Source organism: Salminus brasiliensis, chromosome 19 (genome assembly GCF_030463535.1).
Source record: "Salminus brasiliensis chromosome 19, fSalBra1.hap2, whole genome shotgun sequence".
NCBI lineage: Eukaryota > Metazoa > Chordata > Actinopteri > Characiformes > Bryconidae > Salminus > Salminus brasiliensis.
In genome coordinates, this window is record NC_132896.1 from 13,066,849 (window position 1) to 13,211,027 (window position 144,179).

Sequence of the window (144,179 nt, forward strand, 5' to 3'; positions counted from 1 at the left end):
TTCCAAGTATTATTTCTTGAAATGAGCAAAAATAACTGAAAGCAATTCAACATAATTATGCATTTTTTTTCTTGCACACAAAAGGCTACTGATGTTGGTAATATGCTTATCAGCCAGTTGTGGAATATTCATGCTTATTGGTCCACTGATGCAAATAAGACTGGCTGCTTAGGTGTTTGCTCAGGATTTGGCCAGGTCTATTACAGTATTTGGGTTCAGTGCTACTGCTTTATTGTACTTGATATATGTTACACATTGCCACTGGCATAATAAACCAATGATATCCAGTATCAAGAGTTTCAGAGGATATTGTCATTTTGGGGCATTTCTATTGTTCTATTCATCATGAAATCTGGTACAATATAAATAAACAACTGCCAGATTCAAATGATGTAAAAAAAAAAAAAAAAAAGAAAGAAAGAAAAAGGTTTTTGCCCAGCAGCCCAACACATCATGTCGGTAGGTCCTGCTTTTTTACAGTGCAACGAAATATCAATTCTGCTAAGAATAATACAAGACTGCAGTGGAAAGGATGATGGTAATGGTAAGGTTTCCTCCATCACACCATGATGACCCAGTGATTTGTCACACTGGCATAGGTAATGACAAGGAAGAACTTACCGCTCCACTGTGTGTATATGTGTGTGTGTGTGCGCATGTTTGTGTGTTTTGTGTATGCTTATGAGTGTTTTCATGTCAACTGCTTTTTTGTGTATGGGATTTGATTACCAGACAGCTTGAGTCACAGTTCTGAGTCATTAGTTTCATTTGCCAGGCCTCCATAAGAGCTCTATCCACACGAACACTGCAATAAAGAGGCCCCTCTCTCTCTCTCTCGATCTCTCTCTCACTTGCTCTCTCTCGCTCTCACTCCCTCACCCATAGCACTCTCGGTGCGTTCACACCCTCTCCCTTCTCTCTGCAATATTCTCACTCACAATGCCAAACCGCACCAGAGTGCTGATGCACTAATTCACAGTGCATATCTGCTACCTCACTGCTGATACCAATCTAATCAACTCAGTTCTGCAGTTGATGAGCATTGCAGTAGCATTCCAGTGGGCTGTGGAATTGCATCATCTAGGTCATTTATCCCCTGCATTTATTGGTCACTTGCATTTCCACCGACACACTGTTAGCGTATCATAATCACTGACTTATTATAAACAGCCACAGTTGCCTTCATTAGTTGACAAAAAAATGTTTTGTTTCCTATCGAAGTTCATGGGGTTCTAATGGCTCGTCGCCATGGGAACTAATGGCTTCCATTCAGTCTGAGCTGTGATGTCACAATAGAGTGGAACCAAGCAATTCTCATTAGAAGGCCCTTGTTTGACTTCTTTGATCTTTCGAAATACAGGACTGAAGAGGGGGTCCTTTTCTAAACGAGATAAAAACCATTAATCTGAACTGGAGCAAATTATCAATAATGCATGGATCAAAATAGACAAATTGACAACAGCATCATTAACATGGTGACAAATGAATACAGAATGGCACTTATTTACTGTACATATGTATGTAGAGGCGATAGAGAGAGAGAGAGAGAGAGAGAGAGAGAGAGAGAGAGAGAGAAGGAAAGCGAGCAAGAGAAACTAGGTTATCCTCTTTCTTCCTGCAGGGTATTAAGCTTGACCATAGCTCAAGAACCTGTTCCAAGGAGGTCCAGGACAGACATGCGGCTGTGCGAAAAACTATTACACACACACTCAACACACAATGACAACAACGATGTGTGTCCAACCTGCCCACCTTAATCATGAACATTTATTGCACACATGCTTTCTTCTCATTTCACTCACACACACACACACACACACACACACATAGTAGTACATACGTCTGTACAGCTGCCAGCTTTGCAACTCCAGCAATTCACACTGGCCACTGGATTCTCCCAGCAAACCTTCACCTACAGTAACCTCTCCTCTGATACCTGAGTCAGTGAGAGGCATGATGAATAGAACTGGAAAGGTCATGCCTTATTTTAACTCTAAATTAGGACAGGCCCTCTCAAAGCCTTCCTTAATCCTTATTCAAAATCAGGAAATGAACTATAGGTGAGGGACGAACAGAAGTAAAGGAAACATGTATATTCAAAGATATATGCTAGTAGTTTGTACCAGTAGTGTTTAGATAGGAAAACTTTAATGCTATTAAATAAATATTTTATTCCAAGTAAATGATAATAAATATACTGGTCCATTCATCATGAAAGTTTAAAAATGGCAGAGACAACACACAGAACTGGTTATTGGTAACACTTTAATAAAGGGCAGTGTTTATGAGACTACATGACACCTGCATAAGCCTTTCATGACAATTAAAGCTCCCTGCTATATGTAAATATTCAGAAAAGCTCATTCCATGAATCAACTCAATCATTTTTTAAAATAAGCTTTTATTACCATTTAAAGAGGTTAAAGCAACATTAGGGGTGTTTACACCTGTCCCCAATACATGAGTCCGCACCCAGAACCCATTCTGGGCTCGTTTGAGGGAGGGGCTCACTATTGCTGGTTTGCTTTCACACTTTTCACAATTCCATTCGAACTGTGGATCGATTTCACAATTTCCAACATCACTTTCTGTGCACATTTTTTAAATAGTAGGGCCTAGGTTCATCTGTTTATCAATTTTCCTTCTTTTTCTAGGATTTAAACTCTCAAGTGCTGAAAAACTGCACTTTCTGGAGTCATGGCTTCTCACCATGCAACACACTGAACCAGAGTTTGCTTGAAGCAAACCCCAGACTATCAACTTCAAAAGGACCAAAGATTGGTTCTCTGGACTGCTCCTGGGTTCAAACTCATCTATATTTACAGCAGTGGTGTAAAAGTGAATTAGAGGGAGCTCAGGATTAGAAAACAACAACAACAACAACAACAATTCTCACATATTGCTGCATTAATATCAGTTGCCATGCCAGGTTTATGCATTGTATTGTTTAGAAAAATAATTATATTCAATGGAGCATAGTGAGTAACAACATTGCATTCTCTGTGGCGGACTAGGGTTTGATTCCCAGACTGGGCAAGGACACCACATTACACAGATGAGAAGAGTTCTTTGGCAAGACTCCTAACACTACATTCACCCGTGTAACACTGTTCAAATGTAAGTTGCTCTATATACACCAACCAGCCACCTGCCAAATTTTGAGTAGGTTTCTTCTTGTGTCGCAATAACAGATCTGACCGTTCTGAACCTTACAAGACCTCTAAAGGTGTCCTGCGGTATCTGGCACCAAGTTTTAGCAGCAGAGACTGTAAGTCCTGTACGCTGTGAGGTGGGGCCTTGGTGAGTCTGTTGCTGGTTCACTGGTTGTCCTTCCGTGGACCGGTTTTGGTAGGTGCTGACCACTGCATACCAGAAAAACCCCTGGATGATGTTTTGGAGATGTTCTGACCCAGTCGTCTAGCCATTACAATGTGTCTCTTGTCAAAGTGGCTCAGATTCTAATTCTTGGCCCATTTATCCTACGTTTAACTCGTCAACTTCATGAACTGACTGTTCACTTGCTGCCTAATATCTCCACCCCTTGATAGATGCCACTGCTGGTGAAGATAACCAGTGCTTTTCATTCTGGAGGATCTTCCTTGGATGTTTTCTTTAAACCTCTGACTTTTAGTTCGGTTTGCTTTTGATCGTTGAAGTGAGTAGTATCACCATGCATAGCGAGATCCAAGGAGCACTATGGTATCACCATGGTGATACCACTTACTTCAAACCAAAAGACAGGCACCTCCAAAACCCTCTCTATTAATGCTATGATCTCAGGTCCTTGCTCTGACTTGACACCTCTCTTTCTCTGCTCGCTTCCCTTTATTTTACTCCCCTACAGCACATCTGACCACCTTCCACCCCACCTCACATATGTGAATCAGCCTTAGCTGATCTGACTTCAGGATGGCGCTTCTCAGAGCAACCCAATATGGTCTCATCATGTTCAGCCTGCAAGTGTTAATTAGCTTCCCTCCATCACGGTTACCATCGAACACTGCACCCAAGGGAGCCGCGCGAACTGCAAAGCCAACTGGGATGGCTGACAGCTTGGAAAGCAAACATACTGTTCCTCCCAGGATGGCAGTCCATACCCCACCCAGAGGGCACAAGCACACACACACACACACACACACTCACTCACACATACACACGCGCGCGCGTAGCTATTCCTCCAAAGACCTCGCCTCGTCCTCTCCCAGGTGCACTGAAATCTGCGAAGCAGCGTGCAGTTTGTCCCACTTACTGTACAGTGTAACTGTACCTGTGAGTGTGTGTGTGTGTGACGGAGCGATCGCACGTGTTTGTGTTTGTTACGAGCGCGTTGCGACAAAGTCTGACCCACTTGAATGTGGGGTGTCGTACAGGCTACGTTTCCATGCACTAACTTGTCTGTGGCACACTTAGCCTGCATCGCCCCGTTGAAGACAGTAGTGGCTGACCAGAGGGACTGACCAGGTCACCTGAGGGACCAAACACATTCTGACAAATACGTACAAAGTTTCACGCTGAGATTTACACCTCTCCTGCTGGGGCGAATATCAATTAACACTCATTATCTCCTGAAGTCCATGCCGGGACCTGATATGGCTTGTCTCTCGTACTTCACAGTGTGTACAGTGCGTGTGTGTACGTGTGTGCGTGCGCTTGGTTGCTGTGTGTGCGTAAGGGGGTGGGGGTGGGGTGGGGGGGGGGGCGGTGGGTGTTGTGTAAGTCGCCCCTGTAGTCGAGGCCAAAGCGATCTTGCGCAGGAGCTGCGCGAGCATTTGGAGCTCGTGCTGGATGTTGGCTCTCAGCTCGCTCGCGCTCACTGAACGCAACCCACTTTTCTTTCCGGGCACGGGAAGGAGCTCGCGCAGCACATCCGCTCCTGCCGCGAGAGGAACCTGCCTCTTTTTTGTACGCTTTTGGTTTTACGCACGGCTTTGGTTTGGCTCCGGTTTGGCGTTGGGTTCAGCAGCGTCACCTCCACCAGAAGCAGAGCAGGGTTGAGGGGCTTTGGATGGGCGCGTACGGCGAATAGCAGCGTCCTGAAGTTCCTGGGCGACCCTGCTGCTCCTCACTGTCCTTGTTGCTCCCTTTTTTTCTTTCTTTCTTTCTTTCCGTACGATTTTCTTCTTCTTTGTTTTTTTTTTGCGCGCGGAAGCGCTTGCGCTCCTACTCGGCTACTCGGACGAGAGGCATCTGGGCGCGTGGGAAATGTGAAGGAGCTTTAAAAAAGTATGGCATGCAAACATGGTCTCGGCCAAGAAGGAGACGGTGACTGCGATGTACCCCGCTTCCATTTCCACTCTCCTCTACTTGCTCTGCGTGACGGCTTGGTGAGTTCCAAGGTGCTCCACTGCGCTCGGCGCGAATGCGACCACCAGCAGACCCGTGTACCGCCACCATCACCACCCCCACTCCAAACATACACAGACACAAGGCTACAACATTCCCACAACATTTCAACGGGAAGTTTGGGGAGGAGAGACTGATTGGGTTTGGTAGTGAGAAGAGATAAGCGCAAAGAAAATGATCGTTACGCGCAACTCGATGGCGCGTTGTAACGCCGTGGTGTGTTGTGTATGTGTGTTGTCTATGTCGTTTGCAGCATCAAGAGGATATCTGGACAGCTCAAGAAGGAGGATAAATTGTATCCTGAGAATTTCACGCGCATTTTGGACAGACTGCTGGACGGCTATGACAACAGACTGCGGCCTGGATTCGGGGGTACGTAAAGAAAGAAAGAAAGAAAGAAAGAAAGAAAGAAAGGCAGCGGTCAGTTAAAACTGCCAGTCTGACAGTTCTCCAGTTCTCCAGTACAGTTTTACTTACAGGGGACCACCCTATTGGTCATGGTTAGGGGACGTTTTAAGGACCGCATTGGTGTTTTTTTCTGACCTTATTGAAGTGTGAGGGAACTCCTGCGCTCGCACTGCCCTCCTCCTACCTAATAGATAACTGCCTTCGGATATTTAGTCGAGTTTGGTTATGTAATAGCCCCGAGAAAGCCGCTTAGCGCACTATTTAAGTAGGAAGAGTGCAGATGTTCTTTTATTTGTGTGTGTGTGTGTGTGTGTGTGTTTCCTGAGAGTGTGTGCTTAAACCGCTGGGCGACAACTGGGCGCTTCTCTCGCCAGTTTGTGGAAATCTCCAGAACTGGTTGTGCGAAACCACTTTAAGATCGTTTACACCCACTTTTGCTCATGCGAGCCCTTAGGTTCTGGGTTTTTACAGTAGGCTACTGAATTTTTGAAGCTTATAGCCTTTATCTGCGCTTAGAGCATGTGTGCATAGATTATGATCGGCTTAAACTCCAGGGAGGTTAAATTTTAAACTCCTTTACCCCTTTATGATGTTTCATTAAAGTCCCTTGGACTGGAATACTCCCTGCAGTAGGAGAGAGCTGTCAGCTCGGCTTATTTTGCTGGTGTTATTGGATACTGGAGATTTGGTTCGTTGGAGAAGCTTCAGAAAGAAGCTGCAGGGTTGGGTGGCTTTGCCTTTTTGTATATGTAACTTTGTTGAAGAGGCTGAGCGCTGTGACCCTGAACAGAACTCCCACCTTCTTTTGGCATGGGCTCTTTTATAAGCTAGAGGAGTACGTAGAGGCAGAGATGATCCCAGGCAGATCTGCTGCGTCTGAGCTTTGGTGGTGGGCTTGCCTCTGCTGTGTACTGACAGTAGACATCCGTAAGTTGCAGTTTTTTTAGGTTTATCATTGGCTGAATGAAGGTGCTGGAGTTTTTGCAGATTTGTGATGAGGACTAGAGAACGAAGGACGCCTGGGGAACTCTGGCGCTATTCTCCTCATCGCGAGCCACCTATTCATGACAGATTTGGCTTGAGAGGATATCTGTTGAAGGAATTCTGGAAGGAGTTAAAGGACTTAAGGCAGACTTGGGTTTGATTGTTGGTGCTGATGGTACTTTAAACTTGGCAGCAGAACATAAGTGGGATCCCCCCCACACCCCTTTACTCTTCTGTTTCCTCTTGGAGCATTCAGCTGCAGGGGTAATCAGATGCAGCGTATGTCTTATGCATTCATTAACCCACAGATCATCCATTTCTGCTGGATGTGAATTGAGCTTGTTCCCAATGTCTGCATCTGAAGGCGCGTGCTACCTCAGGAACAGGTTTGGACAGATCAAAGATGTGTCATGTGTCATGTTCAGTGGTTGAGACGTGAGAGAATTACCATGAGAACCTTTCATGCAGGTGCTAGATTTTGTTGTCAGATTCAAAGCAACAATCTGGGAATTCAGAGCAAATTAATGGCAGAACGACAAAGTAGCATTCGAGCTGAATGCGGTGCAGTGGAGGAAAGGGGGCTGATGGGAATTTTGCCCTGCTAAAGTCCATAAATCAAGCCCAATCCAGTCAGTCATAAAAACAAGCATCAATAAACCTTTAAAACAACTTTGTATATGTTGTGATATATAAATTAATCTGATCCACCATTTCCAGGTCACAATATGGTGGAAAAATGGTTTATACATTTCTCTACATTGTTATTATTATTAATTGTGTTATGATTATTATTATTAGTAGTAGTAGCAGTAGTAGTAGTAGTTGAATAGTAGTAGTAGAGTCCTACAGGGTTCTATTTTAGGGTCTATAAAACTTATGTAAATTATCACAGTAAAGACGTGTGGGCCTACATTCAGAGTATTAAGGCTTTGTGGGATTAAACTACACCCATTGTTAACATAGATGTACAAATACACACACAGCTTCCTCTAGAGGAGTACTGCCAATAGAATAGGACTCTCTGGAGTAGAAACACTTGGACCTATTGACACAATGCCTAATGCCAGGTGTGGGCTAAAGGGGTTAATGTCGCTAGCATTGAGTGCCTCACTAACACTCTTGTCACTAAGTGCAATCAAATCCTCACAGCAATGCTTTAGAATCTACTTTAAAAGTCTTCTCTGTACAGTAGAAAAAGTTACTCAAAACAAAAGCAGGATACGCTCATTTGGAATGCCCTAATTTCAGAAAAACAGTGAATGAGGAGGTGTCCCAATACTTTTTCCCAATAATTGTGTCCATATAGTGTATGTTTGTCTGTTTTTATAAACCAGACCATACCTAATACCTAGCACACTATAAAGGGTTCTTTGAGTGATTCTGTGTCAATAAAGAACCATTTTAGTAAAAGAGATACACGTTTGAAGAACCTTTTAAATGTTTAAAGAGGTATTTTACAAAAATGGTTCTTTATGAAACCAAAAGTGAATCTTCTATGGCACTGTTTAGAGAACTCTTTGTAGCAGCTTTTATTTCAAAGAGTGTAATGGTGCCTGTTCCTCAACAGGTCGAGAGACTGAGGTGAAGACTGATATCTATGTCACCAGTTTTGGCCCAGTGTCTGATGTGGAAATGGTATGTATGAAATTACCTTCATGGATAAGAAATGAGAATGGTTGATTAGAATATTTTTGAGAACAATAAACCTCTGCAATCCACTTCCACAACAATGCAGCACCTGTCATATAGAAATGATGTAAAGACATATAAGAAATAATATGGAGTCACAAAGTTCTGGTCAATTAGCATGTGAATCAGCATGCCTGCAGAACAGCCTGGTCTCAAGGGGAATTTGTAGATATGTGACTAAAAGACTGTTTCAGAATTTGTACAACGTGTACTTAAATATAGCTCAACCATTGTGCATTTTGCTGCTGTCTGATTGAAAACATGTCTTGAACCATGTAACTGCCCTATTTACACTGTGTAAATAATTCTGTTGATGAACAGACCAACAGAAACACTCTGAATTACTTGGAATAAACACTCATTTTACATGAACTTCATTGTCCCTTCCCCTGTAAAGTCAAAGTTTTGGAGATACTTGTTTTTCATTGGACAGAGATGATATGCACTATTCGCTGACGCAACCCAGACATGCAGAAATCAAATTATTTAAACAAAGAATGGTCCAAAGCAGTGTATTTTTATTACCTAAACATACACCTAACTTTTAAACACCTAAACCTAATTCTAACCTAAATGTAGGCTAAACTTAACCTAACCCTAACCCTAACCATAGTAGAATGTGAAAGCTGCAGAAGTTTCTGTCCATTCATTCCTTCATCTTCAAAACGGTGAAAAGCAAAATGCTGTAGCTCCACTGCTTTTCCAGTTCTTTTTCAAGTACAGAACAGTCTGGGTTGTGTGTATTTGCACCAGTGGACGGTAGCTCCTTGAGAATAATTCATTTCTTAAGGTGCACCCTAGTGGTATAAGTGCAAATTTTCTCATTGTGCGGAAACAGTTAATTGCCAGCTGTGAAAATTGCCATATAATGTAAATAGTGCTCTGAAGTGTGAATTTAAGACACAGTGGCAGTGCTTTAATTTATGTAACATCTGTCATGTTATCCATATATGTTTATACATTTGTATGTATTTAAACAAATGGATATTTGATATTTTATATTTTATCAGTATTAAGTGTTGGAGGCAATATGACTAAACACATACATCTAAAGAACTGTATTTTTAAAATCTTTTTATTACTTAAATAATCATTTATTACTACTTAAATGCTTAACATTAGAAGAAGCTGGTGTTTAGAACATGATTAGAAAGGGGTTTGGAATAGCCTGTCTTAAATGTTTATCTTAATCCTTAGACGTTTACTTTGGTTTACTCTTGATTGTTGAAGTGAGCGGTATTACCATGGTGAGATCCAAAGAGCTCTCCAATCATCCTTCAGGAAAAGTGTTGTAGATGGAGATGAGTCTGGAAAAGGATTTAAAAAGATCTTTGAACAATCAGGAATCAGCAAGTGAAGCAACTGCCAACATGGCCAGGTCAGGGTGTCCTAGCAAGTTCAGACTGCAAGATGTGTGAAGACGTCTTAGACAACGTTCGTCACGGGAACTCCAGGTGTGTCTTGCTCCAGGTGTCTCAGTTGCTGTTAGAGTACCAGCTACCACTTGAAAGAGACTGCCCTTGTTTTCAAAACATGGTTTGGACAGATGAATCTTACCCTGTAGATTTTGTTGATGTTTAAATCTGCTATAAAGGATGAAGGTTTTCATAAGGTGTCCTAATGCTTTCACATGACTGTGGAAGATCACAGGTCTTCTACAGTGAATATACAGTTGGTTTGCTTCTCCTCATTTTTTGTTTAGGAGTACACAATGGACGTGTTCTTCCGACAGACGTGGGTTGACCAGAGGTTGAGGTATGAAGGGCCTATTGAGATTCTGCGGCTGAACAACTTGATGGTGACCAAGGTGTGGACTCCCGATACGTTCTTTAGGAACGGCAAAAGATCTGTGGCCCACAACATGACCGCCCCAAACAAACTCTTCCGGATCATGAAAAACGGCACCATTCTTTACACCATGAGGTACATTACTTATGCTTGCTGCAGTGTTGTAAAGCCTTTGGGGGTCTAAATATGCAGAAAGGGACTGCATTAAAGCACAAGTTCATAACAAAGTTTTGCAAAGTTGTTAGCATGGAGCCTTAAATTACAGTTTACACAGCTCTACATTAACATGTCCTTTTTTAATGTGAATTCATATGTAGATATGTGTTTCCCTGTACAGGCTGACAATAAGTGCAGAGTGTCCAATGAAGCTGGTGGATTTTCCAATGGACGGCCATTCCTGTCCACTGAAGTTTGGCAGCTGTAAGTTCTCTCATTCCCTTAATGTGGGCAACTTGTAGTAGTTGCTGTGACTAATAACCAATACCCTGACTGCCCCATATTGTGTAACAACTGCACATTTCTCACTGTGTTCAGTAAAAGCGATGAAGAATGCTGCTCAATACTGTCTCATTTCAAAGGCATTCCATCCACCGCAGGGTGTCGAACTCCATTCCCACAGCACTGTGGGACTGCACTTTGTAGAGTTTGCAATGCTCTGACGATACTGATTCAGCTCATAAAGGACTTGATCATAAACCATTGAATCAGGCTTGTTATATAGCTGACAGATTCACCAGACTGTTTCTGCTCAAGAAGATATCGGACTGGATAGCTGTGGATTTAACATAGTAACACTTCATTTTGATGGTCTACTCTGGATGCTTTGTAGATGCTCAGCGCATTTATCTACTAGATTCTAATTGTCTATTGAATTAACCTTAACTTCTACTTGCTTCCCACCACGCTAAACCCAACACTTACATTAAGCCATAGAAATGGTCTATTTATGCTGTTTAGCTTCTCAAATCTTATTAGACCTATTACATACTAAAGTGTAGTGTTCAGTAACTACATGGACTTAGCATGTTATTAGCAATAGACGTCTATTAGAAATAGACATTTGGTTCCACTAGTAGATCGTGACCATTTAAATATGATTTTCTCAAGTAGTATCTTGATCTTGTTGTCATTGAATTCTGTGCAGATAAAGTTAATCCTTATAAAGCCTATAGCCCACCCGCGAGCTGAAAGTGTTATTACAAACCTCTCTTACCAGAGAGTAGCCCCACCAGTGAACCAGTACAGAAGTCCCTGTAGTCACTGAATAATACACCTTAGGGTGTAATAAGCCTTGGAGTGTTAAGGGGTTAAGTATCTTGCTCAAATAATCAACAGTGGCAACTTCGCAGGTGTGGGTATTGAACCCACTACACAGCTCAATGCTGGGGGGCTTTTTACTTCTCTAGCCCACACTAGACATTGACATAAGATATTATGTCAATAGATTCATGTTTATTTGCTCCAGAAAGTCTTGTTCTGTTGGCAGAACATCTCTACAGGGACAAGCTGCGTGTGTGCATTTGCACATCTGTGTCAGCATTGGGTGCAACTTTGCTGTCTTTGCTGTCTGTAAGGGATTGACACACTTTAAAACACAACCTCTGTGACTCTGCAAAACTTGGGAATCTGTGGGAAACTCAAACTACATGATGTGGGCTAAAGACACCCACAGGTTGAATTTCTTTTGTCGAGAATGGCAGAATGTTGAGTAGCTAGGAAAGTGCTTGCTTATGTGAGGCTCCAAAACTTGGGAACAAAACAAGCTTTTAATTGGAAAGAAAAAGAATTAAATATACATCTCGGGGAAGATCAGACTCAAACTTGCTCAAGCATGAGGAGGAGTTTTGCTGGAGATATTACTTTTCATTGCAGCAGGTTTACGCACCATTGCAACTGTCCCTTAATGTATTCTAGTGGATGCTAGCAAGTAAATAGGCTATTTTGCAAGTGGCTCCTGTTCAGAGACACTAATTTGATGTGACCACAAACTGCCTTGTTTCTTTAGTGCTGAGAACATTAGCACAGAACAGTGTTAATGTTTAATTTCAAACCATTTTTTCCCTACTTTCTCTCATTTCACTATATGCCGGGATGTGAAACAGCTCTTCTGATATGAGGAATAATTGTGTGTGTTTTTTTTTCTCCCAACAAGAGAGTAAATACAAAATTAGATCACCTGCTCAAAACCGAACAAAGAATCACTATATCAGCACCAGCCTTGACGATGGTCAGTCAGCAAAAAAGAAAAAACTAAAAAGAAGAGGGAAAAAAAAATATTAATCTCTGACGGAGGAATCTGTGGTTGGTGCACAGCAGGGCGCTTTTTATCGTTGCAAGCCGAAAGAGATTTGGAGATAAAATCAGTCCAGGAGATGGAAAAAAGAAAGCTGTAGTGGAGAGAGGGTTTTGGGAGCCCCTCCCACTGCCTTCCGAGCTGCTTGATTGTGACATTGTGGAGGAGGACGCTTGAATCCTGTGTTTTTCGTCGCTTCATCAATCTGGGTTTGAGATAATAGTTGTCCTGCCTGTGTGGGCCAGTTCTCTGCCTTGGTGGGCCTGAGGGGACGGCAGGCAGTCAGGGAACTGCTAAAAGACATCTATGGTTCTTAGAAGGTCACTGTGGTTCTTCCCTGTGCTGCAGGACAGTGTAGACCTGTTCTTGTGGTGTTGAACATGTCCATCTCATATTACCAATCTATATTGATAGACAGCATTACTGTAATGTAATATATATTATTTGTATGGAAATGGTATTAAGTAAATGAACTGTACACTGATTCGTTTGCAGTGCACTTGCACCTTCCTGCACTCCAGCTCTCCTCTCGATGTCTTATTCGGTCCTTCTTTAGTCTTTAATTCATTTCTTTCACTGTTGCTTTCTCTTTATTAATTATTTCTCAAAGTCTGCTTTTCTTGTCTTACTCCCCTTCCCTTATCTCCTTTAACCCTCCAGTACACACACACATACACAAATTCACACACACACCTCCTTGGAGGGCGGACGTGTTGTTCCGTTACACTCTTTCTCCACTCAGTATCACACTACGAAAGAGAGAGAGAGAGAGAGAGGGAGAGAGAGAGAGAGAGAGAGAGAGAGAGAGAGAGAGAGCAAAAGAGATGGTCTAAAAGGAGGGCAGGTTAATTGGGACTGGGGGAGGCCTATCATACAGAACATATCCCAGAATACACATAATCACTCAAACTGCTGTTGTATTATTATATTAATATTAATTTGCATTATTTCAATGTTCTACATGAAAACCAAGTAATTCCCTAAGGGTGTCCCCCAAAATTATTATTAACAAATATGTCAATTTTCTATCAACTTTTGACTTACCAGAAATGCATTTGACTAGCCAGTGTAAATGCATGTGGCTAACATCTTATCAGGATACAGTCCAGATACTAGCCACATGAAATGACCAGGTGTCAACAACAGGCCAGGTGATCAGGTGGCCACAGATGGCTGTGGTATCATTAAGGAATAAAACCTGCAATCTCCAGATGAACACCACTGAATGTTATTTTAGCGTCGTTCTTGATGTTATACAGCTTTCTTAGTGATCATGGAATGATCCTGGCTCTATTTGTCATTCTGGGCATCTTTAATATAACAGTTCTTCCTTTTTGGGGGGATTCTTAATTATTTTTCTTCCATCCAGATTATTTTTAAGTGAAGTTTGAACTGTAGAGGTTTCCCAGACCATCAATTGATGTGTCATGTATAAAGCTCCACCTCAGTGGATTCTGTCTTGCACAGCTCATGTTTTTGAATGAACGCTCATTTCAGTGTCCCTCTTCATGTACGGGTGGTGATTGCACTGTGCAGTAGGGACATGCTGATGAGTGTGACACTGTGGCGGAAAGCAGAAATGAGGAGTGGACAGTAAACACTGTGCTTTGTCCTATATTCTCTGAAATGAGCAAACATATTCAGACTCTGATATGAACGCATTATGCATCAAATACTCTTTCTAATCGTTTTATATGTTCAGATATTGCTTCTCTTTGATCACCCCTCACCCCCATTCTCAGCAGCTCAGCACTTTCTTCTTTCCTGATTCTTCTCACTGTTTTTCTATTCCTTTCCCTTCTTACTGCCCCATATCCCATGTCCGAACTCAAACACCTCTAAAAACGGCCGTGTGCTTTTGTCTCTCAGATGCTTACCCTAAGACGGAGATGATCTACACATGGACCAAAGGGCCAAAGCACTCGGTGGAAGTCCCTCCTGAATCCTCCAGCCTTGTGCAGTATGACCTGATAGGTCAAACAGTTTCCAGTGAAACCGTCAAATCGATCACAGGTACATGGACAAACACACTCTGATCTACAGAGCAAGTGGCTTTCCATTGTGAGTGGAGAACTTGAGTTGATTTCTCACCCCAAGAATTAAAATGAAGAATGAACTAAAGTGTGTCACTGTGCAGATTCCAACAGGCATGGATGTGATCCCATCTTTAATTCCTTATCTTCAGATAACATGTTAAATACAGTAAATCTGCTCATTAGTTGTCTCTGAGAGAAGGCTTTCTACTAGATTTTGGAGCATTGCTGTGAGGAATTAATTGCATTCAGTAACAGGAGACTTAGCAAGGTCTGGATGTTGGATGATCAATACGCCACCTTATTCTCCCCAACTCCCCAATTCATGCCAGAAGTATTGGATGGAGCACCAACTCCAATACCATACCTGGCTTTAGAGTCCTATTGGCAGTACTTATTCACAGGGACTAGACAAGCAATGGGTGCAACTTAAAGTAGCTAAATGCATTCATTAGAAGGGGCATCCAAAAACATTCACACATATAGTATAGTTTACTTTGGTGTATCAACACTTTAAACATCTGTGGATGATAGCTATAAGTGGCCAGATTTTGCATACATAAAAGCATCTGTTCATACAAAACAAGTGACCGGGAGTCAATGCCTTTACATCTTTGTTGCATACATGATAAAACACTTAATTTACTCTATAAACTAAAACTTTATTTAAAAGATACCATAGACAGCATTTGTTAAGTGTTTGAAGTTATTGAAAAGTATTAAAATATTTTTTATTGAGTATAAAAAGTTTATATTTTAAGTTGCTCCCATGCAGTTTTTACATGCCCATTAAAATCCTTAGTTATTTTGCCTCAGAACGAAACACACTGATATTCCTGTTCTAGTGGACACTGGCGCCAGCAGCCCTAACCCTGTATGCACTGTGCATCATTTTTTGTATGATTTGTTATTTTTTTTATAATGTGCTAATGAGATCCATTTGTTTGACTGTGTCCACTCTCCACTCGCAATGTAAATATTTTTGAAGGGCGATGATTTGTGTTAATATCGCATGTTATAGGTTGTTGCACCTTTCTGGCGCTTAATCTTGATTGTTGGCAATGTCAGATTTAGCTTATCTTGTGTGTTAGCAAGCAAATAAGCAGGGAAATGCAGAATGATCTTCATAATGAATTATACTACTTTATTGTCTCCTGGCTGTTCAGTCTTCTCATAGAGTTTACAAAGTCTTCAGAATATGCTCACAATGTACAACCCTTTGATTGTGCATAAAGGCTGGTGTAAAGTTCAGGTCCTATACCGTCTTTACTGGGTGTGGTTAAACAATAGTTATTGTTTTTTTGTTCATGCTTTTAATGGCCTGCTATTTTGAGAATTCTAATTTGGTGTGAGATCTGGTTGACCAGATCCAGTGACCATGCCTAACGTGCCATCACTCACATTTCTGCACACACACACACACATATATATATATATATATATATATATATATATATATATATATATATATATATATATATATATATATTAAGATGGCTTGTTTTTCAGGCGTGTTGGCTGGTCTTTGAAATGCATGCGGTAGTGTAATCATTTTATTGTGGTGTTGTATCTGCGGTTCTTATAACGGAGGTGCATATTATAAAATATATTCCATCTGGCGCCACTGATGGGCTTGTGAAAATTAGCCCATTGAGCTCTGCTTTGACTGGCTGGTGTAAGTCAACACAACAGCGCACAGAAGCCACAAAGCATAGTGTAGCTTTGTCCTTTGCTCTGTATCTAAAAAAAACATTGTTTTTTTGTAATTACACCTAAATCTCACCCGATGGTGTTTGCGTCATCTTACTGTGTTCTCAGTATCATCACAGTGTGGTTAGCTTGCTGAAGAGACCCTTCTAGCACCCTTTCGTTTCCCGAGATTGGTTTGCTCACATGGCACTTTTGAGTTTCTTTTCTGATGGGTAGTAAGCTCAGTAGTCCAGGATAGACTAGGTCTATATACATTAAGGGATGAATAAAATGAGCCAAAACTATAATGTAGCGGTCTTGTGGTTTTGGAATCTACATGTTTTAGAGTTCTGTTTTGGTTGCTATGGACTTTCTTCTCAGTGAAGAGGGTGAAGGCTGAACTCTCATGATTCAAGAAAATACAGTTCTAGGGCAGTTCTAGGGCTAGGATTTCTATTCTAATATCCAGGCACAGCATGGTGTTAACAGTATATACCAGAGAACCAAAATATTGTATCATAATAATATTAGATCTGTCACATGTTCTCAGCTTAACATCTACCCACATAAACTTGCACTCTTTAATTAAAGTTAAAAAAACAGCTGAATTCATTTACTCAGTTAATCTGAGTCTGTCGATAATCTACCAGATCAACCTGTGTCAGGCACTTCACTTCTGTTACTTCACATACATTGTTGCTGATGTAAATGTTTCTGATGACTCGATAAAAAGCAATATATCACGTTCTTCTATTGAAGGAAATGCTGAGGTTTAAAGCATTCCATATGATTTCAGCAAGAAACCGTAAGGACGTGTTGCTAAACATTCTCAGATGTGTGTTTTTCTTAGATGTGTTGGCCTTCCATATATGCATTTGCCATAATGAAGCCGGCATGAAGTGCTGTTTTTTGAACAGTATTTAAATAATTTAAGCTGCATTTCACATCTTAGCAGAACGTGGAGAACTCCAAGCTCAGTTTAAACCTACATGTACATTCAAGCTCATAATCCATGTGAAAACAAAGGAGAAGGCAAAGAATTACGCCTGTCTGACAAGTGGCTTAGTCGCATCATACATTTCTGTATCAGTACCAGCTCCTTTTGAGAAGAAGGAAAAATCCAAACTAATAGCATAAATAGGTAAATAAGCGTTAAAAGCAATTTAGAAGAGGCATTTTTGAAGGAGGGGTGCTGTCTAACCATATTTATTACAGTTAGCATATCAGTTCTTCTCTATAACGATGAAAAAAGGCTGGACTACTTCAACTGATTATCAAGCTGGAAGTAAACACACATGAAAAGGCTGAGCACTGACTGATTTTTTTAATTGGTAAGATTCGAGAAAGCCAAACCCAGAGAAGAAAGTGGGGGCAAGGCTAAAAGCTAACCAGCTACAATAGGATACAAGGGGATAGCAACGTGATCCAGTAAGACTATGCTGTATGCTATATGCTTCACTGTTAATACTGTGCTATGATGTGGGGTTCAGTGAGCTGTCACAACTTTTATTTTTTTACAAGCCCTTAAACTGCTGAGTCAGCATTCACCATCACTGTTTAATGTTATTGAAAGTCACTAAAAACTGCAAAGACCTTTGTACAGAGTGTTTATAATATAATGATAAATTATAGCATAATTATCTAGCTAGTTTCCTGACAGCTTATAGCTACACCATGTGAACACAAAGGTCCTGCAGACGGTCTCTTCTAGCCTAGGCTGTCTATCACTATCACTCTATCACTTCCCTTATATAGCAGAATAACATTTTACAAACATATTTTTGGGGAAAATAAAAAATGTGCCAATATTAGTGAAACTCAGGGACCACTAACTGTTGAAAATAGACACTAAAGATGGAAAGGAAAATGAGCTGGAAATTCTGGTATCTGATTTGTCTTGTAATCGTTATATTATAACTGTGTGACTTTTGAACTGTGAAATTTGCCTTTTGGGGCCACAGCAATAAAGCATGATAGGGAATTTTTTGTATGTATATTTTGAACTGATTTTCAATCAGGCATTATTGTCTAAATGAGAGAATGTGCATGTGTGTCCGACAACTTTGCTTAAATCTCCCATTTATTGCAAAGTACTTTAGAAAACAGTTGAGTTCTAAGTAAAGAACACACTTCTTAACCTCCGAGCTCCTTCATGTCTTGCATATATTTTCCTCCAGCACAGTCACTGACTCGAATCAGGCTAATAAACTGTTTCCTGTTTACTGCTGTCTTTCAGGTGAATATGTGGTGATGACTGTCTACTTCCACTTGAAACGGAAAATGGGCTACTTCATGATTCAGACGTACATCCCCTGCATTATGACAGTAATCCTTTCCCAAGTGTCCTTCTGGATAAATAAGGAATCCGTGCCCGCCAGAACTGTCTTCGGTAAGTATTACTCACAAATCCCCTACAATGTTCTGCCTTTTTTTCCTCTCTCATAGGCTCAAACATTTCCATTCTCATGCAAATATAGGAAAGGAATGGAATTGAGAGAAAAGCGTGGCCATGTCACTCTCCCTCTCCTACTCTCTCTCTCTCTTGCTCTCTCCCAGTATCTCGCTCTGCCTTCTTTTTTCTCCTTTCATTTTTAATGACTGTTTCCCCAGTTTCTGACTGTTTGATTCTGACTGTTCAGCTGAATAAGGGATAATTGTCTGTAGACTTGAACAAACCCATTTCATGTCTTTCGGTCTTTCTGTCTGTCTGTTTCTCTCTCTTTCTCTCTTTCACTCGCTTGCACACACACACACACACATGCACATGCACACACCCTTCCTGTTTCTTTACCTGGGGCAACAGAGATGCTGAGAATAGCACGCTCTCATTCTTTGCTTGGAAAGTGTACCATTGACCCACCTTCAGGTGGCTGCTCACAGTGCGGCGTGTTTGGAGCCCTGCCAGTGGAATGGGCTTTTAAGTCCTGCATGAACGTGTGGTTAGTGACACCAGCATGAGGCTAATGACAGCGTTTAGAGACAGCGCGAGCAGCAGAAAGAACAGTGTGTTTAACAGCGGATATGCTATTTTAAATGAGCTTGGCATGGCGTCATAGATGGTTAACCCTTACCCTTACCTTACATCCCATTGGCAGTACATTCAGAGACGTTGACTATGTCCCCTTTAAACTCTGTGAGCTACTTGCACATGCATGCACATGCATTTTAATGTCTTTTGTAGGTATGTGGTGGATAAGAGTTTTTGCACCCATATTTGTAAAAATTTAGTCAGGTGGTTCTGTGGTTCTGGCTATATGGACAAAAGTATTGGGACACCTGCTCTTTCATTGTTTCTTCTAAAATCAAGGGTATTAAAAAGGTTTATTCTGCTTTTGTTGGAGTAACTGTTTGTACTGTCCAGGGAAGTCTTTCTACTACAAAAGCATTGCTGTGAGGATTCGGATAGCTTTTAGCCTAGGACTCGCTTCATGCGGTGGTCCTTTGGCCTTTTCAGGTCTGCCCTTCTTCTTTCTCTAGTTGGCCGAGTGTTAGCTTTTAGCCTGTTCTTTCAAAATAGGCCCAGTATTTAGCCTTGACAGACATTCGCTAGTGGGCTGGCTGTATGTAAATTCAGTGGGGGCAGAATATGAGTCAAGACTGTTACCTAACATGGGTTTTGGAATTGGCTCATTATATAGCTCTGTTTCGGTTATTCAGGATTTTAATGAAGAGACTGCAGAGTTTGATGTTATGCCCGTTTAAAGGCCACATGCTACCTATGTATATAAGCCTTTCTTGACAACTGACATAAAACTACATAATGTTTTATAATTGCTTTTCCAACATGGGTGATAGTATAAGGAAGGCTGCTAATGTCAGTTTTACATCAGCAGCGATTATAACAAATGCTACAATCTCTATAGGTTTATATAAGCATGTCTTACACTGATCAGCCACAACATTAGCACTACTGACAGGTGAAGTGAAAAACACTAGGTATCTTTATCTGCAGATGAAGGTGAGGTGTTAAAAACAAGCATAAGGACCCAAGCTACTTTGACAAGGGACTGGGTCAGAACATCTCCAAAACATCAGGTCTTGTGGGTTTTTTCTGGTATGCAGTGGTCAGTACCTACCAAAAGAAACTAGTCCAAAAAAGAACTAGTGAACCAGTGACAGGGTCATGGTTCATTGATGCTCATGGAGATCCCACTTCACTTACAGGATCTCCTGCTAATATCTTGGTGCCAGATACCCCAGAACAGCTCAGAGGTCTTGTGGAGTTCATGCCTCCAATGGTCAGGCCTGTTTTGGCAGCACCAGGGGCACTTACTCAATAGTAAGCAGGTGATATTAATGTTATGGCTTATCAGTGTATAGCCCTCATGGCTGCCCTTTAGTGACCTATGCACCTGTAAACACCGGTCAGTGCCACAACAAATGGTCATTCAGGAATGACCAAATGAGCAATGCTTTTTTATTTTGAATACTTTGAATGACTGTAGCAATATTATATTAACAGCCATGTCACACCACCAGTCTCCCTCCTACTAGAACTATTCACTTGTAGCAACATGACAGTTTTGTAATTGGCTTCTTGATGACCTTTATTAACATTAAATGGACAACACGGTTCACCAAGCAACCTTGGGACTGTATCACTGCATGCATCTCATTACTATAAAGGCTTTGTATTTATTTAATAAAATATACTTCTAACCAATGCTTTTATCCCTGCCTGTTAAGCAGAGTAGCACTAAAAGGCAGCTGTATACTATGCTAAAAATCCACAAATAGCCATTTCTGCAACAGTACTAAAGGATTAATTTCTCAGAGCCTTGTGCTTGATGTGGTCCAGTATACTTTTGGTGACCCCTTGTCCGCCATGTCTTTAAAGACCTCTTCCCCTATGTGGATTTTGTCCCGACAGATAGAGGAGTTTGGGTGATGGCTAATACTCATGAGTCTTGACACAGGCAGTGACTCACTACGCAATGAATAGCTGATACATGGTGCCGTATATGGTTTAGTCATACCTCACTAATTAATGCTACAAATGCTTAGTGCACTCAGAGTTTACTGTGAGCATTAGTGCTGTGAGTTGCTCTCAATCCCAGCTGTGCTTGAAGGGAAATGGTCAAGTTTGGAGGAAAGCTGCTGAGTAATGCTTTGATACCTTTTGATAACAGAGGCAAAGGGGGACCAGTGATGTCACTGCTTATTTGCTGAGAGAGGACTTCCAAGGACTATCCAAGAATCACTTTGGTGGTATGACGTGCCCAGTTCATTCATTTCTATTCACTAGTCCATTCCCTTCAGACCTGCAAACAACAAAAACGCCAGCCTTACCACCCCACAATGCAGAAATACGGATAGCAGTGTGTATGCAGTATTACATTTGTGGTTGGTCTGACATGTACATAGACTCATCATAGACATGAACGTCATGACAATATTGGGCTTTTGTTTTTTGAGTGACATGTTTAATAGGAAAATTGTAGTGTAGTGTTAACTTTGTTTTGTTTTTTAATCAACAGAGGGTTGAAATTATACATACTGGGTAAAAAAATCACATACACACTTAGATAATTATCTGAGGGTAAAAGTTCCAAAATGTCTAAAATGTTTAACTCGCCAAGGCCAAGGCCTCTAACTAACTTCTTGTTAGGGATTTTGATTGATGACAGCTGGTAGCTTCTCTGTGCGAATATAAAAAGGGTTATTTGACAGTACTCAGTACTATTTGATGGACCAACACACCAGGGAAACACAAGAACTCTGAACTGTTAAGCTTGGTGGTGGTAGCATTGTGCTCTGAGGCTGTTTTGCTGCCAGCAGAACGAGTACACTGCAAGTGGGTGAAATAATGAATTAGATAATAAATGCTCCCACAAAATGGGTGTTTTTACAGCACAGGGTCCCATAATACATATCAAAGGTGTTGGTGGAATGTATAAAGCAAGTAATATTAGGCTTTTGGCTTTCCCAAAGTCCTGAACTCAGCCCTATTGAAAACTTGTGGAAAACTGTCCAGTGGTCAGTGAACACTCAGCTCAAAAAAATCATAGAAAGCCCAATACTGAGATGATTTTCATTTCCATCTTCTGACCACAACTGTATGTGTGAATCATACACACACATCTGGCAAATTTCAAGCACATTAATTCTGTGCATGAAAAAACAGTCCTCTCTGTCATGTATAAGCATTAAACGTTTTAAACACAAAGATCTTGCAAAGATCAAGAAAAATTGGGTGGAGATATGGATAAGTTGTGCTTATGATCACATATTTTGTGATTTGATCAACCCTTTTTTCCCTCTTCCATTTTAATCCAGGCATAAACTTGCAGTAGGGACTTGAGTTACTGATGAGAAGATGAGTTACTGATAAGAGGCAGCACATACAGTTGCCAGATGGATACACAAATCTCAAACACATGCTGGAAGAAGATTTACTAACAGAATAACAAGGTTTCAACTCTTGGATCTTGGGTTTTAATGGTGTGTGAGAAGACACAGCACAAAATATGCTGTTATGAGGCCGCAGTATGTACTTACTGCCGGTGCTATTGTTTGACAAGGGCTTTTTTCCAGCCAGAGGAGGTGAGTTCTACTACATTCCATTTTCTATGGAATGATGGTGCTCCTTCCAGTACCTTTGGGATGCAATGAGGATGAGGTGACGTGATCATCCAACACTCTCACCTCGCTGACACTCTTGTTGCTAAATGCAATCAGATCCTCACAGCAATGCTGCAAAATCTAGTATAAAGCCTTCCCTGGTGAGTAGAGACTGTCACTACAACAAAAGCATGATCAACCCTTTTTTAATACCCTTGATTTTAATACTCTTTAAGCAGTGACTGAGCAGGCGTCTCGATACTTTTGTCCATATATGACCCCTGCAGAAATTTATGTCAGGTGGTCAATAACAAAGCAAGGCATATGTAAGGCCATGAGTAGCGTAGCATGACGGAGAACATGTGCAACCCCTCCGGCATGGAATGCATTGATCACTCTTCTTCTGCGTGTGGGTGTCTGTAAGTGTGGTAAACTTCCGCAGAGAGACGGAAGCAAGTGAAAAGGATAGTAATTTCCCACTGCAATTTGATGCAGTCCAGTGCGCACGGTTTTGCAGTGTGGCTGTGCTCATTTGAAGCGCCCAATTAAATAAAGCAATTGGCTGTTGAAAACACATTTCGTAAGGGGCTACGCGTTTCTGCTTGTCAGTTGTTGTCATGACTCTGTGTGTGTGTGTGTGTGCTTGGATCTCTTTAAATAGTATATGTTTTGTGATTTGTGTGAGGGTGTGTGAGAGTGTGTGTGTGTTTGTGTGTGTGTTTGTGTACATATTGTCGCAGTGCCTCTGCCCACTGTGTGATGCAGTGAAGCTTGTGTGTGTGCGTGTGTGTAGGAGGAGTAGGAGGGGGATGCTGGCTGCCTTTGTGTTTGTTTATGAGTGTGTATGAGAGAGAGAGATGGAGAGAGCGAGAGAGAGAGAGAGAGAGAGAGAGGAGAGAGAGAGAGAGAGTACATATGTGTATGTGTGACTGTGTGTGTGTGTGACTCAAAGTCTGGCACGCTAGATGCTTCATGGCAAGGTTCTGTTCAGGGGGACAAAAAACTTCCAACTTACGGGATTTTAATTAGGACTGAATTAGGAGCTCCCCCTTGTGGCCGAGAAGGCCACTGCCTTCTGCACAGGAATGTCAATGTTACAGTAACACATCATGGCACTTCTACAGCCCTCTGTGCCCAATATTAATCGTATAATCTTGCTGTCTGAACTACAGTGCTGACATTCGGGGCTTTCTGTAACGCTCTGTGTTATTTTATTCATGAGTGACATCTGGCACAACCCACCGCCTTTCGCGAGTACCACACACTGTGTCTTCATAGTGCATTTGGCCTGTAGCTCTCACTCCTGGCATGTGGAGCGTAGAGTCTGGAGAGTGAGGTGCATCTGTTCCTGTTTACCCCTATTGTGTCCTATTGTGTTCCGGTGATCGGGTGTCTGAAAGGAACGAGGCTCATAGCACAAACTCAGTAGAGGTAGAGCCGGAGCGGTGACCCCAGCACTGTGAGGCTCTACCTTGCAGCCTTACTTTAGGAGACATTCAGCATGACTGGAGGAAAGCAAAAGCTTATGTAAAGTGAACTGCACCGTCACAGGAAGTTCTCAGGGAAGCGGGAGCAAGGTGATGAAGTGGACAGCACGGCGTTAGTTATTGGGTGATGGTGAAAACACACACGCGCAAAGGCTTTCCTGCTACTGCAGCGACCTACAAAGCTAACCACTGTTCTGGAAACATCACTGGCTGTTTGCAGAGAGCTGGAGGACATTCCCTGTCTGGCTGCATGTCCATGATAAAATGCCTATGATTAAAGCAGCATTATGTAGCATTTTTACCATAAAACAACAGCTTCAACATCATTGCGATGCTGTACTGACCTGTACTATAGAAAGAATAGCGTCTGCTCTGGGCTTGGCACACTGCTAACTGCATTCCCCAATTCATCCCCAGTGAAAAACTAAAAAAGTGCACTTAATTGTATTTATATATAAAATAAAAAAAATACTGAGATTTTAGAGTATGTTGTAAATATTATAATATAATATATATAAAGAAATATTATATAATATATATTTTATTACTATGAAGTATACTTTTAATTTAAATTTAATTCATTTTAATTGAATATACCTAGAAATACTTGTGTTCATATAATATATTTTTATATTATATGAACATATGTACTGTTGTACATTTTTGCAAAGTGCATTAAAAATAGCTACTACACTAATTCACTTATATAATATATATTTCATAAAATTAAGTAATTATACTGTAACCCAAAAAGTTGTCACTACCCAACTAAATGAAGTCTGTTGTAAATAAAACTTACCACTCAACTGGTTTGAGTTGAACGTTTGTGATCATTTTACAGATCTTTGAGTTCAATTCATTTCTAATAATAGAGCTTATTAGGTTGTCAATGGCACTCCCAAAAAATTTAACTGCACTGATGTTAGATTTACTCATTTCTCCCACATTAATGTCCAGTATCTGAGTCAGCTGTGCTGCTTCAGTAATATACAGTGAGTTTATGTGTAGAATACAACCTATTTGAGTAAAACTCCTAACTTTTTTCTCATTGGCTCTTGGCACCACCTATTTGCATACTGGGTGTATCTTTCCCCCTTCACTCACCATCAATGTGAAATCACTCCCCCCAAGCTACCTTCCACTATGTGTTCACTAGAAGTCTATACAGAGTTGTAGCTGCTTGGCCTCATCATCAGCGATGAAGGCTGTGAAAGCAAGTTTTTGCTTTCTCTACACTTGGGTGTGGCTGAATGCTGCAGGTATAACTTTTTATGCTATTGACATTTGTGAAGATGGAAATTGTTGACATGTCATGCTGTCTGTTTGTTTGAGCTTTTGAATGGAACAGTATTTGCGCTGCAACTGATGACGTCTCACAAGTCCACAGTATATTACATATAGTACATTTACATTAAATTAAGAAGAGGGTTTGGAATAGCATTAACATGACATGCCTCATCGTTGATGTGGCTTGATTTGTGAACATCACAAAATTCTTAGGCTTATTTGGAAACCCTGTGCTCTTAAGCTCTTTAGAACTGTATAATAGGATTATCTAATTAATAGCTGTAAAATAAATGATGTCATTCTTACCATGAGGAGCCCCCCTCAGCTGTTAAGGGGGCCTATGCAACTTGCATAGTTTGTGTTTAGGAGGAACTGGCACTGCTGCCTTTTTGTGCCCTTTTTTTGTGGTGATAACCTCAGGTCTTGTACTCGCTGAATCTGACTGAGTGTTTTTTAAGTGATTTTAGAGACATAAATAACACAAAAGATTTGCTGTGTACTTACCTCACAACATGAAGTTGAAGCTGAGGTTCCACCGTGAAATAGCTCCACAGTTACAATCCGGTGCCTGTAACATTCTGCACCATTGAAAGGGGAAACTGCAGTTCCAGTAAAAAAGTTGATGAATAGCTTTAGCAAAGGATTGTATTTTGAGAATGCTTTCTTAAAACATGCAGAGTTTAGATGAGCATGTCAGCAGTATGCAGTATGCAGCAGTATGGTTTTTCCTAAAATGTGTTCTTGAGAAAAGTCCTAACCTAACCTAAAGGATCTTTAACCCGCAGTTGTGCACAGGGCTGCTCTTGTAATGTTGTCCTCATAAATTGAACAAATACCAAATAAGAAAACATTTGGTGAACATCAGAATCTCCTACTTTTAAATTGGTGAAGAACCATTGCAGCAAATAAGGGTTTTTGAGACGTTTAAAAGTTTAATCACACTCACTCTAATACAATCATGCCTCTTCATGGAACCAAAAGTGGTTCTTCTATGGCCTCACTCAAAAAATAGTGTTCCAAGAAGAATTCTTAAGAGTGTAGGGGCACACTGGGTGCTGGGGAAGGCAGATCGATTAGATGAATTAGTTAATTTATGGCTGATTGCTGTGTCATGTTTGAAGCTGGACGTTCTATGACAAATGTTCTGTGCTGAAAGTTTCAAGCTCATTGATGGGAGCGTACTTGTGAAAGGGTTAAATAATCAGAGTAAATTACTACTATGCATTTACTGTGCCAGTTGTTTTGATAACACAATGGTGTTATATCATCATTCAGACTCTTATGGTTCTCAGTCTAAGAGGGATCTAATGTAAATGACATCTAGGTTCACTAATACTGATTTCTAAGGACATCATTCAAAAATGACTTTGCTTTTTTTTTTGTCAAGCATGGGAACCTATAACCTAACCCTTCCATGCATAACTCCTCCAAAGCTAACATCTTGACTCCTTCCTGTCTTCTTTTGTCTTCCTCTCGTCTTCCTACAGGCATCACCACAGTCCTCACCATGACCACTCTGAGTATCAGTGCCCGTCACTCTCTTCCCAAGGTTTCTTACGCCACGGCCATGGACTGGTTCATCGCTGTATGCTTCGCCTTTGTCTTCTCAGCCCTGATTGAGTTTGCAGCCGTGAACTACTTCACCAACGCCCAGGCAGAAAGAGCAAAAAAGAAGCAGGCCAAGAGCGCAGCAGCCGCGGCCACCAAGAGCTCCACACCATCCAGCAAGAGCAAAGACACAGAGGAGGTTCTGCAGGTGAGTCTCAAAGTGTTTGTACAACATGCTCTACTACTTCTGCGTGTAAGAACCCCCAATAGGCACTAGATAATATTCAGACAGCTGTACTTAGTGATCAATGATCAATCCTATACTGCCCTGCTCCAACACAGCCAGGCTCATTTACATAAAGGGATAAAAAAAACAAAAAACAAACATGCAGTAATTACTGTATTATCTCTAGTTTTCTGTCATTGTCCCTTCATTTTTTTCTTTAATTTATTCATTTATTATTCATGTATTTCCTCATTTATTAATTGTATAATATCTCTTTCTTTCTTTCTTTCTTTCTTTTTCTTTAATTTATTATATTTTTCTTTTGTCTTTCTTTCTTTCTTTCTTTCTTTAATTTATTCTTTCTTCCCTTTCCCCCTTTTCTTTTATTATTTAGTTTTCTTCCTTTTTATTACTTACTTTCTTTTCTTTATTTTTTCTATTATTTTTTTTTGTTTTGTTTTGTTTTTCTTTTTATTTATGTATTCATTTTTTTTACCTTTAAATTAGTGAAGAACCATTGCAGCAAATAAGGGGTTTTGAGGCCTTTAAAAGATTAATCACACTCACTCTAATACAATCATTCTATGGCATCACTTAAAAAAACTTTTTTAAGAGTGTAGGGGCACACTGGATGCTGGGGAAGGTAGATAGATTAGATGAACTAGTTGATTTAAGTCTTTTTGCTTTTTGGTCCTTTTTTCCTCTTTCCTTCCTTCCTTTCTGTCTTTTTTTCGTTCCTTCTAATATTTGTCTTTGTTTCTTTTTATCTTTTACTGTTGTGTATTTATTTATTTTCTTTTTCTTACTTTTTTTTAATTTCGCTCTTTATTTCGGTAAAACCTTCTGTTTTGTTGCTGATTTGCAAGCACTGCTTATACCACATTAATATATTAATATATATGCAATTTGTTTTGCAGCCTATGAGCACCACAGTCATTAATAATTCCATAATGAATTACAGAAGCATGTGCATGAGTAATAAGCATCATGTAAACTGGATACCTACATCCTCAGGTACTTGCCTCAAATTGTGTCAAGTTGGTCACACAAACCCTTGTATCTCCAAAACAGCAACTTTACAGGAGTAGGAACAAACCTTCTTAACTTTCAATTGAAGTTAATGTAAAGTAGTTTAAATCCAGTCATTAGGAGCATTTCTATTGGTCCATTCATCATGTCGCAATGTAAAGAACAATGGCTGGATAGTTACAAATAGTGAGAAACAGCAAAAATTGAGATGTTTGGAGAATTTCTATTGGTCCATTCACCAGGAAATATTTATTGGTTCCCCTCAAGGTTTCTTTCTCTTAGTCTAAGATCTCTGTAAAGCTGCTTTGTGACAACATTTGTTGTGAAAAGAGCTATATATCCCAATTCATTTGTTCATTTCTATCACTATTTAAAGAACTGCCAGATCCACATTATGTTAAAACATAAAAAATAGAGATAGAGATACAAAACACAATTTGTCTTTTTTTGTGTGTCAGTGGCAATATATGTTAGTTGTCAATGGCAATATATGTTAGTTGGACATTTTTGTTATAAATCAGTGTTCTAAAAAAAACAGAGACTTATGCAATGTGTACATGCAGGTAAAACACACCTGTCAGCCTAAGAGCTAGCGTAGCAGTAGACGAGGCAGCAGCGGTCGTGTGTTTCACGTCATGCATGCCAAACATAATCCAGTGCCAGAGCTTACTGACATTATCCCTTAAATGTGCCTGTCCTGAACACTCAGCACTACTTTACTGCTTTCTCGTAATTTCATCTGGTGTGGGTGACATCAGAAGGGAATATGTATGGCTTAGACCTGCTATCAATCCCTTAGCTTTCCAACTGTATGGGCAGATAAAAATAATAATAATAATAATAATAATAATGAAAAAAGGCATTGGATGAGAGGTAGCCTGTGGATTTTCACTGACTAAACGAAGCTATAGCTTTATTAAATCACTTTGACAAGACACTTTGACCACATCCCTTAAACATGTTCTCAGCTTTATCAGATCATGTTCTTTACTGAAACTGAAAATAAATGTCATAACGGCATGGAGAGAAATCCTGTTATTGGAGAAGATGAGTGGATTGGCCTCAGCATTAAAGGGCTAAAGACAGGAGCGTCATTCTCATGTTCAGTGCTATCTGGACTCCTCCGAGTTGTTTATGTGGTGAAAATCCCAATAAGAAATGATGTGAAGCTGACGAAAGTTTAATGGACTACCACCCGGATGGCGGATTAACGGGTTGCCATGGCAACATGCTCAGGGCACATCTGTATAGGTTTTTAAAGAGCTACAGAAAGCAGAGGGGAAATTAATACTGTTTTTTTTACTAAGGAAAGAGAGAGAGACAGAGAGAGAGAGAGTCAGCTATAACATTAGTGCTTAACTCATTTCCTAACACCACCTAACCCCCCTCCTCCCCTCCACCCGCCCAAACACCAATTAAATGCAGTCTGCTGTTGCTTTCTCTGAGGATCTGGTGGGAAAACATAAAGAAACTGGACCAGCACATATGGGAAAACAGACAGGCTTACACAACTTGTGATGTGATATATCGTGGAAGCTGTTCGGCTTTACTAATTAATCATTATAACACCAGTTGTGGAAGAACAAGTGGTGCTGCTTATTACATACACACACACACACACACAGGCACACACACATAGACAGATATACACACACACACGTTCCACCATTCCTCAACAGCTGATGGTTATGTTGAGGCAGAGGGGTGTGTAATAAAGGCTGTAAATTCCACTGGCAGGCATTTACGATGTGTTTATAGAAGGACTGAGGGTACAGCTCAGCTTGGTGGCTCAGGCATAAATACACACTCTCTCTCCCTCACACACATACACACATTTTATGTTTTATATATATATATATATATATATATATATATATATATATATATATATATATATATATATATATATATATATAACAGACAAGACAACCATAGTCATCAATTCAAACACATACTGATCAAACACACACAGTGACAGTGAGCACACATGCCTGGAGCCATGGACAGCCATTGCTGTTTTGCCTGGAGAGCAGAAAGCGTTCTAATCACTGAGCTGTGGAATAATGTAGTAGAATAAGTATTATAATAATGTTTTGTAAATATTCTAAATCCAAAAAAATAAATTCCATATGTATGTTTCTAAAGGTGCTTTAAAGGGTTCTTTGAGTGACACAAGTTTTGTTATAGAGATGTTTGTATAAACTGTGAAGAACCTTCCTTTGATGAAAAAGTTTTTTTTTTTTTTTTACCAATTAAATGGTTCTTTACACTCACATCTCTATGGTTCATTAAGGAACCAAATGTGGTTCTTTAATAGCATAAATGCACTTCAAGAACCTTCAAGAAAATATAACATAACATACAAAACTTAGGAACTTATTTTCACTCAGAGCAAAATGTAGCATCTCTAGAACAGTAACTTTTGAAAAGAAGGACGAGCTTCCTTTACTTTGCAAGGACCCATATCCTTCAATGTCCAACAATGTTCATATATTAATTCAGTTTTTAATGATAAGGACCCTTTAACATGGCTTCATTCAAATGCCCTTTTTTTGGACGATTTCCATTTGGTCCATTCATCATTACCATTAATCACCACTTCACACAGTTATAAAAGGCAGCTCACTTTTTAAAGCGATGCCAAAAAACAACAAATAAAAAAATTGAGATACAAGGAGCATCTTAAACTCAGCTGGCTCATTGTTTCTGACAGAGTAAGCTAGCCCAGTGTTTTTCTGTTGCACATTGTTGTCCTGAAAAATGTTCTCCAAGACCCAACACACCCTCTCCCACCCTACACATGCACAAATACACACACACTTGCACTCACAAACACACAAACCCACTGCAGGAGTCGTTTTCTGTCTCTCACCCTTCGTGTAGTGTGATGTAAGCTTTTCAGATAGTACAGTTCCATACGCCTCCACCTCACTCCCACTGCCAGTACTGTAACGCACACAAAAAGCTTCTTACTGATGCATTAGCATGAAAGATAGGCCTATGGATATCTCCTCCTGGAGCCGATGCCTCGCCAGAGACGCGTGGTTTACTGTAGGAACATGTGCCGTTGAATAAGAGGCAGTCTTTTATTCCTGTGTCTCTTAATCAGACTACAGCGCACTGAGAATTTACAAAGCTCTCAAACAGTGCAGTCATCCACTGGTTCAATCATACACTACTGTAAGTTCTACTTGTCAGGTGCAGTTGAGATTATAGATTGAAAAATAAAGATATCAACAATATACCAGTGATGTGGCAGCAGTGAAGCATCTGAATACAATGCTGAATTCAGTTGTTGTTCAGATTCTTCTTAATCTAAGACGTTATTGAACAGGAGCAGATGTACTACACACCATCTTAACATCCTCAACAAGCTGTTACAGACCTGCTGCTGAACACATTCTGTTGGCTGGATTTACCTGAATTAGGTTTTAATTAAGATTAGGACCAGGATCATGGCCTGGATGAGGGTTAGGAAGGGTTTTGGGTTGAGGTTAAGGTTAAGGTCAGGAACAGGGCTGGGATGGGGATGAGGATTAGGTTTTGATTTAAGGTTATGATAAGGACAAGTGTGTGGGATAGGAATCATTTCTTTGGTCACCAAAGCCAAAACTAAACACCATGCCTCTTCATTTCTCCCACAGCAAAACTCAGACACTAACGGCAACCTGCGCAAGCGTGTGAACTCCACGACTCAACCAGATGCCAAAGTCAGCCAAAGAACCGAGTCCTCCAATAAGAGTGCTGCAGCTGTGAACAAACAACCCCAGACGAGCCAGTTATCTTCCAGCTCAGCAGCAACAAGCAGCTCTGCGAACCAGTCACGGCTTCACCCCAAATCGGCGGGTCAGTCCAACGCAGTGGCCCAAGCCTCAACGTCCAAGGCCACACCTCCTGCGCCGCCCTCCACACCAACCATCCCAGGGCGGTCGTCAAGCGGGACACCCACTGCCTCAACCTCTCTTCACCATCTTTTAGGGACCAAGTTGGAGAATATCCAGAAAATGGACACCAAGGCCCTTCAACCAGCAGCTCCTGCAGCAGGAGGAACCAGCAAGATTGACAAATATGCTCGGATCCTTTTCCCAGTGTCCTTTGGGGCTTTTAACATGGTGTACTGGGTGGTGTACTTATCCAAAGACACCATGGAAACAAGAGGAGGCTAATCACACCAGACTAGTGAGGGTTTTTCTTTTGTAATACTTCTTCAAAGCCAAACAGCAAATACAGAGAATGACATCTCTCAAAGGAAGTCAAGCATATTTAAAGCAATTCCTAGAAATCTAATCATATTGGAACAGATGGACAAGCAAAGAGACGAGCTGGTGAATGCCCTTGTGAAGATTATATAGGTGAAATAATTGTCACATAAAATTCCTGGGTCGTTTTTTTTTTTTTTCAGAATGAGCATGTGGATATAGGATAGAAACGGCCCTGGCTGTCCCACTGGAACCTGGAACACTGACCTTCATCTGGAAACTTTTTTCAAGTGGTCATGAATTACAAGGCATATTAATTGTAGAAGCTGCAGGGATATATCCAGTGAAACTGAAAATAGAATATGAAAAATCATTACCATTTAGTCTATTTTTCTATAGAGACGTTTTCTGATGGTTTGCTCAGTGTGCCACTAAAGAGTTCCTTTTACTCTCCATTTGAATCACCTTTGTTTTGTTTTTTTGTTGTTTTTTTAAATTATATTTACCTACATGTAAAAAGCCAACCAATGGCACATCCGCTGAGTAATGATTGGCAGCAGCTGAGAGCTTTGCTCGGTGTGGGCGACCTTGTGAGCAGGCCTGCTGCTCCACCCTGTAGACTGCTGACCAGCAGCAGATCGGTATGCATGTCTTACAAAACAAGCTATTCTATCTTTCTTTGTCTCTTAAGTACAGTGATTTTTTTGTCATTATGAAGTTTCTTGATTTCCGTTGGCTTCCATTTTGCATAGGAATATTTACCTCCACAAACGAAACAGAGTCATCCTGCGCTAATCTGCACCATCAATGATGTTCTTGTCGACACTTACACATAATTTCTCACTTTTCCATTCGGTATTAGTTCAGTAGAAGTCTAGTATATCGATGAATGACAAATGGCATTATGAATGACTATGAGCTTCATCACCATTGAATGAGAATCCATAGCACATAATGCAACACAGTGCACCTTCATTATTCATGGCACGTTAACATGAACCACTGAAAGTCACCCGTATTGGCATGACTTAACACAAATTGTGGGTGGACATTATGGTGCTTGAGAAAAATGGGGCTGAATATTGAATGTTAAAGGACTTTTTTAAAGTTCGCCAGTGACTTAGCAATAGTGGACTCCTTTATGTTGGAAACTTTGTCCAGATTTTTCTTCTGCCCTTCTCCACCAATCTCCCTCTCTCTCTCTTTCTCTCTCTTTCTCTTTCTCTCGATTGTTCTCTATGGCAGTAAATATCTAGTGCTCTAGCTCGGATATACATATAAATCAGAGGAGACTTGTTAAGTCTTTACCCTCCTAGTGTCGGGAGCATTGCTAGTGCTAGGGGGAGCTGGAATGGGTGGATTTAATTGGCAGTACCAAATTGGGAGAAAAAAGGAGAAACTTTTGACAAACAAAATTATACATATATTTAAAAATAAATAAATAAATAAATAAACTTTTCTGCAAGAGAAAATGGAGATTAAATGTTGCTGCTACACCCACCTCCCATCTACAGATCTGTGGCTTACCCGTCTCATTATTCCCGTATTGATCGCCCAGGCCATTAACAAGTCAGACCGCCATCCTGCAGTCAGAGATTAATCTAAAAAGCCAATGCTTTGCAGTTCTGATCCCCGACCACTTTCAATGTATCGAGGCAGGAGTCTGGGAGGGAGATCTTTAAGCCTTTCAATCTCATTACTGAGAGGATATGATTCTCTGCCTTTACCTTTCTGGGGTTTTTCTTTTTTTTACTCCCTTCTGTTGGTGCTCTATTTGAGTCACTGGCCTAAAGGCTAAGCGTTAAGTGGGTATTTAGTAGTGGAGGGGGTCTGGGAGTATGGCCCAATGTTCCAGACGCTTACCTCTGCTGGGGAAATGTCACTTATACAAGGCACCGGGAGGCTTATTGCATTGCTCTGCCTCTGCTTCTCCCCTGTCTATTCATTTGTCCTTTTCTTTTCTCTCTCTCTCCATCTGTGTGTGTGGGTGTGTGTGTAAATAGCTGTCATTTTTTGATGGACTTTATGGACGAGGCTTTCAGTAGACTGATGGAGTGATCAAAAATGTCTGCCGTTTCTGGCTTCCCCAGAAACTCACTTGAGTGTGAAATTGACTTTGTGCCCTCAGCCTCACCCCTCCTAAACCCTATCTCATACATAGACACACACACACACACACACACAACCACACACACACATTAACCTGCCAGCCTCAAGGTGGGCCGTGTCTCCTCTCTCTCTTCTCCCCTCAGTGCCTGAGCAACAAATGCTATTACGCAGCAGAGTGACAATGTCGCAGATGAAGGTTAGATAAGGACAGGCCCATGGCTGCTGTTCAAGTTTTTTATAGTTGGTAATGTTGGGAGATATGATGACACATCATTAACAGTACTTAAAGACACAGAGATGTGGATGGAGCTCCTACATGCATTTACATTCATTCTATTCAATAGAAGTTTATAGAAGTAGCACAGCAGAAGATTAAAATTTTATATTTTAATGGTGACATATTATACCCCTTTCTCCATGAGTAAAGATAGCCCACTGGGGTCTTAATGGAATGTCTGCGACATGGTTTGGTCAAAATACCTCAAGGGTCCAGCTCTACAATTCCCATCATCTAAAAACCCCCATTCAGAACAGCCAGTTTTAGTACCTGTTCCTTTAAATGATAATAAATCACCACAAATCTCACCCCTGGCCCCTAGCCCTTTTTATTACCCCTCTCAGCTATACCAATTCTAAGAAGAAACCTCTAGAAGTTTGCCATTTGTCCTTGTTTGCATGTGCTAACTAACATTTACTCCACCTTGAGTTCACATTTCTCTCTCACACTCTGTAAGCAGAGAACCACTGGAGACTGGAGATTGCTAAAAGAGACACAGGTTACCTTGATTGACTGTATCGCCATGTTTATGGACTCAGGGAGGTATCCTCACACTCTGTCTTGCACCTTGGATTTTTCATGTCATATTTCAGCCACAGAGTAGAAGGGCTACATTTGTGGTGGATTATAATCCACCAAGTTCTGAGCAGTTGGGCTAAGGTTTTCATATCCAGCAGAAATTGTTTTCTGGTACTGTTATGGCATCAACAACCCAGAAAAAAATCATGTCTGTGTGCACTATCATAAAAAGCTTCTCAAACCTGAACATGAGCAAGTCGTTTAGGTACACTATACGTCTAAATGTTTGTGGACACCCTTTCAAATTAGGTCGCTAAAATTAGGTCGCACACACAGCATGCAAGCAAATCCTCACAGCAATGCTTCAAAATCCTTCCCTGGACAGTAAAGAAAGTTACTCCAACAAAAGCAGGATAATTTTTTTTTTAACCCTAAAGGTGTCCCAATACATTTGTCTATATAGTGTATTTTTACACTGTAAAAATTATATCTTGGTTAGCGAAATCATCTTCGATTTTGTCAATATGTCTAATATTTCTTTTTATGATGCTGTTGTCTGAAGGTCATGAGGTTATTTTGTTGCTATATATTGTATTCCTCATATTGTACCTTGCCTCCTGTTCTAAATGGGGCATGAGCATCAATGGAATCATTTCACTTGATAAAACGATGTAAAACCAGTTTACAGTAGTTTTATAATATGCTTATAGCAATCCCAAATATCCCAAATATTAGACATATTGATATGTTTTCCAAGATACCATCCTTCACAGTGTAGCAGCATTCCTCCCTCATTTTCTTCCTTTTTCCATTCCAAAAGCTACTGCCCTTTAAATTATCTTCTTCTTACAGTTGATTAAATTGTAGAAGTCCACCATTTAATGTGCTCTCTGCAGGCCCACACAGGGGTGGTTGACAGCTTCTATTATGATTCTACCACGCATCCACTGGAATAGCGATGAGCAAAAAAAAAAAAGGCCTACCTTTCTTCAAGCAGGCACTGGCAACCCAGAAAGCGTGTTCAGAGCACCCTGCGGAGGGCATTTTGTTCTCCGTGAGAAGAACAAATATGCCTAATCTCCCCTTGGACTGCTCCCAAACCGGAGGAAGAAGAACAAACAAACAAAGGAATGAAAAACAAATGTGCTGGGATTAACCGTTATGATATGGACATGTTGACCCTCTTTGTGAGGTCATAACACCACCATGAGGACTAATAGAACAGCTTTCTGTATATAGTTGTATCAATAATCAAATTTCTTTGTAAAAAAAAAAAGACAACAAAAAACTGAATTATATACACTTTGTGTTTTGTAGTCCAACGCATATTGGTTTACTATTGCCCTATGCAAGGTAACTACCTTAGAACTGTCACTTAGAGCAGGGGCCTTGCCTGATTTCTAAAGCAGAGGTCACCACAGCCAAATAAGGAGTGCAGAAATCATAATAAACATGCACATCAGCCATGGATGGTCTACGTCTTCTAGTGCTGTTTTCAGTTCTATTATAAAGTCTTGGTCTGAAGAAAGATGAAGAGATTTCTACTGAGGGAAAGCGAATTGTTTGAATTGTTGGTGCTTATGTTGGGATATTTCTGTATGAATTCAGCACTGCTTTAGTAGCAAAAATCCATATCAGTGGAAGGATGATATGATAGGAAAAAATATTTGAAATGTTATTGTCTCATAATAAAGAATATAATTAAGTATATCAAGTACATTAAGTACATCCAAAGGCTGTAAAACACGGAAAAGGGGGGGGGGGTGTTATATGAGGGTTATATTAAATTATGTGGACAGTATGTTGAGTATCTTTATGTTCTGGAGAGATAGAGATATTGTAATTTAGAGAAGTTGTATATAATGCATTCTGGTCATTTTCTTTTAAATCTTTTTCACATTTGCACTTTTATTTTTTAGGAATGCAAAGCCTTTGAAAGAGAAGCTGGCATTTTCTAAAGGCTGTAAAACATGAAAAAAGGGGGGGTGGAGGGCTCATATTATATGTGCAATATGTCTAGCTTCATTATATTCTGGAGAGATCGAGGCACAGTTTTATATAATGCATTCTAGTCATTTTCTTATACATGTCTTTCATGCTTGCACTTTTACCTGTAATTAAATAGGAGAGGATAAAATGTTGGCATTAAAGGCCTAGTGAAGTTAATGCAGAAATTGGCCTGCACGAGACCTGCATCAGTACAGTTACCAGAAGGGAACATAAGATGATAATTGTTCCAGAAAATACAATGACATCTACACTGTAAAAAAGAGTCAGTCAAAGTCAGGCCAAATTAAAAGGCTACAGTAACTGTTTCTAAAGAACTTCTAGAGTTAACTCAACTTAGTTTAGTCAAAAGTTCTCCTTACTCACATGTTTCAGTTCTGCATCTCAAATTTTGTCTGTGTCTTTCCTCTTCAGTTTGTCATCTGTTGGTTAGACCTTCCCCTATCACATAAAATCCCCAGACTGAGAGATTTTTCACAATGGAGGGCTGAGCCCTTGCTCTTTCAGCTGCAGCTCCTTTACTAGCGTTATTTGAGTTGGCTCAACTTTAACTGTATTGTTGACCCGAGATTAAATGTTTGGAGAACTTTTGACTAAACTAAATTAAGTTAACTGAAAAAATGCTCCACAAACAGTTATTTTAAGTATACTGTACTTTTTACAGAGTGTTCTCAGTTATGTTATCGTATCAGTTACAGCTGGCAAAATGTATTATGGTCAAGACCATGTTTTTTTAGTTCAGGTTAGTGGGTTAAAATGCCATTGCTGTGCATTGCATACATAAGTCAAAATACATACAATACAATACATACAAAAATAATGCTGCATGGATATTGAAGTAAAACGACTGTGAAGAATCTATTAATTTAGGAGTTTATTTTTGTGCAGTTCAGGAATAAGGAAGCCGGTGGCCATTAAGGCTAAGAATGTCATAAAAAGACTTTGTGTGTTTTAAGACTTTCATAACAAGTATGAACATATGCATTCCAGTAAAACACCATTTTTTTGCTTATGTCTGGTAATGGTAATGGTATTGTCATTCTTAAATACTGCTCAGCCTCACTGCCCAGGCTCACTGTCAATACACAAGGGATATCAGCCCTGTCCATCGACCTGCTCTGCCATACAAATGCTGCAGATCTTTTCTTCATTCCTTCATTTCTTTAACCCTCTCTTAAGTAAGTCCTTTGCTAAGAGATATGGCTTAAAATCAATAGAAGTAAAGAGCTACTGCTGTCAGTTTTTAATGGGCAGCTCAGAAACAGATCATTTCAAGTATTTTTCTCCTGATTAAAAGCTGTGGCTTTATGCTTGAACAAGGAAGACGTGTTGCGTGACAGATGAACAGTGCTGTACACTGGGAGGTCTCACAGAAGATGTCATAGTAAGAGAACACGGACGTTTCCTAAAGAACAATGTTTAAAAAAGATTAGTGGACGGCCAGTGAGGTTAAAGGACCTTTTACAGGTTTGAAGAAGCTTCACATAATATTAAAAATATCATACCTGTTCTTCTTAGAACCTTTGCCTTATTTAAAGGTTCTTTAAACTTTGAAAAGATTTTTCCAACTCATACTATTATTTCCAAGTTACTCTTATTTCTAAGGAATTATTTAAACTAAACTAGCTCTCTAAAGGGCAGTTGCAAAAAAGCAGTGCACTTTTTGTACTATTCCCTTCTTTCTCTTTCTCTCTCTCCACTCTCTTACTCTTTCCATCTTTTTTATATGACTTCTCTCTTTTGACCCACAGTACCTCAATCTGTCGCTGACTCTCTCTTTTTCTGTTTCTGTCTCTGTCTTTTTCTCCATCTATCTGATGCCTCGGTGGCTGATGCGTCCTAGATGAAGTCAGTGCAATGAGAAGTGACTCAGCATATAGACTAAATTAATTGCTTTGACCTGCAAAGAATCTGACTGAATGCAACTATGCAAGTCCTTCTACTTAAAGCTGCCCCTATTGATGACACAGATGTGCAAATGTACGCACAGCTTGCTGTAGAGAAGTACTGCTAATAGAATAGGACTCTCTGAAGCAGGCAAACATGAACCTATTGCCCATTCATGCAAAAGGCAGAGGCCAGACAACCCTACCACCGCATGTTCTGTTCGTCAAGTCCTGTCCGGCACATTTATTTCAATTAATAATTCAATATATTAATGCAGCCATTTACAACATGAAGTGGAGCCAGCCAAACAGCTGAAACAACTTCTTCAGGAAACACAGGAAATGGTCCTCATAGGCCTCTAAGTGGAGTTATGATATATGATATAAGTTTGATATATATATAAATATATATGATATAATTTTGAGAGGACCTTGCCCTGAACTCCTTCTCCTAGCCCTCAAGCTCCTTATATAAATCCGACTTTACAGTTCAACTCTGTGTCAAACAAACATCACACTGACCTCCACCGCGTCTCCTCCCTTTCTTCCATCATTCGGGGGTGGGTCCAGCTTCATGCACAGACCACACAACATGCCCTATAACCATAAACATACATAAACATAGTCTTACAAATGTGCCGACTCACAAATGCATTACACAGTTGACATGATGATAGAATAACGAGTACCCAAAACAATACAAAAAGAAGTTACAAAGTTTGTTCTAGCTATATGTATCTACACACTGCTGCATACTGTGAGTAATGACCCGATTAATGCATTTTGTTGTTTAAGTTAATAGATATGTTAATTCAATAAGCTGTCTGGTCCCATTTCAAATTAGGAAAGAGAGAGAATAAGAGGGAGAGAGAGAGAGAGAGAGAGAGAGAGAATGACACAATGGACAACCTGTGAACAGCTCCATGTGGTCAGACACCTCACCCTGACTGGGGTTGGTGTGGATGTGTGTGCGTATGTGTGTCTATGACTTTGAAAGCAAATGTATTATTAATAATGGGAGTAGATGAGCCATAACGCTGGAGACTTTAACAGTGACAGGAGGACCATAGTAACTGTCTCCCTGGAAACCACTCAGGGGTGAATTTGCAATTGAAATTGTAGAGAAACTCCTAGGAATAATAATGACAAGGGCACACACAGGGTCTATTTGTTTTTATGGTCTGTGTGTGTGTGTGTGTGTGTATTTTATGTGTGTGTATGTATGTGTGTGCATGAATCATCAATGAGATGGAGGTGCTCTATCATTAGTATGACTTGTAATAGTAGTATGATTTGTAATAATAATAAAATATATTATCATCATTTTGATGATTTGAAACAGTGTAAGGTTCAATCATTAGTCCAAGACAGTATGAGTGCCCTCACTTTCTCAGGGTCATTGGTTCTCAAACTGGCCCTCAGTGACCCCCACACGATCCAGGCTTTTGTTCCAACTAAATAAACAATACATGAAGACAGAGCAAAAGTGACTCCCTTAGAAGCCGTCTAAGAACCACTGCTTTAGTTAAGTCACCCATCTCTCAGTGCAGTGCTAGTCAATGTCCGTTAGCTAACATGAGAGCACTGACAGCTGTGATCTCCTGCATGTGCATCAGTTACCTGATGATGTTGAGTTAGCAGGAGACAGCATGTTCTAGCCTTTGCCCTTCCAGCTTGGTAGAATCATGTGTGATAAGGGGTAAGGAGGTGGAAAATAGTCCTGACTGTTATTTAACTGGGGTGAAAACATATATAAAAAATGATAATGCTGAAAGTATATGTGTGTTTTCACACAGAATATACACAGTCTGTACCGCTCGCTCTGTACCACTCACCAGAGTTGTCATTCCCCTCTGGCATCAGTGGCCCATGAGGCACCACAGTTAAACTGTTGGGAGGCACTTAATGTGTGAGAAGTAGTGATGCTAACACCCTTTGCTTGGCACTCGGTATTATCGTGCCCTTTTGAACATCAGTTAAATCACGTCCTTTGCCTATGACAATCATTTGGCTCTCTGCTACAACTGACTGGTGTGCTTGCTTATTTATACAGGCAGCAAACCCCGTCATGTGACATCTGTGATCTGTGATGCATCCCAGGCCGAGTTCATTCCAAACCAGGGGTGGTCATAATATTCTGACATTACTGTGACAGTGGGCAAAAGGTGGTAGCCTTTCAGAGGGGACCCACGGCTCGTTCATGCTAGAGAGGAATGATGACTCCAGCGAGTGATACAGAACAATCAACGCACCACAGTGGACCAGTTAACCTCCATAATGAACACCTTCAACCCCCTACTACAGCCCATGCCACAAAGTCTCGCTAGTGTCATCCGAGCCAATTGTGGTTATTCCCACTATTAGGTAGATGGTCATAATATTCTGATATGACTGTGTATTTCAAGCTTGCATGATTATCTATAGTACAATGGATCTCAAATCTACATGGGAATCTAAATGGTGGTGGGGAAGGGGCATTTGCACCAGTTATATGTGCATAATATGGCATTATTCATTTGAATTATTGCTAGCAAGAACAATTGAACTCCAGGTGCAATTAGGAGTCATTTAGTCATTAGCTAAATGGATAGTGATAATGAGCTACACTGCCCACACCCGAGGAAAGAGGAAGCTCATTAAGTATTAACAGGAGACATTTGTAAAGTAGCACACAGGCGTTCATTAAGGCTGACCGTTGTTTGGCCTAAAATGAAAACCTTAACCCGCTCCTATAACAGAGGCCTTATGAAACAAAAAGGCTGAAAAAATCCCTACTGGTGCTTCATTTGCTCTCTCTCTCTCTCTCTCTCTCTCTCTCTCTCTCTCTCAGAATCTACATTACATGTTTTTTGCCAAGACACCTTTGTATCTTCCACATTTCCATGCAGCGTTCCGTAATCACACCCCCAAACTCCTGACCCAAATCACGCCTGAAGATGCCTGTAGAACACCCACCCCCACAGAGACACACTCACACCACAGCTCCATCCAGCTCTCCTCCTCCACTTGCACATGCACTTCTGCAGCCTGCAGATGGCGCTCCCGCTTACGTATGCATGTAGAATGGTCTATCCGGGGAGCAATAGGAGCTGGCTATGATCCAGACCTCTCCTATAGACCCCATTTCTGAGCGCTCTCAACACACACTCTGGCTGTCTGTGATCTGTTCTACAGCAGGATGCAGAAACCTCACAGTCAAACATCCCAAATCAGTACTATGAAGCCTCTTTATCACTGCTACCAATTAGGAAAGGAGGAGTCTAGATGGCTCCAACTCTTTCAGCACATGTGTATCACTGGCACAGACCTAGCAAGAAATATGTATTTGTGTGCACTCATATTATATAATATAACCACTGGCACACTGTTGTAGTGTTTAGGCTGCAACTAAACTACAACTCCTGCTGATAAATGTGGCTATGTCAAGTTCTAGCTGGTAGAGATTGCTGGCAATTTTGTGGCCACCATCTAATCACCCTTGCCGTTCTGTCTTTCTCTGCTCTTCTCATCCCTCACACTAGTTTCCCAGGCAACAGAGCAGGAGACAGCAGCCAGCATGAGTAGCAGTGATCAGCTGATTGAGATGCTCTACGGCCCTCGCAAACATGATGAATGCGGTCTGTAGAAAAGAGTGAGAGGACATGAAGGATGGTGATTGGATGGAAAGCTTGTAATATGTGTTCCCTCAGTCAGTTGCATGATCTTCAAAGGTCAGGTCCCAACAATTCTTCAGCTTGATGCCATGTTCCTCAGTAGTTCCTCAGACCTAAAACAGTCCTGGTCGAATCTCAAAAGACAGGGGTGTATTTTAATCCTTTTCCTGCTGTAAATAAATATAGTATAGTCAATATGGACAGAAGTATTGGGACACCTGCTCCTTTGTTGTTTTTTATGAAATCAAGGGTATTAAAAAGAGCTGATCAAGCTGTTGTTGGAGTAATTGTCTCCACTATCAAGGGAGGAAGGCTTTATACTAGATTTTGGAGCATTGCTGAGCAGATCTAATTGCATTCGGTAACAAGAGAGTTAGTGAGGTCAGGATGTTGAATGATCATCACCCCACCCCATCCCCAACTCCCCAACTCATCCCAACTGTGGATGGAGCACTGGATCATTTCAGAGAACACAGTCCTACTTCTCCACAGCTCAATGCTGTAGGGCTTTATGTCCTGCATCCCACAGCATTAGACATGGTGCCAATAGGAGAGTCCTCCGAGCGTGTCAGCTGCTCGGCCTTGCTGCATCAATGGCAGTCCGACAAGAGGCGATGGCCGGCTTTGCTTGCATCAGAGAACATGTCGGGAGGAGTTAGGTGCTAGGGGGAGTTACAAACAGGTGGGTTAATTAGCAGTCCCAAAAATTTTGAAGGGGTGTCCACAAACACTTGAAAATATAGTGTATGAATACAAAGTTCTTCAGTTGCTTCTAGTGGAATCTTAAAAGCCAATATAGAATGTGATAAGCTTGAATATATCCCTTAAAACCTTGCATCTCCAAAAAAGTGCTCACACTGTATTAAAATATACCTATAAATATGATTCATCATCAAGGTTGCAGTCTGCTGTAGAGCTCAAAGCACAAACCTAATGTTAGGGGTACATCAAAACAAACAAGAAGAGAAATGTGCACTTACCATTTTGACCAGAAGAGGTCACTACATCATAAAAACTAACACACTCTTCCTCAGGGTGATGAAGGAGGCTTAGGGCTGTAGGGATGTGCACAGGTTTACCCACAACCCAGAGACTACACTAGACTAGACAAGACATCATTTGTGAGATATGTAAAGTAAAGGCCTCACCTCACCCGTCAGGTGCCCATTATGGATACCACAGACCTGACCATGACTGTCCCAAAGCAGGTACAGTAGCCTACCTGTTTTTTTTTTGGGAGGGGGGTTATATATATATATTTGTATGCAAAGCAGGTGGGTCCAACCCCTTGATCGTGACGCAATCCAATGCAAGACCGAAAGCATAGCATATTGTACTTAATGTCACAGCAGTAGGCGAGTGCTGAAGGGTTCAAGGTGTAGTCTGGAGTTTTATAGTGCGGTTGAATCAGTACATTCACACACAAACAGTATAAGTATGGCCCATTGTACCATAGCTTTGTGCTAAAAAAACAGGTACACCTGCATGACTTATGTTATGTACTACAACTATGAACAAATGACAGCAAATGAAAGCAATTGGATGGAAAATGTGGCAAGCATAACCAATATTTTCCGTTTCACTGTGAGTGGATCTGTATTGACACTTTGGAGGCATGAAATGCAATATCTCACCTTGCATTCAGCAGGGAGCTGACAAAATTAGTGCGGCAGCAATCTCATTTAAATCATCAGTGGGAGCAAATTACCGGAGCAGTTTGTGCATAGCATTTGAAAAGGTTAGGAGGTCTTTCTTTCAAAAAAAAAGAAAGGAAAAATACAAATTGCACTGACCTTTATGTGATTTAAGTGTACATGGTCAAACGTCCTATTATATAAAAGAGGTTGGTGATCTTAAGAATGAATGCATTCAGACTTTTCCCTTATTGTGTTTACAGTCATGGGAAACCCTTAGAAGACCTCTGTCTTTTAACCATCCATTCATCCATCGATCTTCTTATCTGCTTTTTCCTGGTCAGGGTCGTGGTGGGCCTGGAGCCTAACCAGAATCATTGGGCACAAGGCAGGAATACCTAGCTCTGAACACACAACCATTCACTCACACCTATAAAATCATGGTACATGGTGTATTTTTGGGAGGCAGGAAGAAACCAGAATGCCTGAAGGAAACCCACACATACATCCCAGAACACCCCAAACTCACACAAAAAGCAACCTGCATTCCAGACCCCTGGAGCTGTGAGTTACACATAGTACCTGTGGAGCCACCACTATGGCCTGGGGTATGTGAGTTCGAATCCCAAGCCATGTCACTTTGCCATCAGCAGCCAGAGTCCATGAGAGCACAATTGGCCATGATCTCTCCAAGTGAGTGTATGGCGCTCTCTCCCATCATCGCTCTTAAGCAGTGTTGGCAGGCGCAGTTGTCTGTTAGCTGGTGTGGCAGAGCTGGGGACCTGGTGCTTTTGGCAGCAGTGCGAAAAGAGGCGGTAGCTGGCTTTGCAGCACCAAATTGAGAGAAAAAGAGGAACATCATTAGAGGGGATTTTGGAGGAGCCTGTCTTGTTTGCTTGTTTGCTCTTGATTGTTGAAGTGAGTGGTATCACCATAGCAAGATCCAGAGAGCTCTGTGGGGCCTTCAGAAAGAAGGTTGTAGATGCAGATGAATCTGGGAAAGAGATTTCAAAAACTCTCAGAACAGAAAGAAATCAGATGTTCTTCTGTCCAGGAAATAATTAGCAAGTGAAACAACCGCCCTATCAAGTTCAGCACTAAAGCAGGAGATAATACTGCACGTAATCAGGCACACTTGTTTCAGTGCAGCAGTAGATGTTGGGCGGAACAGACAGGAGACAGACTTAAAGCTGCGACATTAAGGGTGTGAATGAATGGATGTCAGAAGACAGTGATAGGATCATTATAGCTGACCTCTAATTTCCAATAGCAGTCAAATGAAGCTCAAGGCTGTGATGAAAGCAATCATAGATGGGTCATGCCTGTCAATATGGAAAGCCATTGCTCTCAGTGGAGCAGTGAATGTTAAAGCCAGGGGTGTTCTGTCAATAATTACGATGATTGGCACATTGCTCTTATTAGTCAGTTATACAGAAGAGTCGCTGAAGTCATATGAGTATGGAGAGATGGTTCAGCTGGAGAAACTGTGGGACTGTCATATGTCATGGTTTTGTTTTTCAGCGAACTGAAAGGTGATGGTACGACTGAACTGTACATAAAAGGCACGACAATTCCTGCAGGGCTAGATTATTAAAGAAGAGAACATTCACTGCTGTGGTCCTGTTGAAGAGGTGGAGGGGTAACATCTGGGGTCCTATGTGACATAATGCCTGAAGCAAGAGTGTGTACATGTGTTTATGTGTGCATTGGTGTGTGTGTGTGTGTGTATGCAGAAATGCAACTGATTCCAGGATTGATTTATTGATTAAAGGGAGAAGTACTGTTCTAATCTCAACAGCTGATAAGAAGACAAATTACAATAGATCTGATTGTGTGCTGAATGTAAAGTACACCCTTAAAAATGGTTCTTTAAGGGTTTTTATAAAGGCAGTGGTTCTGTTTACAATCATGACAACTTAAAGAAATATTTGAACTGCTTACAGTTTGCTTTGACAATACTCACATATGCACCAATCACTTTATTAGGTACAAAATACTAATACTAGGGCCTCCGATTAGTCTCACAACAGCCTCAATTTCTCATGGCATGGATTAGCTAATTAGAGAAATATCAACCCAATGCATATTTTGACTGAAAATTGGCCAATACATAACTGATAGATTTTTCCATCTCCATTACAGAATGGTTATTCAGTGTATTACACTATTAAAGTATTCTGAGGAAACTCTGCTGTGCTAAAAATCCCAGAAGATCACCAATTATAGAAATGCTCAATAATCAATGATAGAAATAATGTCAATAACAGAAATTACACCAAAATCATGCCACATTCAAAATCCCTGAGATCACATCTTTTTTCTATTCTGACTGTTGATATGAACATTACCTAATGCAGCTGGGCTGCATCTGCATTGTATTATGCATTACCCTGCTGCCACATAATTGGGTGATTAGATAAATGCATGAATGAGTAGATGGACATGTCTTCCTAATATCCTAATCTATTTATCGACTGCTTGGAAAAAGTAAACACAACAGCAGCTTTCATGGAGATGCCCATAATTCCCCATATTGTAGCTTGAACACACAGGTCAAAAATGACATAATTCTGAGCTCCAGGTTCCCACTTTCAGGCCAAATTAGGACGACAGCATTCGACTAAATAAATGGTTATATGATTACCATGACACTAATATCATAGGCATGGATCTCCTATAATATTTTATGATAACATATGCCTACATAAGGCTCCCACATATCAGCACACCACACATAACCTTTCGGCCCACTTTGCATACAAATTGACAGAGAGTCAGTATCCCAGCCGCTCCATCCTGTGTCTTCCTCTCACTCTGTGTGCTGTGGCCGGGAGAAATTTGATAAAAGCCAGGTCAGATATCTATGACGGAGCCACAGTTTATCTGATCTTTCTCACATATGCTGCATTCCTTGGGCCAAGGCAATGGGGGGTATGAGCAGAAAACGCAATTAGGGAGAGATCAAAATTGCATCTGCGGGAAAAATGAGCTCGGATTTCAGCGCAGGAGATGTCTCTACACCCACACACACGCTTTCTTTCCCCAGAGAAGCAGCATGCGCTTCCTTCAGTTGATGAAGAGAACCTGTGTTTGTATCACACTTTTTCTCAGGCGATGCGACTCCAGCCGGCTGAAACTCTGATTTGTGAACATTCGGAGAGAAAACAGAACTGCATTCTTGACCAATCTGTAGGCAACAATTGACCATTTTAACCAGATTTATTACTTCTTTATAAACTAAGCTTCTGGGATGAACATTAAAGAACCTTGTGGAAAAATGTTTAAACTTTTTAAAACACTTATCACCACCAAATGTGGCACTTGGTATAGCGTAGCTAGTATCAACCGTGCCTTCCCCAATGGGGTTCAATACACACCAAATGTTATCCCATTTATAAAGTTGGTTCTTTAAAAATTCATCCATCTAAAAGTTTTCTAGGAAACCAAAGTGGTTCTCTTATGGCATCACTCCAAATAACTATTTATTACATCACATAAATATTAGTTTGATGGTCATTTCTAAGCACTCCTATAGTACACTCTTAAGAGTTCCCCAGATACACTGATCAGCCATTATACCGCCTCAGTATCTGCACCCTCACCATTAGGACCACCACAGAGCAGGTACTATTTGGGTGTTGGGTCATTCTCGGCACCGCAGTAACACTGACATGGTGGTGGTTGCACTGGTACAAGAAATTTCCAGCCAACAGCATCCTGTGGCCAGAGTCCTGTGACCCTATATAAAGGACTAGAGGATGACCAACACAAACTGTGCAGCAACAGGTGAGCTTCTGTCTCTGACTTTACATCTACAAGGTGGAGCAACTAGGTAAGGGTGTCTTATAGAGTGATCCACTCAGTATCAACACAACACACACTAACACACTACCACCATGTCAATCAGTGTCACTGCAGAGCTGAGAATGACTCACCGCCCAAATAATACACTGCTCTGTAGTGGCACAGTGGGGTCCTGGCCACTGAAGAACAGGGTGAAAGGAGGCTAATAAAGTATGCAGACAGGCTTTAATTATAGAACTACACAGTGCTCCTATATGGTAAGTGGAGCTGATATAATGAACAATGAGTGTAGAAGCCAAAGTCACATACTTACTATTTTTATATAAAGAATACCTTAAAAATCTTTGTCTCTTTTAAGGAACACAGCTTCCACAACACTAATTGGAAGGTTACATAAAGAATTCACCTAAGCGACTTTTTGCACTCTACCTCTGCATCTACATCCCTCCGTGCCATGAATTCCATTACTCTCTTGCCCAGCCAGTTTCACAGGGCGTCTCCTGCTGGCCTGCTCAGACACTGGAGCACGCAGCTGGAACACAAGCCATTACTCTTCTGTGAAGTGCTGTGTATGGAAACCTCCATGATAATGGAACATCCCTATGGTAGCCCGGCTAATGTGGGTGTTAGTTTTGGTGGTTAGGCTGACATGCCTGACAGATGATGCTGTTGGCATCAGAGGAACATGGAGTCATTCAGCTCTATTCATGTTGCGTAGTGAACACTGTCACTGTTGAAATGAGGCACGTTCCGGAGCAGCAGTTGCTCATTACGGTGACAAATACACTGTGTGCAAAGCCACAGTCAGTACATGAGAGCAGGGCTGTGCTGCACTCCATTGTTCTGCATAGTAACACAGAGAGTACAGTCTTTGAAATAAAGGTACCAAAAGAGGTACTTGTGCAATGATAGCACATTTGCTTTTATAAAGAACCAAAGGATGGTTTATTTCTGCAAGTGAGATGCTTGCGTGAATGTGAGGAGCATAGACATAATGTAAAGATTATATACTAATTAACAGTTGGTTTTACATTAATTTTAAGTTGGCTTTTTGTTAATTTTGTCTGTATTTGTGTGTGTTTTCTAAAAATTATGTATATGGATGTGACGGAGCAGTAGCAGTAGCCAAAAGTGAAAGATGACCACTGCCAAATGGACATGACAAAGAACTTTTTACGCTTTTAGCCGCTTACACTGCTGCAACTTTCATATTTTTTGCAGTAAGTGCATTATCGCAACCTGAAATGGACAAAAAGGGAGTATGAATAAGGCTGCGGCAAAGAAGGTTCAAAGTACTGTAGTAAAGTACTGTGGTAACTATGGTGGAATTATAAATACTTTTTTTAGAACCATGCATGCTGTCTAAGCACTGGCCTTATTGTAGGGATGCCACAGCCATCCATTGGCTGGAGTCCTATAGGGAGCACAATAGGGCCTGGCAGTTAGTGTTCTACTCCAAGCGCCAGCAGTTGTTGATTCAGCAACAGTTTGAAAAGATGCGGTTCGCTGGCTTGATTTTGACTTGGAGGAAGCGCATGCTAGCCTTCTCCTTCCCAGCACTGGTAGCGCTGAGTAAGAAGGGAAAAGGTGGGGGTTGGGAATTACTGAAATAGGGGGAAATAACATCCATATACGAGGTTTTCCTTAATAAAGAAGAACAATATATCCAGACAAAGAGCCATGTAAGCAGCCATGGTTCTATTGAGTGTAGATTCTGCATGTTCAAAACAAAAACTATTTATTCATGTTTCTAAGACAGCGCCTGTCTATGCCCAAAACAGATGGTTTATAGAGCTATTGCAAAGAACCAGCAAAGCCCAAACAGCCCCTGAGCTTTCAGTAGACCAAGAACTGCAGTTCCTGGAAGTGTGTTACTCTGCAGACTCGCTGTGACACCAAATGTGCAACAGTGTGAAAAATAAACACCTGAGGTCCTGCTAGTGCTCTGACTGCATGTAATCGGCCAAAGAACAAAGAGCATGTTTACGGCTCTGTGCTTTATATGGCAACATGCACTGCTGAACACAACAGAGATGTAATTGCTAGTGTGGAGGGGAAAGTAAAGGCTGCTCCCAAGTAACCAGTGTTGTGTGTGTATATGTGTGTGTGTGTGTGTGTGTGTGTGTGTGTGTGTATGTGTTTGTAATGCATATTGTAAAAAATACTGAAAAAAATATTCATGTGAGAATACAGTAACTCATGTTTTTTTAATCACATAGGGACCTACTAATGTTGAAAAGTTGGAAAGACACTTAGCAGATCCCAGCAGTAGCATAATTCCCCACACTCTTTATTGCACTGTGTTATACCAGTGCATCAGCAAGTTGCTGATATTTGCCTTGCTGACTGTGCACTGGCATTTATTTTCACAGTGCTGTCTTTCTCCTCGGGGCCACCGGCCATTATGGCTGGCTTCCCTGCCTTAAATATTAATAGTGAGGGCCTCAGAGAGAGGGGCACTATTAGTTCTATGTCATTAGGGCCTGATCAGTGAGGAATTAAATGTGATTTAGAGGATGCCTTGAGTTAAATCTGCACGCTGGCTAGGCTAGGCTGTGCATCTGATAAAAGGGAAGGCTGGTTTGCGGAGGCCTCTGAACGAAGCTGTTTGCTATTCCGCTCATGGTTTGTTATTGCAGAGTTAGGAGCGTCTAGACTAGAACTGTTGGATTTGTTAATATGCTTTTAGGACGCATGATGTGGAGGTTGATGCTAAATGGAAGCCTCTTGCTCTGCGTCTGTCACTTGACTTTGATTAAGCATTCAGGTTTGCATTGTGTGCTGTGTTATTTATGTGCCTGACACTCAACGCTGAATAAGTATTTCATGAGAGAGGAGGAACAGGTAGGCGAACACTAGCAGTAGTCCGCTTCAGGACAGAGCAATATTTCTTATGGAATTTTATGATTAAGACATGGATCTTTGTCTCAATGATCAATATGAGCCCAAACAGTATTTGTTTCCCTTGCGCACAGCCTGTGCTCCTCGTTCTCCTCAGCCAGGTTCTAAATATTTGACATTCACTCACTAATACCACATGATTAACACACTGCGTGAACGAGTATTTGTTACAATAAGTCTATGTGTACACGGCACAGAAAGGTCCAAGGACATGATGTTCAGCTGAAATCAACTTTGCTGATCAGCCGTAACATTAAAACCACTCACAGGTGAAGTGAGGAACACTGATCATCTAATTACAATAGCATGTGACAAGGGGCAAGATACACATATTGGAAGACATTCTGACATGGGCCAAAATGTAATGGCTAGAAATTGTGATGGCTTGAAATTGTGATGGGTCAGGACATCTTCAAAACATCAAGGAGGTCTCGTGGGGTGTTCCTGTTGTGCAGTGGTTAATATCTACCAAAAGTGCTCCAAGGAAGGACAACCGGTGAGCCAGCAACAGGATCCTGGGTGCCCAAGGCTTGAGGCTTATGGGGAGCAAAGGCTAGTCAGTCTGGTCTGATCCCACAGAAAAGCCATTGTGCCACAAACTGCTGAAAATGTTAATGCTGGCTATGTCTTGTAGAGTCTGTGTCCCAACTGGTCAGAGCTGTTTGCTGGCATAAAGGGGACCAACAGGATATTTTATAGGTGGTTTTAAGGTCACAGAAAAGATTTATTAATTAAAATGACTACATGCAGTTTTACCAGCCCCTTTACAACCCTGTTTGCCTCAGAATGAAATATGCTGTTTTCCCTTTATGGTGGGTTTGTGAACTAAAAATCTGAACTGTGCTTTTATTGGTGCACTGCTTTTATTGTGAGCACTGCAATGGCTCACAGTAGCCACTTAGTATAGCGTGGCATAGCATAGCTTTGTTTGCAGCACTGTAACAAAAACAATATTTTGCAGTCTTAAAAGATTGTTTTGCTGCCCTTTTTAAGTCCTCTCTGTGTCCAGTCAGCATGGTATGCTGTTGCCTTACTGAAGAGGTTATAGTAAGGTGTGCTATGGTTAGCTTTTAGCCTAGCACCCACCTAGCACCCACTTGCTTCACGGCTTCCCTGGTTGTCACACAGATACTCGCACTTCCATCGGTTAGCCTTTCTCCAAGTGGTGCTTCACCAGGTCGACTTGCATCAGTTTTTAGCGTGTTCAGCCTCACTTCTATTTTCTCCCAAAGAAGCTATTTAGCTATTAGCCTCAAAAGAATTTAGCTAGTGGGCTCGGTGTATGAACTTTTTGGCAGCATGAGCAGCATTTCTAAATTGTATAAAATGTCAGCGTTTGCTTCTACAGTCACCACAGGTTCTGTGTGTGGATTTTTACAGCTTTAAACACATCTGTATAAGTCCCACCTTTTCACCGCCACTATTGGTCTACATGTACCTGCATCTACATCACAAGCTCTCCATTGTACATGACTTAAAGGAGATGATTCAGCGATATAGGTTCTTAAGGTTGTTTAGTAGTTTTGGTAACTATGATGGTTATGATGGTATGGTCACCCTATTTTAATGTCATGGCTCCTTGGTGTAAAATATCCCAGCCAACATGCTCATGTGGGGCTCACACAGGTCAAATGTGGGCAAGGTGGGTATCCAGGCAGTCATGGGCTCATATGTTTTTACTGGAACCCAGTTGGGCTTCCCAAATGGGTCCCATCGTTACAGTCCACATGAATCTCATATGGGTCCCATGTAGGCCTCATATACAGTTTATACAACCCAGATGGAGCCCATGTTTAACCCTTCATCTTCCCATCACTGACCCTGGTGGGCATCTAGATGTGTGGCTGAAATATAAACCAATAGCAAATTCGTCAGTGTTTATTTAATGATTATTTTACTGTAAGAGGTATTGAAATATTATTATTAATAATTCAAAGATTAAAACAGATCAGTTGTGTAGCATAGTAAATTCATCTGTAATGGTTCTTATACCTAAATCTGTGCCTTTTGCATATTCAATGAGTTGTCTACGAATTCTGTATGTGTGTGTGCCTGAGAGAGAGAGAGAGAGAGAGAGAGAGAGAGAGAGAGAGAGAGAGAGAGAGAGAGAGAGAGACCAGATAAGGAACCGGGCAGTGTTTAGGACCCAGCAGTCGCCCGTTCACAATTTCTTTGTAGTGTTTTTTTCTCTCCATCTCTCCCACGAGCGAAAATGTAAAGTGAGCAGTGTGTGTGTGTGTGTGTGTGTGTGTGTGATATTGTCAAGCAGCCCCGGTTGTCCGCGTGAGGGGGTGCCACACTCCGTTAACGGAACATTTTGTGAACCACTTTTCTTTTTAACGCACACCCGCGACCGAAAGCGCGTGAAGCGTCTCGCTGATGGGAATGTATTAAGGTCCAGTTACCATCCAGTCCGCCCGGCTTTCTGTCCAGTTCTCACAACCGGCTCTGTGAATTCACTCAGACTGGGAGTAACTTCCTCATTCCGCACTGTTCTGGCCGTTGTGAGCGGTGGACGGACGCACAGCTGGACCATCAGGTGGGTGTTTGTAAAAAGAAATGAAACGCACGCGCCTCATAGTGGCTGTGTGCGTGTGTGATTTACAAAGCGCTGTTCGCCGGGCGCGCGTCTCCACTCGCGCGCGTGACCGAGAGAGAGAGCGTGGGGCGCGCGAAGAACGGGCACTTATTTTACAGGTGGGCTTTTGTTGCGTTGGGCATATTAATACAGTGTGCGCGCGCGAGCTTGTGTGTGTGCGCGCGCCTTCCAGCGTGTTTCCCAGGTAGCGCAATCCTGTTCACTGCCATGCATGACTAATTTTCCTTCGCCTTGCATTTGGCCAGTGGGCGCGCGCTCCCGTTGGCCGCTCCGCTGTTGTCTTTGCGTTCATTTGGCTGTTGGCTTTCAGCTGCTTTGTCTCCCTCCTGTTTTGAACGTAGGTGTGAGTGATCAGCGATGAGGGGAAGACTCTTCACATTCCACGCTCTGGCCGTCTGCATCTCCTTAACGTTGTTTTGGCGCGCGAGGTAAGGATCCCAATGGGCAGCACGCTTTTCTTCTGGTGTCTCCTTTGTTTATTTCAGCTGTTGATCTGTGGATCCCATTCCCACAAGCAGTCCAACGCAGAGGAGCATCTCTCCTAATGGCACGAACGCGCCTCGGCTTCTTACTCGCGCAATAGCCGGCGGTGTGGAGCGCGTTTGCGCGCTCGGAGTCACACATATTTAGGAACATCAAGGGGATTGGAGAGTGCTCTGGTCTTTAAGCATAATTTAAAGGCGGTTGTGTGTGTGTGTGTGTGTGTGTGTGTGTGTGGTGTAATAGAGTGTGAGCGTTCAGCGCGCTTTCATTATTTGGAGAGCAGATGAGGCGCGATGTGGAGCGCATGGCACAGTTCGAACCTGTGTGTGTGTGTGTGGGGGTGGGGGGTGTTATGGGGCGTACCAGCTCAGCTGCTGAAGGAACGAGTGGAATGTGAATTGTGGAGTGTAGTCTACTGCTAAACATTTACCCTTTATCGACAGTTTCTCAGGCAAGGGCTGCCTTTAGGATTCTGTAGCACTTAGAATTGGGCTCATGGAGTCGTTTGGCAAGAATTGTGCTGATAATGCATAAGTGTATTTTCTATTATTACTATTATTACATCCACACTTGTATCCATGCAAATTCCTAAATAATTCTTGGATAGTTTTAAGGGGGGGAAAATACTAGACAGCAGAGACGGGCAACTCCGCACCCGGAAGGCTGAATTTCTGCACAGATTTGTAAAGGTTTTGATGCTCAAGCACCTCCAATTCAAAGCACTTGTTTATCACCTGAATCAGTGAACTGTGCTGGACTCGGGCCCTCGTTGCCGGTCCAGTTTCTCTGTACCAGTAGGAAGTGTAGTGAAGGAACCATTCGTTCTCCCCCCCTCATTGTTAACAGCTGAGTTTCCCTTGAGCAAAGCTCAAGCCCAACCCCCATTTGCTCCCCGGTCACTGAGGTGGCTGCCCACCACTCTGCTCACTGCCCTGTTCATGAGTGTGAGTGTGCATAATGCTGCTTTGAAGAACCATCAATAGGAGGATTATATAGGGCCTATAAAGTGAATATTTGGTGGTAGCACTTCAGAGAACCCTTTAGGCACATAATAGACTGTATCCATCAATGAGTGGAGTCTATGTTTGTATCATATGTTGTTCTCAAGCATTTCAGTTTGACCAGATTAAATAATTTTTTCAGGCCCTTCTTAACAGTGTATGTTGCCTTTAAAATGAGGTTGGTAGTCACTGAAATTAAAACACAGGCTATCTGGATTGTGTCTTAAGGGTTTTCATTTTCCCCCATTTTCTCGCTGATACCGATTTCTTAAGCATGTAGCTGACCAACTCCAATTTCTGATGTCTTAAATATATAACTGGTCGATTCCGATTTAGGCTGATTCCAGTTTTCTTCCTTTCTAAGAATTATAAATGATGGGATACAGAAACGTTTTTGTTAAACATTAATACTAGTAAATATATATTCCATATAAATACAGCAGTGTGTTTGTTTTTTTAGGTATTGTACATACGTATGCACAGACATTAATGCAGAAGCTTAAATAGTAGCAGTAAACGGCTTCTGGTCATCGTAATCAATAGCAGAGGCTACTGCCCTTTCCGCAATACACCCATAATTCAACCAGACACCTACCTTAGTTTCCACTCAATTGTGTTTAAAAATGATCAACTCCAGCTGCTTTATGTTTAATTTTAAAAGAGGAAATCAATAGTTAAAGAGTTAAACCAGAGCAAACATAAGGCTGAACAGTGGGACAGATGTACTCATGTTTCTGCCTAAAAACACGCTAATGTTGCTAACGTTTACACAGGCGGATTTTACAGTTTACTGATCTCGCTGCTGAGCTCAGTGCAGCGGTAAACAGTGTACTGTTTGTGCTTCAGCTAAGACAAACCAGCCTTTCGTCCATGTTGGAGGGACCTCCAGACATGTTGACTGCCCTCCTGTTGGCTGAGCTGAAGCCCAATGATGATTTTTGAGAAACGCTGAAGACTGGCTAGCACTCTATTAAACGTAAATACTTTAAAAAGGTCTATAGGGAGGAATTATGGTCACAGCCATGGTGTGTGTGTGGCTATGTTTGAACAACTGGCCACAGAACCAGTTATATGAGACATGTGAGACATGAACATGCTTGAAAACTTGTCGATTCTGGTCAGCAGCTGATCACTCTCTACATCTCTAGTTGATTTACCAAAAACAGATATCAATTCCAACCTCTCTTAGAATCTTCTGCATCCCCTGCATTATGCTTCATTCTTAAAGTAGTCTGAGCCGAAAGTCTCCTTCAACACCACTATACAAATGGGTGGACCTAAACTGCTACATTTACTCGAATTGTCCATCCTGTAAAGTGTCAAAAAGTGTAAAGGCAAACTGTGACTCAGTGTTAGTGCCCCATTACGTAAACTTCATTTACGAAGCGTGTTGTGAATGCGCTGTGTGAAGGCTAAGATGTTCCTCCATTATCGCCTACATTAGCGTGCTCACTTGGGATTTGACTCAAGCATCAGATGCTTGCACGTGCTTCCCTCCTATGTGGGCTGGAGCTGGGCAGGATGGAGAGGAACAGAGGGAGGTTTTTTCATCTGTGAGACAAAAAGAGAGACAGATAAAGTGATCCAGAAGAAGATGTTTCACCAGACTAGAGGTTCTCAGCTCCTGGGGGTCTTCCCTGAGAGACCATTTTTCATTTGAACTCAGCTTCCACCACACCTGAGCACACAATTCTGAATTCTACTGCTGATTTCATGGGCATTAAGACGTGTTGGGAACTGGATTTACAGCTGCAGGTTGCCACCACATCGCTGTCAGTCATGCTCCAGAATCAGAATAATAATTTGTCTTATAGATCATGTAAAATATCCATATTTGTTTGTGTTGGAAGTATCTTGAAAATGATCATAGTAAAAAATAAGTAGACCTGGATGACAGTATGTGCATTGTATGCACTTTAAAAATACATTTGCTAGTACAGTTCCTTCAGCAGCCACATGTCCATCAAACAGGACCACCACAGGACCTCTGCTGACCAGATATTCCTTGATTGGTGGACCATTCTCGACACAGCAGTAACACCAACATGGCTTGTTAGTGGGTGTTGTGCTAGTATGAGTGTAATAGGGAGGCAGAGAGTGTATCATGCAAGTACAAGGCAGGTCACTGTGCAGCACCAAAGGCGCCATAGCCAGTAATTGTAAACCTACCTATGTTGTAGGAGTACCTAATAAAATGGCTAATGACTGTAGGTACACTCAAAAGTGGGTCAAATGTTGTCCATGCAATATATGTAGTAACAAGTAAATATAAGAATTGTAAATAAAACCAAAAATCTGAAACAGTAGAAGTGATCAATATTTACAAGCATTAAGCATCATATACATAGACAAAAGTTTTGGGACACATGCAGATTACACCTACAGGTGCTTTTATGACAGCCCATTCTTAATCAATATGGAGTTGGTCCCCCCTTGCAGCTCTAACAGCAGCTTTGGTGATCTGCAGTTATTAAGCCAGCTATGCGCCACAGCTCTCAGCGACTCTGTGGCTTTATATACTTCTTGGCTGAGTTGCTGTGGTTTCTACACGCATCTACTTTTCAATAATACCACTAATATTACTTGTTGCCACAGTGCCATCCTATTACAGCACCACACTGGAATTCAGCGAGCTCTTTATAACCACCCATTCTTTCACTAATGTGTGTAAAGACCGATTATTATATATATACCGGTTATTTACGCCTGTGGCAAAAACTAATTTCAATGAATTCAATGATTAAGAGGTGTGTCCCAATACTTTTGTCCATTTTTAAAATTCCGTATACAGTAATATTCCAATATTACTGCCATATAGTGATGTACGTCTCTAGTATCCTGTAGTAGACAGGTTCCCAACCCTGGTCCTGGAGTATCTCCTGCTCTACACATTTTAGTGATCTCCGGCTCTACCACACCACCTTCAACTTCAAGGGTTTGGTAATTATCTGGTTATCTGGATTAGGTATGTTGGAAACAAGGTAAACACACAAATCTACAGGACATGGGGTCCTCCAGAGCAAAGGTTGGAAACCACTGCTGCAGTGAACTCTTGTTCTTGTAGGAATCATGGACATTCCTGTGATGCTACTGTTGTTATTTTTTATTAAGACACACTATGTCCAAATGTTTGTGGACACCCCTTCTAATTAATGTATTCAGCTACTTTAAATTGTACCCATTGCTGACACAGATGTGCAAATACATACACACACAGCTTGTCTAGTCCCTGTAGAGATATGCTGCCGATAGAATAGGACTCTCTGGAGCAAATAAATATAAACCTGTTGGCACCATGCCTAATTCCATGTGGGGCTAGAGGGTCCCCTCAGCACTGAGCTGTGGAGCAGTGGAACAGTGTTTTCTAGAATGACGGTGTTCCATCCAATACTTTGTGAGTGAATAGCTTAGGTGCATTATCCCCAACAATTACAATGACCTTGTCACTGAATGCAATCCAATCCTTACAAGAATGCTCCACAATCTATTTAAAAGCCTTACTACTGTTGTTACACCACTAAAAGCAGGATAAACATTTTTAACATGCTTGATTTTAGATAAGACAATGAATGAGCAGGTGTCCCAGTACTACTTTCCATATAGTGTATATAGTGTCAGTGTAGTGGTATATATAGAAAAATATTATAAAACAAAACAAAAAATAAAGAAAAAAATGACCAGTGGAAGCCACTCAAGAATCCTTTTAGAATGCAAATGGTTGTGGTTTGCCAGTTTCCCCCGCTGAAAGTTATTTATACTATCACCACAGAGAACTTAGAGGAATGTGGGAAGTTACCAATAGCAACCAGCACCTAAGAAAGATCCTCAGGTTCCTTAAATATCCTGGCAGTGTGGTTCAAAGCGTGCAGATCGTTCATAAATTAATGGACATGAGCAGTCACTGGGCAAGTGATTCAAACCAGCTCTCCAAATGTTTGCCTGAATGTTTATGCAAATGATGTTCTTGAGCCACATGTCACATGGACTCTTTTGTGAGGAAAGGGACACTTTGTGCCGAATGAGGTGTGGACATCTTGCCTTGTGATATCAAACCTGATGTGATAACAGAGATAAATAATTTGATTTTCCCACTGTCAAATCTTTGATGGTTATACGAACACAGTTCAGATAACAGAAAAGAAAATTCTGAACTGAAGTGATGAGTTTTCACACATTTTCCTTTGTCATGTAGGTCAGTAACTGCAGATACCACAACAGATGCCTTCAAAAACAACATCACCCTCTTCACACGCATCCTGGACCGACTGCTGGATGGCTACGATAACCGGCTCAGACCTGGGCTCGGAGGTGAGGTTTTAGAAGCTGTGTATGTGCGTATGACTTTTTCACACTAACAGAAAAGCATCTTTTCATCATTATATCCATGATTGTGAAATAATTCAGTTCAAGAGTGAATAGCTGTTGGGGGTGCCATTTGGTTATCCTCTGGGGGCCTTTTCTGTTTGCTGTTCATAGCCAGGAGAAGAAAAGCTAAGCCCAACCCGCAGAGCTTATAAATGGGTAATATTACCAGGAGTATATGGTTCATTGTTTCGTTTTTGGTCTTGAGTAGGATGCATAGCAACTAGCATCATAGCAACAACGCAAGCTTGTCTGTCTGTTCACTTCAAATATATAAGTGCGTTTGTGAAGTCCACTTCATTTCGCCCCGACTCACTGCATTAAATCATTGCCTGGAGCATAACAAGACCTTAGTCTTTTAGCAGAGTTTGTGTAATTGTGCTTATGGCCTTGTTTAATTGCACAGTATGTGTGATAACAGCATTCTAGCCAGACTGAGGCTGTGTCAAATTATAAGAATATTCTACTCAAGCATTATTCTTCAGTTCTGTTCATTATAACCCTCTCAGATCTGATGTCTCACAGTCTTACCATGCAACGGTTCCTAAATGGTTCTGGGCTTGGACATGAAGTTTTAGAAAAGTATAGAAATTTTACCTGAAATATTTAAAGATTAAAGAACCGCCACATGAGATATTGGTTCTATCCCCATTTAATATTTTTCCTATGTTCTGATAAGGTTAGCGAAGTTGGAACTAATGAACAGCAGCTATTATGTATAAACAGATTAGCATATCCAGTGGAGATCCAATCATAGTTAGCAGTACTACACACTGTGCAACAAAACGTTTTACAGCTACCTGCCACATAAATATAATAAATACTCATTTATGTTACAGCAATAGCTATTATGGTAACTAGACAATATCTGTGGATTGATAAAAACAGGCCATTCTAACAGACAAGATGGGCTTCATTCACGCTACGACAAGAACTATGAAAATGAGGCAATAAGAATGCTTACGATAGTGAGCAGGCTTTTGGGGTTATCGCTACCACAGTATAAATCTTTTTTAATAATAGTGTTGTATTGGATTTCATGCACATGATTGGAACAGAGTGCCACAGCACTGAGAAGGAGCCCAATGTGCCCCCTACTGTGCTGTTGAGACAAATGGAATTAATGATGAAAAAAAAAAAAGAACCAAATGTAGCTGTAGGCTTGTTTGTGGTTTAGATGAAAGGAAATGGCATGCCCACCATTGCTTAATGACGCAGCAATAATCTAATAGTCTAGACTAAGCTAATGGCCTAGAACTTCTTTCCTTGTTATTTACAAAAATACAGCATTAATTCTTACGTTTGTACATTATATTATATGTCATCAGTGTGTTGGCCCAGAGATCACTGTGAATGCTTAGCCAACAAGACATTTTTCTTAAGTGTTGTGAAAAATATTTGACACCCTATCATCTAGCATCTATATCACCCATGTGAAAAAGTAACCCCCCCCCCCCCCCCCCCCCAAGAAAAAAAAGTGTTTGTGCCATCTTTTATATCAACAACTGCATCCAAATGCTTCTTATAACTATATGGTCGAACTTTCCCATTGCTTAATTGAGCTACATTGGAGGGCTTCCTAGCATGAACTGCTTGTATAAGGTCCTGTATCTCAATGAGGTTTAGACCACTTTAATCCCTGATTTTTTTTTCTTTTTAGCCACTCAGAGGTGGACTTGCTCTTGAGCTTCGGATCATTGTCTTGATGCATAACCCAATTGTAGTTCTTTACTCAAGTTTCTGTTGTCTTGAATGTTATTCAACTTTTGTTTTGAGCAAACTCAAAAAATGTGACAATTGCAGCTGTAGGAGAATGCTAGGCTATGCTTAATTAATGCACATCAATTTGAGGTGGTATTTTCTTTTCCAACTGATATCCACAGATCATAAGCACCCAAGCAAGTTGATGCTTTCAATGTAATCACCTTCTTTTTTAAGCGTTTTGTGGCTAGAACTTTGACCATAGAGTTACCTGAACTGCAGATTCTGGTCTGAATTCAACACTGCAAGACATATGATGCATGTGGACCCAGGTGTGTCGTGCTCTTACCATAGTGAAGGTTCAGCTACGTGGTTGTAAAATGCCACTGCCAAAATGACAGTCTGCTCATGCCTGCTAATGACAGCAATCAAATGTAAAGCTTATTTCATGGCCAGTGTCACTAACTATAATCACTTATCCATCAGAGGCTGCCTGAGTATGTGCGTAATGCTTTGGTCCAATTAAAATACTTAATGAATTTGCCTCACTGTTTAATAATTCATTGCTTAGACACTCCAGTATGAATAAGAAAACCTGCACAAGGAAGTGTATCAGATCTTAGTGATGTATGTCATACTTCATCTACTCCCAGTCCACAGAGAGAAACTAGACTCCAGGCAATAGGAAAGAAAGGAGAGGGTTTGCTAGGTGCATTTGCTAATCCATAAAGCCTAAAAATCCTGAGAGAATATTGCAGAAATAAACAGAAGAAAAATGTCTTAAAGCTGAAGAAAAAGAGAAAAGTTGACAGAATTGGGGTAGCTTATCCATTACAAGCATGTTTATCTACCACTACTAGTATATTTAGTGCATAAGCATCAAAGAAAATGAATGAGCAATACCTTAGTATGATTTCTGTGGTTATACTTTTTGTTGCAATGAGATCATATGACATACCCCTGACCAAATAATATGGAGTACTAAAATGATATATAACCTTAGCCACCGTTCCTTAGTTCCCTATAGATTACCAGATCCAGTTCAAGGCTGTTTTTTATTTGTTTTAAAGGCCCCTAAAGGACATACACCTCCCTCATATCACAGAAGTGCTCCAACCACACTCTTCTTCCAGATCTTCCAGAGACCCTGTCCACACTTGTCCATATATATATTTTTTTAAGATTTCCCCTCTATTTCCTGGATAGTGTTTTTAAAAAGCTTTGTTTTCAGTGAACAAAACTGGCAGGTTTCAATGTGGATGGGAGGCCGAAACGACAAACGACAAAAATCTCTGGAAAATATCTGAATACATGTGGACGGGCCTAAGGTCACCAGATAAGTTGCTCTCAGCTGTTCCACAGTCTTGATTGAAACTCAAAGGCAGTCAGACATTTTCAGCTGCAGCACCATGGCTTTGAAACAGGCTTACTTTGAATATTAGGTCCTTTGGATAACCAAGGCTGAAAACCTTTCTTATGATTATTGTCTGGTTGTGTAAATGTTGTGTTTGGTTTAGTTTGGACTTAAATGTGCTTGGTAAAGAACCACTTACTCACTTACTTACTTATTTTCCCACACTATTGAAATGAAACACTTGCTTGGGCCACTAAAGAGCTTTTTAGTTAATAGGCTAATTGATCTTGGGGTCATGAAGAATGATGCCCAAAAGCACAATGGAATCAATTATTGATTCTTGTTAAACTGAAATCAATAACATTCTTCATGAGGAAATTAAAAGGTAAATGGACAAGAATCCAGCAAATAGCAACTGTGATTCAAAGCTTTCAAAGCTGAGGTGTAGTTTGCCAAATGCTAATAAGCTGCTGATGTATCTTTCAATTATCATTACAGCAGCATGCTGAAAACAAGAGGTCATGGTCATGAGAAGGTTTTACAATGCGAGGTTTTAGCGTGGGTTGTACATGATGAAACAATAGATTAAGATCTTTAGAACAGAAAATATGCCTATAGGTCTATAGAGTAGATAGATAAGATGGGTATATATTGATAGGATAGATAGATACGATGGGTCTATGGCTGTAAGATAGATAGATACAATTGGTCTATGGCTGTAAGGTAGATAGATACGATGGGTCTATGGCTGTAAGATAGATAGATAAGATGTGTCTATGTCTGTAAGATAGATTGATCACCTGGCTCTATGTCTGTAAGATGTGTAGATAAGATGGGTCTATATCTATCTATCTTATAGATATAGACCCATCTTATCTATCTATCTTACAGGTTTTAGCGTGGGTTATACATGATGAAACAATATATTAAGATCTTTAGAACAGAAAAAAAGCCTATGTTTATAAGCTAGATAGATAAGATGGGTCTATATCTATAAGCTAGATAAGATGGGTCTATATCTATAAAATAGATAGATAAGATGGGTTTATATATAAGATAGATAAGATTAGTCTATATCTATAAGCTAGATAAGATGGGTCTATATCTATAAAATAGATAGATAAGATGGGTCTATATATATAAGATAGATAAGATGAGTCTATATTTATGATAGATAGATAGATAGATAAGATGGGTCTATATCTATAACATAGATAAGATGGGTCTATATCTATAAGATAGATAAGATTAGACTATATTTATGAAAGATAGATAGATAAGATGGGTCTATATCTATAACATAGATAAGATGGGTCTATATCTATAAGATAGATAAGATGGGTTTATATATATAAGATAGATAAGATGAGTCTATATTTATGATAGATAGATAGATAGATAGATAGATAAGATTAGTCTATATCTATAAGCTAGATAAGATGGGTCTATATCTATAAAATAGATAGATAAGATAGGTTTATAATTATAAGATAGATAAGATGAGTCTATATTTATGATAGATAGATAGATAAGATGGGTTTATATATATATAAGACAGATAAGATGGGTCTATATTTATAAAATATATATAAAAATTGGTCTATATCTAAAAGATAGATAAGATTAGTCTGTATCTATAAGCTAGATAAGATGAGTATATCTATAAGATAGATAGATACGATGGGTCTATATCTATCAGATAGATAAAATGGGTCTATATCTGTAAGATAGTAGGAGTGTAACGTTATACAAAAGTTACAGTTTGGTTCGCCCTGTGGTTTGGACTTCATGTCTTCACTCAGAATGAGTATGGTACAACATGGAAAACATCAAAACATTAAACTAACCTGGGTCCTGATCATTTAATTTAATCAGACAGTTACAAGTTACAGTTTGCTTCATTTAGTGCCGTACAGTCTAATACAGCCTACCGTGTGTTAAGTAAGCTGTAAAGTGTAAACGTTAGCATGTTCAATGTGTTTCCACACACACGCGCACCCAAAAATGCCAACACATCGTCTTTGTCTAATCCACCATGATGTAATGAGTTGAAATATGATGTTAAAAGGAAGAATTTTGGTGAAATACTTGTTTATTTGAAATCATTTCAAATCCAAAGGTGAGAACAGTGAGAAATGAGATACATAACTCACAGAGACAAGAGAGAGAAATTGGAGGAGGGCTGGGGAACAGTTACCATAACAAAACATAGTAGTTTGAGGTTTTCAAGTGGCACACACAACTTAATAGTGCGTACAGTGTAATCTCTGTTTGACTGCGTGCGAATACACATACCGTTACACCCCTATAAGGTGAAACACAAGAATTAATGCCAACAAAACGAACACCAGGTGTGCCCAGGTATTGTCCTGATGATCTACCATCTTGGAGAATTTCAACACACTTACCTCTAGTATTCATATATCCATTTAGGTCTTTGGAATTAGACCAGATGTGTTCAATTAGGTTTATAAGTAAACTCTATAAGAATTTGGGCAACACTGGGTTAGAGCTTTGGCTAATCTCCTTGGTTGATGTGTCTATATCTATAATATAGACAGATCAAATCAGAGACCAAATGAATCCCGAAAGATTGCCTAAAGTTCTAACACCAGGAGTGCATATATGTTGTCCTGGTGATCTACCATCTCTACCATCTTGGAGAGCTTCAACACATCTGCCTCTAGTATCCATATGCCCTTTAAGGCCTTTGAGATTAGATAGGATTTGTGAATATAGGGTTGTAATTCATCTCTCCAGGGTGGTGGATAATGAGGACAGGTGCTCGAGCAACACTGGTTCATCTATATCTGTGCATTCAAGATCTGGAAATACCTAAAGATCCTTGTGCACAATTCTATGCCAGCAAGCTGGTCTGAAAATCTTGCCACACTTTAAGGAAACTGTGTGACACCAAGTAAGACACCAAGTTACATTTAGGTAACACAGCACCCTGCCTCCAGAACAGAAGTTCAGCAAATCAATTCTGCAATAGGCACCTGGTGTTATTTTTAGACATGCGACTTGTTTTTAATACAGATTTTAAACCTTTAACCTTCGAGATAATTTAATAGACATCATACAGCAGCATAGGCACACCCTATCATCACAGTCCATAACCACCCACCCCACAGTGCTCCACCCTTATTGAACAAAAGGCAACTGTGTTATTGTAATCCTGTCCGAGGCTCTGCATGATTAACTTCAATGCAGTTATCAAGGGGCCGTTTCTCACTGTCTGAAGGGGCCGGTTTATTGTCGTTGGGTTGAGGATTTAATGATCTAATAACAGGAACATTCAGGTGCAGCATAAGCAAGTCTCTGATTGTTATTTTGCCCCCTAAAGGGTTATTGATTGAGCTGAAGGTGAAATTGTAGTTTTGTCTGCGCCTCAGTGAGCATGGCTCAAAGGAGAACAGCATGATAAGCCCTTGGCGGGAGGTCTGCGCAGATGACAAAGCTGCTGAGCGCTAGAGCAGACACTCTCTTTGCTGACGCAAATGCGGCCAAGCATATGTACACATTCATATACAATAGCTCACTTGGCATCACAGCATGGGAGATGTGCAAGCCTTCAATGATGGCCAAAGCTGCAGAGCTACATGTCCCTGTGCGTTTCGTCTGGCTTGCGCCTGTGAAAAAGACAGGAAGCATCCAGTGTTTTGGCAGTGCTGGTATGAAATGCATTGTTCTTTCTAAGCAAGACTTTCCCAGACAGGTAAAAAGGGGAGTGACAGATATATAGGGAGAAAGAGAACAAGAGGCAAGGGAGGTAGAATCATCAGGTATAAATGGACAAAAGTATTGGGACATCTGCTCATTAAAACTTAGTTCTGCTGCTTTTGTTGGAGTAACTGCCTCTACTGTCCAAGGAAGGCTTTCTACTAGACTTTGGAGCATTGCTGTGAGAATTTGATAGCATTCAGTGACAAGAGCATTAGCGAGGTCAGGATATCGGATGCTCACCACCCCACCTCATCCCCAACTCCACAGTTCATCCCATAAGTACTGAATGGAGCACCAACCATCATTCCAGTGAACACAGTTCTACTTCTGTACAGCTCAATATTGGGGGACTTTATATCCCTCAGGCCCACGTCTGGCATTAGGCATAGTGTCAGTAGGTTCATGCTTATCTGGCTCCAGAGAGTCCTATTCTATTGGCAATACATCTCTACAGGGACTAGGCAAGCTGTGTTTGTGTATTTGCACATCTGTTTCAGAAAAGGGTGCACCTTAAAGGAGCTAAAGGCATTAATTAGAAGAGTGTCCACAAACATTTGGATATATAGTGCACATGAATAAGCAATGAAACAGTTCAGCCGACTGTGGGCCAGGTCAACATCCCAGTGGTCCTTCTTGATAGCATTTTGCAGAGCATAATGAGCAACGCTTTCAGATCCATGAGTGTTTCTGAGGAACAGGGACAGAGAGAATAGGAAGCAAGAAAGAGCTTTCTGAGTCAGCCGTGCGTAAGCAGGAGAAAAAGAGCGAGGGAAAGAAGGAAGGACACATAAAGTAGCTAGTGTATTAATTAGAAGCGGTGTCCACAAACATTTGGACATATAGTGTATATAGATACATACAGCAGTGGCTTAGTCAGAATTCCATTTATGAGAGAGGTCTGTTTTTTTTTTTTTTTTCATCCAGTTTGTTTCTTGTAACTGGATAGCCGTGGCCTAAAGCTTATAGAAACAGGCATGAGACCGGAAGCTTGCCAGTTTGATCCCCTGGTCTGGCAGGACGTAAATGTGAAGGAAGAACTCTTTCTCCTTTTTGAGAATTCATGGCTGAGGTGCCCTTGAGACAACAATGCACAATTGCTCTCTAGGCTGTAAGATGGCTGCTGATCACTGAGTTCTGTTGCACTACTGTGCAGTGGCCATAAAGCATCTGAGAGAGTTTTTCCTTGCCACTGACTCGACTGGCTTGCTCAAAAGAGGCCCTGAAAAGCTGCTATCTTAATAAAGCTATGTAAATAAAATAGATTTTAGCAATTGAATTGGTTACAGATTAAAGCAACACTATTTATTATCTTAAAATAACAGCTGCACAGCTTCAAAATCATTGTGATCCTCTACTGCAGGAATAGCATTGTTGTTGTTGCTACTCTGGGCATGGAACACTGCTAACTGCAGTATGTAATGTACTGCAGTCTGCAAAAATGTGAAACAGGGTGATGCTGTCTTCATTGTACATGATTTTACATACACTTCAAAATCGGATAAATCTGATTTGCTCAGTAATCAAATCACGGGGGAAAAATCCACATCTGAGTCAGACAGTAATCACAGTTCCGCTTTGCCAATAAACTCACAGAATAAGACGTGACGTTGGCGCCATGTAAAACACAAACGTCACAAGACGCCACAATATGAACAAACATCGTCTAGAAGATGAGAATGATTTAAATCTTTCAGTGTTCTGTTGTCGTCTTGTGGGTCTGGTGTAAACCACTGCTTGTCTGTTAACGTACTACTTTCCGTTTTCCTGCATGCGCAGAATGAGAAATCAGAGACAGCTTTGATTAAAGATTATTCATACACTGAGAAATCTGATCACTGAGCTAAAATCCAGCTCACTTAATCCGATTTCTTTATCGGGTCGAAGAAATCGAAGCATGCTGTTTACATGACCACTTGAATAATCAGATAACTGCAGAAATCTGATTATGAACAGATTTTTGTGTGCATGTAGACACATTCATTGACTCATTGAAGGTATAGAGCAGGGTTTAAAACCATAACAGGGTGTAAACATGGCCATGATGACAGAATTGTAAACGCTCGATGAAGTTCACTTTGGTGGCCACTTAAATGTTAAAAAAAAAAAAAAATGCATGAGGATGCAAGAATTGAGGGCATGAAGATGCCTTCCCATAACTAGTCTTTTGACATACAATGGTGTGTAGTGCTGTTTTTATAACGACTGAAGTACTTATTTTAGCAGTAATTATACTTTACCAGTGCAAAACATTAACTACATAACATGAAATAAATACAATTCAAATACGCTAAATGCTTAATTATAAATCTACGAGTTAAAGTACACTGTTTGAAAATGCCAACTGCACTTTCCATATGCCCGGAAACTGTAAATGTAAGTGTAAGTGAGAGGTGGGCACCCCCAGTGTCAGCTTGTCAGAGTCAGCGTGCAGGTTAGCAGGGTCGGCTGCTGAATATATGAACACACCTCATCTATAAGAGAGCAGCTCCAGTGCAGAGGAGTTCCCAGGAGGCCAGCCTCCATATGAACGAGCTCCACCTAGAAAGAACCTCAATCTGTAGTGCCCTATCTCTCTTTCTCTCTCTCTATCTATCTATCTATCTATCTATCTCTCTTTATCACTCTCTCCCCCACCCCTGCACTTTGGCTTTCCTCGCACGGGGCTCAGCCACTTAACATTCAGCCACATACACACCACAACTAACAACAGAATGGATCTGTCAAGCGTGCAGCAGGTGGAGAACATGGCTGTGGAAAACCTAGATGAAGTAAATGTAGCATCGATTGATTATTGTCCAACAACATGATTCAGTCACAAGAAAATGTTGTGTTCATAGAGGCACTAGAAATCAAGAAATCAAGAAATCAAGCTCTGTTCTTCCTGTTACCTGCATCTAATGATAATAACTGTATAACTGTAATTTTATAAGAATGTAAGTCTTATTAAGTGCTGATTTTGACTGCTTCAGCAGTGGACGTGATCCTGGTTCAACAGTAGACATTAATCCCATTCTTCGTTGACTTAAGTGCTGCAGTAAGAGGGGGAAGAGACTCAGCACAAATCGAATGATCCTGAGTACCTCCTGATGAATAATTGAGTAAGCTTAAATCATTTCAGTTACCGTCAGGCACGTAATGGCGAATACAAGTAGAAGAGATGGCACATTTCCTCTTGCTCCTTTTCAGTACAGAGTTTTATTTATTTTAAAATGTTACATTTTAATATGTTATATTATACATATATGTATACGGTTTTGAGACAAACATTAAATAGTTTAAATGAAATGCTTGAATTATTTTATAATATATAAATGATAATAATATACAGTAAATTACCTAAATAATAATTAATTACAGAAATCAGAAATGATGAAAATAATATTAAATTGGATAATGTCATGTTTTCTGCTCCTGGGTGGATTATCTGCGCACTGCATGCACAAGAAAGTACAATGTACAATAGAATCTGTTTTTTAAAGAACTTGGATACAAAAAAGCATCTTGAGTGAGGGGAAAACGGGAGAAAGCATTAAGGCGTCAAGGTCTTTGAAAACTGTCTCTATTGCTTCCCTTTACATGAATAAACCAACCTACATTACATATCTATTAATAAACCACACCAGCATCCTGGGGCTCTGAATGCACTCTACGAATTTAAACAGTAAATTAGTGCCGGTCCCTGCAGGGCACTTGCTTTGTATTTAAGCTTATATATGCCCGTCAAGTGTACCCAGCGCAATGGAATTATTCCCTCACTACATTCATTATGTTTATGGTTATATAAAAGACATTTCATAAAGCACTGTCTTGTTTATTGTGAATGATGCGAATGCAATGGAAAAATATTCCCTTAGAATATGTCGCTATGCTAAACAGCTATGGGGTTTTCCCCACTGTCAGCTGATGGTAGAATTGTCTCTGACTTACATCTTGCTTTACATGTATGTGGTTTTCTTTATCAAATGGTCATAATTCATTGTTACATGACCATTTTCCAATGTAAGTGGCCTGTGTTCTGATTGGTTGCCCAGTATTGTACCTGTTTTAAAAAAGTTATTTGGGCTTAACCACTCCATATAGGTTCCACATGAGTGGGAGGGCTAAACTACTATTCTACTGTAGGCTAAAAGGTGCATTATATGTAAAGATCACTCAAAACGAGTCATTTTTCATAGCTAAGTTTCCATATATGAATCATTTGGCTAGATGACTAGATGAAAGACTCTTCCATTGTAGCTTGTTCATCACAGGTATATGGACAAAAGTGTTGGGACACCTGTTCCTTTAAAATTTAAATATGTAGTTTATCCTGCTTTTGTTGGTGACTGGAGCACCATCATTTCAGAGAACACAGTTCCACTGCCCTACAGCTCAATGCTGGGGGGCTTTATACCCCTCTAACCCACGCCTGCCATAGTGCCAGCAACTCTATGTTTATCTACTCCAGAGACTCCTGTTCTATTGACAGTACTTCCCTACAGGAAGCTGTGTGTGAGTGTGCATTTGCACATCTGTTTCAGCAATGGGTGAAATTTAAAGTAGCTGAATGCATTCATTAGAAGAGTGTCCACAAACATTTGGACATATAGTGCACATAAATAAGCAAATAAAAATATATCACACGAATCAGTGAGGGGTGTAGCAGTTCAGCTGACTGTGGACCAGATCAACATCCCAGTGGTCCTTCTTGATAGCATTTTGCAGAGCATAATGAGCAACGCTTTCAGATCCATGAGTGTTTCTGAGGACCAGGGACAGAAAGAATAGGAAGCAAGAAAGAGCTTTCTGAGTCAGCCGTGCGTGAGCAGGAGAAAAAGAGCGAGGGTAAGAAGGAAGGACACGCGCAGCCAGACAGAAAGCGAAACAGAGCTAGCTATTTAGTGACAGACACAAAAATAGGAGAGAGACTGGGAGAGTGCCGTTCAATGACAGAAACACAAGGCGGAGGCAGAAAAGAAAGCACTGAGGTGTACTTACAAGCACTCCAACATGTCCATTCATCTCACACAGGAATATGAGCTGGAGGCAGAAAGTGAAATCTGTTCCTTTTGGGTAACAACAGCTCTTTCAGAACGTTTCTTGGTCGAGGCAGCATAGCAAGAGATTACCGAGAGACTTCTAAAAAATGCAGTGCTGCATATGCATCAAATGTTGTATGAAAATTTAAAAGGTATCTCCTTCCCTCCCCTCCACCCTCTTTCTCAGATCGGGTCACCACCGTGAAGACTGACATCTATGTCACCAGTTTTGGACCTGTTTCAGACACAGATATGGTGAGTACCACCTGTTCTTATATATTAAATATGAAGGTTGGATTGCCAAAAAGTATAAAGAGGTCAGACGAAATCGACTGAAATCATCAGATTAGCATCTCTGACATCATTATCATCGAGTAATGATCATCATTTCCCACCATTTCATCTGTTTAATCTACTTTAGTCTATTAATAATGTGATGCCTCACTGGTGTGGTTCCATTTACTTCAGTCTAACAAGGCTAAAAATATACAGATTTTTATTATAGCTTTGAACATGAATAGGAATATGCATCAAATCACTCCAATTTTATTGTTACTAGATTATAAAATTAAAAAAAGTGCTTACCAGTGCAAGCTGTGCACTGAATGAGCTTGCATGGTCACTCTGGGAAAAAAAATACAGTGCATCCAACAAGGAAGAAAGCCTTGTGCATCTTTTATGAAGCAATAAAAACCATGGTAGCACACAGAAAGTGCTGAATGTACACGCCGGTCTGTAGTACAATATGCAGCGCAAGCATACTCATGCTGCTTGTTTGAATGACCACTGCTGCAATCACATCGTCAGAGCAATATTTCAGCTTCCAAAGGTATAATGCCTTTTCAGACGAACAGAGGCTGTTACAATGGCAAAGGATGGACAAATATCCCAATATGAGCAGGTTTCTTTATATACCTCACTTTACAGTGATCTGGTAATTTATTAGAAACACTGGGTTGGGTGGGGGCCTCCTCGTTTTGCTCTCAACCAAGCCTCCGTTTTTTGTAGCATGGTTTCCACAAGATGTTGGAAACATCTCACTGAGATTCTGGTGCATGTTGACATAATTGCATCAGACAATACCTGCAGATGTTTCAGGAGCACTTGCATCCTGTGAATCTCCAATTCTACCGCATCCCAAAGAAGTTCTAATGGGTTCTGATCTGGGGACTGGGAGGGCCACTGAGGAAACCTGAACTCATTTTGTTTATGAAACCAGTTTGAGACAACTTTTGCTTTGTGACATAGAGCATCATCATGCTGAGGCTAGCTGTTAGAAGATGGTTAAATTGTGGCCATGAAGGGATGCACATGGTCAGCAATAATACTTGAAAGAGTGTGGCATTCAAGCAATGATTGATTGGTATTAGTCAGGCCCAAAGTGTACCAAAAAAAAAAAAATCCCCACACCATTACACCACCTCCTCCAGCCAGGACTGTTGATTCAAGGAGGTACCAAATTTTGATCCTACTGTGTGGGGTCTGTGTGTCTTAGAGCAGGTTATGTCTTCCAGTCCTTAATTCTAGTGAGCCTGTGCCCTCCGCAGCCTCAGCTTTCTGTTCCTGGCAGACAAAAGGGGAACCCAACATGGTCTACTGCTGTTGTAGACCATCTGCCTCAGAGTTTCTCCACCATTCTGATTGTTGGTGTGAACATTACCTGAAGCTTCTGGCCCTTACCTGCATGATTTTATGTACTGCACTGCTGCCATACGATCGGCTAGGTAGATAATTGTATGATTGAGAATGAATGTGAATGTACAGGTCTTCTTAATAAGCTGCTTGGCTAGTAGTGTATCACCACTGTTGAATTGCTGTGGTTTTACAATGCATTGTGGGCAGGACCATTGGTGCCCCCCCTCCCCCTCCTCCTCCCTTGTTTTGGTTCACGAGAAAGAGACCAGTCTCATTTGTGCAAGGGTCAGTGGTAAATTGACAGTGGCCTGTGGTGGCCCCGGCAGGATCAGATCCCGCCTTGTTGGGGGGTGAAATGAAAAGTGCTGCCACCTGACTGTGCTTGTGCCACTCTAAATTAGATTCTCTCCATCTGATAAGCAGGAGGAAGCGGCGCTGTGACTCATGGATCCATCAGCACAGCTGTCTCCATTATCAATTCAAATAGCGACCGAACCAAAGGAAGCCTTTATATGCAGGTTTTAATCAGAGGAGTCTAAGTGTGGATCCAGGCACAGTATGGGGTGCATGCTGAAGACAAAGTTATTCATACAAGCAGCAGTCAGGATCGGTAGTGTAGCTGTTAAATGAAAGCCTCACAACTTCATAACTATATTCTAATGTCCATAGATATGCACTGCATGTCCAAATGTTTTTGGACACCCCTTTTAATGAATGCATTCAGCTATGTTGAGTTGCAACCATTGCTGACACAGATGTACAGATGCACACACACACACACACACACAGCTTGTCTATTCATTGTGTAGAAGTTTCCAACAGAATAGGACTCTCTGGAGCAGGTAAACATGAAACTGTGGTCAGGTGTGGGCTAGAGGGGTATAAAGGCCCCCAAGCATTGAGCTGTGGAGCAGTGGCGCTGTTCTCTGGAATGATGGTTGGTGCTCCACCCAAAACGTTTTTTTTGTTTGTTTTTTTTGGATGATTTGGGGTGTTGGGGATGAGGTTGGGTGGTGATCACCCAACATCTTGACCTCACTAATGCTTTTGTGAAACAGTTAGTCGACAAAAGCAGGATTTGTTTCAGAAGGTGTCCCAATACTTTGGTCCACATGGTGCATGAATATAAGTAGAAGCACTCAGAGAAGGAATGACCTTGAGAAAATGCTAGAAAAAGTGACAGAAACTGTCATGGGATAAGCAGCCCATATCCTGTTAATATTCTACAGCAGTTCAGCAATGTGGCTTGTTGTTTGAGGATGACTGAATAGTTTGGCGGTGAGGTTTTCTCCTGGGACTCCTGAGTAGCCTTTATGTGTGCATGTGTGTGTGTGAGTGTACGTGTGTCGTGTGCATTATCCCTTGCTGGTCTCTCTCTGCTGGAGCTCCTCAGCCTCGTCCTTCTGTCTCTGAGAGATTAAACTCAGCACTGCTCCCGTCGTATCGAAGAGCGCAGAATCAGAACCCAGCAAGAGACCCAGCATCCCTCCTTTACTGCAATGTGATTAAACATAAATCATAAAATTACATTTGACATTTTTCTGCCTCATGGACGGTCTTATACAAAGGTTTTGGCGCCCTCGGTCAAACTGCTTGTTGTTTATTTTTGTGGTAGTATTATAATGGAACACACTTCTGCAAATTTTTCACAGCATAATTTTGTTCCTTTGTGTAATTTATTGTAAGAACACAAACAAACATTAAATAACTATTTTGTTCAGTCTTTCTATGCCATAAAAAGATTGCACTTACTTGCACTATCATTTACATTAAGGGTACCAGTGAACAAAACCAAACGAATGAGAAGAAGAACCTCTGGTTGTTAACAGCATCACAGGCCATGTTTCGGACTGTAGTTATCTTATTAATTCATTTATATTTGAGGCCAGTCCAGTTGGTAATTACATAGCAGTTATATTACTAATCCAAAATGTAAGTCTGCAATGAGTTAAATAAGTAAAAAAGTATTGAGCACCAAAAAGCCAGTGACTCCATAAGGAGACCCTTTAATTTTCATACATTCGCTGTGAAGAAGCCAGTAGTATTCCACTATGTAGGGAGAGGCTACTTAGTGGTAGAAACTATTGCTGGGTGAAATGGTAAAAAAAATTATATCACGAAGACATATTCTTTAAAAAATACTGTTCAGATACTCTACCGTTCTGAATATTGTGTTCTGAAAATCTTACATCAGTTGCACTTCATTCATTTAAAGCAGTCTAATTACACTGTTGGTAATGAAACTTGCAGTTCACCAGTGTTCTTTAAGCACTAACAGTATCCTCAATGTGCTTAGAAAAGCATATTGTGTATCACAGTAATAAAATGTATCACAATACAATAAAATATTGTTATATTGCCCAGCCCTAGTAGAGGCACATGAACTTGTCATTATCAACATGCATCAACACTAGTCACATAAACAAACACCTGAGTGAGTAAACATACACGCACACACACACACTGAATTCTGAATTAAACTCAGTAAACGCATTGTGCTGTTCATGGAATAACCTTTGCATGGCTTTTGCTTAGCAACCTAAGCCTACTGTTAGTGAACTACAAAGGAAATATCTGGAATTGCATCCAGTGGCTTGTAACTATCACTTCGTCATCAGCTCCTTTTCTTTCCATTGTCTGATGCTTAGCAACAAAGAGACTCGCAATGCAATTTGGTCCACATTCGGCTTAGTGAGCTATGCTGTTCACTAGAAATGGCCAGTGTGTTATAGTAGATTGTAGAGCCCTCAAAAAACATGCTGAATTTCTTCATGAATGTTCATACAACAGGTAAAATGGCCCAAATCTAAATTTTCTCACCAAATCTGCAATGACCCATTTTCCCCTTCTCCTCAGCACACATTTTTGACTAATGTCACTGGAAGTTGCATTGCCACATTTCGGCTATGCATCAGATTTCAATACCACGCATGAACATACGATATATTATATTATGATTATTTCAGCACACCAGAGGAGAAGAACAGTCTTATGTGGTGGTACGGAGACTTTTTAGGAATAATTTATACATAGTTTTGACCAGAGGAGGATAGGTCCACCTTGTGAGTCTTAGGTTTTCCATGCCTCTGTTGCCTTTAGCTTGCTCACCGGGGGTTGTAATGTTTTATGATTTGTTGATCTCTTGTCCTCTCACTGGAGTCCTATAAAGCTGCTTTGTGACAATTCCAGCTGTAAAAGCGCAAATTTATAGGGACAATTGATACATGCCAGTTACATGCATTCTCTAGGTGCATACAGAGATGCTAACAGCCATGACCACTATGTGAATACATGGGAATGTAGCTTTAGGAATCTTGCCCAAGGGTTTTTTACTATATTCACCCTTCATTCTCCCTCATGTGGGGTGATGGTGTTTTCCTTTATGGTACATTTGTTTCCTTATTGCTTGAGGTCACCTTTTTGCTAATTAAGCTAATGGTACAAAACAAAGAGGGGTCCCAAGTGGGCTGTACAATATATCATTTGTTGATTGCTATCGGCTGTACACTATTGACCTTTGAAATACAGATTTTGCGAAAGGCTACAATATGCAGCTGACCAACCCCAGATCTTTTCATAGTGAGCTGTTAGCATTTATAGTGAGTGTTTTGGTGAATTAAGGTTTCAGTCCAAGATATATCAATTATTATTTGGCTTTTTATAGCTCATGAATAATGATTTGAATTAATAAAACATATGTAAAACAATGTTGCCTCCTCCACAGGTCTCTCCCATTGTGTGACCTACTCTAGCTTGCTCCACTCTCATCCCATTCCCCTGTTCTGCAAATGATTCTCTGTATTTCAGGATTGGATTAACTCAGGAGAGACGTCTGTGGACTCTTCTCTTCTCCACCTCTAATTCAGGGAATAAGCAGAAGGCATGCATATTCCTTTGTGTGACATTCACTCGTTCCCCCCCAGTCCCCTCGTTTGTGGACTGACCCTCTCCCACAGGAGAGACCCTCACAGGCTCACACGGGCACGTCTAGGCCTTACTTTGATATATTTTTCATTTTCAAAGACAAATTGTCTCATTTCTTTGCCTCCACACCGTTCCCTTGAGCTCATCTTTTCTGCTAGCCCTTCCACCCTCCCCTTGCTTTCTCCCTTTCTTTATTTCAAGGCGTTTGACAGGTGCCGTTTTTTCCCTGGCTTCTCCCTCTTGAAATGGATTCCCTCTTAATATTTTAGCAGTAAAGCCGTTTTTTAGAATCCCACATTTATACGGTTTATCTCCATCATGATGGTTATAGTTACTTCCAGTGATAATTGTAGTTGCATTTTGCAGAGCAGATTATGTTGTTATCACATTTACATTTTTATTCTGTTTTTTTAAATTATTATTATTTCTATATAATAAGTTTTTTTTTGCCTGACGCTTGGTTTCCAGGTAGCAACAGCAATAACATCCAACCACATGGAGTACCACATCAACCGCTTGGCAACACCCACATGTGACAACATAGCAATCATCTGTAATGCCATAGCAACAGCCTAGTGACCACCTACCATGCCACTAACAACCACTGAGCCATATCATAGCAACCACCTAACAACACTATAGTATCCAACTACCAACTAGGGCTCAAAACATGACAAAGAAGCACAACTATTAATTAACAAGCAGCTTCACTCTAGGCAACAAAACTATCCTCCATCCATCTAATAATCACAGAAGTCTCTATGACAAGTGCATGTCTAAACGCTCCAGCCATGAACCCCCACCTCTGTTGCAATTTTCTAATGTCCCTAATATTTTTCCATTTATCTTCTTATTCATTTTTGTTTTTAATGTTTAAAATTAAACTTATAACTGCACTTCCTCTACGAACCCTGAGGATCTTTTCACATAGGAACAATTTATAATGATATTTGAACAACTAATACAGATTTGGGATTCAAGTCAAGTCAGCAACCGTCTGACATACTACATAGCCGCATAGCAACAACCTAGCAACACCAAAGCAACCACTTAGCAAACACCATAGAAACCACCTGGAATACCCTATTACCATGCAGCAACAGCCTAGCAGTGGGAGTAGAAGTGGGAGTCATTTAACCAGGCAGCGCTTTTCTGCATTGAAGTCATGTATTGAAATCTTATTTAGAGTAATAGTACTTTCTCTCGGATGCGGTAACTTCTTCGCTAAATGGGAAAAACAAGACAATACATCATCTTCTGGCCCTTTTTAAATATTTACCTGCAACATTAGACAACTATGTTCTCAAAGAAAAGGCCATTTATCATTCCCGTGGAATAGCCTGTTATGAATTATGCATGTCTGTAAGAAATGATTAAAGGGAGCTGTACGTGCTCTCAAAGATCATAAAGGTTGTGCCGGTACTGCCTTGCCCAGAAATCACTAAAGAAATGATGTCCATTTAAATTCCATTGAGCCCGATGATCATGTGCTTAGTTTTTTATCTCCTGTTTTCAAGTGGTGTTGTCTATAAAGGTGAGGTTCTGCTGCTGTGGCTAAGGGCCTGAAGCTGTTAGTAAATCCTCTCTGTCTTTCTTTCTCCCTTCTCTCCTCTTCTCTTCCTCCTTCTGCCTCTCTCTCCCTCTGCTTTTGCCCTGGGGTCATGCGAACCCACATCATTAGAGCTAACCCTACAGTGAACTGGGTGTGCTATGCAGGTAAACAACAGAAGGAAAGATTCACAAGGAAAGGGATTAAATGCTGAGGTCCGTATTGGTCAAAGCGATGTGTTGTTTTCCCTGATTTAGCTGTAGGTTTGTCAACACCTTTAAAATAACGGTCACTGTACCTTTCTCAGACATGTGAGGGAAGGCCGTTATTAGAAAAGAAATAGACAGTACAGATTCAGCTCAGTCCTTTATTATTTCCATGCTGTCATGTAAAAACCTTGTATATCCAACACCTTGTATATACACCAATACATTGTACAGTGAAGATTTCAGTACGATGAACTGGATATGAAATTGTATTTTTAAAATGATCAATATTTTGAGTATTATAGGAACAACAACGTATGAAACAGTACATGAAATCAAATTTCACATTGTCTCAATTTCTTCTGTAAAGTTGACATTAAAGAGATAAATGTCCAAATGTTTGTGGACACCCCTTCTAATGAATACATTCCACTACTTTAAGATGCCCCCTTTGCTGACACTGTTGTACAAATGCAGACACACACAGCTTGTCTAGTCCCTGTAGATAATATTGGCAATAGAATAGAGCTCTCTGGAGCAGATAAACATGAACCTATTGACACCATCCTTAATACCAGATGCAGAACCCCCCCAAGGAGTTGGGGATGAGGTGAGGTGGTGATCATCCAGCATTCTGACCTTACAAATGCTTTTTGTCGCTGAATACAATCAAATCCTCAAAGCAATGCTCCAAAAATACAGTAGAAAGCCTTCACTGGACAGTAGAGACAGTTACGCCAACAAAAGCAGGATAAACTCATTTAATACCCTTGATTTCGGAAGAAACAATGAATGGGCAGGTGTCCCAATACTTTTGTCCATGTGGTGTTTGAGGTTTTCCCAGTGTTGATTTAGACAGTTTGTCAAGCTTTTATCATGAATTGTGAAATATAAAACATGTGAAGGTGAACAGGATGAGCACATAGAATCATGTTATACATTTAACCACTATGTTATACATTTCTTTTATTGAATACTGATTCCAAACCATTGTGAAACATTGGTGGCCGGAAGTCCAGGAGATCATATTTGTCCTTGCTCTTTCAGAGGGGGTATGATGGCCCACACTCTCCCCATCTCCCCATCACTCAGAGTGATGTAAGCCAAAGTGGGCATCTGTTAGCTGGTGTTCTAAGATTAGCAATTAGTGCTCTCCTCCAAGCATGTTGATCTGTCCAATGACATCTCAGAGGAACCATGTGATTACCTTCACCCTTCCAGCTACCGTAGCACCATATGACTGTGGAGTCCTAACTAGCAGTGGGAATTGGAAATGTTTAATTGAGGAAAACTCATCTTCTTCACCTTCTTCTCACCATCTCTTCCTTTGATTTCACACCTCAGTACCACCTTATTACCTGCCTGATCCTCAGTCCTGTTCCATAAAGGGATGGGGTGCTCCAGTGATTATGTAGTGGAGTTTAAACATTTAGCATGAATGCTTAATGTAATAATTCATGTCTCATACATTTAGCATTTAACACAGTATAGGAATACTGCCTTAAATTGATTAACAAGCTTCAGGATTTGGATCTTTGTGTGAACATCCAGGAGCACCATTGTCATGTGAAAGGCCAGAGAGCCCTAAGAAGAAGCCAATGGTCATCTTTGTTTATCTTTGTGTTCATGGCCTACTACACGATGATCATTAGTTGCTGTCCTCACCCTCCCTGTGGCCATGGCGACTGTGATAGATGCTGAATCTATGCTGGATTGTACCGAATCCATTTGGACAGTGTTGCGTGTATGACTTTTATGGTGTATATGTGATACAGCACGGGATGCCCCTCAGGCCAGGCTTTCCCAGGCCATATCCAGACTGTGATGGATGAGAGGGGAGGCTGCTAAGCCCCTTTGGCCTGATAAATTTGTTCCATACTGGGCTTACTAATAGCCCTAGCCCATGGAGAGGCACGAGGAACGAGAAGGCAAGAGAGAGAGAGGGAAATGGAGGGAGAGACAATGGGGGAAAGGAAAGCTAGAGAGAGTCAGAGACAGTGGGCAAGATTAGGGTAAGAATGCAAAGGGGAAAGTAAAGAAGAGTGATGGTTGGAGAACGGACAGCAATTGTTTAGCCCTGAAATTGCCCCCCATCCCCTCTCACTCCTTTAGCACCTTGTGCATGCAGTAAGTATGCGTGAGTGAGTTCACTTGGGGACAGCACTGCTCTAGCTGGACTTCCAAACTAGTCCTGCACTTCCACCTCACTTATGGTGGACATTATGAACACACACAGGCACACACAAATACACAAAAACATCTCTTACCCTATCACCCTGGTGTTTCTCTCTGTCCAATTCTCTCTCTCCTTGTCTCTCTCTCCTTGTCTCTCTTTAAGTGCTGTATAGAAGAGCGTGTTCTTTCTCTTTTGTGCCTTTGCCTTGTTGCTTACTAATGGCTTTTCATACAGAATCCTCGCTGGTCAGAATCCTTGCTGGCCGGGTCAATATGAGACATTGCAGCTGAAATTAGTCTGCCAAAGCAGCGCATGGCTGTGGCTGAGTGTCAGAAACACTAGCGTACCTTAGCACAAACTAATAAGACTCTCAGTGTAACAAGTAGGGAGACTTACACAAACTGGGATTGGAGAACACTTCATAAATTGGAGTCAGAGGGTCTCCTTGCATTACTGTGCGAGTGTATAGTCACACACAGCCTTAGGGTGGTCATTTCAGTGTGCTGAGTAGTAATGCACCAATGACGAATTTAATAGCTGAGGCTGATTTCTTTACAGACAGATTGCCAATTGAGTGATTTTTGAGGCCAATTTATGAACTTTAATATAACTTTTTCCTCTGAAGCTTGCATTTTGCAGCTTAATGGTATGAAGCATAGCACTGATATCAAATACAGTCCTAGTAGACACATTAAATTGCTGCATTTAAGGTCAGAGCAGTATACATCTTCACAGGTAACCTTTACCGATATGAGTCCCAGCACCACTCTAGCAGAAGTGAGTTTTCGACACAAGGCTGAAGTTTCTTCTATAGGCCTTCTAAAGGATTCCTATTTTTCATTCCACCTTCAATGATGCAGGAGATACTGTATATGTTGCTGTTGTCCAATGAGACCATGTATCTCCATTTTTGTCTGTTTTTAGTTTTCTCCATGGTTTGAACCTTGTAGCTGTTCTGTACAATGTGTAAATAATTATGAATGAATGGACACCAATAAAATGTCCCAAATTACTTTACAAATAACTGTTATTTTACATTTAATTCCATTAAAAGTTAAGACCATTTTTGCCTTTCATTTTTTTTGTTTTTCATACAAACAGACATACTGTATTACCTACTGTACTTGAAAGCTAGCTTTGTGTATATACTGATATATATATATATATATATATATATATATATATAGAGAGAGAGAGAGAGAGAGAGAGAGATCAAATCATATATCATATAGATTTCTCAAATATAAACCAAATAGAACATATGCTATAATGTATACAGCAGTGTACACATACCGTAACTGACACACCAGACTGCTGCTGCACACCATAGCACCATCTGAATATCCTTTATGCAAATCAGTATCAACCAGTCAGAAATGTATATGAATATGTGGCACAGAAAAAAACGATTGCCCATAGTCAGGCTTAACACTGAAGAATCAACACCATCCCCACTGCCCACGTCCTTGTCGAGGACCAGAGTTTCATTTCCCTAGTCACTCCATTGCTACACTCCATGCATGTCAACGTAAGTGATGTGCTAACCATTATGCATGTCTGCTAGCCAGGGCTTCATTTTGCACAGAATCAGGCCAAATCAGGACTGACACCTTTCAGATTGGCTCCAGCACCTATGTTGGTGGGTTTAGAGGACAAATAAATGACATTTGCACAACAGTTAGTTAGTTAGTATTCATGAAATATCATCAACATCACCAAACAGAATGGTACAAAATGAATGTTGTTGCTAGCTTTGAGATTGTCAGTTCATAACACATCATGCCATGGCACACAAGCAGAGACACAAGGCCACAAATAAAATTCCACAAAGCTAAAATTCTGTTTATCTGGAGAATATTTTGCAGTTTTGATACTTAGTATTCAACAACCACTATTAATGGTTCAGCATACTATACTATAAATAATACTATAAATGATTCATTAACAACTTTAAATGATTCAGTAGCTACTACACATGATTCATTAATGACTAAATGTTTCAGTGTCTGCAATAAATGATTCAGTAATAACATAAATGATTTAGCAACCATTATCAACGATGCAGTAATGACCATAAATGATTCAGTAACTACAATAAATGATTCATTAATGACTACAAGATTCAGTATCTGCTATAAATGATTCAGTAATAACATAAATGATTTAGTAACTATTATCAATGATGCAGTAATGACCATAAATGATTCAGTAACTAAAATAAATGATTCATTAATGACTAAAAGATTCAGTATCTGCTATAATTGATTCAGTATCTGCTATTAAAAAAATTCGCTACGTTCTATGAAACTGATCTGTAAGGCCATTGGACAACAGTGCAATGGAATTTAGCATATTAGTAATTAGAAGTATGGCCCCATTTAAGGCCCTATATACAGGCCTTTAGGATCATGGGATATGGCTAAAAAGGAGGAATATTCAACAAAATAGAGTCTCCTGTTTCTTTTTTGCTATGTTAGAGACCCCCCAGTTTACAATCAGCTCATCTTTGGAAGTAGGTAGTGTTTGGCAAAAAACTTGTGTATAACATTTTTTTCCCAGTGTCATACTCATGCTTTATTCTTTCTAACAAGTTTGGAAAGAGAAGTGTGTTCCCACAAGAGAACATTTATTGCCTAAGAACCTCATTAACACACTCATTAATCCTAAAATCCACCAATATCACGAATCTTGCTGCTAAGCTACAAGTTTAATGCTCCTTTTAACACAATTTTTTATGCTTTCTGCAACTTCTCCCACCTCATTTACCTGCTGGATCCACCATGATTCAGTGTAATGAAGCCTCAGATTTGATACTGAAGTTGGAGGTGATATGTTCAGTGAAATGGGTAGCATTTAACCTGAACCCTGCTTCATAACATTGACATAACCATGCTATCGACAGTCCAGTCCTAACAGATGCCCTATGGTGTCATGCATTGTTATTATCAGCTCTGGATAATAAATAATTTTCAGTCTTCATCGTCTTTTTTAAACAGGAGTACACAATAGATGTCTTCTTCAGGCAGAGCTGGAAAGATGAGAGGTTGAAGTTTGAGGGGCCGATGAACATCCTGCGTCTGAACAACCTGATGGCCAGCAAAATCTGGACTCCAGACACTTTCTTTCACAATGGAAAGAAATCGGTGGCACACAATATGACCATGCCCAACAAGCTACTGCGCATCCAGGATGATGGCACTTTGTTGTACACTATGAGGTAGGTCAGAGTCTTCATACTTTCAGTGTCTGTTGTCAGCATGCCAGTTTAAATGCCATAAGCAAAAAAAAATGTAAAATGTATTATTATTATTATTATTATTATTATTATTATTATTACTACTACTACTATTAGTTGTAGTAGTAGCAGCAGCAGCAGTAGAACCAATTTAAGAAGTAGTAGCGGTAATGCAGGGCAGCTGCAGCCTAACTGATAACTTGTTAGTTTATTACTTATTACTCATTCCATTATCAACTCATCACTCCAGCGCTGGCTCCTGCATTTCTGCATTTGTGCCATATCCAGATTGGCCTTTAGAATACCAAAGATTCTTTTTTAAGCTTGATGTGCTGGTGTTAATGAATTCCCCGCTTCTAATTTTGACATAGATGTTAAAGAGCAGCTAGCAATAAGAGATCGCCCAAACATTTTTTCATATTAGGACTTAGGACTTGGACTCTATATATGGTAGTCATTATCACAATACTGACACTGCTCTAAAGAAATCGCCAAAGTCTACAATGTTCAAATGAGCGCTCCAACGAACCACACTGCTTTTTGCCATGTGTGTATCTTCAAGATGAGTGTTCTTGTGTGTGCTTTGATTAATTGAGTTACCATATGCAGAACAGGCATTTGTTTACAGTGTATAGATGAGAGTAGTGCAAAGAATCTTTCCCCTTCCTAAATGCCCCCACCTCTTTTTGGGTAAATGCACCATGTAATTTGTTATTTGGCTGGTGGTAAATAAAAGGACTTTGACAGTGTAAGAGCATCAAAAAAGAATACCCTACTCATTTATAGTTATTAGGAATATGTTACCACTATGGCCAGTCGGGCAAACTATTATTTTATGCTGTTGCCAATGAACAATCAGCATTGTTACATAGGAAAATGAAAGAACTCTGGGTTATTTAGTGTCCTTTCAGTCTGCCAGTGCTGTTAACTAACTTACCCATATGTATGGGATTTCCTGGGCTTTTAACATGATGACTGTTGTCTTTAATATTATTACTTGTGCATAGTAAAGAGTGATACAGATGTACACATATACCTTAGACATAGACTTACTGACTAGCCAGGCCCCAAAATTTACTATTTTCATCCTCTCTGCAGATGGCCTGAAGCCACAGATCTCTCCTTTTACTGTCCTTCACTCTTTGAGGAAGTGAGGAAATCGTAAACTGGCTTTTTTGTTGTTAGATGGGCAAAATGTGAAACAGCCTCGTAGATTCATGTAATCCAAACAGTTATAAATTATTTTCATAACCATGCTAAATGTGATTCACCAGTGCATTTCTATTAAATTGCATGGCTTTTTTCAAGTGCAATATGTACTCAAAATTATGATGTTTAATCCATGTTGTGCAGCCCTGTTTCTTAGATAAAAGAACTACTCTTTCTGAGAACAGTACACTAAGAGTGTTTACACTTGTCCCAAAAACACCAAGCCAACTTCAGGGCTGATTCTGGGTGGAGGGGCTCATTATCGTAGGTTTGCTTTCACACAGAAGAATATAATACAAACCATGAACTATGCACATTTTCTCAAAATTGTAGGGCCTAGGTTCATCCATTTATCACTTTTAATTGTTTTCCTTGGATACAAACACTCAAGAAGAACAGTGCTTTTCTGCAGTTATAGCATTTCACTGTGCAGAGCACCTGCAAACATAAAGCCGTTCTGGTAGGAGAAAGTTTATAGGTTCTCTGGAGCACTCCAGAGCTCGAAAACAGCTTTTACACTTGACCAAACATATCGAACTTGCGGGTCAAGCCAACCTGGGTTCGGAAAAAGCTGTAGTGTGAAAACACCCTAAATCTATGTGTGACTCCAGTTAGAAAGGTAGCATTAAACATTTCTCTCCTGATGTGTCACTTCAGTTTCCTTCCTGAAATGGCACATCCGAGGTCCCTCTTTATCCCACTTATGCTCTGGAACACGACAAAGAAGAGGAGACTCCATCACTTCACCCTGTTATTCTTGCTTTAGACTTTATGTTAATTGTACTAATTCTTCTGTGGCTTGTGTGTGTGTATGTGCATCACAGGTTAACAGTACATGCAGAGTGTCCAATGCATCTCGAGGATTTCCCCATGGATTTCCATTCCTGTCCTCTGAAATTCGGCAGCTGTGAGTACCGTGGAGAGAGCGTTTCATTAGTGCATCTGTGGAGCTTTATACTGCTGTCAGGAGCTGAGCTAAGACCACCGCAGCAGGATAGCGTTAGCCACTGACAGTCTAGAAAGGAAATGGAAGTAGGTGCCCATTACCACTGTATACCAGAAAGACCCCAGAAGACCTGCCTGATGTTTTAGAAATGATCTGACCCAGTCGTCTAGCCATCATAATTTGCCCCCCTATCAAAGTGGCTCAGATCCTTAGGCCTTCTTTTAACATATCACCTTCAAGAACTGACTGTTCACTTGCTGCCTAATATGTCCCACCCCTTGACAGATGCCACTGTGGTGTTAATGCGGTGGTCAGAGGTGCTAATGTTATCGGAGTATATGTATATACCGCTGTATTTGATATAGTCAACCTTGTGACTCCACCATTTTTATCTAACAGTGATACATATTATATTAAATAACATATCTGTCGTTTTCTTTGATATCCTTAGACGCTTACACGCTAACCGAGGTGACGTACACCTGGACCAAGAACGCTTCAAACTCAGTGGTGGTGGAGGGTGAGAGCTCCCGGTTGAACCAGTACGACCTACTCGGACAGACTGTAGGGAATGAAACCATCAGATCCAGCACCGGTGAGCCACAACTCATTCTAAACAACTTCACGTTACAGAACCCAGGATGTCTTTGAATTGTCTTACAGCGATTAAATCTCTTTTTTAATCCCCCAGAAGTTTCACTGTAGTTGCTATATTGCTATATTGAGGCTCATCATGGGCGGCTTTGATTTCTATTTTAATCCTGGTATTTTTGTGTGTGGCCGTGCGTGTGTGTCTGACAAGAGACGTGAGCAGAATAGATGTGCTTTGTGGCTGTCTGGACATGCTTTATGCCTGCTGCTTGATATGTTATAGCAGATGACCGCATGTCATTTTCTCTGGTGCAATATTTTTAACGCTGTCTCTGGACACGACTCAACAGCACAGCCAGAAACACTTACGCTCATTCCTTTTCACCACCACCATCCTCCCCCACCACCCTGAGCTCGGTGTGTTCACACTGCAGGCTGTGGCCACATTTCTCACCCATTGCCTTTTAGTGCTTCAGTAAAGCGAACACAAACAGCACGGGGCAAAGCAGGGGGGAAAAAAGCCTGACAAGACATTCCACTTCTCCTGAGTGTAGAAAAGCCCCAACACACCGCCTCAGCAGCTTCACAGACAAGCATGGCTGGCATTCCACTGGGAAAGAACACTCTATCTCTATATTTCTTCTGCTTGTACTTCTCTCTCTAGCTCTAGCTCTCTCTCTCTCTCTCTCTGTCTCTCTCTGCTCCACATCTTTCCATTTCACCCTCTTTTTCTGTCTCGCTCCTTTTGAATGGAAAGAGGTGTGCAGGGGGAACTGCTATACACACAACTGTGAGGGAAACATCTACACATGTCTATACATCTTTGCCTCAGACAGAGTTTGTGGACTGGAAAAAAAACAAAACAAAACAAGTGACAGCGCAAGAGAATAACAGTTTGAGCTAGTACAGAAACTCTAGTTCATTCTATACACTTCACTATAAATAGGCATCGGGCAGAAGCACTATTTTGTGTGTGTGTGTGTGTACATATATATATATATATATATATATATATATATATATATATATATATATATATATATATATATATATATATATATATATATATATATCACTTACCCCTAAAGCTAAATGTGACCAGGCCTTAGCATTTGTCTTCCAAAACTATGGCTGCCCTTCGCTGTGTAGATTTCAAGTCACATGTGATCTACGGTGGCTTTCTGTGGTCTCAATATGGCTTTCGTTTAATGTAGAACTGTCAAAATGCTGCATGGTGCGTTGCGGCACACTGAGAAGTTAAGAAATGCACAAAGTCTTGAAGTGCCACGTCTGGGTATGTGCCTCCATTACAAACAGTACTAGTTTTGTCTACCTTTCTCTCTTCTCTACTCTCCCTGTCTTTATTTTCCCCTTCCTCTTGCCAGGAGTTTAGTAATAGGACCACTAGCTTGTGCTCCATCCAATACTTTTGAGATGGGTTGGGGAGTAAGCAGTGACGTGGGTTAGCGATCATCCAACATCCTGACCTCATTAACGCTCTTGTCACTAAGTACAACAAAATCATCACAGCAGTGCTCCCAAATCTTCTGATCATTATCTGATCAGCTTTCAACAGATAGTGAATATAGCGTTCCCTTTGAGATGGATATTCAGAACATGCATGAACGCATGAGTATTCAATTCAAGCTTTATTATCATGCCAAGCTGGAGTGCACAGCTGTATAAACATTGATTCAAAAGGCACATATTTATATGCATCCATGTAAGTGAGTATATTATAATTAGTGCTTTAGAATTAATGAGCAGTTTCCCAGCTACCATGATAAGCCCATCAGTTCTCCAGTTGCACCAACCTCATTTACATAAAGAAGACGCCTTAACACTACCACATACTGGCCTAAAGTAATTGGCTTTTGAGATCTTGACAGAGCACATATAGAGGGCATGTATACTTTATACTGGAGTATATATTCTGTAGTAACAGTAGAACTGGAGTAATGTGAGCTGGAGTAACTGGAGTAAGTTGTCTTTATCAGTTAATAATCAACATTTTTAACTAGTTGTGAACAAGCAAGCAATGTTTCAGTGATTTTAAGATATAGTACACTATATCAATCAGATTGTGATTAAACAAATACATGTTTCCAGATGGGGTAAGAAATAATTGAAGACATTTCATTTGTTTATTAAATTTGAACTTTAAGCTAAAAGTTTACTTTCAATTAATTGTAAGAAACCTTTTCTTATCACATTTGTAATATCCTTGAGGCAGCTCTCCTTCATGGGCTACATGATGCTTTCTTTTATGACCCAGAGGTTAATATAAGACCCCACATTTACATATATGGCATTTAGCAGACACTTATCCAGACACTCCTGTATTTAACCTAAATACAATATCAAATATTGCAGAAAAAGACACCTGAATGCAACCACAAGTCTTTAATAAGGGCTCAGTTAAGTGATCTTGACAGAGATGGGTGATTGGTCAACGTTTGAAGACCTCAAGCCACCCATCTGTTTAGACACCCAGGGGGAGTATATTTCACCACCTTGGTGCCAGGACAGAGAACAGTCTAGATGTTTGTCTTCCATGTGTCATGAAGGATTGTGGGTCAATCCAAGCCATAGTCGAAGCTCTGAGAGCTCTAGGTACAGATCAGATTTTGACCACTGCCATCAGATTGGAAGGGGCTGGTTTTTGGCTTTGCAAGCCAAAGTCAGGGTTTGAAATCTGATGCGGGGAGCTTCAGGAAGCTAGTGAAAGGAAAGTGACATGGCTACACTTAGGACACATAAAAACAAGTTGTGCTGTGGAATTCTGGATCAGTTGCAAGGGCCTGATTGCATACATGGGAAGACCAGCCAGACGAAAGTTACAATAGTGAAGCTTTGAGATGATACTGAACTAAGCAAGAACCTGGGTGGCCTCCCTAGAGAGCAAGAATGAAATTGCAGAGCCAGGCATGACAAGATGCCTTGAGTTTCTGTTAGTCTTTTAAGCATGTGTGTGTTCTGACCAGAGATGTACGAAGAATAGATGTGCTTTTGGCCTGCTAAACTTTTCACTGTACTTGGACACAAGAAATTATTTACTCTGTCATTTCAGCAGTCATTAAGACAACATACTGAGACTCAGTAAGTGATTTAGAGACCGATATGTTGTGTATGCTGATGTCTTAAGTGTCTAGCAGTTTTGGATCAATGGTCTGGCTGATTGAACTGTGCTCAATAGCTTGTGAGGCTCCTGGGACGCTCAATACACACATCTTCTGCCATGCAGCACATATTCGCCTGCTGCTGGATGAGGTCATGCAAAGGTCTTACCGATGCTATAGTTCTGCTGACCTCTGGCCTTTATCATCATGTGGTTGTCAGGGCAACAAGGTGGAAATGAGTTGACAGCAGTGCGGTGGGATGGGGTGGGGTGGGGGGGTTGAATTCTATTTATCAGACTGTGGCACTGGAGATAAGTGTGGCTCTCTGGATAGAATTTACAGACCTTAGTGCTTTCCTTTGAGGACTATTCAGTCAGGCCCAACAACATCATATACATATGTGTATGCGCACACATGCATGCATATTCACAATGCTAGCCCCAGGCCTGCTCTCTGGGGAGGTTGGTAAATCTCCTGATTGTGTGATGTTAGATTAATCATTCATTATGACAGCCTCAGTGTGTAGTCTAGTGTAGGGCGAATCTGGGTCATTCGGTACACTCAAGTGTGCACACTTTGTCTGAAGGGCCATTTAAGACACGTCTGGGTCTACAAGCACTTAAAGATGGATCTTCTACGTTTAAGGAGAGATTTGAAGAATGGGGAGATTAATCACAGTGCAGCTCGCATGCAAACCTAGACGACAGGGTTTACTCACATGCGTAGCTGCATTTTAGAGTTGCAATGTACACAAAACTGCAGGCAACACAAACAAATCAGGGCAATTATTCTCTATGAAGCGTTTTAACTAATCAGGCTTTATAGTTAGTTTGTATGGAGAGTGCCAGATGATGCTTTATTTATAGCTCTTTCCACTCAGATAATTGCATGGAAAGATGATTACTGAATCCATAATAAATGCATGACTGCTTTAAGTCACATGTTCATGTTCTGCCTGAATCCGCTTGTCCTACGTCTGCCTTTCCAGCTTTCCTAGTCTTGATGGTCCTTCATGTCTTGCTTTGAGAGAAGCATTCATCATTTTGATGTAATTGGTGGTGTGTGTAGTGGTGGTGGTGGTGGTGGGGGGGTGTTCTTGACTCATACTTGTATCAAAGAAACTGTGTGCCACGTTCCCACAGTGCCACCCTACTCAACGATGACACATCTGCATTTCAAACAACGATCGCCATGGTGATGGTCCCACAGTTGGTGGAAGAGGAGAGCTGCTCATGATCGCTGGTTGCAATTAGGAGGCTAGATTTACATTGTCATTTGGAGCAGAGAGAGAGAGGTGGGGGGGGAGAGACCAGTCACGCTTTTGGTTCCCTGCCTGACCGACTTCCCAATTCCCTACTCGGCTCACCTCCCTAATCCCAGTCTGTGTAACTCTGAGTGTTCCTGTCCCGGTTGCCATCTCAATCTTCATCTCAGTCTGATGCTCTATACCTATTATAATCTCTGTCTCTGTCCCAGTTACCATCTCTATCCTTGTCCCGACCTCCCTGTTTTTCCAGTCTCCTGTTCCACTTGTCAACTGTATAGTTGCATGGCCCATCCTTATCCAATCCCTTGTCCTGTCCCACTTCTGAATAAGTGACCAAACGTTGTCTAGACGTTGAATTTTGGTTGGAAATCTAAGTCACATATACGACCAAAAACTAACACTGGACTGACGTCAAGCTCTACTGTCATGCAGATGTTGAATTTTGGTTAAAAAACAAAGTCTTATAGTCAATATTGGGTTGACAATAAGCTCCAACATTACACCATGACTTAAAACCAACAACACATTAGCGTCTAATGTTAGAATATCACGTTTTGCTGACGTTAACATTATGAAACTTCACATGTGTTGGGTTTTGGTCACCTTTCCTCACAACTGTGTTCTAATTATACCTCAAATTGGCATTGGCTTTAGACATTGTCCTGACGTGATGACCTACATTCAAACAGATAACCACGTGTATCAATATTGCCGGCCAGCTGAGTTTATGTCTGACTCGCTCATTCTGTACCATTAATAAGTGTGCACACTCTTTACATGATATGAGCACTCTCATCCGCCAGTCCCCCAGTGACCTCGTCCAGCCCGACGACATGCAGAACGGATTTCATATTGATACCGTAATAATGATCTTCACGCTATGCAGACCGTGGCCTTCAACTGCTTCATACTCTATCTCTCCTTCCCTCGCTCTCTCACTCCTCTGTCACTCTCTCGCTCTCTGTCTCACTCTCACACACACACTCACACTTCATCCTCCTCCTTATCCGCCGCGCACACAGGCGTGGGGAGAGGCATGGCAAATTGAATTAAGGAGATAGAGAGCATCACAGGGCACTGAGAGTACACCAGCTCATTTGAGTAAAATTCTTCCACGCCAGTCCAGCCCTGCTCGCTTCCACAAGGGCCGAACATAGGCAGGAAGAGCAGGAGTGTGCGCTCAGACAAAAGGCGGGAGAGTGTGTCTTAGAGGATTAGAGTAGGGTAGAATCCCTCTGTGTGCTCGCTCCAGAGGAAGAGAGAAGGAGTTTCCCTCTCTGCCAAGTGACAGCATCAAGGCATCCTCCACCGAGCGCAAAGAATCCAGATATATTTCTCTCTTCTGTTGCCATGGGCAACGCACATCTTGCTCACTCTGTCTCTCTCTCTCTGTCTCTCTCTCTCCCCCCTCTCTCTCCCCTTCTGTCTTCTGGACAGTTTTCTACGAGAGATCCTCCGTTCCAAGCCAGGCAGCGTGCCATGTTGCTGTAGCTCAGAGAGCTATTGAGACGTGCAAATTACACCAGCCTAATGCGTTAACCGCTTCATGCCATTGTCACGCTGATTCGCTGACTTCGCCCCATTGTCTCCTCTTAGGCTGTTGAGTTAGCGCTGCACTGAATCCACGCTGAGTTAATGGTTTTAAATATCGACTAAATGGAGAACTGCTATTCTTTTTATACAAGAGAGAGCACATGGCCACATGTTGGCTAAGACACAAGAAGAGCTTGACCATTGTTGGCCAAGGGTATGTCCAATCCAAAAGCAGGGCATTCTTCATACCCATATATGTCGTGAGTGATGTGTGGTATATTTTAAACACATTAAAAATAAATAAAGCATGCACTAGGTGTCCAAATGTTTGTGGACACCCCTTCTAATGAATGCATTCAGCTACTTTAAACTGCACCCATTGCAGAAACTGATGTGCAAATGCGCGCGCACACACACACACACACACACACACACACACACACACACACACACACAGCTTGTCTTGTCTAGTACCAGTATAGAAGTATTGCCAACAGAATATGACTCTCTGGAGCAGAGCATGAACCCACTGGCACCATGTCTAATACCTGGGCTAGAGGGGTAAAAAGCCCAGCAGCATTAAGCTGTGGAGCAGTGAAACTGTGTTCTCCAGAAGGATGGTCGGTGCTCCATCCAATACTTCAGTGCTCTGTCGGTGCTTCATCCAATACTTTTCGGAAGAGTCAGGAAATTAGGGATGAGATGGGGTGGTGATTATCCATCATCCTGACATCCATGGCTAATGCTCTTGTCGCTTAATTCAATCAAATCCTTACATCAATGCTCCAGAGTCTAGTAGAAAGCCTTCCCTGCACAGTAGAGACAGTTACTTCAATAAAAGCAGAATACACTCTTTTTAATACCCTTGATTTCAGAAGAAAGAATGAATGAGGACGTGAATTGAGTGTCCAAAAAGTTTTGTCCATTTAGTGTACAACTAGTAGGGAAACATGTAGTTGCTGTTATGTGAAAAACCTTGTATCTTCAAAATGGCAACTTAACGGAGGAAAGGAAAAGACATTCTTAGCTTTCAATGGAAGTATTTTGGAGCATTTCTATTGGTCCATTCATCATAAACACAATATAAAGATCTGTCACATTATGTCAAAAATGGAGATACGAGATTATTGCTGGACTACAGTAATGTATAATACATAGCTGTCTACAACTTCTGTTGCACCAGTTGCTAACCCCCAAAATCCTTATGGAGCCTAAATCAAATCCCTCTCAGCACCCAAGGTTTCAAAAATTGGCAAAGACTCCAGAGAATATCAAAGCTGACCAAGTAACCGGCATGTTCTGATCAGCTTTTCTCACCTTTGCTTTGTCACAGTGACATGTAATTAGGACCAAAATGTAATTCATAGAACTTTTCTTAGTCATGATGTATATAATCCGGTTGTGTGCTGCCCTACTTACTGTATAATACCCCTCTCCTATCCCTTCCAGGAGAGTACACGGTAATGACTGCCCACTTCCACCTGAAGAGGAAGATTGGATATTTTGTGATTCAGACGTACCTACCATGCATCATGACAGTCATCCTCTCCCAGGTGTCCTTTTGGCTCAACCGAGAGTCTGTGCCTGCCAGAACTGTGTTTGGTGAGTACTAGAAAACCATCTCAGTCAGCGATCTTGCTTAATTCACAATGCTATGTATGTGCTAATTGCTAATTACACATACACTTCACTCATTCATCGTTATGCATAGTTTTACCACACCAGCTGAATTGACCGTTCCATACTCCACTCACAAATGCATTCTTTCATAGAAACTGTTACAAGGTTGAATAGCTTTTCAGAACATTGGCAGAAAACCTAAGGACAGAGTGTAGCTCACATTACATCATTACAGCATGTTTTCACATCAGGTTGTTACACTGCTGTTGTGCAATCTCTATGTATTACTTAACATACAGTTATGTTTGCAGTAAGTCTGCAGTTTAAAATGCTACTCTACTGACACGACACATGGTAAATGACATTGACATACACCATATAAACAAAAGAACTGAAGCACACTGAGTTCACATCATTGAATCCAGGTGTTTTGTTCAGGCCCATTGTCACAGCTGTGTAAAATCCAGCACCTAGCCATGCAGTCTGCCTTTATACACATTAGTGAAAGAATGGGTGGTTACAAAAAGCTCACTAAATTCCAGTGTGGTTCTGTATTAGGAGACCACCGTTGCAACAAGTCAGTTGGTGAAATGTCTTCACTCCTAGATATTCCTTCATCAACTGTGAATGGTATTATTGAAAAGTGGAAGCATTCAGCAACTCACAAAGTAACAGACCACATAAAGTTACAGTGTGGGGTCACCTAGTGCTGAGCTCAGTGCATACTGCATAAAAGTCTCTAAAGTTCTGCTGATTCAGTAACTGCAGAGCTCCAAACCTGGTGTTAGAGCTGCAAAGGTGGGCCAACTCCATATTAATGCTTTAATCTCTAGGCATTAATATGGAGTTGGTCCCCCTTTGCTGTTGCCACTTTGTTTTTTTAATTATATCATGGGGTATCATCCTTTTTTTAGAATCACTGTAAGTTTGCAGTGTATTAAGAGTTTATCCACTAACAAGTTTTGGCGATATTCATAAAATATTACAGCCAATTTGTGTTCTCATAGCATATATTGCTAAAATTGATTTTTCTTTTTGCACAAAAAATTATTTAAAGATGGATCTGTACACTCCCCTTGAACTAACCCACACTCATCTAGTTATAGTCTACACCACTAATATTTATACTGGTCCATGCTGCATGTCATGCTATGATGTCTTATGGCCTACTTAAACTGCACTTACACCAACACTGCAAGATTCTTTGCTGTGTCCCCCCGTTTTCCCAGAGTGCACACCCCACTCAATAAATAGCCAATAGGGAAATGAGTCCATCTTCAGTCCTCCTCACTAAATCTGTCGGAAGGTAGTATGTGTCACAGATAAATCTGTCACTCCAGGTTTATGATTTATGAAGGCTTTTATAGCTGAAGGTTATATAGTGCCGCTTCCTTGTGATCCCTGCTTATGACAAAAATCTATGGCAATTAATCTTCTTTGACACCTGGAGTGAACTATAATATAGGAGCTGGGCTGAGAAAGAATTGTGAGACCTTGAATCTTTTGGGTGTAAACATTATGAAGCCAGTGGTGTAACTACTGGTAGTGCTGATGGGGAAATCATACTGGGGGTCTTATGGCAACCAGAACCCTGACTATCCCTTATATCACTGCAATGTCTGCAGTCTTGGGTCAAAAACCTATAGGTAGCTGCAAAAACCTACACAATATGGACAAAAGGACACCTAAATGTGGCTAAATGCATATGGGGTGTCCCCAAACAATTGGACATATAGTGTAGTACCAACATGGCTGAGGTCTTGCAAGTTAAAAAGCAAATTACACTGACAATGACACATTTATATTCACGAAAGTAATTTCCATGGGAAGCTTATTTATTTTTCTCCACTACTGAATTGATGCTGTCAATAAAGCAAAGAGATGCTCAAGTATTAGTATTAGAGAAGTGATGCACACTACTCATTTCTTTGTCCCATATTTAGAAATTAAAACAACTTTATTAACTTTCCTACTAAAGTATTTTCAGAGTATTCCCAAATCCCTAGCTCCAGGTTGGGGCCTTAAACTGGGAAAAGAGGGAAATTAATGAGAGGTTTGGGAGGACTGATGGGATTCAGGAACTTTATCTGGTTACCTTGGAGATTCCCCCAGGTTTGGGCCACTAAGCAGGTTGTCCAGCTGTCTCGACAGGTTATTCTGAGTTAATGCTCAGCTCAGCCAGCCTAGGTGAATGCCAGCCAGCTTCAGAGGAGTTAGAACCTCACACTGGGCTCTGGAACTAATATCCATCCACAAGCCTGTTACACTTCCAGCCTTCCACCTGAAATCTGGGTCACTTCACTGGGTCACATGTGATTCACCTGTTTCCCAGTTTTGATAACATGTCATGAAGCGTGTGTCACAAAATGGATTATTCTACCCACATAGCAAAATGCACAAACTTTCAGCTGTTTGCTCTAAACTAATTAAACAAGACCAATTAAAATAGCTCAGCACAGCTAATAGAATAAGCGCTTTCTCCACATTCAACACAGAATAGCACTTGTAATAATGCCTGCAGTCTCAGAATTGTGCAACCCCTTCGTGACAAGCATACTAGCACGTAGTAGAGTCTTATGACCTACTGCTAACGTGATGCATTGCCAGACATCAACTTCTGGCAACGCTCCTGAGGAATCTTAGCCCATTTCTCATGGAAAATAGCCTCCAGTTCACTAATATTCTTGGGTTTGCCTTGCTGAAATCGCCTTCTTTAAATCCCACTGAAGACTTTCTATGGGATTCAGGTCATACGACTGTGGTGATCACTCCAAAATAGTCCTGAACTTCTTCTGAAACCAAGCCTCAATGGACTATGAGGTGTGCTTATGATAGCTGTCTTGTTGGAAGGTCCAATGATGCCCAAGCTTCAGCTTCTTAACAGAAGACATGATGTTTTTCTCCTATTTCCTGATACTTGATTAAATCCAGCCCTGAACACGATGCAGGTTTCTGGTACCGGAGGAAGCAAAGCAGCCCCAGCGCATCACCAAGCCACCACCATACTGTAACAACATTTTATGCCATTTCTATTGGTCCATTCATTATAATCAGTTCATTAAAGGCATGAATGGAGGCTGCTGTAGCCAAACAATGTAGGGGAAAAAAAATAGAGATTAGAGATATAAATAGAGATAGTGGTTTTAATAGAGGTGTGTATATGCCACAAAATTGGTTTCTGTTATTCTGTTATTGGAACAGCGCTTCTAAATTTTTCTGGACGGGTGTGTGGATACAGAGTTTATTCATCCAACTTTGTCCTTGGTTTGCTAACATATGAAGGTACGCTGCTAAAGGTAATGCACGTGATATCACAGGCTTTTATATGCTGTGACAGAAGAGGAGACCAGTGTTGGAAAACCTCTGGCTGTTCCACTAATATGATAATCATGTATGTCAGTGTTTCATTTCTGATGATGTTGCAGCTGCTCCGTGCATATGTTGGAAAGGTCCTGAAATGTGGAGTAGCTCAGATGTGAGTCAGTCTGGCAGCAGGAAAGCCAGGAGAGAACACCATCTCCCTTTAGCTAGATGGTACAAGGCCAAATAGTTGTTCACCGTGACTAATGCATGTTGCTTGGTGCAGGTTATTTTGTGTCTGAGAGAGATTGTGCTTTGCTTAGGGGCATTTAAATGGTAGGGACAAATGCTTTTAGGTAATTATATATACTGTACTGATGATAATACAAGGGTTTCTAAAACGATTCTGTCCAGGGTGGTGTGTGAAAGTGAGACATGTACATGATTCAGCAGTATATGTGGATGTGGATGCATGCTAACCAACTTGTATTGACCCTTGTATTGTGTACCTGTATTTTGTAGTATGATAAGAAGTATACTGTGCTTTTAGGGTTTGTGGGTTAAGTTGGTGTACTAATTTCACTTTACTTTAATTGTTTACAACACTTTCATTGTTTTATCAGTTCACAGAACTAGTGCTTGTAGTCCCTCACCTAACACATTTAGGTGGATGATGATGGGGATTTTGTTGGTTTAGTGTTTTCTAGTGTTTTTTTAATGGATACATCACATATGATATATTTGTTGATTGTAATGCTCTTGCAAGCCGGTCACCGATAATTAAATGACTAACTGCCAAATACTCTAAATTAAGCGCTGACTGGAGTGAGCTCAGTGTTTTCCAAGGCCTGTATAATTATATTGTATTTTGCTTTTTGCTTTTGGTTTATTGTGTGTACATGGTTTATTGCTAATAAAGACCTTCCACAAGTATTTCGATAAGATAATCTAACAAACAAAACTGTAATTGTAAACCAGAGATTCAATTTGGTTATTTAGGGGTAATTTGGGATGAACTGTGGCATTTATAAGAATCAAAAGACAACATACACATACATACAGCACTCCATATAGACCCATTGCTGTAGAAAACAAATACACAAATTAACTTACTTAAACATGTGTAAATACTCTAACTGCACATTGTTGTTGTTTTTTATTTGGAAGATTTGTATTTTACTTAGTATTGAAACTAGTTCCCTTACTCAGTTACAGTAGGTACCCCTTTTGAGGTGGGATCTTCATGAGCATCAATGAGCCTTAGGTGCCCATGACCCTATCAACAGTTCACTGGTTGTTCTTTCTTGTAGCACTTTTGGTAGGTACTGACCATACCTTAAAAACACTCCACAAGACCTGCCTGATGTTTTGGAGATGTTCTCACCCAGTTGGTTCTTGTCAAAGTGGCTCACATTCTTACGCTTGCACATTTTCACTGTTCACTTGCTGTCTAATAAAGTCCACCTCTTGACAGGTGTCACTGTGGATGAAGATAATCAATGTTTTTTACCTCCTTCAAGATAGTACCCATAATCCATAGTGTAAAATTATGACCCACCACAATATGTGATAATGAGCATACAGTCGAAGCTTAAATAATTAGTTACAAAAATAATGAGAATGCTCCTGAAGCTTACAGCCACCATCCCCCATTCATTAGTAGTCATTGCAGCCTTTCTTCTTCAGTTACAGAAGATTGCTCCTTGCTTAGAGCTAAACAGTGTCAGATCCCACTTGGTCTGAGGTTTCCGGATCCTAAAGACCTGCACTGCCTCATCCGTTCACCATCATCAATATGAATGAGGCGATTAGAGACCCGAACGCTTCAGCAAACAAATCACCCGACGTGTGTGCGATCACATTTTATTGCCACTGCCCTCTCCTTCCTTCACAGGCAGCCCCATCCATTTTAATGCTCCGCTGTTTTTATTATCTACGTCCATATGGTATTTTTGTCCTCCTACTCAAAAATCGTCTTCAATTCAGCTGAATGTTCATCTAGGACACAATGACCTGACCCTGTGATGGCTCTCATATTGTTGATGTGCTTCTCCCACACAGGCAGTGACCATAGCTGAATCCAGGAGAGCTTTCCCTCAGTAGGGATGTAGTGCAGGAGAGCTTGGTGTTATTTGGAATTAATTGTTATGCGCTCAGCCTAAATTAGCATGAGGAACCTGAGGCGTATTTTCTGTGTAAGACACTTCTATCATTCTAAACCTAGACCTGAAGCCAGGGGTGTATTTTCTGCCCATCTGGAGTTCGTTTTTGGAATCCCTTGATGATGTCACGGATTGCTCTGATCAGTGCAATGCATGCTGGGAGGTGTGAAAGTGCCTCCGGAGCTTCATTAAGCTTGGTGTTAAGCCTCTGCCCTGTTAAAAAAACACAGCTATTGCCATTTTTTATTCTCCGCGGCAAGAGCAAAGAAGTGGGCCAGAGAGATCCGACGCACCTTTAGCTAATTTTCCAGACACAACCTAAAAATACATTATATTTTAGTGCTAAGTACTGGTTTACGGGTCTGCGAGAAAGAGAGAGAGATTAGAGAGATTCAGAGAATGAGGTTCAGCGAGTCATTAAGGGCTGCTGTGTTGCCATTTTTGTAGATGCTTAGAAGCCCAAAACAATTGGTCTGGGGCGGAGGATATTTTCCATTTTTGTCTCCAAGACTGCTGTGGCTGTTTGCTGGAACCGCTAATTTGCATTGCTGAGTGTAGCATTGTTTTTGAACAATGGTGATTCGCCCATTCATTCATACCTTACAATTATTTCATTACTCAGTCGTCTCTATTGTAATCTGGATTTTTAATTTAGGCCATTTGTTTCTCCATCACCTTATCCTCTTCAGTTTACTTGGCCATCTCTCTCGTAATCAAGATTTTATTATTTAATCTCTCCCCCCTCTATGTCTTTGTCTTCCTCAGGTGTGACCACTGTGCTGACCATGACCACTCTGAGTATCAGTGCCCGCAACTCATTGCCTAAAGTAGCCTACGCCACTGCCATGGACTGGTTCATTGCTGTGTGCTACGCTTTCGTCTTCTCCGCCCTCATCGAATTTGCTACTGTCAACTACTTCACCAAGCGTGGCTGGGCCTGGGACGGCAAGAGCGTGGTCAATGACAAGGTAATGAGTGCAAGTCATTCCCCTAAAGCTTTGTCTTGCACCGAGAGGGGTAATATGTTAAACTGATTGATTGGCAGGCTGGTTAGTTCATTACATTTTACAGCAATGTGATGTCAGCAGGGAGGACTGTATAAAACCAGGCCTAAATCTAGGGTGATGAACTCCCTGTAGGGCCAGAATAGACAGTTTGGTCATTTTCCTACTCACACATCTGATTTAAGTCAGTAGGTAGTTGCCAGGTACAATAGCTCTTCGATCAGAAAATATACCACACACAGCTCTCAGTTCCCCACCCTGGTCTAAATGGTTCCTTGTATTCTTCTATATCATGGAAAACCTCTGTTCTGCTGTTGTGTTAAAAACCTGTATCTCTGAAACAGCAACTTTACAGGAGAAGAAAACATCTTCTTACCTTCCAATGGAAGTCAATATATTAATTCTAAGTGACTTATATATTGGTCCACTCATCGCAATGTAAAGAACAACCAGATTTAAATTATGTCATTTTAGCATTATGTTTTTACAAGACAGTACGGTTCATTAGGCTAAAAAAACCTATAAGACCTCCTATTAATATGTAAATATGTCTTCTTATCAGGACAGCCTGCAACATCATTTATTAAAAATCTGAAAATTCAACATTTTGCCGTATGTTTTGGGCAGATCATTGATATTAATACATGTTGAGTATATTACATTTTGTATCATTGCCAGAATTGATGCTCTTATGATGTTATGATGGATTAGCCTATTAAGATTTTACCATGGAGTTCAAACCATCTATAATTAACTCTGATTCTAGAGTTACCTCTCCATGCCTATGGACCAATCTACACTAATTGGATTACATAAAGCAAATGAGTTTGGAAAGCTCTGTGCCGCCATAATGAGTAGATCCTTAGTATAAACAGATTTGAGTTCAGGTTCCAGTTTAAATGACCTCTAATTCCACTAGTAGTGCAGCCCAGTGGAGTCAGCTCAGAAAGATTCATTGCATTTATTGGAGTAATGTCAATCTTATCTTCACAAATGGAGCAATACTAACTGAGATTCTATTAGGACTTTTTTTTTATTTCTTATTCTGTCAATTTACAAGAAGAGTCTTTCCTGTTAGTGTCGTTCAGAGTTTATGTGGCCTTCATACAACAAAGTCATTGCTTATTCATGAGCATATCTTGTGCTCTAATCAAATGAAACTTATGTAAACTTCCAAACTAGCCAAACGCAAGTGACAGTGTGTTAAATCAGCTTGCCTATATACAGCAGACAATGACAAAGACTTGCTCTTAAAGATGCACAAGGGAATTGCTTCACATGATCTTTTTTTTATAACATGTTTTGTATAAACAAAACAAAGTGTCTTTACTGGGTTTCTAGGCTCTGGTTACATACAGTCAGGTCTATACGTATTTAGACAGTGACACAATTTTTGTAGTTTTGCCTCTCTACACCAACCAGCTTATTGTCATAAGCTCAAACGTAATCAGACAGTTGACTGATAAGCACTTTTATAGCCAGGTGTGGCCTGTTTCTTTATTGTTTCATGACAAATTCAGGAAATGTTGGGAGTGTAAAACACCCTGCAACACCCTGAAAAAGCCCTGGAAGATCATGAAAGACCACTAAAGTACACCGATCAGCAATAATTTTAGAATTATAATTAGAAGGTGAAGTGCAAACATTGATTACCTTCATCTATAGTGCCATCTGTCAAGGTGTGAGAAGTATTAGGCAGCAAATAAACAGTCAGTTCTTGAAGGTGACGTGTAAAAAACAAGAAACAATAGGCAAGCGTAAAGATCTGAACGACTTTGGCAAGGGCCAGATTGCGATGGCTTGACGACTGGGTCACAGCATCTTCAAAACTACAGGCAGATCTTTGCAGTGGTCAGTGCCTACCAAAAGTGGTCCAAGAAAGGACATCCAGTGAATCAGTGTCAGATTATGGGCACCCAAGGCACATTGTTCTGATCAAAGGAGTCCCCCCTTATAGTACGTAGCACTCAAATACAGAAGGTGATAGACTGATAGAGAACATCTAAAAAAGCATCATTCAAAGCTTACCACATTATCTGTCAAACAGGGTGGAGGTACTGTTATAGCATGGGCATGTATAACTGGGTTTATTGATGATATGACTGCTGATAGAAGTAGCAGGATGAATTATGAAGCATATAGAGCTTCCAGTTCAGATTCAGTCAAATGGTGCCAAAGTGATATATGTGTTACTGTAAGGATGGATAATGACCCAAAAGCAGCCCTAGAGCTTTTTAAGGCAAAACAATTGGACACTCTTAAAGTCACACACATGCTTTTCACTTACTGAAGATGAAACTGAAGGCAGAAAGAGCAACAACCAAGTAACAACTGAAAGTGGCTGCAATGAAGACTTGGCAAAGCACCTCTAAGGATCCTCATTGTGTCTGTTTGCCCTGTTACTTTTGAGCTTGTGAGTATAGAAGGACTGTAAAATTTAAAATGGTTGCAATTCTTAAACCTGCTGAATTGAATCTTGAACTTTTCAGACACGTCATAATTGTGTCATTTCAAATTCTTTGAGGTTGTGTGCAAAGGCAAAATTACAAATGTGGCACTGTCCAAATACTAATGGACCTGATTGTATGTTCTAAAGTTGTTTCTTTTAAAGCATGGATAAGACAGTTGTTTTTAGCCTATTCCCAGCTTGATTCTTTCCATAACTATACGCACATCTCAGCCTGATCCTCTATTAAGCTTCATATCACACACTGATCATTAGGGATCACACCCAGATGCATTTATAATGCAATTACCTGATTTGCTTCATAACATTAAAGTCAATAATAAGCTGCATATTGCTGATGAACTCCTAATGGCCTGAGACCTGACAGCATAGCAGAACCTCGAATTAGCTCTCTCCTAACAACCATTGTGCATTTAGATTGCAACATTACCCTCTCCCTCAATCCCTGCAATTATTATTAAGCTGCTACTGTTGGTGCGTTCAGCAGGCTTGACCTGGAAGGATGTGGCTAGTGGGGGCAGGAATGGGGGGGGGGGGGCAGGGCGGCCTTTCATAAGATGCTTTGATCTGATGTGAATGAAAACATGATTAGCTGCTGTGGCTGGAGGATGTAGATCGAGAAGCAGACAAAGACATCAGATTATCTGCCGTAAAACATTGGAGTTAATGTTGGCCCTCCATTGTGCAACAGTGTTTATTTACTCTAAATCAGACCTCCCAAAGTCCAGCAATCGAGAGAACATTTTAGAGCATTTTATCTACATTTTCTTGTTCCGATTAACCTCCTCCGATTTTAAGCCTGATTGAGTCATGATTTGTAAAACCCACACAAATTAGAAGTGATCAAACTAATAATAAGACAAAAACTACATAAATATAGAGGCCAATGAATAATGGATCACTTAGGAACAAACAAAAAACTGGATCCAAGATGACCAGAAGTGAATTAATCATTTTACTCAGAAGCTGTTTAGAGCAGTGTTGCCAGATCTCGCAACAGAAACAAGCAACCAGGTCAATGGAAACAAGCCCAAAAGAAGCAAAAAAAATCCAAAATAGACAACCTACCACAATGTGATATTATATCTGGAACTAATTCTGCTTACACTTGTCACTACAATGCATATCCAGTGTGAACTGATGAGATCCAATTTTACTTTCCCGTATAAAAACATCAACACATACTTATTATCTGTTTTACTTCTTATGAACAATGGTTTCTCATCAAAATTGACTGTGAACAGTCTCCTGGAGCAGGGGTTCTTCACATGGTGGAAAAATAGATAGTTCTCACATTCCTGTAGCTCTATAATACTGGCATCATCAACCAGTAAATAAGTGTGAGCATGCAAATGCACACATACACAAACACACACACACAGAGCGAGGGAGAGCAAAGCCAAGATTGACAGTAATATTTACTTTTATTACATCTCAATGTGGTTAGAGTGATCTGATCACAATCTGATAATCTGACAATGCGTCCTGGGGGTGTTTACACCTGGATTGTTATGCTATGTTTTTTTTTTTTATTTGTTAAGTTACATTAAATCATAGTTTAATGGCTTACTGCGAATCTGACTATTCTTTACACTGTCTTTATACTCTGTATTTGACTGATACATCATGCAGAAGTATGAAATGATGTCTCTGCTGAACATTCCAATGGCAGTCGCTTTTGTAAGACGTCTATTGTCTGACAGCTTTTGTTTACTCAAATACAAACTGCTACCAATCAGTTCCCAAATTGCAGCTATTAAAAGCAACAGCATTTTGGCACGCATGTTCCGCTCTTCGCAGCTCTTCTTCACATTGTGTTGTGCTATTCAATTAACCCTCTCGGCAAAGTGCTTAATTTTAGAAGGAATCATATTATATTCAGAAGTGAACGATGCTTTTTTTGCTGTCTGTGCTCTTGCAGAAGAAGGAGAAAGCCTCAGTGATTAAGAAAAACAACGCCTACGCAGTGGCTGTGGCTAACTACGCACCCAACATTACCAAGGACTCAGTCCTGCCCACCATTGCTAAGGGTGGAATGGCAGAACCGGGCAAGGCCAAAACCGAGGCCAAACCAGCCGAGAACAAGAAATCCTTCAACAGCGTGAGCAAGATCGACCGCATGTCCCGTATCATGTTCCCCGTACTCTTCGGGACCTTCAACCTGGTCTACTGGGCCACCTATCTAAACAGAGAACCCGTTATCAAAGATATGGTCCCCTCCAACCAGTAATTTCCAGTAGTAGCACTAAAGATTCACCGATCAGGACTAAAGAGAAAGCCAAAAAACATCCAGGGACTCCATCCACTCATTCATGTACGCAAGCAGTTCATCGACAACAGACCACCGAGCCATGGATCGTTGCAGGATGCCTCTCTTTCTCTTTCCTCTCTTTTCTACACCTTTTTCTGCAGTGCTTTTGAAATGACATTGGCCTTTGTAAATATGTATTTATGGATAAACTTCTATATGCCTATGTATGTCTTTCTTCCTTTCTTTCGTTCTTTTCTCAGTTTATTTCTCGTTTGTTCGCGTTCGGTTTAGCGTGCGTGCATTTCGCTGTTCCGTGAACTTCTTTCCAGTGTTTTTTTGGGTTCTCCTGAAATCTGACTTTTGACCTTTTTCTGTGACCTAGGCTAGAATATTGTAGTGTAAAGTATATGATATAGTTTATTTATTTTTGATTATTAGCGATTTATTTATCTATTTGTTGTAAATGTTGCCTTTTTGTAATGGTGCTTGTTTTGACCACTACTTTTCTCTCGGATCAAGACCAGTGAGACACTGACGATTTCCCAAGAAGCTGGAAACCTCCCGTTTGTGAGGTTAATGTAATTTGTTTATTTTAGCCTGTCATATTAAATTGAGAATGTGAAAGCACTGACTTTTCAACAAGCCTCAACCAGTCCACTGAACACAATGAGTTGAGATCAGGCTTTTATTATATTAAAGGGCAGCATTAGCCTTAATTGCATTGTTTATAATCCATACCATGTAAATCTGTTGGATACAAATGATCTAATGGTTGTTTTTTGGTTGATTTTCTTACAGTTCTAGCATATCTCCTTATTTCCAACTATTCATCCAGGCAGAAAAGAAGTGAAAACAGTAACAGTTTCATGGTTATTCTTGACATATATCTGTGTTTAATTTCTCTGTTGTTGTTTTTTTTTAAGTCTGATTATTTTATTTCTACCTTGATAAAAGAAGAGGTTGAAGGATCCGGCTGTTGTTCTGCTGGTGTTTAGTTTACACTGTTAACTTTTACTATTGTTCTTTTTTCATTTTGTGATTAGATTTTACTTCAGTGGCTTAATGTGGACCAAAACACCTACAAGTGCTTCAAATAATGCATGTTTACCAGAGTTGTTTACCCTCTATAACGAAGTTGAATATTTTTTATATTTCTTTATTTATGTCTACGAAGTTAAGTCTTTGATAAACGTTCCAGTGAAAGTCAACAAAGAGCTTTGGGAGTGCGTAGCTTCCACATGAAGTATGAAAAAAATGTAACTACAAACCTTTATTCACTAACAGTATTGGTGTTGTACCCCTGTACACGATGTACCATGAATTTATGGTGTCTGTGCAGTTTTATAGAGTTGCCTTTGGTTTTTAGTTCTAATCTGAACGTTATTTTAAGGGAAGGACATTTTCACATAATCAAAGCATGCAGTATTTTTTTGGCTGTAAGAAGAAAAGGCTAATCTCTGAAATGGCGTACATTTAGCAGTCGCATGCAATCTGTTCTTTCATTTGTTATTTATTTATTTATTCATTTCAAATGTATGTATTTATTTAGTAGTATTATTTATTTATTTATTTATTTATTTATTTATTTATTTATTTATTTATTTATTTCTATCTATCTATATATCTTTTTCATTTTTGTCTGTCTTTAATGGTCCGATCTGTTTTTCTGTTATTGTCCAAATCTGGATCACAGTGAAGTTTTTCTATATCAAGCACTGCTCTAACTTTCTCACGTTAGCTTTCAGCTTGTACCAGATCTTGCGTCATGGTTATGCAGAAACATGTCCGAGCAATAAAAAGTGACTAAAGAGTGAAATGGATCTTTGCATTGCTGGTTGCAGCTGCGCGTGTATGGAATGTAATAACGCTTTGTAAAAAAAAAAAAAAAAAAAAGCTCATTCAGATGTTTCATTTTCCTGTAGATAGACTTGTAAAATTTCCTCAGAGGAATTGTTATTTTATTCACGGATGTGGACTGGTGTTCTTAGGGATACGAGAGATGATGGAAGTGTTTAGGGTTTTTTGTTTTGTTTTGTTTTTTTGTTTTGTTTTTTCATCTTCTGGAATTATCTGTGTTTACACCGAGGTTCTGTTCAGCTCCCAGTATTTTATTATCAGTATTATTCTAGTTCTCATGATTATCTTCTGTTGAGGGCTTGAAGGTGCACCAGTGAACTGTACGCTCCTTTAAACTCAGACTTGTCAAATTCAGCGCAGCTCTTTCTGATGCTAGTATTCATACATGATGAATTTGGACAGGTTTACAGGTGACCAGTTTCAGCTGGTTCTTCTCTGCTGCTGGGTTTACAGTATGTTTTAAATAGTGCTCTTTCATTCCTGTTCCTCTTTCAACAGCTTCTTGCTAAATAAAAGAACAGTACAGTTAGTCGTCTGTGTGAATTGCTTCCCCTAAAAGCATTTGTTGTGTTTTGGATCAGCACTTGCTGATCATGGATGTAAATAGGGGGCAGCCGTGGCCTAATGGTTAGAGAAGTGGGCTTGGGATTGGAAGGCTGAGGCTCCCTTGAGAAAAACACCTAACGCTGGTTGCTCCAAGGGCACTGAGATGCGTATGGTTACTGCCGCTAGTCACCAGTGTGTGTTTTCTGCAATAGATGCTAAATTACAGTAGACTTTTGAATAAAGGCTAAATGAAAAAAATATTTATTATTATTAGTATTATTATTAGTAGTAGTAGTAGTAGTATGAACGGTTAAGGTAGATCTCAAAGCATGTTATTCACAATAAGAACTGATGATGCAAAAAAAAACATATAAACACAAGAAATTAGTGTTTGGTAGATTATTTCTTTGTTGTAACAGTGCAAAGTAGTGTAACATTTGCAAAGAACATGCATTTGTGGGATAAACAACAGAGCTGAGTATGTGGGTTGCCCCCATGAAAAAATTGCCAAACATCTTATTCTGCCATTGTCTTGTTTGGTGTTTGGTTGACTGGATGATTGAAGTTTAAAGAAAACAAAACAATTTGACATGGCATTTTCATAATTTATTCATTTAACAAACAGGAGCCTCGGTAGCATGTGGAAGAACCATACACAGCCACAACAGCCTGGCACCTCCTCTTCATGCTGGCCACCAGCCTGGTCACACACTGCTGTGGGATGGCATCCCATTCTTCAACCAGCATTTGTCGCAAGTCAGCCAACGTGATTGTGTTTGTCAATTGTGTTGGTACGAACAGCAGGCCCAGGCTGATCCCACAGGTGTTCAATGGGGTTGAGGTTAGGACCGCTGCCAATTACTCCCAAATTTTGGAGGTAGTCTCTGATAAACCCTACTCTGAGGAGGAAAGAGTTCAGCCCCAGTCTGTGGAGATATGGGATTGCCACCGGTTGCAGAATTTCATCTCGATATCTCTCTGCATTGAGACTGAGCCTCCAATGATGACAAGCCTCGCTTTTCCAGTGAGGGAACCCACACCATCACACTCTCTTTCCACCACCAAAAGATGTTACTCTATCGGTGCAGCAATCAGCATAGCATTCTCTGCGTCTTCTCCACACTTTGACCCTATGATCCAGCTGCCGTAGGCTGTAGGCAGAATCTGGACTCATACGTTCATATGCTGAACATAACGTTCCTTCACATGTTCAGGATCCTGTGCATGTTGCAGACACCAGTGCAAACAGGCCTGACGGTGAAGGTCAGTCATGGCAGGCCCCCTGGCATCCCGATGAGACAAAGCAAAATCTTTAGAAGACAGCCTACAGTACCTAAGTGCTGACAGGGTGAGGAAACAATCTTCTTGGGGTGTCAACTTCTTGGGACACCCACTTTGTGGCCTGTCTCTGACATCCCCCATTATATGGAGCTTGGTCATCAATTTGAAAATGGTACTAAGGCTCCCTCCAAATAATGACCAGCTTGAAGTTGCCCTATTGCACAGGCCCTATCCAGATCAGTCAAACGTGGCATGCCAATTCTTGGAGCAGATACCTACTGACCACTGTAACAGGGCTAAATATTGACTATATATTATATAATTATATTTGTATATAATAATTGGCTTCATTTATTTCTTTATTATTATTATTATAAATACAGATTGTAGTGCGTCACTCTTGGTCTCTCAACTGTACTATTAAAACTTTATGCAAATGATGGGCCAAACCTGTTGGAAAGATCTGCATGCTGCAGTTAAGTCAATTGCTACTGGAATCACATCCTGGCTAATGTAATTAGACTATTCTTTTGCCTCTGCTTCAATTTCCCAAAGTGCACTATTTTGGCAAACCATCAAGTATTCTGACAAGTTGTATGATTTGTTGACAAAAGCTTACGAATAATAAATTATGCAGTGACATGCCATCTTAAACCTGGCCAAAACAACCCAGGCAAGAATACCTCACATGTAGGTGCAGACAGGTCAGGTAGGTATTTGAGCAGTGACACGTTTGCTATTTTGCCTCCATACACCACCTCTGTGCATTTAAAATAAAGCAATTAAAATTTAAGTATAGACTTTATTTAATAAAGCTTTAATTAATAAAGAATTGCAGAAATGCAGGTTTTGCATAAAGAATGCATTTATTGAGTATTTCAAGTTTTTCCTTGATGTATTAAAAGTGAGTATGTGACTAAACGCAATGTACAAGCTTACTGGCATTCCTGTTATGTTGCCTCTATTCTATTCTATAGTATTCTGTAGAATATATTCACAGTATTTTCTTTTAGGGTAGATGAAAAAACGGCCAACTCTGTTATTGTTGGCTGGTTTGGCTGTAAATATTCCAGAGTCTTACCAGTTAGTGTGTCTGTCCTCTCATTGTGTCCTCTCTGAGTGATGTTAGCTGTTAGCTGTAGAGATTGTAGGCAGGTTAGCTTTTAGCCTTGTCAAAACTCATTTTCCCAAGTCTTCCCAAAAAAAGGGCCTTTTGAGCTCTACTTCGGAGGCTAGCATTAGCATTTAGCCCAGCATGGATCCACGTTTGCTCCCCAGAGTTAGAGATCACCTTCCGTGGACGCTGGCACAGGAAGAGTCATGTATACAAGTGTTTTATGTACAGTTTAGGGGCTTAGGTATGATGAACCCTAGGAGCAGGAGTTGTCATGGTCCTATACAGAGCCTTTATATAAAAGGACTGTATAAGAGTATACAGTACTACCCAACACTGCAACACAGCAAGTCATGTCCACTGTTTGTCTCTGCTTTTCTTGTCAAGCTCACGTAACTCACTCCCACATTTTTCTCCAGCACATGACAGACTGATTTTATACCGTCCAGCCCTGATGTGGTTGTTTGATGGAGCGCAGGGAGGTCCAGATGAGCACTTGGTTGCGATGCAGCTGACTCTTTTGTCAGGCCGGTCCAAGCCAGACTGACATCTCTGTGATTGAGCAGTCTGATTAAAGTGGAACCCCAAAAATGGAGTTCTAAAAATGGCAGGGGTGGAAGAGGTCATTATCTGGAGCGAAGACGTCTTCATCAGTCAGTGAGGGGTGGACCGGATGACAGAAAACGTGTTCACTTCAGACCCACTACACCTCATCTTGTCTCGGTCCTGCAGGAGACACAGAGGAGATTGGAGAGAAATGAGCAATGAGCTGTAGCCCTGTCCCTGCACTCAAAATGCAGAGAAATGAAAGCATTGAAACAAAATGTTTAGGAAATGAATAGAATTGTGTTTCTAAATCATTCTTCATGTAAACAAAATGCAGTGTCAGCATTATATTATATTTTATTGTCTATATTTTTTAATTTGTTCCTCTTATTGCACATACAGCTTTACCATTGCTTTATTTTTCTGCAAACTCCACAGCAAAAACAGCTTTGGCTAATATTCAGTGTCCAGTAACGTCCAGACTTAACAAGCCCTGCATAGTGAATCTGCCCGGAGAAGCAAAAAGTAAAGTTGTTGTGAAAGTGTTAAAGACTTGTCTCCTGAACTTCCAGAGTCTGGTAACTGACATGATCTCTTCATGGTCATCCAGGTCACAGAAAGCAATTATACCAACTGCTAAACTGACACTATAGATGACCTGCATGCTAGATACTCCATCTGAAACTGTGCTGGAACTGATAGCCCACATATGGGGTTTGGAATCAAATTTTTTTGAGCACACAGAAAAATGATACTTGTTGCCTTTCCTGGGTGACATTTCTGAAAATGTCAACGGCACTTTGCTTTTAGAAATGACAGTTTCAGCGATGTTGTTTACTGAAGTGACATATGCTCCTAAATGCAGCAGATAATGAGACTAGCGGTTTGCTGAATAATTGGAGGGGAAAGTCTGAGGGTGACATTAACCGAGTGACGAATGGGTTCTCAATAGACTATGTGCATTTCAGATAAGCAGCTATTGTCCAAGTATCTTTTGAAAGTTCTGATTCATCTGTTAAAGCTTGAGGATTCATAAAACAACATGTCTATCTCCAACGATTCTTTAAAGGTGACAAAGACGTATTTCCTTAAATATTAAGAATCTGACTTGTGTTTGGGATTGGGGACCTTGGTTAAAAAAAATATGGTTATTTTTGTCTCAGAATGAAACATACCATTTTATTCTTTTATGAAAAAAAAAAATGATATACTGCTTTTATTGACTGGTGTGTGACACCACGGCAGGTGAACAGAGGTGGCATATTGTAGCATATTTTTAACACCGTAAAAAACAAGTAATTATTCGTTCATTATTCATAACAATCAGTCAGTGTTGCTGTCCTCTTGTTGGGTTTCCTTCAGCATGGTGTGCTTTTAGCAAGTCAGCTTTGTAGCTAGTTAGATTAGTTTGCTTTTAGTGTAGCACCCACTCCCTTTCCCAAGTTGTTTAGCTCCAGTTTGGTAGTCAGCTGAGATAGTCCAGTTTGTTTTTTAAAAGAGAGCAGACATTGGAGAAAAGAAGTGGTAAACTCTTGCATCACCTGGCATCAAGGATTAGTGCTTTTAGTGTGCCGAGTGTGGATCCCTGTTTACTCCCCAGGCTAATGCTTTGCTGCTATGACTAGAGATTTTGCTAGTAGGCTGGGTTTGTGTATTTTATTTAGAAGCATAAATATAAAAAGTCAAGGCCATTACAAAACCATCTCTGGGTTTTGGAATAGGCTTGTTATCCAGCCTTGTGCTGGTTATTGTCATGGCGGGTTAGGCCAGACACAGGGGGATGAACACTCACAGAGATGGACTCAATGCAAATAATGTATTAAATCAAACTCAGGAAAACACAAAAGTGGCAAGCTAATCAAAAGATGCAGCAGCTAAAGGGCATAAACGTGAACAGTGATCAAAATAACCAGAACATGGCAAACAAGAGGGTGAAAACAAACAGACCTGAGACCGAGGGTTGGGGAACCAGCTACTTGGCAAAAGAGCGGCTAGGCCGACCCAACCTGGAACTGCCACGTGGCAGAGGGTCACCTAGCTGGAACGAGAGTCGTGGGTATAACTAAGCAGATAGCGAACGAACCTCGCTGAGTACTTGAACCACCAGCTAGCTTGCTCACAGACTGGGTAATCGAGCAGAAGCTGGCCTAATCCAAACGTGGTCAAAGACGAGAACCTCTCGCTCTACCTTAAGGTTCCTTAACCAGCAATACCGAGGGGCTGACAGTTATGCTAGATTTTCTGTTAAAGGAGGACACAACAGTGGTTGAGGTGTCACACTACAATATGTCAGTTCCATACAGTAAACTTTCATTATTCAACTATGCCAAAAAAAACAGTTTGACATTCCATGGCTCCTTCCAAAAAAGTCAGAAGGATGAACATGTTGCTTGTATTTACCTACTTCCCAAACAACAGAGATAACAACAATATATAATCAGGCATCCGATTATCAGGACATTATCATATGCATCAGACTGAGTCCCGTTCATTGGGCTTATTAGCATGCTAAGTGGACTGTCCTTCCTCAGTGTAAACGTCAGAGTCACACAGATGGTTGCTGCAGGTGGACTATTTTTAACACTTTTCGTCCAGTCTCTGACAAAGCGAAGACCGTGTGCTCACATTGCTGCAAACTCTTACTCATTACGACAATGAGTAGGCACAGCGGAGGCACAGCGGAGGCTCAGCGGAGGCTCAGCGTAGGCCTAGAATCAGCTCGCTCAGGGCTGCAATAAACAGATTGCTGCTTGGAGCATCAGCTGGTGCCTGGAAATGGGGGAGTTTATTTCCATGCGTTTGATAGATGCCAAGCTCTTAAGATGTCAGCAGTATAACAGATCCCCCTGTCTGGCTTCAAAAGCCATGCAAACTTTGCTGCCAGCCAGTTGCCTCTATCTCTGGTTCAAAGACAATAGTTTGGCATTTGAAGCATAGACGCGATGCGCCAAGTGAATGATTGCTTATGGTTTATGGAGTTTTCATTTATCACCAAGTGTTTTAGTGAACAGAGCTATTTTCGGAGAACATAAAAACCATCCATGTTTGTTCATCTGTAATTGTCCCAATCTTTCAATATGAACACTTTAACCAATTAAGCTTGGAGTGTATGCTTGTTGAAATGACCACATTAAAATCCCATTCTACAAGGCTGTCTGGTTAATACACAAGCTTACCGCTATCCTACCTACCACACTGCTGTGTATCCATTTTAATTTGTTGGTTTAATGGAAAGCTAAGTGAAATGGAAAGTGCTGTACTTCTGCTCCTGGCCACTGCTCTATCGAGCATGATAATTAAATGTAGCCAGATTAATGTGTCACAGTTTACTTGGCTTAAACTCCATGAGAATGAAAGTATGATTAGAGTTGGGCTCTTTTTCGGCGGCTCTGTTAAGCTGACACGCTCCAGCAGCTGATGTTAATTGCTCCAGTCAGTTGATTATTTATTTTCGGAAGCTTCAGGAAATCTGATGAAAGAAATATGATCATCAAACGAGTGAAAGGATGTACTGTACCAGTCGAGCCATTAATGCATGAAGGCCAAAGTTTGCAGCGTTCTGTTTCCCGTGATAAGGTCAGCCGGAAATTAGGATTAATGCATCAGCCCATATTGAAAGACTGTTTCCCATAACATTAAGTGGACATCCATCAATGCCAAATTGTACACAGACAGGCATGCTAATGATTGGCGACAGGCTTGGACTGGTTCAGGCTTAGGCAACTGTCAAACTAATTAACTGACTAAATATTCAAATGCAATTAAAAAAGCAAAAAAAGTTTTGTTTACAATCTGTGCACTTGGAATCAGCAGGATACCATCACCAAATTAGATTCCATCGCAGTCTCATGCCAACTGTCTGGAGTAAAATTCTTGTAAAAGACTTGTACAAAAATACACAGTAATTCAGTTTAATATATATATATATATATATATATATATATATATATATATACATATATAATTCTGCTACAATTCACAATACAGAGCTCAACATTTCAGCTTACTGAGCCTTGTATATGCAAATGAAATCATGGTAACTGTTACACATTTCATACACAAGTGTAAAGGTGAATAAAAATTAGCTCCGTGCATCACCCCAGATTTATATACCTTTAAATATTTTGCCTTTATTCAAATACACACATTATAATTTACACAACTGATTCAGAATACACTAAATATACAAGATATACACCTTTCCATAAACAATATATAACATTATTTTAACACTGTGTGTATGTGTGTACATGCCAGTTTCACATAACAATAGTAATAAAGCGAGGGGTCCTTAGAGGTTGTATGAAGGGATGAAGGTGAAGGGCTGTCTACACATTCATGACTTCTAGGGAGGTAAAGGCCACATGATGATACCAGCAAGTAATTATTGGCCCGATGGTCTGAAGAAAAAAATGCTCCAGTGAAATTTAGCAATTTTCAAACATAAGTGATTACAGTGGTAGGCATAACTTAACAGCATATTCGGCAGATATTCAAGCAGCCAGTCATTCTTGGCTGGGCTTTACAATGCTGAAAGAAACTGAAAGCAATGAGCACAGAAAATAGCACAACACTGCAATTACAAAACTCTTAATTTTTTCCACTCCTACTGCTTAATCAATTTCATCATCTGAAAGATTCAATTGAAAGATAAAACCCGTAAATGACTGGACATAAATCTGTGTAATTATATAAACCATAAAATTACATTTAAAATGTAAAAGAAATGTTAATTTTATACTTTCTTAGTCTTCCAGTATTCTAAAATTCTTGATTGTTTTCCTTTCAATGTTTTTTTTCTTCATTTTTTCATTTGTTTATAATTATAGTATTAGTTGATTATATATGTGTATATATATATATATATATATATATATATATATATACTACTAGAGTCTTTGAAAAAATAGGGTTCTTCAGGCATCCTTTACTAAAGCAATGGTTCTACATCAACTCAATGGCAGCTCAAAGAACCATTTGATACTAAGTATACTAAGTTATACTAAGTATACTAAGATACTATACTTTAAGGTTCTTCGGATTGATGGCCAAAAACATTTGTAGATAGTTCAATCTAGAACCTTTTAATAAATGGTTCTACATTTGGTTCTACGGTTTGGCTATTGTTCAAATAATCCATTTCAGTACAATATGGAACCCTTTTGCATGTGTATAAGTATTTCTAGTATTTCGCATAACCTTCAAAACCTGTATTAACATGTGGAACCTTTTTATCTTGCCTGTTGACAGGCCAGGAATAATATAACTGTAAGTAATTAGATTACAAAAAACTTTGTGAATGTAGTATTGTATTGTACTGTGATGCACTGTAGTGTAGTACAGTAACAGCAGCTCCTAAATGTCAGTAACAAATGACTAAGCAAATGGCTATGTACACTACACTTAATTATTGGGCTCTCCACTAAACTCAGAGTTAGTCTTGCGGAAGCTACGGAAGTCAACACTTGACAATTTCCAATTTCATAGATTATTTGACCTGACCTCTATCCCAGACTAATCCCATTCCAAGCGCTAGAACAAGAAGCATTCTAATGATTACAGTCTGAGTACATTGTCGTTACTAACTTTTAATTCCCAAAGAAATAATGGCAGCTATGTCAACAATTACATTAGCAACAATGTAACGTCACACAACAGCCGATTTAAATCTTTAAATGAAGGGACTTAGTTAACTTAGTAAGCAAAACTGGAGAGTTTTAGATCAGAGAGTTTTGATTATAATAGGAGGAATAATTACTATACCCATTAATCTTTCTGCCCACACCACCACCCCCATTCCCAACACACATAAATTGATGCATGAGATACAATTTTCCACTCTGGCAGAATCATTACTCTTGTTTGGGCTCTACAAATTATTTTCCCAGTATTGAGATTTTAATAAAGGCTTGCCATTTCACAGGCAAGGAATAAATATCCAAAATGACAGATAATTTGCATGCAGATTCTCCAAATGAGTCACTTCAAATCTGGTGCGTGAGTCAGGAAGGGGGGCAAAAGTAGCAGAATGTAATCACACAGTTCATGAAAAGCAAAACTCAGTCTGCTCCTCATTAGTGATTAGCTTGAGCTTGGAGAAGTACAGAGCAGTATAGAACATCTGCAACACAGGAAGACACAGCACAAAAGACAAAGCCGGCATAAACCCGCCACTAACAAACTTCTTTGTTTAAATGAGCAACTTTCAGAGTCCTTTTAAGATCAACAACATTTCTGATTTTGGTAGCAGCTGAGTTTGAGTCAAATACCCAAGTCTGGTCAAATCAGGTCGAGATCAAGATTTTGTAGTAGCTGCGTTTGGGTCAAGACAAGATCTGGACAAATCAAGGCAGAGTAAAGGTCAAGACTTTACAGTAGCTGAGTTTGAGTCAAGACAAGACCTGGACAAATTGAGGCAATGTCAAGACCAAGACCAGGAGAAAGAGAAATCAAGGCAGAGTAAGGGTTGAGACTTTAAAGTAGCTGAGTTTGAGACAAGACAAGATCTGGAGAAATCAAGGCAGAGTGAAAGGTCAAGACTTTACAGTAGCTGTAGTCTTTTGAGTGGAGCTTCTTGGAACAAGCTAACCGTATGGTCATATTAGACAAGCTTACTCAACAGCTAAGGCCCAAAGCAGTGAGCTGCACTGGATTTCAGCCTTAAATCTTAAATCGCTTTAGCGAACAGCTGTAATGAAAAAAGAATAGATCCTTGAATTATTTGTGGGGAAATAACAAACACACGTCTGTTTTCTAATTTTGTTTGTTGCTCAATCCAGAACTCAATGATTGCTTTCATTGAAATCAAAGGTCCTGTTTCTGTTGGAGTAACCTCTACTGTCCAGGGAGGGCTTTCTACTAGACTGTTTGCTGTAAGGATTTCATTGCATTTAACAACAAGAGCATTATTAAGGTCAAGATGTTGGATGATCACCACCCCACCCCATCCCTAATTGTTGTATTTGACGGAGCACCATCATTCCAGAGAACACAGTTCCACTGCTCCACAGCTAAATGCTGAGGGGCTTAATAACCCTGACATTACACCAGGCATTAAGTATGGTGCAAACAGGTTGATGTTTCTAAAGATCTGTTCTATTCTATTGACAGTACTCTACAGGGCTCAGCACAGGGGGCAACTTAAAATACCTGAATGCATTTGTTAGATGGGTTGTCCTTAAACATTTGGGCATATAGTGTACTTTACTAACCCTCTGTAAAAGCATTGCCTTACATGGGGGAAACGTGGTTATTTCCTTTTAATAGTTTCTAGACAGCATGACTCCATCACCTTTTTTCTCCTATGTAAAAAGCATCCATTTGACCCTATCTTACACCCATTCTGATGGCAGTAAGTGATTTAATGGGTTAGAATCATGCACTGTGTAGAAATCACCAGCACTGCTATGCACTGACACCTCCGCACGGGCGCAGATTGGGCTGCTGTGTTTACTCGGGGGCCATAATGAAAAGAGATGGTGAGGGCAAGTGAGAGGCCCGGAATTGGATTGAAATTGCCAGCCATGTTGAGCTGATGGGTCTTGAGTGTAACCCCATCTAAATTCAGCATCGCTCAAGACTGTATCTGTCCATGGAGCTGTCATCCACTGGGACAACTCCCTGAGGATGTTTACCACTCAGCCTTGGCCTGCAGGCTGCCTCAAGAGAATATACACTAAATAAATAAATAAATAAATGAAGAATAGCAGTCAGACAGGTACAGGACAGAAGAGCAAAAGCCATTTCAGATTCCTCCCATTTCTGCATTTCTACTCATTTGTTTACCAGAGAGACATACCCAACATACCCAAACAGTGGCCAGGGGGTGAAGAAAGCGAGATTACGGCCTCTTCTCTTCGATCGGAAACATCTCCTTAAGAGCATGACGTAAACGCCCTGGCGGGACTGCCTCATGCCGAAGCATTGCTGTTACTGTAATCGTATCAAAGCGGCTTTTATTTATGTCTTGCAAAATGAATCCCGCAGTCATAAAGAAAGACAGAGCCCTCACTCTGACTGCCGAACATAGGCCTCAAAGTCTATTGTGTGGCCCGGAGAGAAACAGGAAACGAGAAAACGAGGTTTGTTTCTAGTGATTCACTATAGGAAACTATCGCAGCGTGTCTGAATGAGAAATGCCTGGCTGGCTGAGCTTTGTGATTTGGACGGTGTGATGGTGCGATATGAGGCGTCCCATTCTCACAATTTGCCTACAGTGTTAGTGATGTCTTCTAGAGGAGAAGGTGTCAGAGGCTATTTGACAGGCTCTCAGGCGTGTAATCCATCAGATTCTGCTCTGAAGAGATCCTTCTCTTACACAGGCTCTGACAGGAAATTGACTTTTTTGTGCTCGCCCTACTCTCTCTTTCTCTTTCTCCCTCCCCCTCTGCCTACAAGTGTATCTCCTCATTCTCTGCATTTCTCTTTCTCTCTCTCTCTCTCACTCTGTCTCTCTCTCATCAATCTCTACATCTGCTCTCTCTCCCCTCGCCCTGGATTCGTAGTTACTGGCATGGCTGTAATGAGCACAATATTGCCAAATTATTCAAACAACCACAGTAAAATAAAAAGGACGACTTGTAACTGGTGACGCAGTGAGATATGGTGAGGCAGGTCTCAGGCAGTGACATGCTGATACTTGCTAATCTTTGTCTCTCCTCTTTTTTCTCTTTTTATTCTCTGCATCTCTCACAACCCTTCTATTTCTCTTCATCATCTAAAAGTTCAAGATTCAAGATTTCTTTCTGTCCCTCTTCGTTCTCTCTCTACACCCCCCCCCCCTTAATCTGTCTCTCTCGTCATTCTCTACATCTCTCTCCCCTCTCTCTCTCTATCTGTCTCTCTCGTCATTCTCTACATCTCTCTCCCCTCTCTCTCTCTATCTGTCCCTCTCAACATTCTCTACATCTCTCTCCTCTCTCTCTATCTGTCTCTCTCGTCATTCTCTACATCTCTCTCCCCTCTCTCTCTCTATCTGTCCCTCTCAACATTCTCTACATCTCTCTCCTCTCTCTCTATCTGTCTCTCTCGTCATTCTCTACATCTCTCTCCCCTCTCTCTCTATCTGTCTCTCTCGTCATTCTCTACATCTCTCTCCCCTCTCTCTCTCTATCTGTCTCTCTCGTCATTCTCTACATCTCTCTGCCCTCTCTCTCTCTTTATCTGTCTCTCTCGTCATTCTCTACATCTCTCTCCACTCTCTCTCTCTATCTGTCTCTCTTGTCATTCTCTACATCTCTCTCCCCTCTCTCTCTCTATCTGTCCCTCTCAACATTCTCTACATCTCTCTCCTCTCTCTTTATCTGTCTCTCTCGTCATTCTCTACATCTCTCTCCACTCTCTCTCTCTATCTGTCTCTCTTGTCATTCTCTACATCTCTCTCCCCTCTCTCTCTATCTGTCTCTCTCGTCATTCTCTACATCTCTCTCCCCCTCTCTATAATCTGTCTTTCTCATCAGTCTCTACATCTCTCTCCCCTCTCTCTGTCTATCTGTCTCTCTCTCTCTACACCCCCCTCTGTCTCTCTCGTCATTCTCTATCTCTCTCTCTCTCTGTGTGTCTCTTCTTTCATTGGGTTTTTCACCACACACATATACGTATGTTCACCTGGAAATGATGTACATGTTGGAATCAAGGAAGTTGAGAAGAAACAGTGTGTTGACATGCACTAGCAAAATACATTGTTAACTATAATATGCTTATGCTAGCATTCCTCAAAGCACCTGGAAACGTCTTCTCGGTGGGACTGTTTTAATATATTCTTTAGAGCACAAAATAAATTGCTCCCATCCTTCACCCTGCTCATTCAGAGCACATCTGCATGGCAGTAATCCATCCTCTACATGCTTGCTGTTGTGCTATGGGGCAGCAGAAGGCCTCGAGTGCACCTATATTACAATCACACAGCTAATTGAGCAATTTAGCATTCCCCAGTGCAAATGTGAGCACATTAGTCGGGAATGATACACTGCGCCTGGTACGACCTATGGATGGTGGGAACATTAAAGCTGTAAATAGATCTATTAGTGTTTTCCATTAAAGGCCAGCCTCAGTCACACACCCACTGCTGTACCCACTACTGCACACAGTATGCTCTTAAGACACTAACTGACTCCATCTATTAGACTCTTTTCATTTGGCAGTGCGGGTATTTCCTTTAGTGTTTCAGTGTAATAATGAAGTCTGTGGCCTAAATGACAGCTCATGTACTGCAGGGTTTGAGTTTGTATTTTCCTGTCAAAAAAGCTCCAGGAATATACAGGCAGTGGAACAAGTAAAGGAACAAGTAGGGAGGGGCTGAACAGGGTAAATTGTTGCCTGGAGGTAAGACGGTGTGAGGGCGATTTTCGCTAAAGCTTCGCAAAATCCTGCGAAAAGCTGTTACACCACACAGCTCCTTATCAGATCGATCCAACACTACACACTGAGCCTAAAGGCTTCTTAGGGTGGTCTGGGCTTTGGTCTTCTGGGCTCAGTGCAAGCCTGTTTCCCTGTAAGAATGCTCGCGTTCTACTTACTGCTCATTCTGCTTTTTTTCTGGCCTCTGTGCATATGCAGGCTAAGATAACCGCAGCAGTAGTCTGGAAGCAGGGACAGTTCATTTCCTGGGCCTCAACAGCTTCTGTATTATAAAGGGAAATCCCATGGCTTTTTCCAAATTTCTCCACAGTAACCATTGAGATCATTCAGAGTGCTGTTATACACGTTGACTTACACATTAACCAATATGGCCAGTAAAGCAGTAAGCATGTCTGTTTTCAGATGCAATGCTAGAGTGCATAGTGATTTGGTATTTTAAATTCAGTATTTTTACAATATTTTTATTATAGTATATGTATTTTTCAAACCAGGAACAGATATTACCCACTATTACTAGGTGAATCTCTCCCTATAAATATATTTAAGATTTTGTTTATACCAGTTTTACATGGAGTAACACAGCAACCTCCTGAGACACCATAGCATCCACCTGAGATTCCATACCAACAACCTAGAATCACCTTAGAAACCACTGAGCAACATCATGGCGACCACCTAAAATACCACAACAATCAACTTGCCATACTATAGCATCTATCTAGCATCCGCTTAGAAACACCCTAGCAAACACCAATCAAACCATAGTAACCACCTAGAGACCATCTAGCAACACCATAGAAACCACCTGGGATACCATAGCAACAACCAAGCAAATCATTGTAACCACCTAGCAACCACTTAGCAACACTTTAGAAACCACCTGGGATACCATAGCAACCACTTAGCAACCATCTGCTTTACCTTAGCATCCACATAGTAACACCATAGCATCCATCTGAGATTCCATAACCAACTACCTAACATCCCCTTTGTAACAACTGAGCAACATCATGGCAACCACCTAAAATACCATAGCATTCAGCTTGCCATACTATAACATCTGTCTAGCATCCACTTAGAAACACCCTAGCAAACACCAATCAAACCATAGTAACCACCTAGAGACCATCTAGCAACACCATAGAAACCACCTGGGATACCATAGCAACAACCAAGCAAATCATTGTAACCACCTAGCAACCACTTAGCAACACCATAGAAACCACCTGGGATACCTTAGCAACACCACAGTAACCATGCAGTAATCACAGAGCAACACCATAGAAACACCCCTATATTATTCATTTCAGGGGGTTCCTTCAGTCACATTGCTACAGGTGTGGCACCTGCGCCTAGCCATGCAGTGAAAGAATGGGTGGTTCTAAAGAGCTGACTGAATTCCAGCGAGGTACTGTAGTAGGATGCCACCGTTGCAACAAGTCAGTTGGTGAAATTTCTTTCCTCCTAGAGATTTCATTATCAACTGTAAGTGGTATTAGTGAAATGTGGAAGCATTTAGGAAACATAACAACTCAGCCTTGAAGTTACAGAGCAGGGTCGTTGAGTGCTGAAGCGCATAATGCATAAAAGTCATCAATGCTGTGCTGACTCTGAATAACTGCAGAGTTCCAAACCTCACCAAGCACAATGTCAAGCGTTAGAGTGGTGTAAAGCACACTACCACTGGACTCTGTTCTGTGGGGTGACAAATCTTGCTTCTCTAATGCCTAAACACATTACCTGCCTCACTGTATTGTGTCAACTGTCAGGTTTGGTGGAGGAGGGATAATGCTATGGGGTTGTTTTTCAGGGGTTGATCTAGTAAGATATCTTTTAGTTCCAGTGAAGGGGAATCTTAATGCTTCAGCATACAAATACATTTTGGATAACAGTTTGGGGAAGGCCTTTTTCTCCTCCAGCATGACTGTGTGTGCCCCAGTGCACAAAGCTAGGTCCATAATGGCATGGATGGGCGAGAGCTTGGACTTGACTGGCCCACATAGAGCCCTGACCTCAACCTCATTAATTACCTTTGGGATAAACTGGAACAGAGAATCCAAGCCTGTCCCTTTCGCCCAATGTCAGTGCCTGGCCTCACAAATGCTCTTCTGGATACAAAGGCAGGACCAACTCCCTAGGAATGCCTATGGATTTAGAATGGGGTGTTATAAAAGCTCCTGTAGGTGTAATATGTAGGTGTCCCAATACTTTTGTCCATAAAGTGTACATAATATATAGTGTAATTTCATATTTTTTTAATTGTAAAAGAAGTGAAATGCCTGTGTGAAGTAAAAAGTAACTTTATCAATAAGACTTCGATAAAATCCCCTCACTGGAAGGTTGCGTGTCTCAAGCTTATGGATGATGATGAGGTGTGAATGTGTGTTACCTACATGGATGTTCACATAGACGGAGAGGGTGAGTGAGTGTGTAATCTGACACAAATTCCAGTTCAATGCGCCTGACTGCCAGAGACTTTAGTATTCACGCCATTTGGACCAACCCAGTCACTCCCCCACTCCCCTTCCATCTGCCCCTGTGTGTTTTCCTCTGTGCATCCCAGAAAGACCCATAGAGCAGGTGTAAAACTTTTCAAGTTCACTGGCTTTAGGCCCTCATCCCATCATTGTTAGGGTGCTTTTTCAGCTCAGTCAGACCTAATCTGCTCTGTTTCCACTGGACCACTAGAAACACACCTGCATCCCATATACCCCGTCCCTTCTGCGGCCGTTGTGAGGTGTGTAATGTTGCTTGCGAAGTAGAGCAGAGCAGCACACCACACACATGATACAAATACACTAGAATCAACCAAATTGAGTACCACAGCAACCACTTGACAATACCTGAGCAAACACCTGGCAGCACCTGAGCAACCACCTGAGACACCATAGCAACCACCTGACATACCATAGCAGCTGCCATGCAGCCACCTAGTGGTATTGAGAAACACCAAATACCTCAATTGCCACACTGTAGTACCTATCTAACATCCATTTAGAAACAACATAGCAACCACCTGGGATAACATACCAACCACCAAGCAATACCATAGCAATCACCTAGCAACCACTTAGCAACAGCATAGAAACCATCTGGGATACCAAAGCAACCACCTAGCTACATCATAGCAACCACCCAATTACTACTTAGCAACACTATACCAACCACTTGGGATTCCAAAGCAGCCTCCTAGCAACACCATAGCAACCATCTTTACATAAATTATATTCATTTTTACTGTATTCGTAACCCTACATTTCTTTGTAATGCTAATCCAGGTGGAGTTAGTTCATTCCATTGTTGTGAACTTCTTTATGGTCAGGGTAGCAGTGTGTCAGAAGCCTACCTGCAATCATTGGGTGCCAAGGCGCAGAAAATGATCGGAGCAATGATCGAACCCACAACCCACTTACTTATTTTTACTCGCTTTACTCGTATCCATGCGTATCCGTAGTCTGCCCACCAATGCAGCTGTTCCATAGCAACTGTTGCTGGGTTGGACAAGCCTGGTGTTAAATGTTGGTAAATGTCTCATTCAACCACATTTCTCCTGTGTTCAAAGACAGCTGCTGCTTATTTAGGGAGCTGTGAGACCCCTAGAAAGAGACTTCATAAGGGAAAGTGTAAGTTAAGAGGGTTGTGACATTAATGCAATTATGCTATAAATACTCCACACCACAGAATATGTTAAAATAGCTATATACAACAATCAGCAGTAACATTAAAACCACCTATTTAATATGGAGTTGGTCTCCTATGTGCGGCAGAAACAGAACTGATCTGTTGAAGCATGGACTCCATGAGACATATGAAGGCATCATGTGGTATCTAGCGTTAGCAGTCCTGTAAGTTGCAAGGTGGGTCTCCCTGGATCACATCAATAGCAGAGTTTCCATTCAGACATTTTGCAAATGTTATGCACAATCACAAAATTTGAGCAGAAACTGTGTTTTCATCCACTACAGTTATGTGAAGAAACTTTAGATGATGTAGGCTGCCATGATAAGGCGCACATATTTGTCACTGTACAGTGTACAGCGAAATGTGTCCTCCGCTGGTAGTGAATCTGGTAGTGAACACACACGTATTTTTTTCACATACACACACACACACATGTGTTAGGGGCAGTGAGTACACACACACAGAGCGGTGGGCAGCCAACTCCAGCGCCCGGGGAGCAGAAAGAGTAAAGGGCCTTGCTCAAGGGCCCAACAGTGGCAGCTTGCCGAGCCCAGGAATCGAACCCACAACCCTGTTATCGATATCCCAGCGCTCTAACCGCTGAGCCACCACTGCCCATTACGAGCAGCATTGAAATAACTGGAGAGATTGAAGTTGGTCTTTGCTTTTAGCAGAATCATCAGTCCAGTCTTTCTACTTTCTAGACAATTCCAGTTTTTTATGGCTGTGTTGTTTACAATTCAGAGACGGCAGGCAGATGAAAAATACTGATGAAAAATACTTATTTGCCGTATTTTTCTTTGTGAGAATAATTAATATGTATTTGTTACTGCTGTAGATAAAGGCTAGATATTTTTCGGCTGGTGCAGTGATTGTGTAGAGCAGCAGATGTCATACAGGCTTCTGTAGGGGATTGTGGCCTTTTCAACTTCACACTTCACATCACTCAGCTTATTTACCCCCGCCAGATTACTTTTAAACACACACACACACACACACACACACACACACACACACACACATATGTGCATGAGGCTAATAGACATGAGCATAAAAACCCAAAGCAGTCTAATGCATGAATGCACACAGAAGAGGTTGATTTCGCTTTACTCGTATCCATGCGTATCCGTAGTCTGCCCACCAATGCAGCTGTTCCATAGCAACTGTTGCTGGGTTGGACAAGCCTGGTGTTAAATGTTGGTAAATGTCTCATTCAACCACATTTCTCCTGTGTTCAAAGACAGCTGCTGCTTATTTAGGGAGCTGTGAGACCCCTAGAAAGAGACTTCATAAGGGAAAGTGTAAGTTAAGAGGGTTGTGACATTAATGCAATTATGCTATAAATACTCCACACCACAGAATATGTTAAAATAGCTATATACAACAATCAGCAGTAACATTAAAACCACCTATTTAATATGGAGTTGGTCTCCTATGTGCGGCAGAAACAGAACTGATCTGTTGAAGCATGGACTCCATGAGACATATGAAGGCATCATGTGGTATCTAGCGTTAGCAGTCCTGTAAGTTGCAAGGTGGGTCTCCCTGGATCACATCAATAGCAGAGTTTCCATTCAGACATTTTGCAAATGTTATGCACAATCACAAAATTTGAGCAGAAACTGTGTTTTCATCCACTACAGTTATGTGAAGAAACTTTAGATGATGTAGGCTGCCATGATAAGGTGCACATATTTGTCACTGTACAGTGTACACTGTACAGCGAAATGTGTCCTCCGCATTTAACCCATCTGGTGGTGAACACACACTTTCACACACACACACACACACACACACACATGTGTTAGGGGCAGTGAGTACACACACAGAGCGGTGGGCAGCCAACTCCAGCGCCCGGGGAGCAGAAAGAGTAAAGGGCCTTGCTCAAGGGCCCAACAGTGGCAGCTTGCTGAGCCCACAACCCTGTTATCGATATCCCAGCGCTCTAACTGCTGAGCCACCACTGCCCATTACGAGCAGCATTGAAATAACTGGAGAGATTGAAGTTGGTCTTTACTTTTAGCAGAATCATCAGTCCAGTCTTTCTATTTTCTAGACAATGCCAGTTTTTTTATGGCTGTGTTGTTTACAATTCAAAGACGGCAGGCAGGGCAGAGAAGCAACCCACCTAATGTGGGCTGAAGTCTTCGTGCCACCCCAACAATGTCCACCATATATCTAGGTGCAGCAGACAATTCTAAGGGAGCGTAGAACAGACCCATTTTTCCTCTTGAGCTTTTAGCATTTTAGACTGTCAAAAACAACCACTTTTGAAAAACGTGTCATGATCAAAACATCCGTCATTTCCAATCACTGGCCACCCGTGCCAACTGATAAGAGAATCATGTGACTTATGGCTGGATATGTTATTAAGAATTTTTTTTAATATATTTTCATTTAAGCTATGGCAGTATTCAACATTTTCCACCTCACACTAGCATAAAAATATTCTTTCAATGACCCTGTCACTGGTTCACTGGTTATTCTGTTGGTCCTAACCAACGCTCAACAAGAGCTGCTGTTTTGAAGATCTGACCCTTGTCAAAGTGGATCACATCCTAACACTTGTCCATTCTTCCTGCTTCCAAGACATCAAGAAGTGACTGTCCAATTGCTAATATGCAGGTCCCTTGACAGGTAAGCAGATAATCAATGTTTTTCACGTCACCTGTCAGTGGTAGTATTTCTATGGCTGATCGGTGTATAGAGTAAATTATTCATTTCAAACTGTCTTTATTTGTATGTGTGTGAAAGGTCACAGTGATAGAACAGATGAAAAATGATTTTTTTTGTCCTGTATTTGATCTAACATCAGCATGGTGGCAAATCTCTCACATAGATTCAATATGCAAGAATAATCCAGTCCAACTCAACATTAATTAGCAAGTCTAGGGCTGCTCCAATGTGAATATTGGAGCAGAAAAAATAAACTATTTACATTTTTAAGCTTGTTCAATTATTTTAGGCATTAGATTTTCATTATTGGCTTGGCTTCTGGGTTAAAAGCTGATGAGGGCTGGGTTTTCCAAAAGCATCTTAGCACAAAGACGAATCTTAAACAGGGAAGCAAGATATTCTTAGCTTTCAGACGCTGCTAGGAGACTGGGCCTTGATGAACCACTTTTTGACCCATACAATGAAGCACATTTTTTTCTCTTGTGAGTCACTTTGAAAGCCCACAGATACACACAGATACACTATATGGACAAAAGGATTGGGTCACCTATTTCTAATGACATCCCATTCTTAATCCATAGGCACCAGGATCAACTCCAGTTAGTCATACTCTTATACTGCTGTTCATCACTGAATATTGATATTACCAAACCTTAAAGGCAGACTTCAACTGTATGAATTCTGAGGAATTAGTAGCCATGAGATCAATCAAATGAGTCCTGGAATGGAAATCGTTTCACTGAAATACAAAGCCTCTGGACTGTAAAGGCGCTGTCTTATTGCTCTCCTAAGTTTCCTATTCTTTCATGTTTTCTGACCTATTTTCTTACACTTAAATAATGCCCCAGATAAGCCCATAAATCCTGCATGCTCATAAATGTTGATTCGTCATTATGGAGCCAAGTTAGTTCAAATAATGAATGCGCTTGTCATCAGTTCATGGCCCCTTTGCCAATAATTCATTGAAATATACTGAGAAGCTTTATTTCAGACCTTTATACAACACAAAATTGGCTTGGCAAAATTTGACAGGAACTGCACCCTAGTAATTAGAACCCATTCAGGGTCCCAAGAGCAGCATAATAAGGATGTCTGGTGGCTCTGTCACTAGTCTTTTACTGACCTTTTAAAAACTCACAGATTATATGACGTCTTTTGCATACATGAGCTGCGCTACATGCATACACTCCAAAATCTGTGGAACGTGGTAAGCATTTTTCTTTTTTTCTTTCTTCAGAAATGAAAGCTGAAGGCAAAACCAGTCTGTAAATAGTTTCCTTGGTAACGGCAGAAAGAAGGGATTTTCTAGTTTGAACAGCAAGAACAGCTAAGCTTCCCATGATGCTACCAGAGCTAATAACAGGAAAGACATGAAAAGAGGGCGGGGGGCACTTTTTAAACACGCCCCAACACCATCATTCTCTTGACTAAACAGAGTAGCACCATCAACTACAGGTCCAGCTGCCCTGTGTTAAGACGCCTTAAGTGAGGTCATTCCTGCTCACAGCCATTAGGCTATATAAAAAGTGACCCAACTGACAAAAAAGACAAAGTCTCTGCTCTGATGGGTATTCAGTTTCACTGCTCTTTTACTTCATCATTCAGACACAACTGCAATGATTTATTAGGTAATGGTAGTGAATATGAATTAATATGCATATTGTCTTTGCCATGCAAAAAGCATCTTATTTATGGCAGCTGTTCTTTACATTGTGTGTTCTTTATACTCCTGTAATGACAGTGATCATATATATATATATATATATATATATATATATATATATATATATATATTTATATATATATATGTGTGTGTGTGTGTGTGTGTGTGAGTGTGTGTGTGTGTGTGTGCCAGGTGTGGGCTAGAGGGGTATTATATTGAGCTGGAACGGTGTTCTCTGGTAATGCTGGTGCAATTTGGAGCATTTCTATTGGTCAATTGGTCACCCAGTGTCCAAAGCATCTACAGGGTTCAAACGACAGAGAAAACTAAAAACAGACAACAATGAAGATAGATGCTTTTCATTGGACAGCAGCAAAATATACAACATATAACAACCCATATATTGTATTTTTTTTTGTACAACACTTCTATGTCTCCTATGTTCTGTGTTTGAAATCACCAGACCTCAATCCCAATTCTCCATTTGGAACAGGAGGTGAAATGCTACAATAGGCATGAATTCAAGCTGCAATGCAGCCCAAATTAGTAGATAAGTGGGCTAAAATAGACAAGAACTCAAACAACTGATGTAATCCATAGCTGACTGTAATGACATGCCCATTAAAACATGGTCGTTAAAAGGTGACTCCTAAGCAAATAAAAGAATTATGCATGTGACTAATTAACTGTCCAGTGAGCTTATTTTTATGCACATATTGTGACTGAAATCATACACCAGCACTTCACACCTAATTTTTGGGGGGTTTTTTGTTTGTTTTTTTGTTTTTTGTGTTTTTTGCTACAGCTTAGGTTCATATAATTGAGCTGGAAGCAGGCTGACTGCTGTTTCTGCACTTGGAGACTAGCTGTTGTCAAAGACAAGCTTTTTAAAAGCAAATTAGCCACAGACAAAGTGGAAACTACTTAGATACTGTTGCTAGGAAACATGGCAGAAAACAGTTTTTCAAACAGTACGATAAGGCCATATTTTTGGAGCCTAACAGTGTCATTCTTTAGAGGAATAGCATTAGCTTATAATGCAGGCGTGGGAAGCAGGAGACTCTGAGAAAAGACATTTACACAGTTGGACCCCGCTGTGAGACAGGAGCTAATTCAAGACCATTTCTCAAGTTGCAGAGTACTCGAATTAATAAAGTTGTGGCAAAGACAAAGACAGGTAGAGTAGAACTGTTTAGTGGGTCAGGAACAGTGACGCCTCTGCTTTCCAGATACTTTGTAAATACTTAAGATCAAACAGAATTGCCATAAAATCCACTGTCTTCTTAAACATATTTCAACATATGGACAGCTGATCTTCATTTGAGCTGGATAAGAGCTGGAGGTGATATAACTAAACACATACAACTGAAGAAATCCTATGAAAGAGACTGGACAAGGAGGAAACCCTTGCTATACAAAACAAATAATAATAATAATAATAATAATAATAATAATATTCAAGAAGGTACATTGTTCCAAGTCCTGGTCTTGGTCTAGGTGTTCTTTGGCAAACTTCAGTCTTGCCCCTGATATTGTTTTTTGACAATTTCACAGTCACAGACAACATTCGGAAATGTCAGAAAAAACGTCTTAAACCGTTGGTGTAAGGTGGTCAGGATAGTCTTTTTCTTGTTGTGACGTTCCAGTAAAATCATCATGTTTAATGTTATTACAAGTTTTTAGTCTGTGAGATGGACATTGTGAATAACCAAGGGTGTGGAAGGGGGTCTAAACAGGACCAACAAGGAAGCAGGAACATCTCTAGCATGTAGGTGGCCTAATAAAAGAAATAATAAAAATAATAGGAAAATAATAAAATAAAATATATAATAAATAAGAAGATATTATATAATTCTATAAAATGAATGCAAATTCAAAATAAAATATAATAAAAAATAAATAAAAATAAATAAATAACAAATAATATCATAAAAGAGAAATAATTTAGTTGCAGTTGCAGTTGATTTTTTTTTTTTATATTTTCTGATTAATATGTGTTTATTGTTCTGTCCCTTGAGAAATATTTCAGTGCAGCGAATGTGTCGGAGAGTGTTAAAGTGTGTCCGAGTGCATTTCCTACAGCACTAAATCTACTTCTACAGGTCGTTACACCTCCGTAGTCATTATCCTTATCATCCAAGCCATGTGTTCCTCTCTCTACTGCTCTCTGTCATCTGCATCGGCCTGTCATAAGCAAGGGCATTAAAAAGGGGCATGGCTGCCATGTCTTTGGTCTTAGCATCTGGTGTGGTATGGCATGGGGGCACCATATGGACCCGTACCAGAGTGGCCTGCCAACCCAGATGGCCCCCGCTCAGTTCTCTGGGTCGAAGAGGAACAGGAGCCACTGTGCCCAGTGGCCCTGTCTGTGTCAGTAAAAAGCTTGTTCATAAGATTTGGAGCTTCCAATGGTTCTCTTGAGTTGTGACGGTTCTATGTAGAACAGTTTGCTCTGCTAAAAAACACATTTTTTTTTTGGTGATGTCATTCTTCACCCGATATTGGCATAATGTCGAGACATCTTTTCCTCTGTAGCTGTCAAACAAAAATATCAATAAATAAAAAACACCCCGTCGTATTTTCTGAGGGCTTTCTCCACAGAAAATACCTCCCTCTCTCCATTATAGTCTGGAGAGATGTAACAGCACTACTTGGTGAACTTTGTGTTAAAAGAAAAAAGCCTGTCATCACCCTGACAGGCCTGGTAGTTGCTATGCCAACAAGAGCACTCAGGAACTGGCATCTCCATGTTGGAAGGCATCAGAGCTGGAAGAAATGCACAGGGGACACACTCTAACCACCCCCAAAATCACACACTTACCAGTGTCATCAGCGGTGGCTGGTTTATACTGTATTAGCATATTTGCTGAATTAATAATGTGGATGCTATATTAGATCATCAGGTTTTCTGTATACTTTTAGGGGCTTTCTATATATATATATACATATATATATATATATATAAATGTGCACCTTGTGATGACATTTGTGATTTGATTTCTCTGCATATTTGGAGTGAATGAGTTGTTACCGACATCTGGTGATAATGTCATGTCAGTAGCACCTTTAGAAACATATTCCCTTCAGAAATTGGTGACGTGTTCAATACTTTTACCCGTTGTATATATGTTAAGCATATGATCGGTAATTATAATTATGCTGTACAATGTACTGAAGTGTGCTCTTTGTCAAATGTGTACACTTTTTTTTAAAATCTTTTTTTATTTTTGTTTTGAACCTCAAACACTGTTGTGCCCTCCTTTAAAATACATCTGGCAGAACCAAAAAAAGGGCTGGAAAACCAGTCAACTGTTTCAGAACATCCCTTGACTCGTTATACTTGGACCCCCAAAATTGCCATAAACCCAGCCCACTAGCAAGAGCCCAAGTCAAAGGTGGTGAAATTATAAAAGACACAGCAGCGACCGAAATCTGATGTTCCTACTGGAGAGCAGAACATCACGTCCAGACTCGTTTAGGTATGGGAATACGGGTTGCTACAGGAACTCATGACTACAGTTTTTCCTGTGTCAGTATCCACAGAAGGGAACTTCAAAGTCGGCACATGATGAGCCGAAAGGGATCTGCACTGGGCTAACGTTAGGCTTGCTTTTATCTTCTCTCTCTTGAAAACAATCTGGACAACCTTAGCTTCCATCTTAGGAGCTAAACAAACATCAGAAGGGAAAGTATTCCCCCCACTGAAGCAAGAGCGGGCAAGGCTAAAAGCTAACCCACTGCGGTCTCTTCGGCTTGCTAACAGCACATCACACTGAGAGGCAAGAACAAGAAGACAGCAGCAAAATCTGACTCAGGAATAATTACGGTGTTGTTGTTACAATGATACAACTATGCTATAATATGTGGGTTCAGCAAGAGACCTCTAATGCAAGATAACAGGGATTGGAGCATTTAAGCATTTTTCAGCTCATAATTAGTATTTTTATGCCAATGAACAAAAACGTCCCCAAATTGCCATGCACTTCTTCTCTCCATAGTCAAACTGGAGCTGCTATTTGTACTAGTTCAAAGTTCTGGCTGAGCGTGTCTTTTGTCTAAGTGCATTGGGCAAGTGAGCTGTGAGGAGTGAGGGAGGATAGCAGTGTTGCCGGGCCGTCCAGCTGAACAGCTCTGAGCGGAAGGCGTGCAGAGCAGCAGGGAGCAGCTGGTTGCAGCATGGTTGAGGGAGTCCTGTCTCTCCAGCTTTAGAGCTGTCAGTCACACCCACAGAACATGGCAGAAGGACTCCCTTGAGCAGCAGTCCAAAAAGGGAAAAGGCAGGGGATGCACATATACACGCAAATACGCAAACACACACACACACACACACACAGATGCACCTGTATACACAAGGGTAAAAACATATACACACTTCACATGGTCCTTGGGAAGAGGATGGTGCAATCCTCTGACAGCTAATAAGGATTCAAATGAACCTTAACAAGATTTAACGCACATAATCCAATCAAAATTCACTGGTACCTGTCATCTTTCTGTCTACAAGATGAGGACATCATCACTGTCATATCAAACCCTTTTAAGAGCACATCTTTTTTATTACATTTTTTTAAGTGCATATAGCATTAGCTTTTAGTCTCTGGTCGGCCATTCTCCCTTCTTTGGTGTTTCTGTTAGACAGGACAGTAATATTACAGCATACAGCTGATAGCAGGCTATGGGGAGCACCACCTACCACACTATCCAGTGTGATTAACAGAGAGATGGAAACAAACTCTCATGCACACAGTCTACTAACTGGGGCAGAATCATGACTGGTATTGGCCTCACCTGTCAGTGGTGCCTGGAATTGGCTAGATCAGTTCATGGTCTGGTTGGCAGGAATCAAATACAGCCAGTGTGCTCGAGAGGAACTGGGCATTTAGGTTTCCGGTAGCCTCCCGCACTCATATCCGTAACTAATAACCAAGAATTATGTCCACTGGAGCCCAGTGGACCACAACACTCACAAAACAACCTGTAATGTGGCAAACAAAGCAGAGCATTCTGAGAAGAACCATAACTACTTTCTTTGGTAGGATCAGGAATTTGAATACATCACTTTGTATTCAAATAGTAGTGTTGTAAACCATTTAAAAATAAATAATGCCATCTCATTTTGTTTGAGTTCAGCTCCCTAAAAAAAGACTCGGGAACCAAGCCTGCAGCCTCATTTTATTATAGCATCAGATATCATCTGCCAGTTTCTACCACCCCAGTTCTTTTGCATTATGGATGAGGAACAATATGTTCCTCACCCAGATAATTACAATTTACATCCAGTTGCATTTGAAGGCTTCATAAATGTTTATATATATATATATTATAATATTATATATTTCCTTAAGCTTGACTGATTTGGCATCTCTTTCATAAACCAAACGCTGGCTCAGACATATGTGTATCTGCATGTGATGCATGTGATTAATATGTGTTCCATGTTTTTCTTGTATACAAAGAATCAATTTCTGTCTCCAACAGAAACATCCCAAGGTGCCCCGTTTACTGAGCCATTTCACTCTTTCTTCATACATCCAGTCAGAGCATTTATAGTACCAAGAGACCGTTTTTGGCTTTCAATGTGTTTCCAAATAGCACAGGATATAAATAGCCTCAGTGAACATAAAAGAGAAGCATGCAACATGAATTCTTCCTGCACTGCATGATTTACATGACTTACATTTACACTGCCAAGTTGCTGTGTAGCAGAGGTGTGTAGTAATTCGTTTTGGTACATGTACTGCTAATGCTACTGGTTTGTACTTTCTTGACTGTTTTAATTTTTCTATTTATTTATTTGTTCTTTGATCAAAAAATTGCAGTATGTGACTTTGTTTGGGGCAACAAATGCTCAATGTCAATTAACAAGTGTATTAACAACCCTGTTATTTTGCCTAAATGCGCTGATTTTACTTGTGGCAAAAAAATGACAAGCTCTGTTTTGATTGGCTGGTTTACGACACCGGCGATACTTGCTGAACACACGTTTTAGCATAGTTTTAAAATATATATTACTTAGTAATTATTATATTTGAGTCTAAGTGAATAGTGTAAGTAAAAAAAGTGTAGCCTAGAGTGGATCCCCATTTGCCTCCGTGTCGAGTTTCAGCTCCCTTTCTAGGGAAACGAGCACAAAGATTTTTTATTTTTTTTTATGAGGACACAACAGTGTTTGAGGTTTATAATTATAATTATAATTATAATATAAAATCTCCAATCCAACAAATCCAACAATGAAGGGCAGGGCAGTGAGATACATATAGACAGTAGATTCAGTAAACATGAGAAATATAGTGAAAACAAGTCTTTAAGAAAGATTGTATGGATGTAGCTGAACTACTTTAGACTTAATAGGCACCATAATGGTCCAGGAACACAGCAACGGTAGCTGAAGGACTGGGTGAGCCTGGGCCTGGGCTTACCCTTAGTGGCCACAGGCATATCCAATGAAATGTGGGGAAAACATACTTTATACTATCATGATATGCATCCTTCCTGAATGTGAGTTAAAATCCCATCACTCATTTTCTTGACCCTCCAATTACTGCTTAGCAAACATTGTTATCTGCCATTGCCTCAAGCCTTCATTTCTTTTTTATGGTAGCAGTGTTCGGAGCTCCATCCAGCAAAAGATGTAGTTGGGGACATTTAATAGCAAAAACAGAAACATCCTAAAGCTTACATTTAGTTTAATTGTGTTCCACCCTAAGTAATTTAGGGATTATGGTGGAACAGACAATTCTGAGAAGAAGCACACCAATCAGAAGCTCACTTCAGCCTCATTGTTTTATATGAGAAGGAAATTTAACAAAACATTGTTGGTAGTTTGACTTAAAATGTCAAAGAAAATATCTTCTACAGTGCATAGAACGATCAGAAGGTGACATTATCGTACTGATGATTGTTCACCAGATGCTCTATTGGCTAACGTAACATTGATTTATATGTGTTCCTATGGTGACAGGTTAGTTAGCCTATAGCATTAAATTCTCAACACGACACTGATTTTAAAAAAGAGTTATTTCTTTACCACTGCTCCTGGTGAGCTTCCTCCCTACAGACTATGAATACAATCCTAATCCAGGACAACTGACCTAACTAATTGCTGCCTTCAGACATCCTTGTTTGGCTGAATGGGGTGTCTCAGATCTAGGTTGGAGTTGAAACCATCTGGAAGGTAGGTAGCTCTCCAGGAGGTGGGTTGGAAAGCATCACACATGCACTGTAAAGCCCTGCAACATGTTTACTCCAACCAGACCTGTCTCAAATAGGCAGGTTTATGTGAATGTGGTGATTTTTGTGAAATGAGAGAAATTATTAATTCAGAATTGACTGTTTTGGCAGCCTTGTTTTTTATATATGGACTATGTGGCCTGGGTTTACCACTTAAGGCAGAAAGGCTTATTACACACTAAGGCATATTGTTAGGTAACTACAGGGACTTCTGTAGAAACTGATGGATCCGAAAATACCTCTGAGCTTAGATACTACTAAATACAAAAAGTCAGTATGGAGACCACAATACTCAGCACTACACTTCGCCCAAGTACTCTTAGAAAAGGTGAGTCTTTTGAAGACAGCAATCGACACCTGCCATTCAGACACCCAGGGGAAGGTCGTTCCACCACTTCATTGCCAGAACAGAAGGAATACTGGATGCTTGTCTTTCGTGGATCTTAAAAGATGGTGGGTCAAGCCAAGCTGTACTTGAAGCTCAAAGGACTCTTGGAACAGATAGGGTTTTGACCATCGCCATGAAGTACGGAGGGGCTGGTCCATTTTAGGCTTTGTAGGCCAAGGACAGGGTTTTGAATCTGATACCGGCAGCCTGATGCTGCGCAAATTAAGCCCCGTCAGAAGTGGATTAATGGTACATTTTGAAATTTTAACAATGTTTAAATATTACACTCTCAGAAAAGGGTCCTTCAAGGGTTCTTTAGCTGAGATATTTATCATCTATGAACTATTACAACCATTTTGATGGTTAATGGCTTCTTTATTGGAAAACCCATTATAGACAGGTTTAAAAGAACCTTTTAATCATGTATAGATGCTGGATGCACACAGACGTTCTAGTACATATACCTCTGTTTAGAACAAATGCACAAATGCCTGATTGGTTCCTCCAATCTGATCTTACCTGCTATAATTAGAAGAATCCCAGAACGCTCAGTGAACATCTGCAAGGCTTAAGACAGATCTCAAATTATAGTCCCAGTCCCAGTGCTGGTGGAGCCTGCTGAGTGAGACAGCTCTTTATTTGCCCAGCATGGGACAGTGGGGCCAAGCTGAGTATCATCTGTTGCAGGTGAGCTAAAACCAAAAATCGCCTTTTATCTGAGAGCAAATACATCAAGAGGAAAAACCACGGGTGCTTTCTTTTCCCCTGAATGTCAAGATGAATAATCAGCCAGAAAATGGAAAATGCTGGCAGGTAATCAGAGAACATTGGCAATGTATGCCAGTAGACTTGATTTTATTACAGCGCAAGCCCTGCAATAGCCAACAGCACTTACACATTTTAGAGAGAGAAAGGGTGAGAGAGAGAGGGAGAGAGAGAGAGAGAGAGAGAGAGAAAGAAAGAGAGAGAGATGGTGAGAGATAGATGCTTCTATGCATGCATGTGTACATTTGTGGCCACGCTTGGCTGCATCATGTGTGTTTGTGTGTGTATCCCTAGGAACTGCACAGTACTGAAGAGCCACTTTGCAGTCCATTACTGGTGCACACTGTACAATGCTGTTAAGATAATTGGGAGTAAAAGCAACACAGGAAAGTTTTTTTTTTTTCAAGAACACAAGCACATATGACTGATTTGATTAAAAACAAAAGCATGTTTCCTTTTAAGTGTTACTGTCCCCAGAAAGTTCTGAAGAACCACAGAGTAAGAGCTGGAGATATTTATCTCAATGTTTTCATTGGAAATTGGAAAAAAAAATGCATATTTGCAAACAGACATTCAAATTCTCACCTGCGTCATCCTCGGAGGGAAGCTGAACTTCAGAAGACCTGCCAACGTCTCTAATCTTGAAGAAAAAGAACAGTTGTTAGATGAATACACAGAAACAGTGGGCCAATAACACTGCTGGTTGAGTGCTTCCTCTGAGAATAGCTTTGCTCACATTAAAATATTCATGCGTGTTTGAGTTGCTTAGTGGCATTACGTTTTGCAATCACAGAATTGCTCCATCAATTAATTATCAATTGTCCCTAAACATGACCGTGCATGGTGCATTATTCATTGACTTTCTGAATACTGCACCATGGATTTTGAATGCCTTCAACACTTTCTCTCCATCCACCTACCACTTTCACTCATTCCCAAGAAGCACTAGAGAGACTGACAGAAGGGTTCTGATAGCACTTTGCTATTAACAGGAGCTATAAGCCCACTTTTCCTCCGTACCCCAGATGTTTCAGTGCTGAAATGAGTCTGGTGAAGGTCCAAAAAGTAGATCCATTAAGTGGGGAGAAGGTGCCAAGCTCAAGTCAAACTGAATGGTGGGCTGAATTCAAATGCACAGCTAACTAATGTTTTAAAGAAATACTATTTTCACTGCAATTCCATCCCGGGGAGGGCATTTGGACTACATTCAATATGAAAAAAGAAATTGATGAGATGTACACATAGACAAAATAGTGGTGAGGAAATAACATGCTCAAAAGACCTTGGCAAGAACATATTTATTAGATCCTGCTCAACTACAGTAGTAAAAACTAAACTTCTGACAAAAAAGGCTTGGAGGCAGGATGCAAGTGTGCTCCATGTTTAACCTTCTGAGACCCGGTTTGCTTGGTGTGCATTTTTAGTTTCATTTGGGATTATTAGGACCTAACAAGTATAAACATACTAAACATAGTCTTTGTACAGGATGCAGGGTCTCAAGACATTAAGTAGAAGGGGCATGCTCAGTCAATGAGCAAGAAAAAAACAACCAGAACAAGGAAAATCAAAAACACTAAAACACTACAGCTGAACAAGAAGAAAGACGTTCACTACAGAGTCACATATCTACAACAACAAAGCAATCAAACAAAGGCTATGTTCACATTACAAGCCTCATTAATCCATTTTCAATCCATTTTCACATTCATAAATATAATTACCTGTCTGCAATGTAAAAAAAATCTGTACCTGAAAATGCATGCATACGCTGATTGATATGTTTATGCATGTCACCTCCACAGAGACTATATAAATTATAAAGTTATAAATGAGACCAGTCACTGGTGGAAATATGACTGGAAGTGTTTGTATCGCTTAACATGATGTCTGTTAACAGATAAAGTCCCACCCTTCCACAAAAAAAGCTAGTCAGCTTGCTGGTTATGCCACAAGTGGAGGAGGGTTGATGTGCTAGTGGAGAATTCCTCCTCCAATGTGGAGATCTGTGCAAGCTCAGAGAGATGTGAGCCCGGTCTTTTGTGACTGGAAACTGCCCCCAGCAGGAAAGATGGCCACCAAGTGAGCAAGCTTTGCTATAAGAACTTTGGCCCCAACAGCAAGAATATATAAAGACGCATGAAATCTGACTTGCATTGTTTACAATTTCAGATCACATATGAAAGGCTGTGTTCAGAATGCCAACCCAAATCTGATTTTTGGCATATCTAGATTGTATCCAGATTGATTTTTGATGGTCTGGACAGTCGAAAAGCACCTGAATTCGATTTGTAAGTGGCTTGAAAGACCATTACAATTACAGATATGCACAGATGTGTCTCAGCCTGAGTGTTCTAGCCACTCAAATCGGAGCAAAGTTTCTTTTGTGTCACTCGCAACGAGACATACAACGCCCACATTAAATTCAGAGGGTGAAATCTCTTCTGCTTCTGCATATGAAAACAGCTTGTTAGTGCCTATGACATTACCAAAGCAACCCACACACATGGGTTTGTGATATCCAGACACGCAAATCTCATCCGATCTCAAATAACAAATCCAATCCAATCCAAAATTAATTTAGCTAGAGATATAAAACTGAAACAACCAATGATAAGGGGTGGGACTATAGACCACACGCAGATGATAACAGAGGGGCAAAAGGGGTAACATTCAGAGTTCAGAGGGAAAGAAAGTTTTCTTCATTTAGTGTAAGTAGAAGAACCAAAAGAGAGGTAAGACAACTGTAAGAAACACTGGCAGCATGTGAGCTTATTTGGGAAACGTGCACTCTGGTTAATGATGTTTAGCGAGGGATCATTTGCTCCAGCACTCTTTTGCTGGGAACATCAAATCTGCCAGAGAATGTGTTTTGGAAGCAGTACAACACAAAATGAGCTTTCAAGAACAAAGGGGCAGAAAGCAAGAGCAGAAAAACACAGGATCAGCACACTAGACAGTTTGTCTGGAAAAAACAAAAAGGCCTTTCTGTAAATATCTATTGGGATCTTGCCCTGCATACCAGAACCTCTCTCAAACTGCTGGTACTCTTTTCCTGCCCTTTCCATATCAGGTTCTGGGTGATTCCTAATGACCCTATATATTTTGCTCTTTAGCCAACGAATATGTTTCATCACACTATATGTTTAAATGTTTGTGGACACCCCTCCTAATAAATGCATTCATTTGCACCTATTACTGACACAGATGTGCAAATGCACACAACAGCTTGTCTAGTGCCCGTAAAGAAGTTTTGCCAGTAGAATAGAACTCTTTGGAGCAGATAAACATGAACCTATGGGCACAATGCCTAATGCCTGGTGTAGGCTAGAGAGGTATAAGGCACCCAGCATTGAGCTGTGGAAATGTGCTCCACCCAATACTTTCGGGATGAGTTGGGGAGTTGGTGATGAGGTGGGGTGGTGATCATTCAACATCCTGACCTCACTAATGCTCTTGTCACTGAATGCAATGGTTCGGGAGGGTCAGGACATCAAATTCTATCACTTCAACTTTTAATAATAACTTATATATAATATAATAATGGACACTGGCCAACATGCTCATGTATGGCTCACATGGTTGGAACGTGGGATAGCTGGGTTCCAGGTGAGCATGGACTCTGAGAGGGTTTGTACATACGTTTTTACTGGGACCAAGTTAGCTTTCCAAAATAGGCCACCTTAGCCTTCCAAAATAGGCCCCGTATGCAGTGTACAACGCAGATGAGGGCCATGTTTAACCCCTCATGGTCCCATCACTGACCCTGGTGAGCATCCATTTTGGTTGGTTTGAACCAAGCTACCCATACAGGCCCCACATTGACATACATCAGTGTAGATCAACATAGTATGCAGTAGATATTCTTAAGAAAGAGTGCGGAACATAAAAAAGAAGAATGCATCATGAATTATTCATCCTGGGTATGATTTGCATTAGTTTTCCGACTTGCTGTTCAGAGCGCATGAACTGATTTGCTTCTCCCTTCTGAGCTCACCTCCTGTAATTGGAAAAATCCCCAGGTCACCACTAGGTCAACATCTGCCAGGCATTAGACTGATCTCAGATCAGGGAAAAGGTATTAAAGACTATGATCTTTAAAAAAAATGTCTTAAAATACAGCAGCTCTAAACATAAGCTAGGTTTCACATATAATGTTTAGACGTTTAGAGCAAGACGAATAGGCGAATGCCTTTTGTTTCAAGCCAAGCTCTCAAAATTGAAATCCCTTTATGCTAGGGTTCCTTTCACACAGGACATATTTTATAGCATCTATTTGCTGGCAATTCAGGCTCCAGACAGCTACGAAAAACACCCACCCAAACATTTCTCCCTCTTTCACTTTGGGCTTTCATCAAATTACCCAGCAGCAAGACTGACCCCGCACAAATGGATCCTATAAAAAAGCTGCGGCAGAAAAGTGTGTCCCTGTTCTAGTTTCACGCAGAGCCTGTTCAAGATGTCTCAGAGATGGATTCTGCGCCCTGCCACGTGAAGCCCTGAAAGGCTGGCTGATTATTACCCCACTTCTGATTCGCTCCCGGAGCTCCAATCATCTGTGCTGATGTGCCTGGCACGACTCGTCCCATCATTCAGAGTTAAAGAGCCGCAAAGGGCTTTTCATGCTGCTACCCCAGTTTAGCGCTTACTGTGCCTTAGTGCCTGGTGACCTGCTGCAGCGGCTGGAGTCAGAACTGTTTGACTTCTGTACTTTGGCCCAAGATGTCTTCTTTTTTTTTGCATTTTTTTCTTGAGGTCCTCTTATGATGTTTATATGTCAGTCAAATCCATTTGTTCGTTACTATTTTCAACCTCTTTATCACTTGTTTTGGTCGTTGTGCCTTTAAGACTACATAAATAAGCTCTATTTAAGTGGGGCACTGTGACTATTAGACCTAAAATTCGAGCCATGAACGTAAAACTTCACCACCTTTACAATGCGGACAATGCTAATGTCCGCTAGAACACCAATAGGAATTCTAATAGTAAGTAAGTGCTAAGTATTTCTATAGGTGTTATTTGACAGACATAACTGTAACAGACATAATTGCATTAATGTTATCTTATGTGTGCCAGTTTTACAGTGACTCCTTCAGTAAGACTCCTTCGGGCAAAGACTTCCAGAAGATCCCTTTTCTCACTTTGCTTGTTGAAAATCATAATGCGATTTAAAATTGTGAAACCACCGAAGTTGTGCTCGGTTGTAGGATGGATGTTTTAATATTCACATTTCCACTCGTTAATAACTTCTTAATTCTGAGGGTCCACGGGCATTTGGAGACTTTGGAGTTTCCTAATATCAGCATGACATGACAAGAGACTGATGAACAACTTCAGAGGTCTATTATATTGGTAGTTCTAATGAGTAAGGTCTTCAGTCCAGCTCTTGAAGTCCTGACAAGTAAAAATCTTGCTTGGCTGTATATCTTGAATGGCCATTGTGAATCACACAACTTTAGCAGTATGTTTTCAACCAAAAATGTAGGTCCAATAAGAGATTACTACAGTATCTATAGAGTTTAAATACACAAGTGTTAATATTCTATTAAATAAAAAAAAAAATATTACATTGTATCTCTTAGTAATCAGAAACCATTTGATCTAAGTGTGCCTAGGTGTATTGTTTTGTGGCATCATAAAAAAATGCAAAACAGCCTATTTTGTAGGGATCAGGAAGTGAATGGTAGGCTGTATTAAAAGTCTTACTTATGAAAAAAGAGGGAAATTATATATATATATATAATGATGTAAGCCTTTTTTCACCTGTCAATCCAGAGGCTGTGGAATTACTCATCAAACGGCTTTACTGCCCGTTCCTCACCATATCCTGTGACTTAAACTGTCAGGCTGGATTTAATAACATCCAAGGGTTTGGCTGATGGTGAATCATTTGAAAATGCAATCCAGTCTGTCAGCTGAAGTCTGATGTATGCATCTGACTCTGGATCTCTTCTTCCAAAACTGCCTCAGTAAGACTATCTGATCACTCAGAGAAATTAAATAAAAGGCTGAGTTGAATGTGACTGCCACTATCACTCTGAGAAGCCTGCATGGGTCCAGGCTTGTGTTTTCTAAAAAAAAAAAAAAAAGAATGATATTAATAGTTTTAATGTATAAAAGTAGATAATAAATTAAGAGCTCATACAGTACCATGCAAATGTTTGATTGAAAAAAATACTAAAATGAATAAAAACACTGAGAATAAAATGACTCATCATTAAACATTATAATCTTACTCGTTACAAAAAAATTAAGGTGCCAATCCAGTGATAATGAGATAAAAA

The 144,179-nt window shown here is 40.6% G+C and overlaps 2 protein-coding genes across 4 annotated transcripts; both read left to right on the forward strand.

The window, feature by feature from the left end:
• The first annotated feature begins 4,758 nt into the window (after positions 1-4,758).
• On the forward strand, positions 4,759-36,937 carry gabra4 (gamma-aminobutyric acid type A receptor subunit alpha4). Its single transcript, XM_072663066.1, has 9 exons — positions 4,759-5,324; positions 5,597-5,715; positions 8,303-8,370; positions 10,127-10,347; positions 10,550-10,632; positions 14,375-14,518; positions 18,464-18,616; positions 27,050-27,318; positions 32,010-36,937. Exons 1-9 carry the CDS (start codon positions 5,239-5,241, stop codon positions 32,529-32,531), a joined length of 1,665 nt encoding a protein of 554 aa, XP_072519167.1. The 5' UTR covers positions 4,759-5,238; the 3' UTR covers positions 32,532-36,937.
• Positions 36,938-53,537: 16,600 nt separating this feature from the next.
• gabra2b (gamma-aminobutyric acid type A receptor subunit alpha2b) lies at positions 53,538-108,178 on the forward strand. 3 transcript variants are annotated; one of them, XM_072662998.1, is made up of 10 exons: positions 53,538-53,893; positions 54,295-54,381; positions 59,630-59,745; positions 71,786-71,853; positions 84,085-84,305; positions 86,357-86,439; positions 86,930-87,073; positions 94,438-94,590; positions 100,836-101,038; positions 105,463-108,178. In XM_072662998.1, the coding sequence occupies exons 2-10, from the start codon at positions 54,311-54,313 to the stop codon at positions 105,769-105,771; spliced, it is 1,368 nt and encodes a 455-aa protein (XP_072519099.1). In that variant the 5' UTR covers positions 53,538-53,893; positions 54,295-54,310; the 3' UTR covers positions 105,772-108,178. The 3 variants fall into 3 exon arrangements, with proteins under 3 accessions (XP_072519099.1, XP_072519100.1, XP_072519101.1); XM_072662999.1 differs by lacking the exon at positions 53,538-53,893 and adding an exon at positions 53,960-54,051; XM_072663000.1 differs by lacking the exon at positions 53,538-53,893 and adding an exon at positions 54,069-54,137.
• The last annotated feature ends 36,001 nt before the right edge of the window (positions 108,179-144,179 follow it).

Excerpts from the sequence above, each read along its gene's own strand:
- gabra4 (XM_072663066.1), top strand. The coding sequence starts at position 5,239 with ATGGTCTCGGCCAAGAAGGAGACGGTGACTGCGATGTACCCCGCTTCC. Across the intron at positions 5,325-5,596 it reads TTGCTCTGCGTGACGGCTTG|CATCAAGAGGATATCTGGAC; the intron begins GTGAGTTCCAAG and ends TGTCGTTTGCAG. Across the intron at positions 27,319-32,009 it reads ACACAGAGGAGGTTCTGCAG|CAAAACTCAGACACTAACGG; the intron begins GTGAGTCTCAAA and ends TTTCTCCCACAG.
- gabra2b (XM_072662998.1), top strand. The coding sequence starts at position 54,311 with ATGAGGGGAAGACTCTTCACATTCCACGCTCTGGCCGTCTGCATCTCC. Across the intron at positions 59,746-71,785 it reads GCTCAGACCTGGGCTCGGAG|ATCGGGTCACCACCGTGAAG; the intron begins GTGAGGTTTTAG and ends CCTCTTTCTCAG. Across the intron at positions 84,306-86,356 it reads ACTTTGTTGTACACTATGAG|GTTAACAGTACATGCAGAGT; the intron begins GTAGGTCAGAGT and ends TGTGCATCACAG.